This window comes from Leptosomus discolor, chromosome Z (assembly GCF_034619465.1).
Source record: "Leptosomus discolor isolate bLepDis1 chromosome Z, bLepDis1.hap2, whole genome shotgun sequence".
Classification (NCBI taxonomy): Eukaryota; Metazoa; Chordata; class Aves; order Leptosomiformes; family Leptosomidae; genus Leptosomus; species Leptosomus discolor.
In genome coordinates this window covers 68,644,293-68,788,471 of record NC_141419.1, presented here as the reverse complement: position 1 = coordinate 68,788,471, position 144,179 = coordinate 68,644,293, and the positions used below count along the sequence as shown (strand labels likewise).

The window sequence follows — 144,179 nt, the reverse complement described above, 5'->3', positions numbered from 1 at the left end:
ATGGCTATGCAGAGACCTGCCTAAACACTTGGTTAATATTAAAGAGACAACCTTCCTTCTTAGTAATACAGCTGAGAGAGAATGAGTTTCTCTTTGCCTTCTCCCTAAACTCTTATACTGCAGTAAAAAGCTGTGTGACAGTGTACTGTAGTTTTGATGCAGTACAGTCCGCCACATAAATGTAAGTGGGGCAGGGAGGACCCACAAGACATACTATGATTCAAAACCTTTGGAGATATTCAAGGAGCAGGTCAGCAGTGATCAAGGTTGCCATCCATCATTTTCTCTTAGCTGTGGACTTCAACCTTCCATCTCTCAGACGATGTAACTTTGACTTGTCTTATGTGCTTTACAATAGTGATTAAGTTGCATATTCCATGACCCAGGCCATGAGTCTATATTAAACCCATCACACTTAATTAGTTAATTATTACCTCACCCATCAAAAGAGGAAGGAGATGCACAGTGGAATGAAGTTAACTGGTGCTCATTTGGCAATAGTTACAATTTTGCATCTCTAAACCTTCAACTAAGATGATGATGAATGCAGGAAAGTGGTTCATGAATATTCCATATTTTACAGCTTCAAAAAATACTTACAGGGTAATACTGCTTCTAGTATAGAAATAACCATTACCAAAATGTATGAACAATTTCCGAGCCTCCAGTGTCAACATGCCATAGGAAAGCAATGCTGAGAGCAAATACAAGTATGGCTTACATGAGGAAAGTTTCATTCTCATTTCATTTGCTTTATTAGAAATAACAGAAGATCTAAGCAAATAGATTTTAAAGAGTGAAACAGATCACAATTACACAGTTTCTGTTCTTTGTTAAGCTGAATACGTTTTCATTACTACACTCAGATGACAAGCAGCTTTGATTTTCCCCTGATAAGCAAATGGCCGTCTCTTGGAAAGAACACATACTGAGAGTTGAATAGCTTATGTGCATATCTTATCTACTTTGAATTGATTCAGTGTGGTTTCTTCAAAGCAGATTTAAAGCTGAGAAAATGTTAAGGTGACCTAGTTGTACAAGCCAGAAGTAATTAATTTTGATCAGCAAAGTAAGAGATGTTAAATGAAATACTTTGAGCCTCTTCAGTATATTTTGAAAAAGTGAACTGAGTCACTCTGATAGAAAGAGAGTATTTTCAGCACTGTTGAAACAGAGTTGATGATTGAACATCTCTGTGTTTTGAACGTGGGTGGAGCTATCCTTGATCTGTATTTAACTTTAATGCATTAAGATGATCTTTCATTCATACACATCAGCAAAAAGAATGTAGCTGTCAATCAGAAATCCCCAGCAGAACAGAGAAAGCTGATCAAAACCAGACTTCTTTCCCTTAAAACTAAGCAAGAAACAAGTGCAAGTTGCTCAAAATGGCTCTGAAAGGATGAGGCATACAACAAAAATCAAAATTTTGTTCCAAATAAACAGCACTTTATGCCATGTGAACTTTAAATTATATTAAGCAGTGACTTAATACAAATAAAATGATCTGTGGAGTGTTATGTAAACATCCTACTACAATTAGCCATCATAATTTTCCATTGTAAATGTTCAGAAAATTTCACATTGTAAATGTTCACAAAATCCATTCTTACTACACTGGCTGGAGGCCAGATACCAAAAGTTATACAAATGCATTCAAGACAAGGAAATCCTAAACTATTACTTCTCAGCAGTGCCCACTCCCACCAAACTTGATGGCAAGATGACTTTGGCTCCATAGCAATGAGGCCATACACGTAATATTCACTAGCAACCTTCATTTTCCTTAGAAAAGTATGCTTCCTACATCTTTCCTAGCAGTAGCACAGGGTTAGCACATCAGGGCAGTTTGGACTTTGCAAACTTTCTACAACCTGAATTTTTGTTTCAGGCATGAGAAAACACTAGATATTGATTTGGGAAAAAAAAAAAAAAAAAAAAAAAAAAAAAGAACCTGTTCTTTCCAGACTGTTTTTTTCACATATCCGCCACCCCTTCAGTTTTGTTAAACTGCTTTTTTTGTCAAAGATATTTTACACTCTTGCCTATCGTTCATTTTGCCTGAGCAGACACAGTTCTCTGTGTCCTATGGTCCTTTGACCAGCCTGCTTCTTCAAGGATGTCCAGGCTCTACCAGCTCTGCAGTTTGGACCATATTTAAGTCCAGGAAATAACTTGCTGTGGCATTGATGGATTTGAAATAGACTTAAGCAGCACATACTTGCCCGTCACTGACAACCTCTCCTTAGCGTTGGCAACCACTGCTGCCAATTCCTTCCCAAATTATTTGTTACCTTGTAATTCCCTCTGCTTTTCTATGTCTGCTGCCGAGATAATGCTGCTTCGTTTCCAGTCTTCCCTCTCTTGCACTTCTCTCCTTAAGCCTGTCCCAGTGTTGCTGCCTTTCTATTTCCCACACCACTGAATACCTTCTTTAATTTCTTCACTGGCTTTTTTTTCCCCCCTCTTTTCTATATGTTTGAAGCATCCTCTCCACCTGCACAGTTCTCTGTCTCTTCACGTCCTATTTCCCTTCATGGTTAGTAGAATGTTTTATCTGTTACAAAGCACCACAAACACTCAAGCTGCCATATAAATTACACAACATGCCAATGAAAATAAAGAAAAGAAAATACTGCAGCCCGAATACTCGCAGCTCAGCTGCCAAAGCTGTCCTTGTTCTTTTAGAGCTGACTCCCATTTATACCCATTTGATTGACCTGCTGGCACTGTCAAAATGGTGCAATGTAGTTTAGACATAAATCTGAGTCAGGCTGTAATTCTGTAGTGCAATGCTCTCTCTGAACAGAATCCTATTCAATGGACTAGGGGGCATTTGGGATCAGCAAAAGGGTTATCCACAGAAACACTGGTGCTGCATCAGGCCCTCAGTGTTGCAGCTGCAGTTGCAGAGACAGGAGGGCTGTGTTTGGGCAGAGCCAGAAGCTGTTCCCCTGCATGCTCTCATAAACTCTCCCTCTTGTCTTGGTGATGGCAAAATTATGTTTCAGCCTCCATATAGCAGCATATGGCAGTAACAAGCAGTAGCTCCTCAGACACATGGTTCTTTTCATTTTATAACTTCCAGCTCACTACCGTAGATAATCATCCCTCCCTGCCTTCCCAACTCAACTCTTAACATTTCCTCAGACAAAAGCACTCATGCCTTTGTCCTCCCTGTGTCCACCAGCAGCACCTTCCCACACTGTAGCAACACAACACACTTGTGTAGGGTAAAACACTTCAACGGATAGAGCTAGTAATGCTTAAAATATGACCAACAGAACCCAAATTAAACAGCATTTATAGTCTCTTTGAAATGTATCAAAAAAACTCTCAAAAGGACACACGGCCTAAAAAAAGAATAGTATAAATTTTAGCTATGGAAAAATAGTACGCTCTACTCCTTTTTCAATGCTGTTGAAAATCATCCCAGCTTAACAACTCATCTCACAGGGTATAGCTAGTGGGAAGAAATCTTGACATGGGAGTGCTTCTGAGGCTGGCTTTGTAAGCTTCAGAAAAGGATTAGACATTTGAATAGAAAATATGGGTCTCCACAGCCGAGATATCTAATGCCCTAGATCTAACAGTCCCAGAGAGTCCAGGAATGCAAGCTTTCTCTGAGCCTTGCATTTGGCATGCCCTTCCTGATTTGACTTGCAATGCCATGCCTTAACCTTTCCTAATTTAAGTTCCTCTTCCAGATCTGTTTTCTTTCTATGCAGCTGCTTATTATTTACCTGACTCTCAGGCTCATTTACTTGGTTCCACAATAAAACAAACCCACCGTATCCTAAAGTGTGTGTTTCATCACAGCACAAAGGAAGAATCACCATGGTTTTACCATAAGGTGCAAAATTTTTATTTTACAAGCACCACTTTGCCTTTTTTTCACTTTTTTTTTTTTTTTTTCATTTTCTGCTGCCCACAACTATCTTGTTACTCCTTTCAATGGCCATTCAGAGCATGCAGATTTACAGGTTATACATCACGTATTTTTATCTCTTGAGAGACATCTACAAAGCTCTTGTGTCTCCATGATTACTAATAACTAAAGGTCAAACAGCCCATCTTCCTGCAAATGAATCTCTTTCATACCTACCATGGACTTGTCCATTTCAGAACACATTGTGAATCCTGAAAATAATCAGAAAACAATGTCACCAGAATAAAGGTTTTTACCTCATGTTTACCTCATGAACCTATCTGTTGGTGCAGTAAAACTTGCTGTCAGATTTTACTATAATTTAACCCTGCATTTTACTCTCTTATTCACACCAGTATTTCTAGATCCCTAAAAAAACTATGCTGAATAATTCCTATGGCAACTGTATACTCTGGGTTACATCCCAGATCAGCCATTCTTGTGAAGCTGTAACTACTGAAATTCAGCTTGCAGAAGTTACATCTTCTCTAGGGCAGATACTGCCCTTGCAGCTCTACCAGGACTCTCTGGATGTGGGCTATTGCTTGAACTCTCAGCTGCTAGTTATCAGCTGAAGCAGTCAGCATAAGCACTTCTTTCCTGTTTCAGTCCAAAGTCAAAGAGATAAGCTTACCTACATCAGGGAGGCGGTGTGAATTAACCTGACTGCCTTACCCCAAAATGGGTGAGGCTTGCTCACGAGATCAGCTATAGAGACTAGGCAGTATATGAAGATGGTCTCTCCCGTTCTGCTCTATGCCTCTTAGCTGCCACATCTTAGCTTGAGTCTCTGTGTGATTTGCATAGACCCCATCTGCCGTCTAGACAGCACCCAGGAACTCACAGTTGCCCAGAAGGGTGGTCTCTCTCCTAGCCCTTGGCTCCAAGAAAGCCTCATCAATTGGAAGGAGTGAGTGTCAGAGGAGCATCAAAGCCATGCCTGGCTGATGAGTTAGAAATCCAGGTTGGATGCAAGCTGTGCTTAACTAACAAGGTGAATAAACTTGATAGAGAATATTGTCGCCTATTCACACTGAGCTCTTTATAATCTTTCCTTGTAAAAACTCCGCAAAATGTGACTTTACCAGAACACCCATGGAAGTGCCTAATTCCATTATTCATCAAACAGCAAGCTAAGATTTCCAGAGGGTTCATGGTTGCTTCTCAGTAGCAGACTAGGAACATTTCAGTGTTCAGAATAAATAGCAGCTCAACATTAAGTTATGTGCCAACATAGCAGTACTTTGGAAGTGCCACCATTTTTATCCATATTTCAGTCAAGGGAGACACCGGTACCTAGGAGCCTGTCTACATTGCACAGTGGAACACAGTGCAGAAATTTTCAAGCTAACATAAAACATCATAACCACAAAGAGAGAGCTGCACAGTCACTTCACCATGTTAGGCCAAGCACAGAAAATACACCTGTGTTCAGGACTGCCTTTGGTAACTGAACTGGTATCTTTTCTCAGCATTGAACTGCTTGCACAGCTTCCACTGCACTTGGTAGACATGCCCCAAACATATCTTGTAGTAACTGCTGGTAAATGTAGATGTTCTAGTGAAGAGTGATGTGCCCCCTGCATTCAAAACAATACTCCTGTAGCAGGTGCTTCATCACAAATGACACCAAATTCCATGAGACTGTCTATCTGCTGTAGCAGCCACCCACTGTCACAACCCTGTCCCCCATGATGCCACTAGCACTCCCCCGGTAGCACCATGCTTTGGCTTAAAGCTATTCCTGCTGGGTGACAAAACTTCCATGCACTCCAATGGACTCTGAGTTAGATTTGTGTTGCGCACACAAGCTCCAGATTCCCACCTGCACTGCTGAAATGGAGGGCTCCGCTGCAGTCAGAAGCAGGACATTTACTGATCTTACCAAGGTTTGCTCACCTTGTGTTCATGTGGAGCCTGAGAAAGTCAAATCACATAGTTATTTAAGAGCTATGCTGTCTTCCAAAGAGGTTAGTTATCCGTCTGAATTCTCCTAGGTTCAGCTGGATCCTGGAAGCTACTCTATACTCCATTGCAGCCAGCATTACTAAATTCATCTTAGTATTCGCTCTAGTAGGAATGTAGCAAGTTACATGGTGATAATGTTGGCCATCTATACATGAACAATGCAGGGATTTTAGTTGCAATCACCACATCTTAACTTCCTGAGCTAAGACATTCCATACAAAGTATTAAAAAACCCACAAGATGGTTAATTCCATGGTTTTTATAGAGACTTTGATTTTCACTAAGGTTCAGCCCTCACAGAGCAAGTAATTTAGGAAGGATAAACCTCTGAATCTGCTTCTGTGCTTGAGGAAGTGTAGGGACCGCTCCATCAGTCTGTTGCTACAGGACACTTAGCAGGACTACAGCTCCACTGGTGTTCAGGTAGAACAGCCTGTGTTCATCAGGTGTTAAGGAAAGGATTGTTTCTCTTTCTTTTCAAGGAAAAATCCTTGCCTGATTCCTCATGAGTAAGTACTATCTGTCCTTTCCCCCACCCTAATGCCACAGCTCCGTGCTGTGTCAAATAGAGCAGTGCTCAGTTGCCTCTTCGCAGCAAGAACATCAATATCATTAAAAGGTCTGCAATGGCCTTTTAAGCTCAACACCAGACTGACAAACTATACCCTGGATTAAAAACACAAACAGACTTCACCATATGTCAATAGGTGGAAGATTCTACTGTTTCCAGACCCTCCTCACAATGGAGAGTAATTATTATGATTACATGGCAGAGGTACAGCAGCACAGAGAGGCACTACATCCGTGAGTCATTCACAGCAGTAGAGTTAGCAGAGGCATAGCCTGGATAACGGGATTAGCAAGGCAAGGCAGGTACCTGCCTTGGGAGTTCACATACATGTGTGTGCTCATTAGGTGTCAAAATAGATAATTAAGGATTACATTGTATTAAGAAGATCAAGTAGGACTTAGGGCACATTCATGTCAGCTGCATCAGTAAATTGATCACAGCACTTACAAAGTACTTTCCTCTCCCCTCCCTCCCCACATTTTCTCTATTGTTCAGTCAACTGAAAAGCCTCAATGCCAAAAATAGAAGGTTAGGCAAAAGCATTTATCTCAGTGCATTTCTAAATTTCATAGAAGTATTCAAGACTATTGCAGTGTATTAATACAGAAACACATAAGACAGTGCAATGCATTTCCTAAAAGCTGGCATAACAAAACTTCCCTTCCTTCCCTTCTTCTTTCCTGGAACGTTTTTTTTCTACTAATAATTGTATGCCCACATGGGGAGAGAATCAATGTGACTGAGGGGTTGGGTATCCCTCATGGCAACTACAGACTGGAATCACTAACCATGCAAAGTAAATTCCTGAGAGAGGGACAGGAATATGCATCAGAGCGCTTACTTTTTTGATACGTACACCAAATGGTATCTATGACAGGGCACACAAAAATCTTTGTTCTCTGTTTCATTTTTGCTGTTCTTTGAGTATGTCTGTGCATTGCACAGTGTGTTGGAGCTGAATAACAGTTCCCCTCAGGTTTTTCTCCAGTTGTTTCATAAAAGTCTCCTTTATGTAAACTACACACGTCATCTTTGTTATATTCTGCTCTTGGAATTAGGAGCAGGGTCATAAAACCAAGTCTGTCTGTATAAGGACATTAACATCACACCACAAAATAACTGCTGCATTATGGCCAAACCAAGTATTTTTAAATAGTTTACACCTCCCTAATTTCAGTGTATTTTCTATTTGTTACATATCCTACTACTGTGTTCAGCTATAATTCGGGAGTTGTGTGATGGAAGCAGCAAGGGTCAAAGACACTGCCTGTGTGGAGAAAGAACAGGGAGTTTGAATAAAACCAAATTAGATCAGCATCCAGTAACGCTCTGCAGCGAATCTCAGGGCACGAATCTTTGTGCTTTCTCCTACCAGTTTTAAAAATGCATGATCATGTTATTTGGTACATAGAGTGTGTGTTCTCAGCTATATACCCATAAAGCTTTCACATCACCCTATCATTTCTTCTGCTCTGTCTTCGACTGAGAAATGTGCAGTGTCAGTATCAGTTGGGAGTGTATGGCTGTTGGTGCCTCTAGCATAAAGCAATCTTGTTTAACTTTCCATGCTCATCAGGAGCTGATCTAGACTCACATAACTTCTCTGACATGAAAAAATCCAGCAATTCTGATTCTAATCAGAAACATAACAAGGAAACAGGAGGTGAGCAAATGTAGCCTCTCAAGAGTCTACAGGGATATACAAGAAAGTTGCTTCTCTTCTGTGGACCATCTTATGCCTGATATGATGTAATCCACAGAATGGAATCTGTGAGATAAATTCAGTGTTTCATTTACACAGATAAAAGTTGGGAATGACTCCACTGGGAAATGTAGTTACAGCATTGTAATCTAGAGAAGAACTACATTCTGGGCCTCCGCACTGACCTGTATCCCCAGTGGGAGAAACTGCTGGCCCGAACCATTGTGTCAAAACCGAGCTCAAACCTGCCTGGCGGCAGGGAGGGTTTTGCTGTCTGCTCGCAGCAGAGGCTTCATGCTGGCAGCCTGAAGCAGGAGGAGGCACCCCCCACATCGCACTGCACCGCAGCCCCATCACGATGGCCTCATGCGGCTGCAGCAGCTAGGGGATGGAGGGAGAGATGGAGGGAGAGAGGGAGGGAGGGCCTTTGCACACAGCCTTTTTAAAATGTCACTGAGTAGGTTTCAACTGAAGTGTACAAAAATAATCCAATTCCACTCCTACTCTGAGAGGATAGCATATATTGTTCTTTCTCTTCATCTGTTTCCCCTGAAAGCTTTCTGCACCCAATTGCATTAATGAACGCTGAACTGATGATGACGCAGATCAGATCAATATGGATGTATGCAGAATTAGGTCATTCTTATGGAGATCAGGCCCGGCCGCTCCAAGAGCATTCTGCCAGATGAGAGGCAGTGAGCCGAGCCCTCGTCCCTTGCGTTTGCTTTTCTTATACAATGTGCATGAGGGTGAAATCTGGAATGCCAGCAGTGCATTTCGCAGAGACAGAAACTTCCTCTGAATGTAAGCTTAAAATACAAGTACCTTGTATGCTAAAGTACCAACACTTGGCCCCTGTCTGCAGTTGCTGAGGCCTCTAACAGCTAGGCAGGAGCTGCTCTTTACAATCAAGGAAGACGGACAATTTGGGAAGAGGAGACAAAGGTCTTTCATATACTCTGTGTGGGGAAGTAACAAGTCTTCAAGAGTGGGAGAAGAACAAGAGTGAAGCTGAAGGCACACTGTTACATCCTATCTTCTGCCCTCAGTGAGGTCGCCAGGACAAATTGGAAAATGCAAGGGAGACCCAGAGCGTCAACTATTGAAGAAAGAGATATTCTAGACAGAGTCATCTTAGGGCAGAGCCATCAGGAGCAGGAAGAGGTTGAAGAGCAGGTCTGAGGAGAACCTTGTTGCTTCATGGTATTTCTATGCTGGCATCTCAACCTCCCAGAGAGCAGTCCAAGTTTTTATATTAAAGGCTACAAGCTTTATTTCTGAGCAAGCTGGAAAAGGCATGTTCCTGGACTTTACCTCAAAGAGTTCCGCTGAAAACTCCAGGAAGATATCTTGCTCTAGGGGTATGATATACTTCATAAATAATAAAAAAGATAGAAAGTCTGAAACCGTTACCTAGAAACACTGCAAGGATTTTATGGCACGCAAAGCTACTGTCGGTACAGCCACCTCCTCATACCTTACTGTAGCAGTACTCAGAAGAAGCAGATAGCTTCTTGGAGCACTACAGGCCCCCACAAGCTAAGAGACCTTAGGGGACACTGGCAGTAATGCATCCCTGTTTCCCTGACCACAGTCCCACCGTAAAGTGCACGGACAGTGAATGAAGGGCATGCTGGTGTTTGGGAGCTCCACCTTGTCTAACCTCTCAGCAGTGCAGACCAAATGGGAAGTCGATACTGACTACACAAGCTACCAGGAGGTCATCACCAATTCAGGCCCTGAACTATAATTTTACAAAAATAAGCAATGGAAAGCCTTGGTTACTCTGATGAAATGTTAATTATGATTTCAGTTCCCATATGGTCTACTATTTAAATGAACCCAGACGGAGTTTTCCTGATGCGATGAATGAGAATACAGACTGCATACTGGTGTATGATGGGTAGATGCTCCCAGCAGAGGCATGCGTGCCGGCTGTCAAGACAAAAACCAAAATATTCCTGCCTGTCTGGAGTGAGAAATACAGCCTATGCAGTATTAAGTGGCCACTACAAGACTGAAATTTGGTTCTAAAAAAGCTTGTGCTAAGGAAGAATGAGGGGGCTGGGATTTTTCATTTTAAAATAGATCTTCTCCCCATTTGTAGGTTGATCTCATTTTGCAGCAGCTATATTCTGCACCAACATGTGGCAGACCAAAGATTAAGTCTCAAATTCCCAGACACTGGGTTAGAAGAGGCCAAGAATGTCACAGAAATTACAAGCTTGGTGTCAGGAGATGGGGATTTGGTTGCCATACTTTTCAGCACCTCTTGTTACTCAAACCTCCCAAGAACCTTGACATTCATAACAGAAGTGGCTAATTCCCATTTCTCTCTTCCCTAGCAATCAGCTCTCAGTGGGAAGCTTAGCTAAAAAGAGCCATGTAGCTTTTTCAAATGGCTGTGGCTTACATCCTCGCATGGGTAATACTAATGCCATCCTTTGCTTTTTATGACGTGGTCAGGACTTCATCAAAGTGCACACACTTGGAAGCAGGAAAATACAAAAATAAATACTATAGTTATCAGCCAGAGTTCAAATATGTGCCAAGTAGTCATTCAACTGCTTTATGAAATGAACGCTTTGTTTTAAAATTGCTTGAGGCATATGTGTCTGAACTCCTTTTGACTGCAGAGAAAATGATCATGTGCATTTTCAAGGCCAAAATCTCGCCTGAAGTTAGCAGATACAAACTAGGTGCATAAAAATATAAAAAAGATCAAATGGATACAGCTACGCTACAGTGCGAAGGACATTTCTAGGACACCCTGCAGCCCACATACCCTCCCCAGACATTCGATCAGAATCACAGCCTACTGTATGGGCATAGGCTGCTATCAAAGTTGTGGCTCTGCTGGTGCCTGAGTTCACTGAGCAGCTTACTACATTGCAACTACTTTTTTACGTGCTTACACAAAGCTCCTGTTGCTTGCAAGATATCAAAGTATACAGGAGACACATGGAGATCATGTTCTTCTGGATGTTCTTGGGAGCACTCCATAATGGCAGAGAAGGCATAGGTCTCCAGGATTGTTTGAGGCTTTTTTAAGGTATCATTAAAACACAGGTCTGTTTCTCAGTATCAGTCTTGCTCTTTAATCCACATATATCATCCTTAGCTCAAAAATTCTAAACTTAAACTTTTTTGCTGTTCATATGGAGGCAGGAAACTCCAGACTCACCCGTTTTTATCTGCCAGTGCCCCAGAATGGAATGTTATCTTGGTTCAGTTCGGGGGTTTCTGATTATGTGCTTCATGCTCAGAAATGAAGGGCTGAGATATGCACTGGCTAAGAGCCTACTTCAAACCACTTCAGCAAAAAACCCACTCCAGTTCTGGAAATGGAATGTACGATAGTTTTCAAATATGTTTTTCCTGGATTGACATACTCTAGAGTGTATGGAGAACCAAAAGCCAGCTTCAGATCTCACAGGATATGGCAGAGGAATGAGCCCAGAGCACCTCAGTCTTTGCCAAGTTTTCATACCTTTTCCTTTTACAATCCAAATGCAACAGTAGAAAATAACATTTAATTTCACTCACATCTCTGAATGGGAATTTCCATTTTTTCAAAAGAAATACTCATCTATACCCCAATAAGTGATCAGCAGTGCGTTGGAAAGCCAAAATTTTAGAAGTTGCAGCAATCTCCACCCACCTTTCAGACAAGTAAATTTTTCCCAGATCATGAAACAAATTGAATACTGACACAACAGCCTTTTCTACTGATACTCACTGGTCCTCTCTCCCAGCTGCAACAGCTACTCCAGCCCACACCATTTATCCTGTTCTTCAGATATCACCTCTATGTTGGTTTCCAGCAAGGCTGTGTGTATTGCAGCTATTTCAGGCTACTGTCAGCATCAGACTTGCAGAGTCTATCTTATCATCATCATAGAATCATGGAATGGTTTGGGCTGGAAGACCTTAAAGATCATCTAGTTCCAACCCCTCTGCCATGGGCAGGGACACCTTCCCCTTGACCAGGACACTCAAAGCCCCATCCAGCCTGACCTTGAACACTTCCAGATATGAAGCATCCACAACCTCTCTGGGCAACCTGTTCCAGTGTCTCACCACCCTCACAGTAAAGAATTTCTTCCTCTTATCTAATCTAAATATACCCTCTTTCAGTTTGAAAGCATTACCCCTCATCCTATCACTACACTTCCTGACAAAGAGTCCCTCCCCACCTTTCCTGTAGGCCCCTCTGAACTACTGGAAGGTCTCTAGAAGGTCTCCCTGGAGTCTTCTCTTCTCCAGGCTGAACAACCCCAGCTCTCTCATCCTGTCCTCACAGGGGAGGTGCTCCAGCCCTCTGATCATCTTCATGACCTCCTCTGGACTCACTCCAACAGGTACATGTCCTTCTTATGCTGGGGGCCCCAGAGCTGGACACAGCACTCCAGGTGGGGTCTCAGCAGAGCTCAGTAGAGGGGGAGAATCACTTCCCTCAACCTGCTGGCTGTATTTCCTGCAGCCCAGGATGCAATTGGCACCACTTTGGATGCTCTGGTGTTTACTGAATGCTACAGAAAGCAGAAATGCAGTAAAGGAGTTCTGATGTCTCCCTGTAATAAGTCACAGTATGACAATGGCTAGATTTGAACCTCCTTTCCAGAGTAGGGTTGCCAGTAAAAGTTAAAATTCCTAGCTGCTCAAGTTACTACCTTAAGGACTAGTCTAAAGACCAGTGAAGGTAATGGGAAACTCTTTGATATTAGCACTTCTTCAAATTAAGGAACCACTTTCTGTAACTACCAGGTAGTTTGTCACTGTTTTCATGTTGCCTATGCACTGTTTGCCATAAAAATGACCAGTATATCGCAGCACCTCTCCACTGTAGGTTTATATTTCATTTGTGAATCATCTGTGAACAAATTAAATCTCCCCAAATTCATTCTCTTTTTAGCATTCTTCTTTGTTTTCATAGCCATTGTGTTAGCCTATAGATATTTGTTTTTTGTACCTTCATGTGATAGTTGCCATTAAAATATCAGGCTGCTTTGTTTCAACAGTATTCCTCTACAAATTTGGCTGCAAGAACATTAATGGAAAGTGGATGGAAAAGAGGTATAAAGTAAGCTGAAGAACACACTAACAACAGAAAAGATTAACTATGAATATGTTTTTTGTTGTATTTACTGAACTTTGTCGGTACTGAAATGTGTATTTGATCCAAACTGCCATCTAACTTACTCAGGGAATACGGTACTCTTTTATTTTTTTAATGAGTCACTAATATAAAGAATGAGTTGTGAATATCAAGGAAATATAAAAATGACAATGCATTTATTTTGTATCATGTGTGATTTCCTGTTCTAACATTTACCTTTTCCCACCCCAAGATCATAATTGACTTTTGAGCATACGGAGAAGAAAATGTGTCAGAAGTATTCCAGAGTGTACCAAAAGAATGGGGAAAAAAAATTATACAGTCCTGTGTGGTTTAATAAGGTTGACATGAACATGAATATCTACTCGCTTAATAGGTTTTACTAAAAGCTGAGCATCATAGTTCCTTTCGTCTCCTGTGCTGACTTGCCCTTTTGCATAGTTTTACTGAAGTTGCACTACGTTTTGTATTTCAGCACATTCCCACTGCATATTAAAAAAGTGGAGATGTGCCATATGAAGACATCTGATACAAAGCTAGTTCTAAGCAAAACTTTTTTTGGCCAAAATATTTTTCCTCAAAAATAGTGATTCAGTTATGTCCATTTTTTGTAAGCTGCTTAAGGGAAACAAAAAAAAAAGGCTTCAAACTGGAAAAATGTCAGCATTTTAGTTTTGAACTACTTTGCTTTTTAGTTTAAAGAATTCAGAAATCAACTTCAGTTTTATGAAAGAATGAAAAAGGAAATAAGTAACCCCTCCCAAAACTTGTTCTCAATTGAAAATAATTACTTTTCTTACTTTTCATTTGGCTGAACACTTCATTCCAGGTTGATGCAAAATAAATTCTTGTAGATCTCCCAGTGAGCCCCCCAAATCAATTATCTGCCCATCTCTGGATACAGAAGTCTAGTTAGGAGCGTTTCTTTGGCAAAAAAAACAGCGGTAATTTTTGTTTCAGCATCAAAATCCTAAGTTATTTTCAGACAGAAAAATGGTATGCTTTCAAGTGACTATTCTTCCAAACGCTCTGTTCATGCTTATCATGCACCAGTAGTTTTGCTTTCACATTGAAAATGTACAAAAATAGAACTCATGGGCATGAAACTGTACAAGAGTGATGCTAACACAAGGCCAAAAAGGAGTATCTGCCTTTGAATCTACAGCAATGCAAATATGAAGGCCTTGGTGGCTTAAAGGGAATGCCAGACTCTTCCACTTCTATTTTACTGTTTTGAATCCTGGATCCAGGTCCTCATGACATAAAGGGTGAATGGAAGAATTTGGCAAATAAAATTTATTGGGATTATCATAATAATATAAGTTGAAATAAAAGTGACACACAATTAGGCGCCTGGGGCAAGATATGTACTAACATCTCTGTACATAAAATCCTTGTTCTCCTGTCAGATGGTAGCAGGAGATATGAGTGCTCTCCTCCTCTGAAAATCAGGACAAATCCTTGCACAATTATAGCAGCATACCATGGGCCTATGCAAAACCCTTTCATTTTTTCGAGGGCAGCACAGGGAGTTCATGAACAGCAGAGGAGGAAATACCACCTATCTACAGCAGCCACAAAGTCAGCATTTGTGAGAGGAAAGTCACTTTGTGAGAGGTGAGAAATCGTGACCATTTTGAGAGGTGAGAAGGGTCTGGACAACTTCCAAAGTCACCTTTTCGTGAAAGGGTATTGTCAACAATGCTTTGAGCATTACTCACTTTGTGGCAGCACAGACATGAATCTATTACTCTTCGCCTAGCTGGAGAAGATGGCAATGCCTGCTGAGATATTAGGGGTGGAAGAAAAGAGAGAAGTTCGGATGGAGGTTCTGCTGTTCAGTGCAAATGGTGGCAAAAATCCAGTCCTGCTGAGTTCAAACCCAAATTGTTTTCCCATCTCAATTATTTTCCCATTTCTCCAAGGTTTACGTCTCTAGCGAATAAAAAAACATAACACCAAACAATATTTTTACAGTTTTTGCTTCATAATTCCATATCTTTGATGTGCATGAAATAAAATGAAGAGGATACCGAGTCATACATGATGCACAAATAACCTGAGAGTGAAGTGTCGGGTGCCATTTGAATGGCTTCCTGTGTGCTCTCCATTATGGGCAAAGTTCACAGCTATATAAAAGATCTCTGTGCCAGAAAAGTACCAGCATAATGGAAGTAATTCAAAGACAGGCACAGGTAATTATTAGAGATTATGTGAGAACACCTGGATGCAGACACGTCGGACAAATGACAGCTAAGTGCCTCGGTAGAATGTAGGCCAGAGCAGCCCATACTTCACAATGGGAAAGGGTGAAGCATGTGCTGGCCCCAGCCAGCTCAGATCTGCCGTCAGGTGAGTTGCGTCTGTGAGCTCGGAGCTCTCCCTGCTCTTGCACCATGTAAACAGTATGATTACCAGCAGTTTCTGCACATGGTGACCAGGGAAAGGATCCCTACCCTTTCAGCCCTCACACACAGACTTAAGTAGATGAGTAAGTGTCCAACGTGAACCCTCATGTACCAGCTACAGAGACCCTACACAGCACTATATAATTAGGATCCTTTTTCTGTTAAAGGACTTTTAGTAACTGAACGATGATTCTTCTTTCCCTCTCCTCGTACCTTTTTTGTTTGCTTTCCTTTTCGTGAATTAACGCTAGCTTTATTGCCTTGGGTGAGTTTTTCAAAGCAATCACAGTTGGCCTAATCCTATTGCTGTTGAAGCCACCGGGAGTTTTGCCAATGCTTTTAATGAGAACAGAGTTAGGCCAGTGCTGTCAGCTTTGAAGCCCCCGCTTTGTGTGTACTCATGTGAAGGTGGGGAACAGGGTGCAGATAAAATGAGAACCAGTATAAGCCTGGATCCAGCAAAGGAAAATAATGCAAACAAAACCTTTCTTGTGGTTCAAAGGAATCTCTTCAGCCATTTCTTGCACCTTTCCCAAAAATCATCAAACTGATTTTGTAATCAGCACCCAGTCTGTGGGGGTGTTCCACTCTGTAGGGCTCTGTTGGTTTAATGGTGACTTAATTTACCTTTTGAGGCTAGCTGCTTTTCACTTAGGAAAAGTGGACAGAATTCACCCTTCTTCACGCGCTGCAACAATGAACGCGCTGCTAGTAATCCACATTTAGTCAGGGATTCTAAAACCAGAAGGGACCATCACACCTTCAGCAAAATAACAGTTTGTAGAGTTACAGTCAATAATGTCAATATTCACCCACAACTTCCAGTAATAAAATACAGAATATTTAAGCGTGTGTGTTTCCCCTGCTATAAATAGGGAAATACACACATAATTTACCTGGGTTGGGTGTGCCACAAAGAGTGAAAGCATTACTCTGACTGAAACGGGAAAATGATTGTGAAAGATAAACTAAAACAAAATAGGGATATTTTTTGTTGCTGTTTCCTAATTACAGTAATATTTTTTGTTGCCCTTATATATAAAAACTGTATTGATTTTGTTTGGCATTACCTATTAAGATTGCTAGACTGGACAATGATTATACACATCAACACAAAATGCTTTGCTTTCATAAGTTCAATTTCTTCATCTGGATCCAAAAGTAATACTAAGAACAGCATTTCTCCAGAATAGATTACTGCATTGCCTTGATTTAGGCATTGCCAAGAAAGATGATAAACAGGCTTCAACTTGCTTGAAATATTCTTGTCAGTGTTGGCATTTCATGTGAGAAAGCGATGACAGTTTTTACAGATGCTAGTATTTTTCATAAGCTATCAAAGGCAGTTGATTATAAGATATTATTGGTTTAAAAGCCCTCAAGCCCTAGAGAATCTTTGCTAAAAAAAATAGCAGAAAAAGTACACTGCTGGAATAAGAAACCTCTGAATTCGAATCCTGGTCTTACGGTTAGCTGCTCTGTGGCCTTCTCAGTTTGGCCAAGTCTCATGATAGCTCAGTTAGTTAACTTCCTAAAGCCTTTGCTGCTGGAGTCAAGTGATTGCATGAGAAATACAGCTTTTAGGTCAACAAAATAAAAAACTGTGGCCTTCATGGCAGTGGAGGCTGTCTTCAAGACAAATTCTCAAGGCAAACCCGCAAGGCTCAACATTGCACAAGCAGTTAAAAACGGCTTTTTTTTTTTTTTTTTCAAATCCCAGTAAGGGCGTGGAGTAGGACTGGAGGAGTATCATTTTCACATATTTAGGCAAATCAAAGTTCATGCTCAGTTTCTCATAATTATAGACAAGTACTCATGTTGTAGAACTATTAAACAGAAGTAAACAACCTCTACCTTAGAAAATCCTTCAGGACAAAGTATTAGGGCATAACAACATAAGTATCATTATGATGGGTTTGCATGTTCTGCTCCTATATTCTTAGCCAAAGAAGTTGGGTGCAATGGTTCTGGTGGATATTGGGCTCTGTGGACCTTCACCTGACTCAGCTGATATGTCTGTGCAACTAAACACAAGAGGCCCAGGGAACAACGTCGAGGTTTCTTGAAGGAGGTCCTGGGACTGTGTGAAGTAATGTGAAGAATGTGCTACGCCAGAGTGGATTTTTATAGACTGAAATTTAAGGTAATGGCTGCATGCCCTGTGCTGTAGGAAGGAGGTACGAAAGGAAATTAGGGGATGGAAAGGTTGACAGGATTCCTTCACAGGACTGTGTACTGTGGAGGGAATGAACTCTGGTGCAACACCTACGTTGCCATGTGCGGGGCATGGTCTCTGAAGATACCTGCCCCTAGAACCAAGAGTAGCTTCATCTTGTACAAGGCCAGTCAGAGCAGCTCAGATAGAGCAAAGGCAAGAGTTAGTAACCAATCTGTCTCAGCAATCCAACACTTTTGCTAACTTCCTGGACGCTGTTCATTTAGCTGTGTAAAAGTAGCTAATGTGGCTATTCTTACAAGTTTTGGGAAGAACATTTAATTAATAATTACATTGTGCTCTAGGACTGTACAGAAGTACTTAGTGTTATGCAAAATTGGGGGGGGAAATGGTTTCTAAATGGTTCTTAGAATTACTCTTACAACGTTGGATTGTTTTACTGTCAAGATCACTCTTGGCTCTGACTTGCAGGTATGTTCTCTAGCATCATTCAAGAGCCTGGAAGGGTGTCTCTTTGGAATGTGTTTCCTAGTCTATTTTAAACCATGTTTTCACTTCTACTTTAAATGTAATATTTGGTTGTGTTTCTTTAAAGAGTTTTTATGTACTCCTACTGTAAGGGCTTTGAATGTGCCTCTAAAAACCACTAAACAACAAATTTGTTGTTGCCATTGCTGCTTGATCTTTCTGGGAGGCCAGTCCCACACAAACCTCCTTCTCTTTCCAGAATACTGCGTATTGTAAATACAACAACTTTCAGTTTAGTCAGAGGAGAAAAATGCAGTAGCTTTCTCTTCTTTCAGATCGTGAATTAATTTTTTGTTTTGTGAATACCAGCTTCAGTAGCTGCAGAGACATTTACATTAACCAAAAGACCTCAGATATAAGAAAAAGCATGAGTGATGTGGTGAGATGCCATTTCAAGTTTGCTATTCTGGGACTGAACAGAGCATTATATTTAGATGCGTTCCCAGATTTTTACTCCTTTTTACAGTTTTAGAGCTCTTCCTGTGCTGTAATCATAGGTATTTAATTAAGAAATTAGATAAAAAGGTTATTCTCATCATATAGCAGTAAGGTGTATGCTTTCTGTCAGAGACAGTGAACTCTGACAATTCACACCATGATTGCTTTAGCCCTATTTGTGTGACTGAAAGGAAACTAAGTAAAAGGCGAATTAATAGAAGAGGAAAGAACAATATTATTCGTGTTATATCTACTTCAAATCTAGATAGAAAATTATCCTTCCATTCCATAAGAGTTTTTGTGATTTTACACCTTTTTTCCCACGTGTCATTGGTTGAGGCTGGGACAGCCACTAACGAATGACAGACGTTCCCTATTAGTCCCTCTCTCCTCCCAGAAGGGGAAAGGAGAAAGAACAAGTGAGAGAGACTTATGGTTTGGAAAATAAAACAGCTTTAATGAAAAAATAATAAAAGAAAAGATAGTAATAAAAATAAGCAAATAATGACATATATATAAATAAATACAAAATCAATACCAAACCTGACCGCCCCTGATGACAATACCTCACCACTGATGCTGCAGGGCTGGCACTGGGGAAGTCCCAGGTTGGACTCGCAGCAGACAGGAACTGGATACAGGAGCTGGATTCAGGCACTGGATTCAGGAATGTATGGATTGGGATAGAAGACAGAAGTTCTCCTCTGCTGGCCATGGAAGAAGAGGGCTTAACCCTTGTGACCCCTCAGCTTTATACTGAACATGACATGTATGGGATGGAACACTCTGTTGGTCAGGTTTGGGACACCTGTCTGGTTCGCTTCTCCCTGCAGACTTTTTATGTACTTGTGACCCTTTTCACTTATGGCACCCCAACACAGAGTACAAGATTTAGCAGTGACCTTGGTGCTGTAGGAGCAAGTATAAGCAACAGCCTTTCTGTACACCATTCCTTGGCAGTAACTATAAGCATAAAGCACTGTCACTGCTAGAAGCAGCCACTGTCTGGAATAACTTGCTGTTGATTGCAGAAAGTTCAGTCACTCAGAACAGACTTAGCTGAAAAGTAAAATCACTGAACAGAATTAGCGCTGTGTTAGCTCAAAATAGCACAGCATGCTGAACTTGGAGGAAGAATTGAAGGGTCAGAAAATACCATAAATTGATACACTGGAGAAAAATAATTTGGACCAGATGAACTGTATCCTTTTATTTAGGCATAACAGAAATCTTTCATCTTGATTGTGGCCTTTGTAGTGTGATTATTTATTATTACAAGCTAGTTTAATGTTTTAAGGAAAAATGTAAAATTAAGGGGTAAATTGTAACTTGTACATTTGTAATGTTTGAGAATGGTGATAATAACTTCCAATAAATTTGGAAATTCAGGATAGTTTTTAATTCAGAAGATGTTGAAATAGTTCCCTTCTCCCTTGCAGCTTCATTTTGACTAGCTGACATGAAGAATGTTAAGAAGTTTTCAACCAGCTCTATGAATATATTCTTCCTGTCCTCTTCTCTGCCATTTACCACCTCTGGTCATTTTGGCTACAGAAAACACCATTATTTTTAAAATTTTTCTAAGCCTTACAGCTGCGCTGCTCCTTTATAGAATCACAGAATGTTAGGGATTGGAAGGGACCTCAAAAGATCATCTAGTCCAACCCCCCCGCCAGAGCAGGACCACCTAGAATAGTTCACAGAGGAACGTGTCCAGGCGAGTTTTGAATGTCTCCAGAGAAAGAGAGCCCACAACCTCTCTGGGCAGCCTGTTTCAGTGCTCTGTCACCCTCACAGTGAAAAAGTTTTTCCTTATGTTACTGTGGAACCTCCTATGCTCCAGCTTGCACCCGTTGCCCCTTGTCCTGTCTTTGGACATCACCGAGAAGAGCCCAGCTCCATCCTCCTGACACTTGCCCTTTACTCATTTATAGACATTAATGAGGTCACGCCTCAGTCTCCTCTTCTCCAGGCTAAAGACACCCAGCTCCCTCAGCCTTTCATCAGAAGGGAGATGTTCCAGCCCCTTAGTCATCTTTGTGGCTCTGTGCTGGACTCTTTCAAGCAGTTCCCTGCCCTTCCTGAACTGAGGGGCCCAGAACTGGACACACTATTCCAGATGAGGTCTCACCGGGGCAGAGTACAGGGGGAGGAGAACCTCTCTCGACCTACTGACCACACCCCTTCTAATACACCCCAGGCCGCTGGCCTTCTTGGCCACGAGGGCACCTTGCTGGCTCATGGCCATCCTGCTGCCCACCAGGACCCCCAGGTCCCTTTCCCCTACGCTACTCTTAACAGCTCAGTCCCCAACCTGTGCTGGTACATGGGGTTGTTCTTTCCCAGAGGCAAGACTCTACACTTGCCCTTGTTGTACTTCATTGAATTTCCCCCTGCCCAGCTCTCCAGCCTGTCCAGGTCCCCCTGAATGACAGCACAGCCTTCTGGCATGTCAGCCACTCCTCCCAGTTTTGTGGCATCAGCAAACTTGCTGACAGTGCACTCTGTTCCCTCGTCCAGATCATGGATGAATATATTGAATAGTACTGGTCCCGGTAGTAACTCCTGAGGGACTCCACTAGATACAGGCCTCCAGCTAGACTCTGTCCCACTGACCACAACTCTCTGAATTCTTTCCTTCAACAAATTCACAATCCACCTCACTACCCAATCATCCAGACACTTCCTCAGTTTAGCTGCGAGCATGCTGTGGGAGACAGTGACAAATGCTTTACTGAAATCAAGATAAACTACATCCACTGCACTACCATCATCTATCCACCTGGTTATGTCTTCATAAAAGGCTATCAGGTTAGTCAAACGTGACTTCCCCTTGGTAAGGCCATGTTGACTGCTCCTAGCAACTCTCTTATCCTTGATATGCCTAGAGACAGCACCGAGGACAAGTTGTTCCATCACCTTTCTAGGGATGGAGGTGAGGCTGACAGGTCTGTAGTTACTCAGGTCCTCCTTCTTCTTGCCCTTTATGAATACTGGAGTGACATTTGCTTTACTCCAGTCCTCAGGCACCTCTCCTGTTCCCCACGACTTACCAAAGATGATGGAGAGTGGTCTAGCAATGACTTCCACCAACTCCCTCAGCACCTGCGGGTGCATCCCACCAGGGCCCATGGATTTATGTATGTCCAGCTTGCTTAATTGATCCCTAATCCAGTCCTCATCAACCCAGGCAAACTCCTCCTTTATCCTGACTTCTTCTGGGGCCTCAGGGGTCTGGGACTCCTGAGGACAGTCTCCAGCAGTATAGACAGAGGCAAAGAAGGCATCAAGTAACTCCGCCTTCTTTGTGTCCTCTGTCACCAGGGCACCCGCCTCGTTCAACAGTGGGCCTACATTGCCTCTAACGTTTTGTCTGCAGTGTATCTGAAGAAGCCCTTTCTGTTGTCCTTGACCTCCCTTGCAAGGCTTAACTCCAAGGAGGCCTTAGCTTTCTTAGTTGCCTCCCTACATCCTCTGACAACAGTCTTATATTTCTCCCATGTGTCCATCCCCTCCTTCCAAGATCTATACACTCTCTTCCTCCACTTGAGTTTGCCCATCAGTTCCCTGTTTAACCATGTGGGTCTCCTGGCTCCCTTTCTTGATTTCCTACCCACTGGAATGCTCCAATCTTGAGCTTGGGCATTGCTCTGCCTGCCCTGCTGCTGCACCTGCAACACTTCCTGACAGCCAGGGAGAGGAAACATTGGCATGCATCTGGGAGCCAGATGGGGACAACATGGTAACAAGTCCAGCAGGTGAACACAAGGAATGGTGCAAGGATAGAGCCACAGGGAACATCCCTGTTTCATTGTTGCTTATTTTGACACTGCATCCAAGCTACAGATAGGGAAATGGAAAACCCAGGAGGAGGCTAAAGTGGGATTGGAGATGGGGTGGGAAGTAGTCTGGGACAGCGAACAAAAATACAGAAAATTGGATCAGAGGTTTGAAACAGTTTGCAGAAGACAGCTAAGAATTAATCCAAATCTGGTAACAGAAAAGGGCAGGCAATTCCAATTGTATCTCATCTGTCAGCCTAATTTTAAGGCACATTTCTGCTCAGCTAAGTGTTGCTGTCTGTCCTAATGTAGATTTAAAAGCTAACAAAGTTTTAGCATGAAAGATAGATAATAGAGCTATTGCTGCTGTTATTTCAGGTTTTTTTAGCTCCAACTCAACTAGACAACTAGACATGTTTTCAATTTATTAAGATTATCTGTACAAGCCAGAAAGGGCCGCAGACCTCAGACCAGAACTGCCCCATGAGTAACGCTAGCAAAAATATCTTGCTTTTACACCGAAACAAAAGCTGGAGTTCTGATGAGGACAGAAGAAGGTCTGTTTGGATTCTGTGCTTGGGGAGGCAGTGGGTACCTGGCTGGGACAGAGGGAGGGAGGAAGGAAGGGAGGGAGGGAGGGGAGGGAAGGAGGAGGCAAAGACAACTACAGAGTTATGTAGTTTGCGTAATGTGTTATTGCTTTAGGCTGTACATTAGGGTGTCTTGATGTCCTTCCATTCTTCAGTCAGGTGGAGAACTATGTTATGAATTACACTGTTGTCAGGAAAGGTCCCAACACAAAACATTTACTAGAAATACAGATTGGACACATTTCATAGACAAGATTTTAAAAGAATCTTCTTCCAGCACATCCAGTCAGATTCTGAAGAACTGGGCTTCTGCTGACAGGATGGGGTACCATGCCCACCACCCAGCATGTGCCTGGGGACTGATGCTGCGGGGGAGTTAGACGGCCTCGCCATGGAGCTTCCGTGGGACCAGAAATTTCAGGGCCTAGAGTCTCTGACTCAGAGCCAACATTTAGAAATCCAGGGCTTCTAGTGTCAGCAGCTGTAGGGCAGCTCAAATGTTTGGACTGCACAAATGTACAGCACTTCTAAAGTCTGGGTTGGATCCATCCTGTACACTACCTCGTTTATTACTGTTGGAAGAGTTCTTAGTCTTTCAGGTTAAAATAAACTAAAATGGGTTTTAAAACAAGAAAGGAAAAAGAGTCAGATCATCTGAACTAAAACACACTTTTCACAGCCCCAGAAATGGCCTTTAGTGATAACACTTTCATTATTACTCCCTCTTGAATGAGGGACAGTCTTCCTCTATGTAGGAAAGTCTCTATGCATATTGCCTTTCTTTCACTCTTTTTTTTTTTGGGGATAGATTTCTAAACCCATTAGTTCTGTCAGCTCCTGTGCTTCTGATTTTAGTTATTTTCTGAAGGCTGAGTATTGAATATCTTATTATCACTGATCACCATAAGATAAAGATTTTGGTGTCTTCCACATGTTTTAGCTTAGAGTCAGAATGAAGCAGAAAAGGTTTTACTGGGAAGCAGAATGAAGATCTTGCAGAGAAAATCAAATAGAGGTGTAAATCAGTACCTCTCAGTACAGTCAGGCAATGTGTAAGTATGGTTGCTAACAAACCCCCAAAGGAAACAGGTTTCCTTTCTCACAAGAAAATGCTTTACCCCAATCAGGGCAAAGAATGAAATATTGGGGGGGGGGGGGGGGGGGGGGGGGAAGAATTGGAAGTTTCAGAGTGAAAAGAAATTCCAAACCAGACTGTGAAATTTTTTGTTTGATAAAATGAAATTCCTCACAAGAAACATATTTCACTGAAAAAAATATCTGAATCAGCTTCCCTACTTGGTCTTCCTAGCAGGAAATGCTGGATTTGACCTCCTAAGTCCTGAAGCCCAGACGTTCATTACTGCATACACTGTTGGGATGACCAGTTTAAGGATTGCGTAGGTCATTTGCTCCACTGTTCTGGTTGAAATGACTTCTTAATTTAACAGCTATGACCCATGGCTACACTTGTGGTTCTGCCAATGAAATCTGCTGTTATATATAACTCTTCTTCCTTTCTGCTTTAGAAAACAACTGTATTCCTTCAGAGTTTCTGTTTTATGATGTAAAGCAAACTATGCTCTTCTAGTGTCTTGAGAACTCCTCTAATCTCCTCTCTCCCCTCCATATGAGGAGAGGCTGAGAGAGCAGGGCTTGTTCAGCCTGGAAAAGAGAAGGCTCGGGGGAGACCTTACAGCGGCCTTCCATTACCTGAAGGGGGCCTACAGGAAGGCTGGGGAGGGACTTTTTACAAGGGCCTGCAGTGATATGATGAGGGGTAACGGTTGGAAGCTGCGAGGGGGCAGGTTTAGACTAGATACAAGGAAGAAGTTCTTCACCCTGAGGGTGGTGAGACACTGTAACAGGTTGCCTAAGGAAGCTGTTGAAGCTGCATCCCTGGTAGTGTTCAAGTCCAGGTAGGATGGAGCCTTGAGCAACCTGGTCTAGTGGGAGATGTCCCTGCCACGGCAGGGAAGTTGGAACTAGATGATCTTTGAGGTCCCTTCCAATCCAGATGGTTCTACGATTCATGATATTTCCCTCATCATAATCTGAACTAATCTTTCTCAAATACAACAGCCAAGTTTGAGTTTAAGTGTATAAAAGAGGCTTCATGCATTCTTGGTACTCTGACTGTTAACAGTACTCCATTTCTGTTGGAAGTACTTCTCCTAATACACACTAGTATCATGTTTGCTTTTCTTTCTGACTGCATCACATTGACAGCTTATAGCTTTTCTTTACTCAGCTTCATACTAGGATCTTACTCCTCACAAGTCATTTCCAACTGATCTTTTTGCTAGGAGTCACTACAGGGTCAAATTCTTCATAATCCAAGTACAAAGACTTTCCATTGGGGAAAAAAATGATTTTTCTCCAAAAAATATGGAGTAGTTCCATTGCAGTGTTCGTGATAGCATGAGGTGCTAAAAAGTTTTAGCTTGGACTGATTTACAGTGCTCTGAAAAGTACTCCGTGGCTTTGCCATGCACAGAAAATGCTGAACAGTTGTGCCAATGAAAAGTCTATTGCATAGCACATCATTGGTATTACTGATTGCGTATCATTCATTTGGATCTTTTTACATCTGAGTCAGCACCAAAAATATGAAGGATATTCTGAAAAACATCCAATTTAAACTAACAATGAATTTACAGAATTTCAAAAGACTCTTTTAAAATTTAGCTCACTAAATGTGAAAAAAAGTAAATCCACAAACCCATTTTTTGCTCTTACCATTGATCCTTCATCCTATCTTATTCTTTCTGGCGATCGACAGAACACTTGCTAACAACTTCATAGAAATGCCTTGGGTTTAAGTTTTGCAAATTTTTAACTGTAATGCAGAGAAAATGTGGTATATTACTTCTTCCACATCAAAGAACAACCTCTACAATTGTCTTTTTCATACCGTAGCACTGAGAAGTCACTTTGCCAAAGGAGAACGACTGCAATGTTTCTCTAGTTTTCAGAACTGCGCATAGTGAAACAATCTTACTTTAAACTACAAATCTCATGTCAAGGAAAATGGCAGTACCTGACATCATGCATGGAAGAACACTGCAAACAGATGTCTTTTGTAAACAGAAATTAAAATGTGTGTATTGGAACTTTTTGCATTTGTCTTGGAAATGAAAATTGCTCTTATTTTAAATATGTCTGATATCTTCTGTTGCAGGTGTATGTATCCCTATATATTTGCTTACCAAAATCCATCTCCACTTAGCAGTTTCTGTCTCTCCATCAAATATAAAACAAAGACAATGAAACTTAAGCAGTAAAATGCTCTAGAAACATGCTTATGTGCAAGTTACATGGGCATCTAAATCTTACTTTGGGTGACATTTTTTCACTGATAAAGCTAGAGAGTTGGATTGTCTTTTGAATTTCTTGCCTTGGAATAGTGCAGTGTGTTTGCCAGCCTCAAGTGTTCAAAAAAGGAGAAAGGAAAAAAAAAAAGAAGAAAAATATCCAGTTCACAAAAAGCTGAAGACGTTGGTTTAAAACCAATGAGATTTTAAATAAAAATACATGATGGGGCCTGTTTATTTACCTAAAGATGTTTCAACCTCCAGTGTTCCTTTTTCGTGTTTTGCTCAATAGGCCAGTTTGTGAGGTGTTATTTACTTAGGTATGTATTTTTTTCAGTGAAAGATGAGAAAGATGCTCCTTAAGAGAGATGTTAAACTGTGAGAACTGTCAAAATGGTGTGAAATTATCATTGACTTGAGAATATTTTATCCAATTTTGAGGGACTTCTGTCATTTAGGGTAGATTTTTGAAACTCTAGCAGCAACTGTCTCTGAAACTTGTGGTGCCAGAATTAGAAAGACATGTACACAAATATACCCACAAAGTAGCACACTGACATTGCTGTGGAATGCAAGGCTACTAGAAATGATGCACTTAGTGGCTCAATATGATGCTGGGCTTTTTCTATTAATAACAGTATGGTTATAGTGCATATGGACAATTGACTTGGCCTTAAAACAGATGACCTCAGCTACTGACACAGAAGAATTAGTTATGGAGATTAGAAAGCACGCCCTTTAAGAACGCAGAGTCTCTGAAACAAGGAGAGTAGTCCAACATAATCCAAAGTTACGACTCTCAGTAGCAGAAAAGCTAATCAACAATACTGTTACAACAGCAGCAAACAAATGCAAAAGAAAAATATTGGTGTTTGGCTGTTTCTGGACAGCCAGGTAGCAGTTTCTCCAGAATGCCTTGTGCTATTTGTGGAGGGCAATGAGTCTGCCAGTTTTGCCTCAAGTTGCAGGTCTCTTCACATCTCAACATACTTTTGTCACATGGAGATGGAACCTAAATGGTGGGTCATAGGCTTCCAAGAGACTCACATGCACCAGGAAAAATCCTGGGAATCTGCAGGAAATTATTCTTGGTGGTGGAAGCTGCCAGAAAGTGCTTTTGCTACCCCTGACTGTCACAGTATGGAGCGTGAGCCATGTTAGTCCACTGAATTTAAACAGCTATTTGAAGTACTAATTTGGCGAACGAAGCCTTAAATTCTTTATAACCTTGCTATACAAGAAGTTCCTCCCAATTCTTAGCTTAGTTGAATTTGTGTTGATTTATGACTGCTCATCTGACAGCTTTGTTTAGTTTCACCCTCCGCCCCTCCCTCTTATTGTAATTTGACAAAAATTTTGAAACGGAACACAATTCTAAACCAAAACTCATTTTCATTTCACTTCGTTCTGACAACAGAGGATCTTTTGGCCAACTTGTGAATCAGAAGATTTTTTAAAAAAACGGCTCTATCAATTTTGGTTTGAATGAATGGGTATTTTGACATATGGAATTGGGAATTTCCCAACTAGTTACTTCAGTGAGAGTTGCATTTTTATATCTAAAGCCACTGAACTGCAGTGTTAGTGTAAATGTAGGGAAACTGTAGTAAGTGACCAATTATAACCAACTCTGACTAATCAGTAGTGGAGGGATTCTAGAACCAGACCCCTTGTAACACAAGACTGACCACTATTATATTGGCCAGTGAAACCATAAAATGCATGCAAATCTCTGAGCATGCTTTATCAATAAAAAGTCATAAAGAGGGAGTCATATTTTAGCTGTTATCTGCTACAGCAGCATGGTTTCATAATTCCAAGAAGTATTTCAAGTGATTCACAGAAACACCAAGAAATGAGAACAATTCCTGAATAATTGTCACTAATTCTGGAAATGCTAGGCAAACTACATTCACCTAGACCTACTCTACTGTGTAAAAAAGGACTATCTTACATATAAAACTTAATATTTTGGCAAGAACTACTTAGTACCAGCACAGTTAGCCTGCTTAGAGACAAGCTCCTGCATAGACAGTCCAGGATATTCAGATTATACTGGGTACTGGCACTTTGCCAATACAATAATTATGTGAGTTGCAACACAACCACACATATATTTTATGTGTTGTACACAGCCAATTGGACAGGTAGGTGTATTAGTCTCACATGCAAAATACCTAAAAATAAAGATTCACTGCCTGTGTTTCTCTGAATCCTGCCTGAGGGACAGAACAAGGAGTGGCGCACAGGCAAGCCTTTTTCAGGCCTCACTCTCAAGCTTATTGACGCTAATCAAGGAAGGGCACCAAGGAGATAGATGATGAAAGCTGTTCCCAGGCTTTTTCAAGCTGATTTGGTTCAGAAACCACTTCAAACAATGTGGTCAGGTATACACCTCTTGGTTTTACAGCTGTGGAGCTGCATCTGTGAGGAATCTCTCTGCTCCTCACCTTCTCCAAACACTCTCTCCTGGGCTGGCTGGTGCACGCTGGAACCTGGCTGTATGGCTTTTCACAAGTGAATCTTTTACATAGAAGACAAAATTATCCTTTTTTTTTTTTTTTTTTTTTAATAGGTGCCATCTTGAGAATATTCTAACCAGTATTACATACAGCATTGAAAAAACGGAGACAGCCTGTCAGATCAAATCATCTAAAATTTCTAGCACGAGTCTTTTAAAAGGGAATCCCCATCCATTACAGCTAATGGATGGGAACCACAATCTTTCGATAGCTCAGTGGGCTATATCTGGTTCTACTCCATAAACTTCCAGTTGTCTGCAGACTTCTCCTTATTCACATTTATCTTCCACATTCAGAACAAAAAGATAAGTATGAATCTGAGTATGCTAGCCTTTGGGACATGAAATACAGTCTAAATCACCTGCTTCAGTTTCACTCTGTCTGCAGGGTCTGTGTTGTGCACACTTTTTGGATTTTCATAGTCTCTGAAAGACCTGGAGGCTTGAGGGTTGCTACTATTTCAAATTCAGCTGGAGACTGATATAGCTCTGCAGTTAAATGCTAAGCATTTTTGTCAGTCTATGGGGAGGGTGGGTCTGAGAATATTGACAGAGATGAGAAAGGACAAACTGAGATTCATTTATAGACTTCTATTTTAATGAAAGGCCATAAGGATTCTATATTTCATCTTGTTTACATTAGTTCATTTCTAGGACATAGAGAGTAAAACATTAAGGCCTAAGAGCATGGGATCACACTCTACCTTCAGCTGCTGACAGTTTTGCCTGAGCAAGAACAGCATGGCATGGTGTGCAGTAACAACAAATACTTCTGTGAGAGCTGGTCAGATTTCTGCATACATAGACATTAACAGAATTATACATGTTTAACTGCCGCTTTGCTGCGTCGTAATAGCTGACACCACTCAGCCCTTCCCTGCTTCTTTTTGGAAATTTCCCTCGAGTGCACAGTGTCTAATGCAATGGCCAAATACGGCTTAACTGTGTCTAACTCTGGTGTGAGTTGGTGACAGTAATATTCAGGATATAAATATCCTAATCCTGGCTTAACCTTGCCAGACTGCATGAAAAATATGCAGAGGACCAAATATGTGCTTGGAGGACTATAACTTATAGCTGCCACAGTTGACAGGCATTTCTGTTCTGAAGGCCACTAAGGATTCACACACACATAGGTAATGTACCGCCCCCTGAAATCTTGCTGGCAAGGACTTATTCAATTCTAGGACCACTGATCTTTCTCAGGACAGTTGCACATCTGTCTTCTTTTTCCACCAGTACTTGTCTTTTTTATTGCATAGTACTTAAAAGTTCAGTATTGCTAGTCCTTTAAAATTCACCTATGATTTGTAGCAGAACAGAGGAGCTTTGTACAGATTAATGACTTGAAAACTGCTAAGCAATCTCATTAATAACTATCTGGAATGTAACCCTGATATCATTGGTTGATTCCAGAAGAAAAGAGAAATTATACCTTGCTTCTTAGTTAGGAAGCTAGATAGAACTACTAGGAAATTACTTGACTCCATAACTATCTACAATTTCATCTGAGAAGAAATATCAGAAGTACCCAGATATCTACGAGGGAGCCTAAAGTGTCAGAACAGGATTTAGAAAATGGATCATTTCTTTTACATTACCCATTTTAGGGCCACTAATAACTAACTCACTCTCACTACATTTGCAGCTAACAAACTGTAGCAAGGAAGAATATTCTGCAAACGCTGGAGAGCAGGAATTGTTTTAGCCCTAGGAAATCAGCAGCTGAGATGCACTGCATGAATACGTCCAACATATGCAAACCAAACATTACAAATCAGAGTAAATATAAATGCTGCTTAAGCAATGCCACACAGAGAGACTCTTCACAAGTACTTCTCTAATTCTGTAAACCCCTCAAGGACTTGCACAAAGAAACACACACTGAATGATTAATAGGGAAAACTCATCTGTCAATGCATTTATTTGCAAACATCATGCTTCTCTCTGTCTTACAAATCTACACATTCCTTCATCCAACTAATATCATTATAAGGTTGCATGGTATTGACCAAGGTTAAATAGCACTCATTTTATTCCAATCTATAAACTGAAGCCAATCAAGATGCCTCGATATCACTACTCTAAATTCTCAATAGGACTGAATAATAGAGAAGAGGTAAATCAAAGCTAACGACTTCAGCTCCAGCCAGTCTGTCTCCACTCAAAGCATCCACTCATCTGGGAAGCACATCAAAATTTATAGTGTAGACGTTTACTGTGAAAGGCTTTAACACTATGAGGAATCCTATACTCGTGCCTTGAAAGCCAGTAATATGACACAGCGCCTATATTTGCACTGTCCTACAGGAGTGCTCAGTGGCTGACTCCAACAGCAAACAAAAAGCATTTATTAGCCTATGAATCTTATTTCATCTGTGTATACTAACATTTGGTTTGTTTTCCTTGAAGCTGAAAACAAGAAAATGTTAGAAATGGTAGCAGCCTCAGCCTTTTTCTTCTACTTCCAACCGAGAGTTCAGAACTACAGAATATGACACAATTCTCCATCAAAACACTGAGCAACACAGCCTGTGTTTCCAGCATCGCAGCTAATCTACACAGAACCTAAAAATTCTTGCACAGGGAATACAGACCAAATCTATTTCCTGAGATAGTGAAACTAATGTTTTTTTCAGGGTCGTGGAAAGAACCAAGATTGCAAACATTTATCTTGCTGGCAACTTCATGCCTTAATTCTTGATATTACCAGTGATGATATGAAAGAGATGAGCATCTGAATTACCCTCTTACTGTGAAATTATAAGAATCTTGTTTTGACAAACTCTCACAGCCTTTAAGAAAGACCCTCAAGTGATCAGAGATAGCAGAAGTATATCCTTGCTTTCTCTTTGGACCATAAGTTTAATTTCATTGCATATTCCTCGTGAGAAATATACATGGCTAAAGCAATGTATAGGATATATATGTTCCACTGCGTTTCCCTTTATGTTTGGACAAGTAGAAATCAGGTGAGTTAGTCCCATACTGTTTTTCCAGACTGGGGTCCCCTCAGATATAGAAGGTAATTGCACAGCTGTTGCAGTGAGTGCCCTTTACAACATCTGTATTGCTTACAACGTTTGACAAAGCCTGAATGTTAGTAAAAGAGATTACTCCTGCCCTCATGAATGTAACAAAGCACTGTTTGGCAAACAGGAAGGACATGAAATAGGCTTACCACGAAAGGCTCTTGATTTCATTGTTGACCTACGATCTCTTTTTACCTTGAAAAAGAAGGATTTCTATAATCTATGACCTTCAGACTGTCCTTCTAACATTCTTTACAGACAGAGAGGATGAAAAGCCATCACAGCTGTGATTTACATTTTGTACAGCAGTGAAATGCATTGCCGCTTGCAGAACATCAATTGCTTAAGATTGCAACCCAGAAGCAAAGACGGATCTTTGCTGTCACTCTCTTATACCACCAAATAATAATTGTATCAGACATGTCAAGTCAGAAGTCCAACCTACTGGAGGGATACTCAAATGATAGTGATAGGAACTTTCCCAGTTCCTCAGCAGATATACAAATGGAAAACACCCTTGTCTTAATGCAGCAGGAAGCCTCATGTGTTTGTTCACGAGTAATCAGCTCACAGCGTGTTATGATATGGATTGTATGACTTCACCACAGAGAACTACGACAAAGGTTTCTGCTATCCTAGCCAAAATAGGATAATGTGACTAATTATATGACATATTTAGGGGAGGGGCTTCCAGCTGTAATTATGTTTACTTAGCATTCCACTTGCTTTGTTTCTTTATTTAGAGGTTCAGTATTTAGATCTGTGAAACTCTTCTGTGCTTTGCCCTTGCCTTTTGCTCTCTAGGTTTGCTCAAGCGAAGGTTAAGGAAAAGAGGTTGTGCTTAGAACTTAATAGTATGTAAAAAATATACTAGCTGGTAATGAATAGAAAGTTTAAGTTTGATAAACCATGATAGCATCCTTCCAAAAGCAACATCTTTTCCTGGCCTACATTTACGCTGAATAACTCACCTTTTCCCCATTCTGATGTCTTTGTCTTTTCTTGTGTTTGCTAATTGTTTGCCAATGGCAACACATTCACTTTTCAGGAAGATAGTTTTTAATCTGACATGACTAATGCATATTAAGGAAAAAGCAAAGTGAAAGTGGAAACAAAAAACTATCAGGCAAGCTATGTGAAGTCAAGCATGACCTGTATGGCTAACCCTGACAAGTTTATCCTCTGGTAGAACTCCACTTCGTTGGTAAAGCAAGCAAGTAGGAGGGAATGTTGGCCATTCTGTTATAAAACTGCTGGAGCTTGATGAAAGTAAAAATTTCCTTTCCATTAGGTATTAAAAAAATGGAAGAGAAAGGTATTCCACATTGTTCTAAAATGTCTTCAGAAATTCCAAAGCTTCTTTGGAAAGGAAAAATTCCCACTACATTTAATTTCAAAATCACAACAAGCATTTCATTGCAGATATCCTCAGATGAGGAGAGGTGCCATGCTGGACCTTGTTCTCACCAACAATGAGGGGCTGGTGGAGAATGTGAAGCTCAAGGGCAGCCTTTACTGCAGTGACTGTGAGATGGTATTCAAGATCCTTGGGGCAGTGAGGAGAGTGCACAGCAAGCTCACTGCCCTGGACTTCAAAAGAGCAGACTTTGGCCTTTTCAGGGAACTGCTTGGCATAATACCGTGGGAGACAGCCTTGGAGGGAAGAGGAGCCCAAGAAAGCTGGTCAATATTCAAGGATCACCTCCTCCAAGCTCAGCAGCGATGCATCCCAATGAAGAGGAAGTCAGGCAAAAATTCCAGGAAGCCTGCATGGATGAACAAGGAGCTCCTGTAGGCTTCCTTCCTTCTTGTAGGAAGCCTACAGATGGTGGAAGAAAGGGCAGGTAGCCTGAGAGGAATACAGAGAAATTCTGAGCAGCCAGGGATCAGGTTAGGAAAAACAGGGCCCTGATAGATTAAAGTTGGCCAGGGACATCAAGGGTAACAAGAAAAGCTTCTGTAGGTATGTCAGCAAAAAAAGGATGCCTAGGGAAAATGTGGGCGCACTCTGGAAGGAAATGGGAGACCTGGCTACCCAAGATACGCAGAAGGCCGAGGTACTCAATGACTTTTTTGCCTCTACCTTCACCGGCAAGTGCTCCAGCCACACCACCCAAGTCGAAGAGGGCAAAGGCAGGGGCTGGCAGAATGAAGAACAACACTCAAAGAGTCACGGTCAACAGCTCAATGTCCAAGTGGAGACCAGTGATGAGCGGCGCTCCTCAAGGGTTGGCATTGGGACTGGTGCTGTTTAACATCTTTGTGGGCAACATGGACAGTGGGATTGAGTGCACCCTCAGCAAGTTTGCCAATGACACCAAGGTGTGTGCTGTGGTTGACACATTGGAGGGAAGGGAGACTGCCCAGAGGGATCCTGACAGGCTGGAGAGGTGGGTCTGTGCAAACCTCATGAAGTTCAAGAAGGCCAAGTGCGAGGTCCTGCACCTGGATTGGGGCAATCCCAAGCACAGATAAAGGCTGGGCGATGAATGGATTGAGAGCAGCCCTGGGGAGAGGGACTTGGGGGTGCTGGTAGATGAAAAACTGAATATGAGCCAGCCAAATGCATCCTGGGCTGCATCAAAAGAAGTGTGGCCAGCAGGTCAAGGGAGGCGATTCTCCCCCTCTGCTCTGCTGAAACCCCACCTAGAGTACTTTGTCCAGCTCTGGTGTCCCCAGCATAAGATAGACATGGACCTGCTTGAGCAAGTCCGGAGGGGGGCCACGAAGATGATCAGGGAGCTGGAGCACCTCCCCTGTGAGGACAGCATGAGAGAGTTGGGGTTGTTCAGCCTGGAGAAGAGAAGGCTCTGGGGAGACCTTCTAGCGGCCTTCCAGTACTTAAAGGGGGCCTACAGGAAAGGTGGGGAGGGACTCTTTATCAGGGAGTGTGGTGACAAGATGAGGGATAATGCTTTCAAACTGAATGAGGGGAGATTTAGATCAGATATGAGGAAGAAATTCTTTGCTGTGAGGGTGATGAGACACTGGAACAGGTTGCCCAGAGAAGCTGTGGATGCTTCACATCTGGAAGTGTTCAAGGTCAGGCTGGATGGGGCTTTGAGTGTCCTGATCAAGGGGAAGGTGTCCCTGCCCACGGCAGGGGGGTTGGAACTAGATGGTCTTTAAGGTCCCTTCAACCCAAACCATTCTATTCTATTAAAATCAAACTTCTACCAACAACAGAAGCAACCACATGTGCTCCTTAGCTGCACTTAGTAAATCTGAAAATCCCTGGTTGGCTGATCTCTAGGTCAGCACACAGGATGGCAGCTTCCAAGGGTGTCAGCCTACTAAAACTTAGGTCATGAACCTGAGACTGCATTATAGGTGTGTGGCCAAGCACACATCTGAGCAAACTGGCAAATTCTGACAGAAATCTGTCTGGCAGGAACCTTCTGCAGCTCTGCATGTAGGAAGTGTACCCAGTCTGTCCCCAGATTCCCAGATCAGTATTTTCCTATGAGCTGACTTCATGGTATTTATTTGACAATAATAGAAATGAATAGAAAAAGAAGATCACATTGGAAATTTCTGAGCAGTTCTAGTAACATTGGTTACATAAAATCAGGCATTATTCTAATTTCTTCCTATCTCAGATTCCCTTGATTTTCTTTTGGGTGTATTCACTGTCATTGTATACAACCTTTTAGATTCTGCTGCCTCTCACATCCCTTAGATCACAACCCCCGTTGAGCCTGACTTCCAAGCCAGGTCCTTCATAGTGCATCCATTTGCTTGTCTTTACCAACCAATGCTCTTTCCCTTGTTAATCTTTCAAACTAATTCTGCTGCTTCTCGAAAGTGCTAATCTCCCTTCCTGTTGCGAAGTTTTTGATATTCTTTAGGAAAGGAACATTCACCACACAGTAGTATGTTAGAGCAGCTAGTTTTATGTACATCTTGTTCAAGCAACGCTAAAAGATATGCAGAGATATCTAATTAGGAAGACACAGCTCTCAGCTGACTTGTGCACTGTGCTAGGTAGGACAATGCTCTGATCTGACTAGCATTACTGAAAGGCTGAGGTCCCCTTGAAGTCCTGATAAACTATTTCTTGTTATCAGCAGGTCGTCAGTGACTGACGATGGTGTGTGCTGTCTCTCCACATTAATGCAGCTTTTCTAGTAATCCTCACCTTTATATCAGCAATCTCACCACATTTGAGTCAAATTTCCCGATGCACCTCATACTGAATACACGTGAAACATCAAACACAGGTTGCTGTCAGATAAACAGTTTTTCATGTGATGCATATTTTAAGCTGAAAATTTTACCTCATTCTTGGTGACACTCTTTCCTACTCTGAAATATATTTAAGGCTAGATGTGCACACCTCCTATCATTTGTCATGGATGACCTCTAAGAGCCAGAAAGATTTGCTCAAACATACACTTTCTCAGAGGACAGACAGCATACACCACTTGTGTTTTCTGAAAATAGTAACAGGAGGTATTTTCAAGACTATGTGTTGTTCTAGAGACTGTGCTTTCACTCAAGAAATGTGTCAGCCTTCACTCTCTGTGAAGGAAGCTGGCTGGTCATATGCATACATAACACGTATACACCAGAGCTCAAACACCTGCAACTCAGATTCTTAAGGTTTTTGGATAATCCCTTAATGAATCTGATTCCATAGGGTAAAGCTGAGCTACATTTAGTCCAACTTCCATATGCTGTCTGACAATACTACTTCAAGAGAAACTCTTCTCACATGTCTTAGATCAACATTTGAGAAGCAGCTCCACAGGAATCCATAAGATCAGAAGAATAATTTGGTGTCACCTTGAGAGCTGTCCAGCACAAAGGATGACCAAAATAGATACAGCTCTTTTCCAGCATATTATGGTCACCATATGTGATATAGGAAGTATAATATTCCACCACAACGTCTAGAGCAGCACAAGCAGGAACCTTTCCCAACAATATATTATTACAACTCATTAACTAATTTGTCAGCTGTGTTTGCAACCCTTTCATGTTCTCACAGCATGAATAACCAAACTCTTGTCTTTAAGAGAACGGATACTAATTAAAAGTGAATTTATAGTTAATTTGCTGAAACTATTTGCTGTTGGTTCTAGTTTTAATTCCATCATCTAACAACAGGATTTAAAATATGGCATAGGGTTAATGAGTTAATTACATGTGGCAAGGTCTATTGACAGGGCATGACCAGGGTGGAAGCCCTTAGGGCTGCAGGCTGGAGAGGCAAAGGTCAGTTGGCAAAGGTCATGGTCACCTGCAGCTCATTAGCCTCCTAGGAAGCAGCCTGCAGCAGTAGAAAAGGAGAGAAAGGGGAAGGCAGCTCCTAGTGAAATTTAAAGGGTAGGGGTTTATCTTACATTGTAATGAAGAGTTTCTACAGCTTTTTTTGTTTCATACTGCTACTAGATGTAAAATATGTTTAAACCAGCATTCTTATCTTGCTGCGCCTTTGTAAGAACTCAGTGGCAAAGAACACAGAGAACTGTTTATCCATACGGACAGGAAAATATATGGAATGTTACAGGTTTTTTTGGATCATTACTCTGCAATGTTACTCCTTCCAAATCAGATGGAAGAGAACACAAAGATATTTATAGTTATGATTAAACAGATAGGGGAGGTAGCATATAGCAGTCATATCTTCAGAACTAGTTCATTACAGAGGAGATTATATGGCTCTCCAAAGAAGCAGACTTTATTTTCCCCAAAGATCGAAGGTGCTAGTGGACTGTAACTACATTTGGCATTTAGGCTGAGTTCTGGGGGTGATTTCTTGAAAGGAGAATGGATGAAGACATTTCCTAAGAAGAGCAGATGAAGGAACCTGCATTATTCCTGAGCCATAGGTGAGGCAAACAAAGATCAGGGATTGTAACTCCCTGAAAGAATTTGATTAATTAGCAGCAACTTGCTTTTAGCTAGTGTGTAACACAGGTCTGTAGCAAGTAACATCATGCTATCATTGCAAGCAGAAGCCTGTTAAAGTCCTTAGCATAATGGTTGTACTACATCCAGCATCTCAGCAGCCTGCTTCAGTTAGCTTCGTACCCAGCTGAAGGAAAGGCATGTCATGCTTGTCATTCAACCACATCGTGCTACCAAGTAAATTACAAGGGAACACTTACTTTGATAAATGCCAGAGGCTGGCATCTACCAGGAGCATACCATAACTCCTGCCTGAGGTGTATTGTAAAAACTGGAAAAGGGAAGGTAAGGAAAGGACTTGTCCCCATCAAAGTCTGTGTCTTGCCTTGACATGGGATTAAAACAGTGCTGAGAGGCATCAACTGGAAATTGTTCCCAACTGTGTCGGTATAGGTGCAGTTGTAGAAAACATCTGCAACTCTTACTGTGAAATGTATTATAATATCGTGACTATAATTTTATTGCAGTTCTGCTGGAATAATTACAGCAGAACTAATATGCAACCTCCTTATGAAAGAAAAAACACCTTACATATACAGCCTGCACCCACCGCCACAAATTCGGGTACTTCTCACTCACCCTCTTTGGAACTTAGGCTGTTTTTCGGGCTTTAAATTTACTGTTGCTAAACAAAGACTTCAGCAAAAGCTTCAATGGCCACCTTGAGTCCTCAGCAAGTGCTTCTGCAGACACATGAAATAAGATCAGAGTCTATCTACACAGCAAGCTGGGGGATGTAGACGGAAGATGAAAAGTAAGAATGAAAAGGTTTTACATCTTTCTAAGAGACTAGAAAAGACTGTCAATGGCCTGAGGCCCTGTTACCAGTCTTCAGCCTTTGGCAGAGACAATATAGGTGTATGTCTGCATACTGTGATCCTGGACAGAAGGGTAGTACAGAAAGACTTGTACAATTTATATGAAACCAAAAATGAAAGACAAATTTTACGCATGTGAGAAAACCTGATCTCTGTGTCTGACTTCAAAGATATCAAGGGCTTCTTATTTAAAGATCAGATTGTTTGGGGAACTAATTGCTCCCCTCACAGGACAGACTGAGAGGAATATATTCAATCCTACAGCAAGTTTTGAAGGAACACGGACAGCCAACAAAAAGGATCCAGGAATAACTGGAACAAGAGCAAATGCAAGCAGGTGAAGAAGGATGATAAAGAGGGCAGATGGATGGCCCAGGAAGCAGCAGGAAATGCAGAAAGCAGGATGGAGCTTTAGGTGAGGATTCACAGTGTTTGGGGGAAAAAATCACCTTGCCCTGTGGCAGAGCTACCAAAGGAGGAATAAAGCAACAGCATCTGCAGGGTCTGTCAGCCATTAACTGCCATATTTGTGATTATAATACCTGATCAACAACCCATTTGATTGCAGCTGGATTAAGAAACCAGCTGCCGTTGCTGACAGCTGAGATAAGCAGCAGTATTTGCGTGGAGACATCTGGCTGAGTACTGGTGAGGTGTGTTCTGAGGCCAGTGGGCAACTGCTGGCTCTTGATAGGAAACCCGCAAAATGAGAAGTGTTGCTGCTCAGATATCATCATAGCTGGCACACAGGGAGTTCCTTTGTGTGCTGAGCAGCAGTGCAGTGTGAACCATGATCACAGCAGAACATCAAAACATCTCAGGCAGGAGGGTATTGCTTTAGGCTCTGTGCAGCATGCTGTCAAATAGCAAACTGAAGTTTAGGAGGGATGATTAAATCCAGAAATGCATTAGGTTTGGGCACACCTGAGCCTAGTTCCAGCTAGAGTTCCAGCTCTCTGTAGAGGTTTTCATCCTACATGTACAAGTACCTGATGAAGGAACTTAGTGTAATTCATACATTTCATGGAGTCTGATTCTTAGGTTTGTAAGTCCCGTCACAAGTTGTCTGACTAACCACATGACATGTGATTAGCATTATCAGCTCAATAGCTGTTATGAAAATTCCAGGTGAAGTAAGGTGCTGAACTAAACAAGTCACTCACCTGGGCATGGAGAACAGTTGCTAGTTCAGGACAAAAGCACTGACTGTGCAATATCAAATGGTTTTTACAGGGCTTTCCAAGTACTGCTGGGTACATTGCCAGCCTAGAAAGCCTTACCCCATAGCAGGCTTCTGCTCAGCTACACAGAAATGTCACTTGGGTCGCTGAAGTAACTGACAGCCGTACTAGGCTAGCATTCATTCACATACAGGATGACAAGAGGTAATGACGCGCACTCTGACAGCGTTTACCACAAGTACCTGCTGATGGTAGAGAAACAGCAATATACCTTTCCCCATAATTTTTAAATCAGGGAACTGGGGGGGGGGGGGGGGGGGGGGGGGGGGCGGGAGGCGGGGGGGCAGGGGGGCAGGGAGAAGGAGAAGGGAGTAGGAAAGTGTAGTTTATGATTTAGTTGAAAGTTCACAATTAGGGCACAGTTTTTACTTCCTGAATTGTGTACTGAGTTGGGTGCTGGAATCAACATTATGCAATATAGAATAGATTGGAGAACTCCAGTCATTCTTCAAATCAAGGAACTTTATTGTACTTGCAATTAACTGCTGGCACAATCCCTCCATTTTGACAGCTAAGTCCCTTACTGTGGACTGCATACAAGGAAAGCATTAGAAAAAATATGAGTCTTCTTGCATTAACAGGAGATGACTGAGGGAGAGGAAAATTTTTAGGAATTTTAATAATTTATATTTGACATGAAGTGAGGAAGAACACTTAGTATTCCATCCATTTCTGCCTGAACAATTCTCACATTGTCATCCTGGTCCTTGGTAAAATAAATGCTAAGCATTTCTAATGGCCAATAAACTTCATTGCACTGTTTAGAGAATTTTCAAAATCCAGTTTTTACTTATATCAAGAAGTGATGTTGTGTTTCTTTCCCAGAAAAAAATCCCAATAGTTTTCATCAAAAGAACAACCCAAACCCTGCTTAACTACTGTTACTACAAAGAAAACAAAGCTAAGGAATGTATGTTGCTGATTAATTGTATTAATAAGTCATCATGAAATTATAGTGCTATGACTGGCCGATGTGATGCATCATGCATGCTGCTTCTGCAATTCTGCATTAAGAACTACATGGAGCAGACAAAGAATGGTGAGAAGCTGACAGTACTGGGTTACTAAATGTTTATTAACGTCTTCAACAGAAATAAAAATGAATGAAATATTTGGAAGTAAGACTAGAAAGAGCTGTGTTGGCTTAGAAGTATGATAAGCAAATCGTATTTTGTTGCTGGCCTTATTTTATAATTGAAGATCAATTTAAAATGCCATAGCATGAAAAATAAAGCATTTGAAAGTTTCAAATATACTTTCTATTAGCTAGCTCTCAAAAGCCTGTAGAAAGGCTAATATCTGCACTGGGTAAAGGTGGTGTTTAAAAGAAAACTAGCTAAGGACCTTATACTTGGACCTTAAAGGTATTTTGATGCTTAACTTGCATTGCCTCTGTCCAGGGACAAAAAAATTTGATGTGGATTTGCCCTGTGTCAACAAAGTAATTTGTAAATCATGCTGCTAGCTGGATTCAATTATCTCCATGCAACTTACACAGGGTGTCTCTTTTTATTTCGGTCAGGGAAAATAAGATGTGCAAACACTTAAGTCAGTTGTACTAAGGACGGAAGCCTAAAGAACCTACTTGCTGTAGGCTTTGTGCCTTAGTTACATATGTGGAGTTTGCTGCAAATCCTAGTTTAGATGACTTAGACCCAGAGCTGTAAGTACTTCACACTGATAGAGGTGATGGGAATTTATGTCAATATCTGCAAACCAGGAATTCTATCAAAATGTATAGCCAGATTCATCCACTTATGTAGGTCCTGTAGATTCAGTCCCCAAGTTGTTGTTCATGGTGACTGAATTTGATGTAGCTGTTCTTTAATCATCTATGGACAGGCAGGAAAAGCAAGCTAATTTTGGACATTACCTCAGAACTGACTAAGCAAGTGCTCAAGCCATTCATTGTTACTCATTCAGTTGGGAAAGTTAAATACGATACAAAATGGGCTAGATGGTGTCTAGTTGTACTCTCTGCAACAGCAATGGGATACTTGCCAAAGACTTCAGTGGGTGGGGACTGGACCCTGAATGTCCATTTTCCAGCACCAATTTCTGCAATTGCATTTATGAGCTCTACCTACAAATGAACAAGTCAGGTTCTCATTGACAACTCTTTTTTCCAAATAATGGAGATTATATACTTTCTATCCACTATTCTGATCAATTTGCAAAGGGAAGATAAATGTCATGCCTTGCAGACAATGGGATTCTTGACTTTACAAACAGGGTTTCAGGCACTGGATGCATCCAGAACTACAAAGAGACATTCATTTTAGAACAGCTTAATCATTCTGGAAGCAATGGCTTCTGATAGCTGATGCTACACAGGGCAACTACACTGCTACAAAAATCATTGCAGTTGGGAGGCCAGTGCTTGCTATTGTTCAGGGAACTTCTTGGCTTCTGCGTCAATTTGCTATTGCGTTAGTGATATCAGTAATAGTTCAGTAATGGAAGACCTTTTAAAAGCCTTGACAGGTTTACTTTCAAACGTTACTCCAGCTAAGGTGGAAATCAATTTATAAAACAATGTGAAAGAAGTTCTGCTTTTGGAGCTTGCTATTCACTGATGCAAACATTTCCAGGTAGTCTGATCCAGAAAAAAGGAGTCACATTAAACGGGAAGCCACATTTGTGCCTTCTGGCTTTTAGGGCACATAAGACAAAAATTATTACAAGTACAGTGGCTACTAGAGAAGATATAAGACTTCCTCACTGATTTATGTTCTGTCAAAACATGCCAATTTAATGAAAGCAAAATACTTCATTTGGAGTTCATTGTGTTTCTGCAATTTTCTACTGTAACAACTGGATTTTGTATTAATCATCCTACTTTCTGTTTAGGAAAAAAAAAACAACAAATTATAATGAAGCATTGTGATAACACTGAAATTAACACATTGGTAAAAGCAACCCTTTGGGGTTTAAGAATGCACTCCACAAGAAATTTGACGTGTTTTGTCTTATCTCATTCTACATTCTGATCCCCACCCCTCTTGATGAGCTGTGCTTCTGGCCTCTGGCCATCATATGTTTATTGGGGATGTTTCCAAACTCAATTAGAGAGTCAGCATGTAAGAAGCCATCTTCTACTTGGTTGGTTAGTACATCTTGTCTTGTCACATGTGACTTTAGTAGATAAAACTCCATTAACTTACAGTTGCCCTGTTGGAGAAAGGAACAGGCAATAGCCCACTTTGCCTTGAAATTCTAATTCTATATTCATTTTATTTTTTAGTGCCAGTAAAGCACAGACATTTTCCAAAAAACCCTTTTTAAATAGCGGCAGCCTTTTTTTATGAGTAGTATTTATAGCATCTATCTAAACCTACCGAAGCCTCATTCTTCCACCTGACAAGCTCGATGGTTTCACACATTCTACATGTCCTGAAAGCTGAACATATTTTGTAGCAGCCTTCTGCTACAGTCTGAAAATGGAAATTCCTGGTGATGGGATCAAAGCCAGAGGAAAAAATCTAAACAGAGAAGTGTCTACTTAAGAAACAGTAGCAAGTCTGAGGTAGAAACACGGTCAGCAGTAGATTCAGCTGTACAGTGCCCTGCAGCAGGAGCTGAGTTTCTGTGTCCTTATATTACTACTGAAATGTAAGGAAGGTTCTATGTTCTTTGAAGGTGCAATAAAGTGTGTTGAACAATTCAAATTAGAGCAAACATTAGCTTCTAATAAAAATCCACCCCTCTGTGCACAAAGCCTGAGTGAACATGTTCCTGTACACCCTGAAACCTGCCTGGCATGCAACCTACATGCCGGGGCACGTGTACAGCCCACCGCCCTCCCAGATCCAGAGGTTTCATTCTGCCTTACCTCTACACTGCAACATGATCACAAAGACCTGATACAGTAGAATCTATAAACATGTTCAGAAAAGCAAACCAAATTGAGTAGACTGGTCATTTGACATTCCTGACCTAAAACAGTTGACTTACTTAAATGAAAACAAACAGACAAAATATACCCCCAAACCAAACAAAAAACCCAGCCTTGGCACAAATTTGGGACAAAGAAGTTGTCTTCTATCAGAAAAAGAAAGGTTTTCTCTTTGTCCAACCTAGAGTGCATTAAAAAAATCTGCTTATCACTTGGTGATTCTAATATCTGCAGTTTGACCTCTTTTTTTTCCATTTCCAAAGCCATAAGCTGGCTTGCAAGGCTGAAGCAGTAGGACAGCAATTAGCAAATGAGGAATATAGCAGTTCCTAAATGACAGTTCCTGTTCCATTGTCAGAAGATCTGCATAGATTTAAGTAAAGACGCTTGACTGGGATTGGATACATGAATGTCTTTCAGTTCTCTTTTACTAAAATACTTTTAAAACTGGACAAATGGCAGTGAAAGTAATATATGACTTTTCCCACCAAAACGCTTATAAAACCCTTTGGGAAAAGTTTAAGTCTGCTGTAGGAATTTTCTCACCTACATGGCTCCAGGAATATCTGCCAATGGGATTCCGAATGCTGTTTGCCAAAATGCACAACAATGCATGCTGTGAACAGAGAAAGTTTCACATTAGTGGCTTATTCATGTATTCTAGTGGGTGGATCAACTGTTTAAAGAAGTCAAAAAGAGATGGTAAGGGATATATATCTGCATGCCTACAGTTAGTGTCCGCAAATACCCTTCTAAGTTTTTCAGATGAGAGTATTTTAATTTATTTATAAACCTCACATACTCTGGAATTTTATTAGTCTGCATTCCACTCCCAGGAACAAGTTCCAAAGAGCTCCAGGAGTATAGAAAAACACAAAGGAGACTGCTGTTTTGGGACTGACTATGGAGGCTATAAAGTCATGCCACTGAATGAAGGGTGATATCCTCTGAAAGAGGAAATAGTGTCAAGTACAGGAGACAGCTGTTTGCTTTGCAATTAGAGGTATAATGCAGGAAAATGTATCTGAAAAAAGGTGAAGGCCTATGCAATCGTTAAAACTAGGGTCTGAATATGAGAGATACAAGTCACGGAAGTCAGGTACTAAAAATGAATGCTAAAAATTTAGGAAATGGCATTTGCAGTCACTCTTAGTATGGAGCAATACTGATCCCAGTAAGAAACTAATCATTCTAGCTGTTCACTCTCTCACGCTGAAATCCACTTAATAATCCAAGGATAAAACATGATGTTTTTCTTGCACCTTCAAGACATACTGGAAATAGGAAAAAAAAAAAGAATTACCTATAGTCTCTCCTCTTCCATATTTCCATGCCTGAGTTTCTGAGCCAACTGTAAAATTTCCATACCTGCATTTACTTCTCAGTATTCAGTCCAAGGAGTAGAAAGGTAGGATTCCTTACCGAACAAAGAAAAAATAACTGCTGCTCATTTTGCCTAGCTTGAACTTTCAGGCTACAGCATTATCTTCTTTTTCATATTTGAAGAGCTGTGACAAGGATGTTGTAACTGCTGTTTGAAAGAACACTCTATAGACCCATACCTACCTTTCTTCAGGAGCTGTCACATTTATCTCAAAATGTCATTCTTCCATACCTAACTGCAAATATTTCATTCTGAAACTGTCCTGAAGCCATTAATAGCCACCTGTGAGTCAAAGAACTTGAATTCAAGAAATATGTATGGTAATTATTGATCTAGGATACTTGCCATTTCAAGAGCTGTCTATAAGAAACCTGGCACTCAGCAGGTTATGGAAAGGCTATGGAACCAGCCACATTGAAATGCCACTGACACTTCAGTGTTCCTATAGCCACCATGTTGAGAAACAGCACTGGAAACAGGAGTAGCCTTTGCTCTCTAAGAGCATGTCTGCCCGCAGAATGCTGCCTGCTTTGTGTCTACCACATGTATTAAGCATCCAGTAAATTTGGCAGGATTTATGATAACTCATTTTGGCATTTGGCAACTTCAAGATGAATTCATGATAGTTTGTTGTCGCTTCCGAATAGCTGTCAGTTCTTGGATACAGTTCCAACTTTCATAGATATTTTGCAAGAGGATGCCTATATTCCATAAGCAAAAGGTAGACTAAACAAACTGGAAAGAGTCTCTTCTTACCTTCGAAATTATATGCTTAGCATGGAATTCAAATCTGCTGCACAGTTCTACGTTATAGTATGAATTGGTCTTGACTTTACCTAGCTGCAAATATGTCAATATCAATTCATCAATCACCTACCACTGGCAAGGGAATGCAAAAGAGATCTGAAATAGGACTTGCACCAGAGAAAGAAGAAACATTATCTCCACATAAAGGAAGGAATTTGTTGGCAATAGAGAGATCCAAGCAGAGACAGGGACCATTTTCCTTCCAACTGCACTTTACTTTCTGACTAGTGAATTTCTGAATGAAAATTAGACAGGACTTTAATTTTAATTAATTATAATTCTGCTTTTCCATCATTCAAAGAAAACTGCATGATGACTGCGAGGTTGCCTGCAACAATACAATCAATGAAAATGAGATAAGAAAGGGATCTCAAGAGATCATCTAGTCCAATACTTTGCTTTGAAGCAGGAAAAACATGCTTCCATTGTTCATGTCATATGCTTGTTTTCCATGTTCAGTAAAAAGCATGGTGGGAGAAGACTTTAGGGAGAATGGCAGAAAGAAATGCTCTTCCCAGATGCTAAGAACTGAATTACAGGATGCACCCCACTAAAAATTCCACTTTTTGGAGATGACTATAACGAAACATGAAGCTCATGTCTTAACACTAATTGTCCTGCAGTACTTCTTTGGTCCATTTCTTTCCCAATCCAAATTATTAATTGCTAAAGATGAGGCCAAATTTCTCCACTTCTTCGCACTTTTCTGAGTAAAGATTATGTGATATTCATCATGCAGATGGCTACAGAAATTGAAAGACAGAAAAAACAGGTCTTGAAGATCTAAGTTCAAAGGGGAAGAAGAAAGTCTCAAGGCCCTTTTTTTCTAAATCTGTTTATGAAGAGAAGGACAGGAAGGAAATGTTCATTTTATTAATTTCATCCCTTTCATTCAGAAGACAAACAGCTGTGTTAGATATTGCTACATCCAGCTTGATAGCAGCATGCTTTGTTGGTTGGTGTCTTACCACTTCTAGAAAAACTTTACTCACTGTCCACTATTTCAGGTCTTCTAGTCCTTCTCCCTAGGCTCAGAAGAAGTAGCTTTCCTTCAGTGTCTTCCACACCCTACATTGTTTAAGCCCTACAATTTCATCAGTACAAAACCCCCAAAAATTATGCACCAAGCCTTCTGAAACTTGTCTCTCTGGTATGGTCTTTTTTAAGTTAGCCATGCACACGCAAATATCTAAACCAGTAAAAACAATTGCGTTGCCTTTAATCAGAAAGCTAATACTCATCTGAGTTGTGCTCCCACAGAATCTAAACAAAAGTTGCACTCAATTCTTCTTCCTCGTGGGTGACTGTATATGTTCTTAATTGTTTATATATCTGAAGCCCAACAAACATGTTTATGGCCCACTAGCCAAAATGCAGTACTATAAGAGTCGGATTGCTCAACTCTTACTTTAAGATTTACTTCTAACCAGAAAACAAAGTGTGTCGTGGTAAGTCCCCACTTGTCATATGACTGGACTGACAGAGAACTTGCTAAGCTGTCTGGGTTTTGGAAATGCAATACTTTCCATGAACTCTGTTTCACCTGTCTTAACATTATTGGTGTCAAATAGCCAGCAAATGAACTAATAAGGTACAACTAACCAAGTACCTTAAAAAAATACCAAGAATACTGAAGCGAGGCTAACAATAAATATCTATAAAAACTAAAAATTTTATGTTCTGCCTCCCTTTTCTCATCAAAATCAGAAAGAAGGCATGGAAAGAGTTGTGTTCAGACAGAAAAAAAGTTTGCAACATTTTCCATTTAAATATAAATACTAAGTAAAATCAGTCAGGCAAAAGGTTATGCATTTCAAGTGATACTATTTGAAGAACTGCTGCTACTCCCAGTAAGTAAGAGTGAAACCTCACTAGTTCTCTGCTACTCAGTGAAGCAGTGACAAAACTTTCAACATGATAACTGATGCATGTCCAGCTAACACATTTGTAGCTGCGTATCTATATATAACAGCCTATTAGCAGTTTAACACTATTCCAAATTACTACGAGTGTCAGCAAAGTTGTTTATTTTCAGTCTACGACTGAATAACTGGTATAGAAGTCAATGGAACCAGTTTAGACTTGCTGACAGCCTGGCCCAAAATTTCTTAGTCTTAGCTATTCTGGTAAGAAATCTATTCTCACCAATAAGTAGACTGAAAAATCCCCCCTTATACCACACAGTGACTGTATTTTATCAGAAATATAAATAAGATAACTTCCTAGCCAAAGATGCATCATTAATGACATAAGGACAGATTAAACACAAGGATATCACAAAATGTTTTTAAATAATCCACCCTCCTAATATGGACCCAGCATATTTTCTTCCTGTCAATTTTTGTGCAGAGGTAAGTGGGTAATTATGGACAACCCATGCCAGTATAAATTTAAAAACCTGTCTTAATTTCTGCAATGCAAAGCCTCACCAAAGGGTACCAGATCTTTGGAACACAGGGTAATAAGAGTATACCAAGAGAATAAAAAAATTCTCTTCACAAAAATGCGTAGGAGTAACTGTTTATCTCAGCAGCTCTACGTTGCTGGGAGTAGACAAACCCAGAGACCACCTTTTTAAAGGGATTTGTAGCTTGTCTTTATTTGAAGAAATGTAATTCACACCTTATCTGTCCATCTGTAGGATAATGCCCAAAGCTGATCTGTGCTTGATGTGCAAATGCTAGGTCTATCATTTGCATGCACAAGTGATATGCAGGGACCCATTTGCACTTACATATGTAGAAGATGACATTTGAAAAACTGGCTCCCAGAATCATTCCTTATGTGAATGTTATGCAGCCATCTGTACAAAAGTAGCAACCAAATACTTTGCCATCAGCAGAGTGCTAGCCTTTCAGATATGACTGCTTAAGAGGTTTTTTTTGTCCAAACTTCTTTTCAATAGAAAACTTTTTTTTCAACTAATACAATTTTTCAACATAATGTTAAATATGCTGTTGGTTTTCAGCTGAATCCTTCCTTTTCTGACCATTTCCAAATTTGATTGATCCAATAGATGCTAAATATGTTTGTGCCCTGGGACTTCAGCTTTCTCTGTGGTAGTAGGATCAGGAATTCTCATGACACATCCTAGCAGCTCAGCGAGAGAAGTGTGATCTCTTGAGAGTCTGTAGCTTATGAAAAGAAGCATTACCTCAGCTAACACCACAGCATTTTGGGGGGAAAAAACCCCAAGGTTCTTCTTCATACCCCACTTCCAAAAGCATTTAAAAAATCCAACATGGAAAGAATTTTTTCTCCAGCCCATTCCAGTGAATCTGAAAATTCAAACGTGCCACATAATGGTGCATCATTCTTCCAGGTGGGAATTGTTCCAGGACAAAGGTCTATTTCTGAGAAAATTTTTGTGACAAATTGTCACAAAAGATCAAGGTGAAGTCAGCTGCTCAAACCAGGTACAAACTGGTCAGCACGCTGTTTTCAATGCAGTATGTTGGCACTTAATCAATGGAGTTGATGGACAAAGTAAGCAATGAGAGAGCCATGAAGGGCAGGACATCGGACGATGAGAACCACATATAGAATCCATGAGTCATGCACTATGCAAAATGCTCAGTATGCTAAATCTACCAGGGGCTACACAGTTGAGACTCCGCAGCATGCCCAGTTACAGATATTAAATACTGCATGTTAGATTACATCTGACTCAAATCACCTAATGTCCTGGTTTGGGCTAAATCAGAACTAATTCTGGTTTAGTGCTTTAACTTTTCAGTTAAGTCTCCTCTAACTAACGGCACTGTCTGAAACAGCAGCCTGTTTTTCCAGACAGTGACTGCTCCCAGCAGTGATAAGGCCTGATGTTTACAGTCCGTACCAAGGAATCGTGTGCAGAGAGGCCCTTGCTTGTACTTGTTCTTGTAGGTCACTGCTAAATCTTGTGCTCCGTGTTGGGGTGCCGGGAGTGAAAAGGGTTGCACCTGCAGGGAGGAGCGAACTGGACAGGTGACCCAAACCTGACCTACAGAGTGTTCCATCCCATATACGTCATATTCAGTATAAAGCTGAGAGATCACGAGGGTCTCACTCTCTTCCTCTCTTCTTTGATGGCCGACATGTGAGCAGGACTCTGTCTGTTCTTCTGTCGTCGATCTCTATCCGTGCATCCCTGAATCCAGTGCCTGAGTCCAGCTCCTGCATCCCGTCCCTGTCTGCTGCCGAGTCCAGCCTGGGACTGCCCCAGTGCCAGCCCTGCAGTGTGGTGGTGACGTATCGTCATCAGGGTGGGGGGAGTTGGGTTCGGTATTGGTTTTGTATATATTTGTACATATTGTATCTATTTCATTATTTCCTTATTCTTATTATTATCTTTTCTTTTAGAGTTATTGTTTCATTAAAGCTGTTTTAGTTTTATTTTCCAAACTGTAAAGTCTCTCTCTCTCTTGTTCTCTTTCCTTTTCCCTTTTGGGAGGGGAGAGGGGTTAGTAGAGAGCGTCTGTCATTCGTTAGTGGCCGGCCCAGCCTCAAACCGTGACACCTAAACACAGGTGATGGCCAATGGGAAAATCCATCAAAGAGCCATGAAAACAAGAGTGTGGCAATTTTCCAAAATCTGCTGAAACAGCATACATGCCAGGACAGGTGTTCTCTGCTTCCCTACACTGTGCCAGAGAAGTTAATTAAAAAAGTGGAAGAGTGACTTCTATTTGTCATATTAATCTGTGTAAATATTCATTCCATGTTATCCTTCCTCGGTATTTTATATGAGACCAAGATCATGTGTGCACACGTATACACAGATCAGAGACATGGATGGGATTTTTTTCAGTAAAGCATAATCAGTTTTATATTCTTTCAATCTTTTGCTGGGAAAAAAAGCGCCTTTTACGCTTTATCTCTGTATTTGGGACAAATTTTTCCCTCAGTCACATAAATACTGCTATCTGTTGAACAACAGAGAAATTTATCCATGAATCAGAAAAAACCCACCCTACTCTTCCTAAGGAAATGTTTCTGCAAGCCAACACCTTTTAGAAACAAATATTGCATTACACTTTTACTTGTAAAACCCCTCTGAAGAGCCAAGGTGCCCAACAATGTCTGTGCTCCCTTTAGAAGGAGATATTTAAAATTTGCCACTTTTTCTCCGCTCTTTCCTTCACATCTTGACGTATTCTTTACAAAAACACTGATAGACTAGATGATCTCCAGCGGTCCCTTCCAACCCCTATCATTCTGCAAATCTAGGAACAGAGCAATCTTATTCTGCTTTGGTAATGCTTTATTCTCCCATCCTACTTTCATAGCATTTTATACACACTTTCTGATACAGTGAATTATTGCATAGGATGCAAGACAACAACAAATCAGGACCTAGAAGCCAGTGGACTTGGGATTTTTTTTAATATGTTTGAAAAATGCATTTAGGTGCCCAGCCCTCAACTAGCAGCTGAAACCAGTCAGCAGTGCTTTGTTTTTGCTACCAGAAACCTTTCTAAGTCAGGTGTTAGTGTAAAAGGATATCATGTAGGCTGACAGCTTTTACAAAGTGTATGTTTAAAATCATTCCCTCTTCTCCAGGCTGACATCCATTTCCATAGAAACAGAGGTGGAAATGGACTGCTAGCATCCATGAGTCAATTTAAGCCATCACTGGAAAAAAAAGCTTCAATTAGTGAAAATGGGAGTTTTAAAATGACCCTTAAAAAAAATCATTTAATGTATTTTTCTGCACTTACCAGGCTGGGTATCTGTGAAACACAGCACAAAGGCACTCAGAGCCAAGAGGGAAGCAGAGGAGGAGGATGAGAACTCCAGATCACATGCAACAGCTGGAAATAAAAAGCAAAACAAAAGGCAGATGAAACTTTGGGGTTCTAAAACCCCAAAATTAAAATGCTAATTTAAAATGGCATAGATTTGTTTTTTAAACAGTGCCTTTTTAGGATCTTTGTCTGAAAACCAAATTCTCAAGTCCCTTTTACAACTGCAACTATACTTGAGGAATTCACTTTCCTTGGAAAAGTGCAATTATGGCAGAGAAGCAGCTATCTAGGTCATGGAGATATTTAGTTACTAATCATATATACTGTGATATGTTGTTTTACCAGTGCAGTCTACCCCCAAAGACATGAAAGAAGGAATTCCAATGTATCTTTCGCTATGTAATTGCAGAATGCTGAGCTGTAAGAATGCTAAACTTGAGGTCTCTTGAGATTATGGTTCAACAGCATGGTACAGATACTGAACCTCACGCTTCTTTTATTGTGGTGAAGCTCCATCGCTATTAATGACATTAGTCCTGCTTTCTAAGCATGAGAAGCTTCCTTTGTGGGAAATCAGGGCAATCAAAACCAGTTTTGCAGTGGCTGCTTTCAAGCCTAAGTGTGCATGTGTTGTGCTCTATTTGCACATTACATCAATCACAATATTCAATTGCCATTTTTGCTCTCTTCTCTTTGTATGCAGTTAAAAGTTTACATGTTCTTTCTGGAGTTTGTACCCACTGCACAAGGCTTTAAAAGCATCAACTAGGAGTCTGTGCTGCAATATCATACTTTTACTTGAAAACAGAGCAGCAACATTTCTGCATAGTGGTTTGGATGCCTAAGGTTCAGTAGCTTCTCCTCTCTTTGGATGAGTTTCTCTCCCCTCGCAGATGGTTAAAGGATGAAAATTACATGCTTAGTTGTTTGCCTTTTTTTTTTTTTTCAGGAATTCTGCCTGATTGCTACAGTGCATTGATATAAAGGTCAAATTCCACCAGCTTCTGCCAGAGAATTCTCTGAATTTTGTTCTTTTTTCCAGGCAACACAATGAAGCAGTATACTTGCCTTAAAAATGTTTCAACTTTTGGAGGATTTGTTAATTTCTTTTCTTGCAAAAGAAGTGTTACCTTCGTGAAGTATTTGTTGGGTTTTGTATTTAGCTCCATTATTTCAGCATTTAGTCTTCAGCATTGGGTTGAGTCCTTTTTTTCTGTCTCCAAAGCTCTCAGAAGCAAAAAAGAACATCATGTTCCTGAGGACTGCCCAGGACACATGCTTCACAGCTGTGCCAAATTTGCAGCTGACCAATTGGCCTACATTGCAAGAAGACTCATTTTCAAAATTTACAATCGTTTTTTTAATGTGTGCCAGACAGGCCGATTCACTGTGAGACTTCTTTGATTTTATTGATCTTTAGACCCTCATCCAGTTCCCAGTGAAGTCAACGGGTGTCTTTCCAGTCCTGATAGTAGGACTTGATGAATCTCTAAGTGGGCAGAACTGTTTCCTGTCACCTATTTTGCCCACTAAGACATTCAAAAGATCACCGACCCCCATTCTGTAATTTCATATAATGGCATTTATCCTGGAATTTAAAGGAACTGCATGGTCTTTAAAGGTAGTTACCAGTTAAAGGTGGCAACTGACTTAAACTAAAAAATTCCCCAACATTAAGCCTTTCATGGAAATGGTAATACTAGTGGCATTATTTTGTTTGATTTGTTCCAGAAATAATGTGTGCCTTTTAGAGTCCTAAGTCCTGCTTGCTGAACATGGTAGCTTGTCTGGGTGAAGGAAGTGCACAAACAAGCATTAGGCATCTAATCTAAAATACTATGATGTGACTTACTTCACTAGCAGAATTTTTAAAACAGTGGAAGGAAGCATAATTCAACCATAAAATGTTTTTATTAGTGTCTAATGTCTGAAACTATTTCAGACTGAACATTTCAGTTTACAGTGTATACAAACAGACTTCCGAAAATCAGCATTTGCAAAGATGAAATCATAAGCTGGAAGACTCCAAACCCAGATGACATTGCAGTCTGTAGCCAACAACAGCATCCACTCTGCAGTGTAAAACTAACAGGGCAGCAGCAAGGTTCATATACTTACTTATATGTGTATGTTAGTATACAAGCACAAAAAGCTTGTATACTGCAAATGCTTTGATGCAATTTTTCTGGTGCATGCAAAAAGAGAGAAAAAAAAAACAAACAAGAAAACTGCACAGTTTAAGGCTTTTTGCTCCAATCACTCACAAAACTATTGGGGGAAAATTAAAGAAAATGAAGCTGAATAATTCCTTTCCCCAGTTTCTAGGTAAATTCTTTTCAGCAACTTGAAGCAGCACAATGTCAGTATGGTACATGTAGGGAGGAATGAAGGAGGCAAGACAGCCTATTTGCTGAAAGAAGTAGACTTTCGGTACCCTACTTTTCTCTCCCTGTCTTAGTCTCATCCTCCAACTCTGGAGTCATTATAAGGAAGCACACAGAAGAGACAGAAATTAAAAACATAAATTGTTATAAGAAAATAAAAGAATATTTGTCCCATAGAAAAGCTGGTGCACACCACTTCTCCTATACTTCTGGTGAAAGCACCTAATAATTCCAAAACAGTTGAAGTTGTCACTGTCACGACCTTCTGATATCTGAATTCAGCATTTCTTAGGACCCTAGATTCCTCAAATTAGTAGATCTTCATGCATGTTATTTAGCACCGGACTGTTCACTCCAGAAAGTTACTGGAGTAAGACTCCTGAAAACAAAAAGAGAGAAAAAAGTTTTTGTTAGTGATGTCTACAGGAATATGAAATGCTACACCAAATAGAAAACTGGGAGAACCACTTCAAATGCTATTGCTCAAGCACTTGAGAGTAAGCCATATGGAACAATTTTGGGATGAAGAGCATGAACTAGAAGTATAATGGGTCCTTTCCATCCCCACTTTCACCACATTCTAAGAAAATTGAAAGTGCATTGTTAAAAAAACTGGTTAAAGGTACAGAATGTTTCTCTACATTTCTGTTAAGAGAAGGGAAATGCTATGAAATCACTTGGTCTCTTCTCCCAATTAACAAGCGATAGGACAAGTGGAAACGGCTTCAAGTTGCACCAGGGGAGATTTAGATTGGAACTTATGAAAAATTTCCTCACTGAGTGTGTTATCAAGCATTGGAACAGGCTGCCCAGGGAAGTGGTTGAGTCACCAGCCCCTGAGGTATTTAAAAGATGTGTAGCTGTGGCACTTAAGAGACATGGTTTAGTGGTGGACTTGGCAGTGTTAGGTTAACAGTTGGATTGGATGATCTTAAAGGTCTTTTCCAACCTAAACTATTCTATGATTCTAAAACCAAGCAATTATAGAAAAAGAAATGTTAGACTGCAAAAGAAAGGAAGAACAGACTTTCCTCCAAAAAACAAGCAAGGAAAGGATAAAAATCTATGTCACCGCAAACATAACATTTGGTAGTTTTAATTCTAAAATGGTTTTAATTTCCAGTCATATTGTTTCCCAAATAAAAACCAAAGAAGTCAGTCACAGAAAGCTGACAAGGTCATGCTACCTCAAATAAATGAGAAGACCAAACTAGGAAAAGCAATAGCCCAAGACCCCTGGACAACTTTCTTCCAAGGCAGCTTACAGTCACACAAGATTGTTAAATCTATTTTCCCTTTCCTTTCCCTTGCCTTTGCTTTCCTCACTCCCAACATACTCATCTCCATTCCTGCCCTTGCCCCACCTGGACAAAAGACAATGACTCTAAGAAGGACGAAGTAATGACTTTTCATGAACCATTACATCTGGGGATCTGCAAAGTCTGGATTTTGTCACTATATCAGGAATGCAAAATATGAAAAGAATGGAAATCTGCCTCAGCGACTGGAGTTAGTCTATTGGCTAGCTAAGGTAGCAGTCATTGTTTATTTATACTAGAATATCATTCAGAAGGTTTCTGTGGACCGAAGTTTTGTAATCTTAGGTGCTATGTAAGCACAAAGAAAGATATCCTCTCCTTGGGACACAAATTGTAAGGTAAAATGAGTGTCTTGAGAGCTGGTAACCAGTGAGGTGAAAGGGAAGAACACGGAAGCAGCAGCTAAAGCACATGCCAAAGAAAAGGGATGAGAAACAAGTCTGAGGTCACTATGTCTGCCTAAGACAATAACGACAACTTCACTTAGAGAGCTGATACTGTCCATGGGCTTAGCAGCACATTTAATCATTTCATCTCCTTGTCTGGACAAAAGAGTAGCTCATACAGGGGGAGAATCTGATTATGAAAACTGCAGAGTGTGAAAGTGACGCAGCTAATGTGAGGGTGTGTGCATGTGTGTGAGGTGAAGGTCATGTCACCTTTCATGGGTTTTGCTAGGAGGATTTCTTTGCTGTTCCCTGCATTTCTTTGCTGACCACTATTTCATCAACAGTAATACCAAGAGTCTACAAGGGGCAGTGCTTCAGATTAGTTAGCCTCTTTATGCTGTGTTTCACTGGGTGAGTTAGGCAACAAATCCAGCATCAACAGGCTTTACTTATTTCTTGGGAATACACATGCAGGAGAGTGGTCCTGGGCTGCACACCTGGCAAACAGAGAGCTGAGACTGCTGGACCTGACCAGGGCTTCGTTCTTTTCTGCCTACCAACTACACCCATGAAAAGGGAGGCTGCACAAAAATGTCCTTAGGGCATTGCAGCAGGGAGTGCTACTGATGAGGACAAAGCACTGATGTGCCCCTACAGTCACCAGGTCTGCATTTACAGTCACACCACTGATCATTAAATGGAAGCATGAACCTAACTGCAAGACAAAGAGAAATAGCCCCAGAACACAAGAAGACAACCAGCTCCTCCGAAATCCTAAGTGAAGTAGCAGTGATGCTTATATTGATCATAAAATCCCCTTTTTAGGAATTTAGCCAATTTCTCTCTTAGCTTATTTGTAACAATGGACTTTTGAATCCCATAACAGAAGTGGATAAATGCTCAATTAATAAATGAATGGTTATGGTTCTGAAATAATACTCAGTTCCATATGAGCTAACAATTTGCTTGTAAAGCTCTGATAAAAATCTTAGACACAGAAGAGGAAATTGTCACTAGTTCCTTGCTCAATTATTTTTACTTTCAACTCTGCCTCAGATAATATTCATACATTGCCCACTGAAGAATTCCAGCTCTCTTTCTCAGAGATAAGCATACCCACAGCTGAGATGTTCTCATAAAAGATTAAAATTCCTTCCCATATCAACAACAAATTAGTCATTCATTTTCACACTGTCACACTCTGGAATCAGAAAAATATAAATTATTAACTACTCTTATACTCCATTTACAAAAGCAACTATTTTAGTTAATTGCTAATTTGAGCATGGCTTAAAAACAAATGAGAAAATGTACTGTAAATGTTAGCACTCAAGTGTATAAAGTGGATTCTACCAGGAACAATATTAGCACTTAGCAGGGAGATTTGGGGTATAATTCTTCATAGGGATAACTCTTATTACAAAAAAGATTTGTTGAAGACTTCATTTTCCTACATGGTAGTATAAAAATGGACCAAGGTATTTAGGATACTATTTCTGTGTTATATATCCCTTATAATTAGGATCTGATAGTTATAAAACAAGTATTTTGCTCCTTGCTATAGTGGAGAATACTTTTATTGGTAGATACAAGAATATGGTTACATGTACATGTATTTAAGAAATCTGTGTGGTAACCTAATGATAAAATCCAATGAACTCTTATCTATTGACAAGATGAATAATTATGATAAGAATATTTAAATTCATAGCATTCCAGAAAGGTAATCTTTTAAACAGATCTGTCTGCATTATACCTTTTTACTAGCAATGAACCCAGATACATGAATAACCTGGTGGCATAAATAAATACATGCTGGTTCACGTCAGGTGAGGATTGACAAGCAGGCTTTAACAGGGGTCAACACAAGGACATAGCACTATGTAGTTTGGTTCCTTTGTGGGACTACATATGACAATGGTTTCCTAAGGAGTAAAATATCTTTTCACACAGGGAGGGTAGGTCCTGAAATTATAAGGAATGTTCAGTGGAATGTATTCCACTCAGAGTTAGCATGCAAGGTAGTGGACATACGTAAAAACATCAGTCAGAAATCTTCTGGCACGACAGAGGGCTGTATTTGCCTCTTAAAGCTTCAGTTCTATGAATTATAAATTACATTTAAACATTAAAGCCACCCCAAAGAATGCTCTTTTTTCTTTCTTATTTATGAATAAAGCTCTTATTGGACTGAGTTGGTGACCCATCACAGGGCCCCATCAGGATCTCGTCCAGCTCTTCTGCAGATGAGAAGGCTCCAGCACGCAGGCTGAGTCCAGGTGAGTTGGACAGAACAGACTGCAAGCACAGAACTTTATACTTTCTGCTCAGACTAGAGTATAAACAAAGGCTGGTGAGAAGCCAGGACTGTTGAATTGGCAAAGATGTAGACCTATCAACCCAGGCCTATGTTCCATGTGCACATATGGGAAGAAGGAAGTTGCACGCTTATCCTGCTGCTATAGGCCAGGTGCAGGATAAAGTTAATATGCAAAGCGTGAGCTCACCCACCACAGACCAGGCTATGCAGACTCCTAGCAGGGCTCTCAGGTTTGCACTGCTCTCCTCAACTGGATCTGTGTCTTGCTTGATGCATTATAGAACAGAAGTTTCTGCCACTAGCTGGTGTCTAACTGCAGGGAAAGCACTGAGTCTCAGGCTCTTCATTCAGGAAGTCCTCATCTTGATCCTAAGCGTGACTGTCCACTACTAGAAACAACCCTGAGGGCTACCACATGTCCCTGTTCTACCACACTGCACCACTGAATCAAGGTCACATGTGCAAGTCAATCCCAACAGTTGTTTTCAGGGAGAATGCAGCCTGCAACAGAAACAGCACTGCAATAGTACTGAGCACAGAGGGAGGCAGTGGTTGACCTAAGCCCTTTACCTACCTCTCACCACACAGCTCTCCAAATGTGCCTCTCTTTGCAATGCCTGTTCCAAAGATAAGCACAGTTGGGACTTGGATCCCACTGATACATCTATCCACAGGGTATAAGCCAACAAAAATTGAGAGCTATGGATCATATCTGTTGCTGTGAAGACACCCCTGCAGCAAAACTACTGAAGAGATCTGTCTTTTTACTTGGAAATGGTAACAGAAAAGAAGTTTTCTCCTTTTTCTATAACCACATAGGCCTCACCCAGCATAAGCTATCTAGCAGACGTCTCCTTTGACTGAGACAGCCAGGGCAACACAATGAATATCCTGTTGTCTTCATGGAAGGAGGATGGACTCTTTAAGAAATACTAAGGCTTAACACTGGCAGGGGAAGCAAAATCTACTTCAGAGTAGCTCCAAAAATTGTCTCCCTTCAGCTTTTTCTTGTCAAGGCTCACCAAGATTCCATGCAGTGCTGATATGATATAAAATACAGCACTGTGCAGGAAACAAGCTCACCAGGCTTACTGGAATTACTTAATTCCTGTCTTAGCTGTTACGTTATTGCATGGGACCCAGATACATAGACCAGGCATCCATCCAGCCTGTCCCTGTTCCCACCACAAGTGGTAGAAGAAAATCAGGCTTGTATTATATGATTACAGTCCTTACAGAGAATTATAATGCTTTATTAAAAATCCAGAATACATGATACTCTCCAACTTGAAACAAGGTAGGACTCCCAGCCCACAATGAACAATATCTGTAGACTATAAACTCCTGGACTTTTCTTTTGAATAAGGCTTTGTTTCAGTTCACTACTCCATCGCTGAAATGCTATTCTAAGCATTCTCTGCCTTATTTTGTAGACCATTAGCAACCAAAAAAAAATTTTAAAAAAAGACATAGGGGAAACTTTCAGTGATTTCAAACTGAGATACTGGGCTATGAATTCAACAGACCCTGTGTTCCCCCAGCTCTCCTGACTGTAGCACCACGGAGCAGCATGTACAACACAACACACACCACTCACCCAGACCTCCCTCTGCCTCTCTCTACTTAAAGCAGAAACGCTCTCCAAGGATGACTGTTTACAACTTTTTTCACAGGTGAAACTACCACACATGGCCCTATAACTCAATTTCCATGTGGCTTATATGAGTCACATTTTTGCTCCCTAGCTTCTTCCATTTTGCTGTTACTACAAGCAACTGAGAGACAGTTGTGGCTAGACTAAGGCACATAACTCGGGCAAGGCACATCATAGGCTCACTCGACTTGGAGTTTCTCTGGGTGACACTTTATTAGCGAATACGTAAATTACATTTATCATCTAAATATCTAAAGGCCTCTGTGCTGAGCGCTGTACAAGCACTGAGAGAAATCAGCTTTGCAGGGATACTGACCCTCCCTGGAGCACTATTTTCTGGTTCCTGGCCTTCGAGAAGAAATGCATCATAGTCCTCAGGTGCTGTGGGGCAATCAGACACACGATTTGCTTCCCACAGTCCAGCTCCTTGGCAGTTTTGAATTCAGTCACATACAAGAACAGCCACAGTTTCAGAACATATCACACTGCTTTAATAGCACTTCCTCTCATCAACTTCCAAGAAAATATTTTGCTGTAGCAGCAGTTCTTCTGTCCTGCATTTAACCATGAAGTTTCTCACAGTGCACCTCACCATATCACTCTGTTCCCACAGTCTATACATTTTGTGGTTTTTTTCCCTATATTCAAGCCATCAGCATCTTCTGCTTCTTTTAAGACTTTCTCTCTGGAAGGACTCACAAAAGCCAAACAATTTTTTTCTGTGTCACATTGAAGACTTTTTATGTTGGCTACTGTCTCAATCCATTTCTTTACTGAGTTCAGCTACTTCTTACATCTTCAAGGCTGTCACAAGATCCTTCTGAGATCTGACTTATGATATGACACAGCTGATGAACTACAAGTTCCCCAAATTCCTTTACTTTAAAAAGTGATGCTTTAGGAAACAGGCCAAAAGGTAGTCCTGACTCTTAAGAAGCTGGTGACCCTATCATAAGCTACAGGTACATCACATCAAGGGATTTCTTTTCAGCAGCAAGTTGCATGAATAAATTGCACTTCATAACATAGTTTCTGTTTCAGGCAGCTGGCACACTCAAACAAGGACAGTGATAGACCAAACCCTGCTCCAGACAACATAGCTCACTTTCATCACGGTCTGAGTGGGATTATGGTAGCTTTGCACCAGCCACTGATTTTTGTTTGCCATCCAAACCTATGCCTATCCAAAAAAACCCCACAACAACCTCCTACTTCAGTAACAAATACTGCCAGAGACTATGTGGCTTCGTTCCATTTCCCTCTTCTGTAAAGGTTATTGGGAGGCACTCCTTTCCCAAAATGCGTTTTGTTTCCAAAGTCATAAAGAAGTGAAATATTTCTCATATGAAACATGCAACAACAATGTACAAATTAGTGGGTAACGGGCAGACACCATCCTTATCTCTGAATTTCCACTCTTTTCCTTAGACCCCAAAACCTTACTTTAAACCTGCGGTTTTCTGCCCCCTCCCCGCTGCCTTTTCTTTGTGGTTTAACAGATAAAGTCAGAATGGGAGGAGGTTTCACCACTTTTGCTGCATGTAAAAACATTAAATTATTCTGTTATTCTGAGGCTCACTGATAGTACAAAGATGACAACTGAACACCAAGGATAGCATTTTCTCGTTCTGCAAGTAACAGAGGGCTTCTTTGGTTCCTTTTTTCAGTTTAGCAAATTCCTGATGCAATTGTCTTGATATGAGCTCTTCAAGCTTTTACCTCCATTTTTTCCCCAAAATAACATTCTCCTTTTCCCTATTTTTCATTTTTGCAAAGAAAGTAATTTCTGAGCAACCACTCAATTTATACTGAAATGTACTAACTCACGTGCATTTGTCAAATCCTATTTTTCATTTTATTAAAATGGTGTCCTAGTACCACAGCCCAAATAAATATTCTTCTAGAAATGTCTCATATATTGACTCTACTACATTCCAAATGAAAATTAAAGCAATTCAAACTTCACAGAATCACAGACTCGCAGAATAATTTAGGTTGGAAAGGACCACTGAGGGCCACTTAGTCCAGCCTTTCCAATCTGCTCCAAGCAGGGCTATCTTCAAAGTTAGATCATGTAAACGAAAAAGCATTCCAAACACTGGTTTTACACTGACATTAATTTAATAGTTTTGTAACATTTTTACCATAAGACATCTCCTCTTGTAGCACAGCAACTACGTTGTAGCCGTAACAACACAAACACCCTACTCAGAGGACAGGCACACTTAATGATCAATTACACATGCATATATGTTGGTATACACGTGCACTGAGGAGACCCATGATCAATCATCCTGTCCTATAGCTGCAAGGTGGAACAGCACTGTTAGTTCCCGTGGCTGTTCCTACCAAAGAAGAGGAGTAGGTAGGAATAATAAGAGCAATTTGCTGCTATGCATTTCCCCTTGAAAAAGTGAGAGGCAAATGTTTTCAGCCTTCTCAGCTAAATGAGATTTAAGGAAGCCTGACTTACTAAGGTGCAGCTCACAGCACTTGCATTATCATTTTGAGCTTGCTAGAATGACAGTTGTCATGTCATACGATAACACTTGCAACAAACAGGTGGAAGCCTTGTTGCTGCACTATTAGCAACAGAATACCATGATACAGCTAACGGTTGCAAATTTATATCAACGTTTAAAAAAAAAAAATGATAGGTCTGGCCCATCAGATTAAAGAGCAAGGATTCATTCATTTACTGCTGCAATAAAAAGGAACAACTTTACTAGCCCAGGCAGCAAAAGGAAACTGATACACTTTTCTTCTGGCCCTGAACTCCTACTAGCTTCACAGGATGAGCCCTAATTTTGTATTTGCTTCCCAGTACTGTAATTGCTAGAGATGTCACTCAAGATGTACTTTATGTAGGAGCAACAGCACATGTTCCTGCCTGGCAGAATTTGGATTATTCATGCCCATATTGCAGTGAATTTCGCAGGCTCTACAGAAACACATCTAAATTGGCACGCTTTTCAAGGCTTGGTCTTGCATCTCATGCACTTTGCAAAAGAAGAGAAGGTGCCATCTATCAAATACCCATATTGAGACTTACTGTGACGACTGACTCATATGAATAATCAATTCAAGGGTCCAGGATATCTCAGACAATTGGTAATAAGATGTGACCTCTTCCACCTCGATGGTATTGGAAGAAAACAGACAACTCTTACTCTATGCAAACCGCTATTCAATGACTAAATGGTTCTCACCTAATTAAACTCCATCTACTTCTCAGATGGAGCTCACTACTGCAGGATGCAAATTTCCCTATGATCAGATGTCAATACCAAAACCTACAAATGGCATCTTTAGGAAAAAACTCAGTAGAACACACATCTACAGATGGCCCTGGAAATTTAGATACATTATTGCTCATTGAAGTCTTATTATGCCTGGTGGTCTTATCCAGACAGTGCTGATACACAACGGTGCACAAATGATAAAGGCACATGAAAACTTCCAAGGTTTCTGTTCACGCCACACCACTTGTCTACACAGAAGACAGGAGTCTTGCACGGCTGTCAAACCTAGGCTTTTCTATCACTTAGTGTACAAGCACTGAAAGAGCAGAGGAGGAATTACTCATAGATTTCATAAAAAGCAGAATCTATGTTTATGCAATTTTATATATTTGAAAGATAAACACAGATGTTGCATTTGCAGATATGATATTTATAAAACTATTTTATCAATTATGCTGTGCTTCAGACATGGTAAAACATTGCCTATTTATCTCAAATGCCCATAGATTTAAAAAAAATTCTTAGAGATTTTAAAAGGTTTCTTGACAAAATGTGAATTTTCATACATGTAGTTAGTGAAAATTAAGATATTAGAAAAAAAATTACATAAAAAAATCAACTTTTGGATGACTAAAAAGTAGTTTGAGTTTTTTAAGCACAATATTTTGAAGGCTTTTAATGAACACAAAGTATTTTCTGGCTGCGATTTGTGCACAGAAATCTTGTTTTCCACTAGTTTTGCGTTTTAGTTTGCTACAAAGCAAACTGGAGAAACTCCTTGCTAACAGATCATATTGCAGAGGTAAGGCCCTCTGCTTTTACAACTACAGCCATCTGTGTTTCAGATATCAGGTGGGCCACTTTGCTTCTGGTGGGAAAATTCAATTAAGAGAAAGCGTGATTCCCCAGGATTGGTGTCATCTTCTGATAATTCATATATATGTGCACTTACAGAATCATAAAAGGCCTCCAGTGGTCATCTATTCCTTCTCTCTGGCCGACACAGGACAACCAGTATCTCTGCCAGACAGCTGTTTTGACTAGCCTTCCTAAAAACCTCCAGCGATAGAGATTCCACCACCTCCTCAATCGCCCTGTATCTTGAAAAGAGCCTTAGATGTCCACCATAGCATGAAATGAATCATACATTGGAAATGTCTATAAAGGCAGATTTGTCTGATTAGCTGAGATACCAACATTTATTGCTGATGTCAGGTTTTTGGCCAGACAGAAGCCATTCTATCCTTCCCACAGAACTGAAATAAATTCAAATTAAATGACAATGTGATGCCCAGCATGACTGGCTTGCCGTTAATCAGCTTCCTTCCAATTTTAACATGAAAGTTGTCAGGCTTACTTCTCTAATTCTTAATATGATCGCAAGCTTTGCTTCTTTCTTTCCTGGATTACTCGATCTTATTTTTAGCTCATTCTTTTCCTTTATATGCTAAAATGCTTTTAAGCAGTGAAAGAACTTGCTTTTCATGCTACTTTTTTGTCTTCTGAAACACACTTAAAACCACATTTTTGATCAGCAGTATTTTCTTTGTCCTAGCTATGACAGGAAAACATCACCATTCAGTGTCTTTGATGTTTGTTCTTCTTGTGAGCCATTTTATTTATTTTGTATTTAATTCATGTCTACAATAACTATGGACAGTTTTTCCTGTTGTTTTCCTGACACCCCACGACGGTCACTCCTTTGGGAATTTTATATGAGTCATTTAGCAATGTATGCTAGTAGAACAGCATAGTTACACTGTATGATTTTATTTTCATCTTTGGAAGTAAGAAAGAATGTAAGCCTTGATTCTCTTTCAACCTCATCCACCAAATCAGCTGGCTGAAAACCCCATTGCTGCAGGATGGTATGATACTATGTCACAAATCACAGGACTCTGATCTGAACTTAGTAAATGACATATGCCATTAGCATCCATCACACCTAAGGTATATTCCAATAGAACTTCCCTGTACAGCCACCTCAACCTTTGTCCACACTATCGCAGGAGATTGGATTCAGCACAGATAAGATGCACTAATCCAAGTATTTTACTTTACAAGTGGATTTGCCTTGATATCTTAGAGGAAACAGAAGGAAATCTCCCTGCCTAAAATGTGCCAGCAAAAAAAGAAAAACAGAGTTTGCCAGTTGTAGTGGAAGAGATCTGATGCTCTGTGAACTCCGCTTTCCTCACAGATCCTCTGATGCATTTTTTCCTCTCCGTTTCCATACTTTAAAATCTCCTTTCTAAGATCAAGCTGAAATTTTTTTGCCGCAAAGGAAAGAGAACTTCCAGGGTAGATTCTTTCCAGCGCCGCATGACCTTTACCACAGAAAGCTTACCCAGAGGCAAGATGTAAAGGCTCAAATCACCTGACTGCTACTAGTACTGCTCACTGTTTCATTGCATTCCCCTAAGCAGCCTCTGGCAGAAATGCTCAAGAGATCTCCTGACAGATGGAGACTACAGTTGTCTTCCTTAGCAAGAGCAAGTGTGTATGGCTTGTACCTTGACAATCCTTCCCTCTACCCATATTTCACCCATCTTTTCTTTCCACTGACTGTTGCCTTGACAATCTCTCCTGTACACACATTTCCTCAATGACTTAACATTTCAATTGGTCAAGAATATCCTTCTCATCAAATCTAGACCTAATCGAACACATCTACGTATATTACACCCACTGTAAGCTTTATATGCAAAAGCTTTGTGCAGTCCTTGAGACCTCCTGAAACGTAGCTGATTGAAGAAGGAACCCAGGTTTTGCACTTGTGCATCCTCCTCTTTATCAAGCTTTACGCTACAGTACTGCTTCATAAAGTTCCTAGAGCAAATCTTACTGCACAGCCTTCACCTACCAAGACTAGACATAGGAAATTATTCCTGGAGACACTGCAATAATGCTGGGGTCTGCAGGGAAAGGGATGTGAGGGAGCTGAAGTGACCTTGAGACAGAAGACACAACAGGCATGACAGTAAGGCCAGCAAGGAGTGCAACAAAGCAACCTGTTGCTATTGCCTACTTTCCCTCTTTTGGGTCCCTTTCTCTCTCGATCTTCCCTACTACAGAGGGAAGGCAGGAAGGAGGTCCTGGACCCTGCCCTGGAGACTTTCCCCTCCAGTGAGCGACACCATGCCAGCAGGGAGGTAGCATAGCCATCAACTCTAGCCCTGCATTTCACCTGCGGGACAAGTCTAGTCTCACCAGCTGGGAACCATTACTCGAGAGGTTTTTAGTTCCCTTAAATACCCATTGTCAGGCCAGTGCCCAGGACTGGCATTTCAACCAGCCAGTCTGCCTAATCCGCTTCAAAATCCGTGCTGGTTTTGCCCTCAGCAACAGCAAATGCCAGAGACAGCAGTCTGGACAGAAGAAATGGAACATTCTTTCTTAACTCTGCTTCTGCCTGCGTTTTCAATCCCACAAAAAACATATGAGATGAGAGCTGCCACTTCCCTCAACAATTTTACTATTTAGTATTTAAATTACAGCAATGCTTTTGCTTACATACAAACACCAATCTCTGTTACAAAAGTAGCGTTTAGTTTAAAAGTCATTCTGTGCATTTAGATTGCCAGATAGGCTAATGCAGGCATTTTTACCATTTTCCAGGGACTGGATCCTGCAACTCTAGGCTGCAGCCTCGCAGTGTTCTGTCACGTCCTTGTGGGGTCAGATCCATGCTGTCACCCCAGAGGCTTTAGGAGCTGTCATCTTCTCTCATCTGCAGTCCTGAAGTGAACTGAGTCCTAATGAATCAATGCAGAAATGATTAATGAGTGTCAGGAAACATGCTTCTAGCATCTCTTGGAAGCTTGCAAAGTTAAGAAATCAATGGGGAATAAAGCAAAATCCTCTCCAAAGCATAAAGGGCCATGGAAGAGCATCTTTTAAAGAAATTATAGCTCATAAGAGATTTATATTTTTCCCCCATACTTGGTACAACCAAACTTCTTGTTTTAGAACATTTTTCAGGAGAAATACTTCCAAAAGTCCAAGGATTCCAAAACCATGCTCACTGATCTATTGCACTTGGCAAAAACTAATTACACCTTGTTGTAGTAAACTGTCCCACTTTTTCTCTCTGTTGCCCATGATCAGTCCATAAACTAATTCGCTGTTTCAGAATGCCCAACTGACAAATGAAAACAAGGTGGACTCTTCCCTCCACCCCAACCAGCATATATTCTTCTTTCAACCGTAAGACTTCAGGTTGTCTTACTTTGTCAGTCCTACAGTTTCTGACAGGGTATTCCATGGCCTGACCCTTGAATTCTGTCCGTGACAAACGCTTTTGATGTTCTACATAACTCTCGTTTGGCTGCTTTTCATCAGGTCAGCCCCTGGTACTTGTATTCACAGCACGAGTCTCGATGAACCTTTAGCTTGCTTCTTGCACAGCTGGGCTTGCATCCATTCCCTGACAGCCTGCATGGGTTCTATCTTTGCCTAAACCACTTTCTCCTCTTTCACAGGGACACCTACAATGACTGAGTCATGGTAACATATGTATGCATATTCAGTATCTAAAGATAAATAGATGCCTGTTCAAACACAACACATACCTCAGCAGCACGACTCTCTTGCTGCAACCTCATGGTGTTGTGTCACACCCTCGTGTTGTCAGATCCACTGGAGATTGTGCACTCCTTGGGGCAGGGAATATGTCATTTTATACTGCACTGCATGGAGCCTAGAAAACTTGGCCATAGTGCGACGGCAATTAATGGTATCAACTGACGATCTCTGCTGCTGCAGACAACTACCACTACTGCTGCTGCAAGGCAACCCCGCCTAGGCCGGGCTGAGAGCCCTGCAGCCCGGCGTGGCGCTCCCCGTGGCGTTGGGCTGGGCAGGGCCCAAGGAAGCACGGTGGCCCAGTGTGCGTGGCCGCGGGCAGGCCGGCGGCAGCCTGCCCCTGCGGGAGCGGAGCCGGAGCTGGTGGTGTCCCACGCAGCGCGGTGAGGCACGGCCGGCTGCCATCGCCTCGCACAACCCCGCGCCGGACCCCGCCGGACGCCCACGGCACAGGTACCGAGGAGCAGAGACGGCTGGCTTTTTCGGGGCACACTCCACCAACGTACATATGACGTCAGTTTGGTGGGGAAGGAAGGAAAAAAGGGCAGAAAAATCCCCAAAGAGGAACTAGGCAGAAGCACATGTTCCTCCCACTGCTGCTCCCCGGCCTAGCCTGGCCTTCCGCCGCCGAGGGGGCGCCCGGGCCTCTCTAGTACTGCCGAGCGCCGCGCCTGGGGGCGGCGACCCCGGACCCCCTTCGCCGCGGGCGGGGGTTGCCCGCGACCCCACGCCTCCGCCGGCTGCCAGCCGCGCAGGCCGGCCTGCTGCGAGCCCGCCGCCGGGGCGGAGGGCTGGGGGCGGGCGGCGGGGGGCACCGCCCTTCGGCCGCCGTCAGTCAGCGAGCGGGGCGGAGCACGGGCGGCGGCGGCGCGGGTTGGCGGACGCGCCGGGGGGCGGGGCGGAGGCAGCGCCGGCGGCGGGCACGGCGCCGCCGAGGCACTGGGGCGGTGAGCGCGGCCGGGACAAGAGGGGCCTGGGCGCTCGGCGGGACGGACGCTCGGCGGAGAGCGGGGCGACGCGGCGGCGGCTGCCTGGCGGCGGGAGGGAGACGGCGGCGGTGCCACCGCCGTTGCTGAGGTAAAGCGAGTGCCGCCGCGACCGCCTCACCTGGTGCTGCCCAGCAAGCGGCCGCCGGGGCAGAGGAGCAGGGCAGGGCAGTGCGGGGCCGTGCGGCCGCCCGGGACCCGGACACCGGCCGCCGCTGCGGGGTGGCAGGCCAAGCGGGAGCGCCGCCGCCGCCCCGTGCAACTTTTTCCTGCGTCCGAGGCCGGCTGTGGCGCCGCCGGGGTCTCCGGCGCGACAGGCCCGGGCGGGCGGGCCGCCCGCTGCGGGCGGCGCCGAGCCCCGGGGGCGACGGAGCTTCTCCCCCCCGCGGCCGGGGGCGGCCCGGCACGGCGCTTCCTGGTCGGGCAGGGCGGGCGGCGCGTCGTGCCGGGAGCGAGGCCCGGAGACCGCGGGGCTGCCCGGGCGCCCCGGCCGCGCCGTCCGGCGTGGGGAGCCAAGCTGGTGCCCCCGCCCGGCTGGCGTCCCCGGAGCGGCGGAAGGGGTGTCCGTAGGCAGCGCTGAGGTGGCCATCGCCGAGGGAAGCGGGCGGCGCGGCGTCGAGCCTCCCTGTCCCCGGGTGTTCGCCCAGGGCGGTCCCGGCGGCTCCGCGACCGGGCCCGGGCCGGGAAGCGCCGTCTCGGCGCAGCGCTGCCCCGGCGGTGGAGGGGCTGCGCCCACCCGGGCAGGGCCGGTCGGCGGGAACCGAGCTGCGGCCCCTGGTGAGCGGCTGCACCACCGCCGCCTGGGTGGGTGTCGGTGCAGGACTCCTGGAGGGGTTAACCTGATGGCCTCTTAACAGGATGGAAGCTCGGTTTGTACCGCGTTCCTAGGCATTTTTTTTTTTTTTTCCGAAGTGGTCTTGGTGATCCCCTGCCTTCTTCCATAGCTATGCATCCCGTATAAAGTCTATGAGACATTGTAGAATGGAACGTGCTTTACAGTGTCCACAGTGAAGTTCATGTACTTCTTCCATGTGCACATATTTGAACTTGTTTGGCAGTAGGATTTCCACAGGCTCAAAATCACTCTTTCAAAAGACTGGGAGTGGTATACAGGTATTAGAAGTATGCATCTCCTTCTTCACAATATATCATGGACCTCACTTTCTTGCAGAAAATAGTATTCCGATGTGATACTTACTTTGGTCATCTCCATTCGGAGAGCGGTAGCATCGTACTTCAGAGGTAACTGCAGTTTGAGTTACAGGTGTGTAGACACCTAGTGGGGAGAAGAGACAGTCTCCAAGCAAATTCCACACACTTCAGTTCTCATTATTTCAGTGCCTCCCTAAGTACCTTAGTCTGCTGTTCTATTGACGAAGCTCGTAATTGCAGTGAAAGGGAAGTTTGTGTTGGGCAGTGTTTCCCAAAGGTTTTTCAATAAAAATGCAAAAGATGGCAGTATGAGGAGATATGGTTATTAAATGTGTTAATGTAAATGTGAACAAAATCTTGCCTGTCTTGTATAGGGGTGCCGAATCAGTAACACAACGCGCCCCTCTGGTTGGACTGGTAGTAACACAGATTCATGGAGCAGAAGTTTTTATTCTCAGTCACCAAAGGAATGCTAGCTACTGTAGAAGGAAATACTTGGGTACCAGTGAAGTGGGAGCCAGACATCATTTTTAATAGGGGAAGAAGGGGAGAGTGGAGGGGAAGCTTCCATGTCCCTTCCTTTTCCATTTGAATTTACAAGAATCTCTTGCATCTTTCTGTTGAATTTTAAATGTTACAAATGCCCAACATAAACCATTCTGCTAAGAGACCAGAATTCTGCCTGAACTTCCCAGGAATCTTTCATTGGGATCAAGCTCTTAGACAGTAAGTAAAAACACAAATAAGTGTTTGATTCTCTCACAGTATTTCTTCCTCATTTTCCATTTCACTGGCCAAATGGAAATCCAGTGATACATCATCTTAAATATAACAATGTTCCTTGCCTAAAGTGTTCAGTTTGGTTTTTTTCTCTCTACTTAAAATGGTCTCTGAGCTATTTATTTTAAGACTAATCAGCTTAAGTGAGTTTGAGTCAATATGTATGAGTGTGGAGACTATGTACCTTCACTTGGAGTAATGGGAATTTTTTTATATGGGTTCTTAACGGAGCAGTAAGTAAAGAAACGTCAGAGAGGACTCTTTGGAGATGCTGCAGTGTTACTGGGCTGGTGTGAGAACCGGTGTCTGTTGCTACATTAGGGCTGTCTGCAAGGTTCTTGGTGTCCAAGTATTCCTTCATCCTCAAGCCTGACAGATAGTGAGAGTAGAAAGGGGCATAAATTGAAGACATTCAGCATGGCTCACCCATGGGAGTGTCTCTAGGTACATGAACTGTGGATCAGTCAGGAGATAGGATGCTGGGGGCCCTGTACCGAGGGCAATGCTGAGGAGTGAATATGAACCGGTACTGCAGCTCTGAGCCCCAGGGAAACTGGATTTAGAGAAACTTTGCTGCCATAACTGCATTGAGTTGTTCTAACATGCAAGTAAATGGGACCTTTTGTCCTATCAGTTTCAAGTTTTGAGTTTTTAAAATATGCTTAAAAAAACTGTCATAAGCAGTCTTTGTGTTATTACGATGTTTCCAGTTCTGTATTGTCAGACCAAGCGTAAGAGACATAAGTACTCATTTTAAATATCTGGCCATAAAGTTGCTATAATACATTTGATACTAAAAGATCACAGGAGTAGGTCAAGTCAGTTTAGAAGACTTTGTTGACTGGCAAAATGCCTGTGGGTAGTAGGAGTGAAATGAGCAGTTGTAGCAGAACACTTATTGAACCTTTCTTAAAAAGAAAATAAATATTTTTTTAATATTTAATGTAGTTGAAGTAATTTTCTAGCAGGCTTTGCTGTGCATGGTTGCGTTTCATTGGAAACGTTTAGATTAGCTCTAACACTTAGATCTAAGGGTTCTTCCCTTGCTACATGAAATGGGAGGAAACCATGCTTTTGAAAAGGGTTCTGTACAATTTAGTTGGTCCTTGTGCTTTAGATTTTTGTTTCCTTTTTTTTTTCCTTACTCTAGTTCTTTTCTGTACGCTGTCCTCTGGTAGAAGAGGCAAAATGAGATATCAGTGAAACTCTGTTCACATTAATTGCAAAGTCTGTGATGTTTGTTAGTGTGAGCTAAGCAGCATAGTTCGGTTTTTCAAGTGGCTGCAGAAATTGCTCATTAAAATGATAGTGGGAGCTGGATGCCTAATCCACGTGAATAGATTTGGAAGCTATTAAAACAAATACTTGTGTGTAGGCTTTTTGAAATGAGGAGTCTAATTTGGGGTCAGATAATTCTTTTCTACAGTAAAAACTGTTTGCAAGGGATGATAAGGAGGTTCTTTGAGAACTTAGAAGACTTTCTTCTGTGTTCTGTTACAAGAGATGTTGCACAATAAGCTGCAGGGAATTATATTTAGACTTGATGGACTGAAGAAGAGCCGCATACAAATTAGGGATCAGGGTCATGCACATTCTTATAAACACCTTTTAGCTTATCAGTTAGTCACGTTCCAGGGACCTGACTGAGACATTAGAGAAAATAGTGTGGAACAGAGCTGTCAGAGGTTCCCTGTTCCAGCTCTGTCTAATGGTGCCTCCACAATGTGAAAGGGAGTGTTTCTCAAAAAATGGCTTTCTGTACACTAAGTAAGTGGTACACAGTCTATATTTTACCAAGTGGCATTACATAGTCCCTCAGGGTCTTTTATTCAGCTGCAGTTTAAGAGTTTCAATGCAACTTTGAGTAGTTAGCACTTTCTGGTTCCCAGCGTAGCATTTCAAATTATGATTGGGCTTGTCTTTTTAAGTAGACGAAAATGAGTAACAGTTGAAATAATGTTTAGAAAACTTGCACTGTTCTGTATGTCTTTAAGCCACTGTTTTCTAAATTTTTTTTTTTAATCATGTTTTTCCTTTTTACTTTATGGTCGGGCAATCTTGAGTCAAATGTTCAGACTTGTGTTCTCTTGCCTTTAGTGTAATTTAAGCATACACCCTGATACTTTTGTCCTCCTAGTGCAGCTTAGGTGGTCCAGGTGTGCCTATATCAGTTGTTAATTTTTTTTTCTAGTATTATACTATAAACACTAAAAAACGTCTGGAAGATGGGGAAGTGGGGAAGCCCCTCTTTATAAGAAAAAAAAAAAATGGTACTCGCCAAGTAAAAGCATTCTGGACTTTCTGATTCTCCCACAGATTATGAAAAGACTCCTCCCTCTGATAGGTTTTTGGAATATAGGCTTTGGACTGGGGATTGTCGCCCATCCTCAACCTCTGCATAAACAGCAGGAGATTGAATAGCCCAGTGGTGAGCATCAGTGCTAATTACAGTGAGGTCCTCCTGTGGGGAAGGGTTGTGACTGTGTGTCTTCAGGGAGATAACATGTAAAATCTTGCTGCCAGGTTAGATATTGCACTACAGGGATAGCTCCAGGGCTTAGCCCTCTCACTCTGAGACTTCAGTAGCCATAAGCCACAGAGAAGGAAGCATGCCTTGTACTGCAGGGGTGCAAATTTGGTTCAAGTAGTTGGACGTACATCCTTTATAAAAAAGCAAGCGTTAGCTGGCAGGTTTTTTTTATGAGGTTGCTTTATTTATTGTTATTTAGGGCTCTGCCAGCATTACAGAAAACTTAAGTCATAAGTGGAATCCCAAGTTCACAACTATCAAGAGAATTTGAAACGATTTCACCAGTTCTCTCTTCTCTTTCCAGGAAGAGCATGTGTGCGGAGTTCGGTGGCAGAATATTTAAGGTATGTGGGCAGTCTGTGGCAAGTACATCTGAAGAAGGTGTGACCAGCTAAAAGAATCAGCTGAACTTGAGTATGGACACCCAGAAGTGCCAGCAAGCCCAGAAAAGGAACTAATTGGAAGCATATTGCTAGACACAGAAGAAGTGGAACACGTACTTCTGCAACAATCATTGACTCAGAACAAGTACATCAGTAAAAACATCAGCAGTGAAATGACAGATCCTAGTGGTTTTTGATTCTCTGGTGGATTTTATTACTTAGACATTGCTATTGTCATTTTTATTATCCCATTTAATACATCTTGAATCTCGCTGTACATAAAAATATAACGGGACAATTGCATTTTGATAGTGTTTAATAACACTTTTGAATGTTAAATCTTTTGCCAAGATGAGTGCTGAAGGATATCAATACAGAGCTTTGTATGACTACAAAAAAGAGCGAGAAGAAGACATTGACTTGCACTTAGGAGATATATTAACTGTGAATAAAGGTACCTTACTAGCACTTGGATTCAGTGAAGGGGAAGAAGCAAAGCCTGAGGAAATTGGTTGGTTAAATGGCTTTAATGAAACCACAGGGGAGAGGGGGGATTTCCCAGGAACTTATGTAGAGTACATTGGAAGAAAAAAAATATCTCCCCCAACTCCGAAGCCTCGTCCTCCTCGACCCCTTCCTGTAGCACCAAGTCCTGCAAAGGTTGAAGCAGAGAGTGAGCAACAAGGTCAGTACTGTTCTCAGAAGGTGTGTGTGTCCCATGTTTTTCAAATATTTGTTTCATATACTTGTCTGACTGTACATTTATGTGTCACACCTGTTGGTCAGCTTTGTTAGTGCATGGCTCATTTCAGTCTGTTAAGAATTGTTTCTACTTCATAACATTTAGCTCACAAACTTTCTAATTTCATGTGCTTTGTCTCAGGCACCATAGAGACCAGTAACTTATGGTAAGGTGCATCTCACAGGTTAGAAAGTATGCTTATAATTCACAACTGTAAAGACTTAAACGGAGAATGAGCAGGATAGCATTTATTTTAGGTTTCTAAGAAGCTGGTGGAAGTGTTTCCCTCTGTGGTTCATCAAACTCACTATTGAGAAACTTGTTGGTGAATCTGACAGTACAAATTCAAAATAAACAGTATGTTCCTATTATAAATCTCTTGCTAACAGCAAAAAGCATGTGCTTTGTCATGGAGGTTAATCTGTGGCATTAAAGTTTAAAGCAGATATTTAAAAATCAACAATGAAATTATGATAAAGAGAAATTAAGATTTAACATTTTTTTGGGGTAGGATATGCACTAGGAAAAGTAGCACTTATATGAACAAAGGAAGAAACTGCTTTCCAACCTAGATTTGCAACAGTACGTTGGGCAGAACTCAGACCTTGGTCAGGACCCTTTTATTAATAGAAGAAAGCCTTCTCTCTTTTCAACTGGAAAAACTTTGGGGTAAAAAAAAAAAACCCGCCCTCCTCCAAGTGGCTTGTCTTCTTTACCTACTCACATTGAGATATTTGGGCTTTACATATCAACAAGCCAAGTGCATCTTAGGATAGGTTTTACATTGGTCTTTCACTTGTCAAAAGCCTAGAATGGCTTATGCTGCTTCAACATGTAATATTTCTTAAATTCTTGGTGTTTCTAGCTGTAGGAAATACAAGTTGTAGCATGTGATTCCGATTCTCACAGCGACACCGTAGTCCTGAATAGTATCATCACCCTCTGCCTCCATAGAAATGTTTGCATCATCACTTGCAAAGTTGTGGTATCAGTTTGTCAGCTTACATCCCGCTGTCCCTATTATAAGTTTATATTCAGCTGTGCTGATAATCAGCAAAGTTAAGAACGGAAATATAGAAAATCCTAAGTGGCAATCAAGGGGAAACCTGGCAGAAGCATTTATAGGTTGGTGGGGGCTTACTAAAGAGTAAAATTGAAACGTTTTGTATAGCGATGCCCTTAAGCATTCAAAAATTGCTTGCAATTATATAATGCCTAGGTGTGCTTCATTGTTAGACTGAAGGTGGAGCAGTTGGAGGTGTAGTAGCATTTTGGGTTATACTGGTCCTCGAACTCTTAGCCTCTAGTCATTAGTGTCTCATGGTTTCTCACTAGATTAATTCCGAAAATAGGGTATTCGCTTTTGAAAGAGAACAAACACTATTACTTCTTTGATCATTCCTTGAATTGGATTTTAATATGTGCTGATCAGGTAACATTGACTTTTTTCTTAATCCACTTGCCTAGATGGTTGTCTCCATCATATATAATTGCAGAATAAATACGGCTCTTAGAATAGACACCTCAGTGCTGACAAGTCGTTTTGAGAGGCAAAGAGGTGGAAAGAAAATCTCATTCTTTACATGTGCATGCTGTGGTGAAGTAACCAGCATCCCAGGGTTTGAAATATTTATTGCTTTAAACTTTTAGTGCTTTGTAACTTGCTTGGTCTCTGTACTCATGCTTACTTGATGCTCCTGTTCACAGCCCCATGCTGGAGCTGGCCCCAGCACTATGCTGGGAAGTCCTGGTGTTAATCTTAGAGTTTCCAAGCCTGCTCCAGTGTGTTTGTAACAGACGTTTATGGGAGTTTTGGCTGCTGGGAGTTGCTCTGGGAAATTCTACCGTAGATTTGGGGGGGGGTTCTGCTTAAATATAGACTTTTCTGCTTCCTTGGGATAAGACAGTGCCCCAAGCCTTAGTGACTAAACGTCTCCTAAACTGAAGTTTATTGCCTCTAGACAGTAATAGTTACATACAATGTGTTTATTTTTAATAGTTTGGGACTGCGGGGATTTAAAACCAGAAGATGTGCTAATATAGCTGGGAATCTTAATCTCAGAGTCTGCATACATGATCCTACCATGGTCCAAAATATTTAAGAATCAGTTTGCAATCCAGCCTTGTATTTTTCTGATTAAAAAAAAAAAAATAAGCTAAGTTCCCATAACTCCTTTTGAATTAAAGATTTTAAGCTTCATGTAAAAGGCTCGGCACTTTCAGTAATGCCCTAGGATCAGGGATTAGACACACCCACGCTCCCCCCAACAGAATTAGGGGAAACACTGAAATTGGAACTCCAAATAGCTCAAGGGTTAGGTTTAGTTACTCTTAAAATAATGTATGTTTGCTTAAAAGAAATTGGGAAATGCAATAATAAGTGATCTGTCTACAGGTCTTTTCCCTGTAAAGAACTAGGGCAGAGAGCATTTTAAGTTGTAGAAAGAAATTTGAGAAATATTGCACTGAAAGAGTATTATAAAAAACAAAATAAATGTGAATTTTTTTTAAGTGAGCAGGATGATACTAAAATGGTACCTGTGGTGAAACCAGAAGTGCAGGCAGAAATACAGTTCAGGTAAAGAATAATGTAGCAATGTATGTTTGACTTTCAGGTGGCTACTTTTCTATTTAAGATTTAAGATTTGGTGCAGGGAATAATAGCACAGTTAATATTGTCCAGCAGCCAATGTAATGGGCAGTGTGCCAGAAGATTCTGCCCAGCATGATACTACTTCTACACCCCTAGAGTGTATTGCAAATAAATTAGTGTGTACTGTGAAACTTGCTTGACCAAATACAGTCAAGTTTACATTTTCAATACTTGGTGACTTGAAACTGCTGTGGATCAAAATGACAAGTTAATTGGGAACTAGAAGCAGACTTCTTAAATACATCTCAGTTATTTGTAAGCAGTATACTTCATTCATTCTGTGAAGAGTCAATTCTATATGTACCCCTGTTGTGTATATGTTGAATAAGAATATCAAAAACTTAATTGCGGATTTTAACGTATATATAAAATTGTATGAGTTACTTTAATTTGCCACATACATAGATTTATATTTTTTTAAGAAAATAGTTTGTAGTCATTTCAATACTTTTTAGTAGTTATTAATTATTCTGAATGCTGTTTTTGTTTCCACTGGCCTTGTTAACCTTGATCACTTGCTTGTCCGTGTACAGACTGTTTTGTATTAGATCAAATTTGCAGTATTTAGGCACAATGCTGCCAGTATTGACAACGCTGTGGTACTCATACACAAGTAATCATAGACATCTGAACAGGCTTTGCAGTCGATGAGGCTAGTAACATGGACAGAGTTGCTCATCAGGCTGGTGTCTTATGCAATCACTGTCTTACTTATAAAAAGGGAGCTCTTTAAATATTAAAAGCCAGCCTGAAAACAAATGAAACTGCTGGTGTTCTCAAATTCTATTAAAACATTAATTTATTTATTAAAATTCTTAGGTCAAATCTTTCCCCAGGCTTTTATTTTATCTGTGACCCATTTAAATTTCTAGAACTATTGGTCAAGACCACAACTGTGGCTCCCTGACTGAAATTTTAGGACTGTTGCATTTTGCCTGACTTCCCCTTACCTTTGTCAATAGAGAAGTAGATTTAGTCTGGTTTGCAGGGCTCTTTTTTTTTAATTACATCTGAAAAGATTTGAAAATAAAGGGGATTTAAAAGCCCCAGGAAGTCTCTAGCACCTTTCAGTTTCAGGCCTGGTGCAGGTCAGAGCTGTGGCAAGGCAGTTTTAATTCCTATTGCTGGTGTGAGGCTATGACTGGCCCAACCTGCCTTTTCCCCAGGTTTCTCCTCCCACCAGGCAAGGGTGACTGTCTGCTACTGGAGTCATCAAGGCACCTGCAACAGCGGAGGCTCAGCACAGGGTCATCTTCATGCCCTCCACTAGACATCTGAAGTTTATGTGAAGCAGTAAAGATTTGATAGGATTTTTTTTTTAGTGCTTTCTTTTTTTAAATTGGAGCTACACAGGGCTGGTTCCTCTCACTTACCTGTCTTGCCCAGCTCTTTGAAAATGAAAAGTGCATGAGCTGTACTGAGTCCAGATGAGTTTTGTGAAGTTTCATTCAGCATAGTTGATACAGCTGCATGCATTTAGAGTTGGTTCATACACTATTGTTTCTCTACCTGGTTTGTGAAGGCTGATCTTAAGCAGACTTTGGAACATAAAGCTTTGCTTGATCAACAGAAATACTTTTAGATTTGACTTGGAATGCTAAATTCCCACTTCGAAATGAAGGTCAGATTGCAGAAGGGCAAACCAGAACTTTATCTGTTTTGATGTTCTGGACTTTCCTGCAACTTCCTGTGTGACTTAAAAGGGGTTTATATGTTGGTACTTCATGCCATTTAAGCTGCTTTAGAGCCTAAAAATAATGCAAAGCTCTTCCTTCTTGTGATGAAACTATAACATACATTTCTTTTTTAAAAAAAGAAACAAACTTTCTTTATGCTTTTCTCCTGGAACAGATACAGATCAGCAAATTAGACAAAGATAATGGCATGGAACATTTGGATACTCTTTCCTTTCAGAGACTAGTTTTTGCAATGTCTGACAGATCCAAACTGACAGAGAGTGTAAAACTGTTTATGCATGCCTGAACTGAATATGCTGTAGATTTTGTTTCTTTAATTTTGCTATAAAGCCAGTGGAGCGATTGTGTTTCTGAAAATTATTTACATTTGTACATTAGTAGACATAAGAGTGAGTGGAATGCAGCAAGCCTCGAGCCTCTGTTGGGAAGAAAACAATCATCATCTCTCCTGATGTAAGGAAATTGAAAAAGGAAATTATGGGGTGAAGTGATGAGTCACTATCTCATTTAGTAAATGTATTTGCTGTTCAAGCCGGAGTCCTTGGAATGATTCTAAAAAGCCCAGTTTGACGGTAAGCCTTTGTCCTGCTGCAGTCGTCAGAACTGCCCTGCAGCCATGAACTTCACGTTGGCTGCTTTTGACTTCCACTGAGAAGTGGGACGGGTTCCTGCCAGAGAGCCTTGCCAGCTGCTTGTGGATGTGTTTCTTGGTGTACAAGGCAAATTTCTAGCTGCCAGATGAGTGCATGCGTCCAGAAACAAACTTCTGGCCACTTGCTTTATTGCTAATGAAAACAAAGATTTTTCAAGGTGCATTAAAGTGAGGCAGATCATTTTTTTTCACAGTGATAAAATCAGGTTGATAGTAACTAAAAAGCTTTTGTAGGCACCACAGGGAGCACAGGTATGCTTGCAAGTACTACTCCAAATTGCACATCAACAGTGGACCTGGGTGCGTTCACGGTTGATGTGTGGCCCCACCTGCTGGTAGAGGAGGAAGGAAGCAAGAGAGAGGAAGGAGCTTTAACACCAGCATCTTCCATGTTGTGTTTTAATCGTCACAGGATACAAATAAAAGTGAGAGAGCTTTTAAAAAGAATATTTTAATTAACCAATTGATACTTCTGGGAAAAATATGTTACTTGGAGCACACAGAACCCCCTTTTGATCCTGAAAGATAACCTCAGACCTGAAAAGGCTTTTGTGGCTAAAATGCATCTTTTTTTCCCCAGCTGTATCAATTAGTCTAAAAAAATACTGCCTTTTGTTGCACATTTTGCTTTAAGAAAAGGAAAGAATAAGATACTCCTGTTTTGATGCTATGAGAAATACTTTTCTGTTTTATATCACAAATTTTAATATGTCTTCCTGTAGTTACAACAGTGGCATTATGTTGAGTGACTTTACTTACCTTTCTCTAGCCTTATGTAATACTGATTCAGTCTGTTAATACCTCCTGCTGGTATTGAGGAATGCACCTGGGGCAGATTTAAAACAAGGCAAAGGTGAAGTAGCCTGCTCCTCTCCCTTGGAATCATCTTGATCAGTTCCTGTAGCTGTGATCCAGGAACATCTGAAAAAAACACTGGTTAGCAAATAGTTCTTACTTAGGCTTGCATATGATAACATCAGTCTGTGAGTTTCAGCAACACATGGTGCTAAGTATTTGCCAAGAATGGATCATTCTGCACCCTGAGCAAATAACCGTGCCCACTTAAACACTGTGATGCCATATACACATCCAGACTTTCTTGTGTGAAAGAACACAGGTGTTGTAACTGCAGCTGGCTGTGTACTCTTTCACATCTGTGTCTTGCTCCAAAGCTGCTTTCCATGATGAACATCCGTGAAATCAATCTGAAGGCTAGAATACAAAGAACTGCTTTATTTTCATAGCTAGGAATGACAAGGGGAATTACAGGACTTTTAAAAAATATTTATTTTCACTGGAAAAGGATTTTAAGTCCTGAGAATACTTCAGCAAGAATCTAGGTACTTAGAAGAATTTAAGAGAATTTTTAGCTTTTTTTTAAAAAAAAAAAGTAATAACTGTGGTTAATACTTACTAACTTCCATTCATGCTTTCAGCAAATATATGTCTAAAATATAATCCTATTTTGTGGTTTTATTAATAGAAGAGAATTTTTTTTGCTTTTCTGTTATGTATTACATTTTTGCACCTTGTTATAGAAATGCCTGCATCCTTGGACATAGCTTGAAGTCTTCTGGCAAAAAGTTAGCAGGTGTAACTTTGTACTAACTTGACTGCTTTTGGTCAGTCTTATGAATGCTGTATGCAGCAGTCCACAAGACTAGCACCAAAACACTGTTCTTTATTTTCACATATTGCTCCACTTTATAAAACAGTTTGCATGTAAGACAGTATTTAAAAATAGTGTTCAAGATGACAGCTTTTCAGGTAATAATGATCTGTAATCACAGTCCTCAGGACAGAGTTTGGAAAGCACACTGCTGGCCTGAGCTGGGGAAAGATGTGATTGTATATGGTTTGTGCACTTTAAAAATATCTTTTAAGACTATCCTGTACTTCAAAACTACTATGTAAACTATGGCATGAATTACGAAAAAGGTCTTTAACAGTTCAGTTACTGTCAGACAATTTGCTTGTATAATCCACTGGATCTGTTTGTATATGCTTGGCATCACTTTCTGTGTTAGAGCATTTCCCAGAGGTTAATGTCTGAGATAGTTTCTTCACTAGAGATTGTGGATGTCAAGGGCAAGAAGTGGTATCTACCCTTGGCAGGTCTGAACATGCCAGTTTCCATCCATGCTGGCAGATCACTTGATGGTGTCTAGGATGGGAAGATGCTCCTGCAGAAGGCAGACCTGCCACAGGAAGAGCAGTTACTTCTGGTCCATTCAGCTTCCAGAAGCTGTTCAACAGCTGTTGTATTTTTCAGTAAACAGACAAAGCATAGATGAGGCTGATGTTTCTTTGCCTTTTTTTTTTTTAAAAAATTGAGTTTCTGTATGTTGGAAAACCAGACAAAGTTAACTGTGCTTTGCTTTAAAGTTTTGATGCTTCCTTCTAAAAAACATGCACACATAAAAATATAAAGATACTGGCCAAAAGCCAAACTATTCCACTTAAACACATCAGATGGGTGTAATTCAAAGGGTCTCTTCCTTGCCCGTTCTCCATGTAGGGTTGGATTTGTTGGATACGGTATGTCTGAGCAGTCCTGTGCTGTAGCCTCCTGGGAAGGAAGGGAGAGTAGCACTGTAGTCTGTAGATCTGTAGTCTGAGCAGGGAATACACCTCCAAGGAGGCATGGCTGCACCAGTTTTGTATGTCTTGTTTACAGATAGAACAATGCAATATATTTGTTGGGGTTAGGAGAGAAAACTTTAGTGCTATCACCAGTTTCTTCCTAGATCTCCTCATCCCACTTGAACAAGATTGATAGGTAGCAGATAAGCACAGAGGATTATTCTCGGCTAAGAAACTTTTAAATGGTACCTCTCAAAGCATGTTATGGCTTCTCCAGCAGTCTGTTTAGAAGGGAAGGCTTTTAGTTTGTGAGGTTACCTTTTTAATTTTCAAGCCCTCTTCCTAAGCTGTTTTTGGCTGGAAGTAAACCAAAGCACTTAAATTAGAGAATTAATGAAAGAAACCACTAATTATGTGCAGTGGTAGATAAGGCTGCACAGCAGTGTCTGGTTTCATTATCTTTCTATCCAGGAACATTCCAGAAATAAGCAGTTAAGGGCAAAGATTTGCAATCCTTTCCCTACTTGCACATGGTGTTCAACCCTGTGACCACACATTCCAGTCCTCTATTGCCAATTTGCGATTTTTCATATGCTGTGCTTGGATGGAGATGTGAAAATGTCTGTTGTGTTCATGAACTTAGCTTTGAATTGTCTTCTCGCCAAGACACAGCTGCTTGGCACAGGTGAGGAGAAACAGAGGTCATGGCAAAGCTTTCCACCATTTCCCACTTTCCTCCTAGTTGACTGGTGCATGCTTGAGGGGCATGTGCCCTACCATGGTCTGCAAAGGGCTGTGAGGCTCTAGGGCACCATGGGGTGCAGTAAGGTGTGACCTGTGCCCATGATCTTCCTATCTCCACTGATGCATGAGTCGTCTGTGAGGGGTCAATGCCTCTTGAGAGCTCCTCTGAAACAGGGCTCTTGACTGACCAAGCTTTGTCCTCGTGCTGTAATACGGTCTTTCATTCTTAATACGATATTTACTGCACTGTTTGCAGTATAGCCGTTCCCTTGAGAGAAATGTCAGAAAATGTCATCCCTTGACATTTTGAAGCAAGTTATTTTGGGTACTTTGGAGTAGAATCTGTACAGATGTTTGAGTGTAATTTAGAATATGTTCTTGCCAGCCCAAATCTACTCCATTGTTCTGGATCCAAAATAGCATAGCTACTCGTTAGCCTACATAAGCAATTTTCTTATGGAAAGAAGTATTTAGGGAGGCCTTTTGTTCCAGCGCAAGCCAGTTCTGAGAATAAAGGAGAGTTTTTTTAGTGATCCTCACAGTCTGGCCTGTTCAATAGAGAAAGTGTTAAGGATGCATATTCAAAACAGCAAGAAGCAAAAACTTGATCTCAAATATCTGGAAATAAAGGACCTCTGTTCACTCAGGGAGAGGTCCTCAAGGGCACAGAGGGATGAATGTTTGAATACTTTGGTTGAAAGATTAGCATGCATTCCCAACTGCTTTCATGTTTTTCTAACTTCCTCTTGGGTCAAACTTAGTGCTGACAACTCCAAAACCCTTCTGGTAGTCTGTGTAAGCTACAGCCCCCTATCTGAAATGAGAGATTTTTGGGGTGTTATATTAAATCACTGGTTTAACTGAGTTCACTATGGAGTGACTAGGGTGAAGTCTTGCTTCTTTTGAGCTGTCTTCTGGCCTTGGGGAGAATTCTGACTGTCTGCTAGAGGAGCATTTGGTGCTCATCTGTTGTATGTGATACTGATAGTAGCTTTGGACTACTCTCTTAGTGATAGTTAAAAGTCTGATATCTTCAATACTAAAGCTTGCACTGAAAAGCATAGTGGGCTGTGGGTGCCTTCCTCAGTGATTTAAGATGCAGGACTTTGAGTTGCATGTGCAGTTCAGCAAAAAAGGGGAAGACAGTTACCAACTGTTACTCTTTTTCTCCAGATGTTTCCTCTACACAAATATCTAGGGGTATATTATGACACAGTAAGAACACACCAAAGATGAGAATGGTTGGGTTTTTTTTTTTTGCTTTACATTCTCTGTTTGATCTAAATAGCCAGTCAGTCAAATACTGTGGTACATTGGTAGTTTAGCTGGAACATGCCCATGCTTGTTAATGTGAGCTGCTATCTTCTAAACAGGGTATTAAAATGCTTTATTAAAAATCCCTTTGGATGCAAACTAGAAATAAGATTATTTTAAAGTACTGATGTTCTTGAAAACATTATACATGTTTGGGTTTTTTTTGTTCACTTAAAAGACTTGTTCATACAAGAAGCATCAGGCTTCTATTCTACTTTCTACATTTATGATAAATACAGAGTTTTATTACCTTGATGCATATATACAGTGAATTACATGTTCTAGTAGGAGAGCATTGTTAAGATTGCAGAACTATGCGTCTAAAACTTGTGTTTGTACGTGTAATTACACCTTCTTGTAGCGTAAGCCATCTGATAGTTTTTAATTACATCGTCATCTAATCCCTTTTCCTGCTTGTCCTTGCTTTGTCCATTGTCGAGGTCTTCACTGAATGAGAATTACTTTTGTAATTTGTGGTCTTAAGCCACCTTTCCTTCACAGCCTTCAGGCTCCACTCTGGAAACAGGTTTCCTCATTACATCTTCTGCTCTTTCCAGTGATGTGACTGATAACAGCTTTATAGAGGTTCATGTTCACCAATATTAAGTCATCTTCAGGACACTGTTGTGAGCAAAGGTACTATCATGATTCCTGTGAGGAACACGGTAGACCAAAAAGACAATTAAAAATACTGTTTTAAGATAGTTTAAGGTTAATCTCTTTATAGTAGGGAGGTCATTTGGATAAGCACTTCAAAAAAGTTGAATCTGGGATGGAACTCTTAAAAGAACTCAACTCCGACACTTAAATATTCATTGAGATAACTAAAACCAGGAACCAGAACTGCATTAGTATTGACAGTGTAAGGCTTTATTTGTCACAAGGAGCGAGTACCATCTGCTCACTCCACATCTGACTTCAGTTACTGAGTACTGGGTGTCCAAGATGATTCCTTGCAGAACAAATCTTCCTGGTGTACCTCTCCCTGCATCATCCAGTTTCACCATCTGGAATCCAAATATAAGCATCAAAAGCAAAAGAATTACTAGAATGTGAGTGCACAGATTCAACAGATGTGGTGACATACTTTAGTGTTGTCTCACTTGTTTCCTGATTCTGAGAATTCAGTTTCAAGTTCTCAATACTTTGTTGTACATGTGAAGTATGTCTTGCAACAGAAATATGTATTTCAGGGACATGCATGTCTTAAATATCTTTCGCTTTAGGTTTTCATGGTGCATCTTTAGTAGTTTTGCTTTTTTTTGCTGTATCACAGTTGCGATTCACAATGCAGGAATTTTTGCAAATTATTACATTATATAGTAAATTACGGTCCTTGAAACTTGATTTTCATTTTCTAATACCAATCAGTAACTTGCTTACTTGAAAGATGCTTCTGCTACCATCTTTATTCTGCTGTGCTATAAACTGCAACCTTATTTAATTGAGGTGTGGCAGTGCAACTTCATTCTAGGGTGACAAAGTTTTTTCCTGGATTACTGTGTTGCTGGCATCACATGTAAGATTTCTCTTTTGGGAAATACTAGTTTAGAAAGTGGAAATCAAGGCAGCTTCAGTATGGATGATACATGAGTAATGGGGGAGGTATGAAAAATACTCTTGACACCTGGAATGGTTATTCATTAACATTCCAGACACACTAGAAACATGAGAAGAGTGTACTGCTGAGGAGGAATCTGTACTGTCTTGCACCAGACCTCTATGCCAAGTTGGAGAAATTGAAGGATAAGTTTACTCTATATGAAGTTGTCTGCACAACTTTTGTATTTTTAGGTTTTTCATATTGCGTGTCTTCTAGATACTGATGGGGAAATTGCAGGATCATTGGGTTTGTATGTACAAACAAGATACAGGACTGTGAAGAACCATGGCATTTGATCTCTGAAAACCAAGAGTGTATGAATGTATGCTCCTATGGAAACCTCGAATTGAAAAAATCATTTGTAGTGGGCTGGAGAGGCATTTGACAGATTACGTGCAAGTACATACATGTGTATTTCATTATTTGGTTGCCTTAGGAGATTGGTGTTTAAGTTGGAAGATCTACTTATGAAAAGCAAAGCTCTTTAGCTGGCAGGATTACAGAATGCCTGAAGGAGAAGGAGACCGAATGCTGAGAGAGAAAGAGAATGGGTAATGTGCAGAAAGCATGGGGAAGCTATAAAGCCAGCAGGAAAAAGTAGACTTAAATGTGGTTCCAATTTCTTCTACTGGGCTCAAGTTGATAGCTATGCAGCAGTAAAAGCGTGAAGTTCCCTTATTTCAATATGAATTTAATGTTCTGGAAAATACAGTTTTCTGTTATGTTAAGTATGATTTGGTCACCTGTTTGCAGTCTGTCAGAAATCTTTAATCCATGCTTATTTTCCTGACTCAAATTAAATAAAAAAAAAATTTAAAAAATAGCATCTTGCTTTGAAGTTTGCAAAGCACTGTCGTGGCATAAGTGGACACTCTAATAGGCTTTGAAACTTTGTTCTTAGTTTCATAGAATCATAGAGTAGTTTGAGTTGGAAGGGACCTCAAAGATCATCTAATTCCAACCTCAAAGATCATCTAGTTCTAGTCTCTGTTAGCTTAATGCAAGACTATAGTATTGACTCCCAGTGTATCTTAAATTTCTGCATGTAATTTGGTGATATGTAATTTGTAGCTGGTTGGGGGGGGGGGAAATCCCCAAACAATAAAATCAACCCAGTCTTTATACATGCTAGTTTAGAACTAAACTATACTGCCAGGTTTTGGAAGCAGCAGCCAAGTAAGTTGAGTATGTGTGTCTAGAGAAGTCTACACCTGTGGCCTCGTACTGTCTCGCTCAAGTTGGGTCCCTTTGCAACCCCAGGTAGCACAGATTAGAATATTCACTTGGTCTTTTGCATTATTTATTCCTTGCTTTATTCCATTAGAATAACTGGCTGCCTCGCTCTGTCTCGTAAGACTTCTCATTTTGAGAGCAGGATTGAAATGTGGGAAGCCGACTGGTGGAATGCTGACTGATGTAGTAAAACACAAGAAAGAGAGAAGTAGAAGGGCTGGCTCCCCTGAGAGATCAAGATGTACGCTATTTTAAAACAAACAAACAAAAAGCATTTGCCTTAAAACAAGACCTAGATTTAGATGGCTGCTCATACTGATCTCTCTAGAAGAGGCTATTAGTGGCACATTTACTATGAAATATTAGAACCCTTTGGGAGGTGGCAGGTTCCTGTTTAGCAGTTCTGAGTCCAGCAAAAATTATGTACCTGGTGGTACCATAGCAGAGCTTAGGTGAGTTACACCAGCTGTTTGCTGCATCTACCATTTCTGAGAATCTTAGTCTTGTAAAAGCCTCAGTAAAGTTCTCTGAAGATGCCACAGCTGAGCTAATTAAGATAGAAGTTTTACCAGCTTCATGCACAAGTTTGGAAGGGTAAAATTAGAAGGAGAGATAGATAGATGCTTATTCTGATCTAGCAGGCAATTCATGTGAACTACACTGACAAACAGGGAGTCATAAACCTGTTAGAAAAATCAGATTAGTTTAAAATCAAAGCATTCCTCTTCCTTCTGTTCTTGACAGGGAACTGTTTCAGTGTTGGTTTTTTTTTTTTTTTTTGAAGGATTCTCCATCTGGGAGTCAAGTGAGATATCCTTTCCCTTCTTGGCATGGCCCACATTTAAGTCAATAAATAAATAAATTCCTTTAGAAAGGTAAAATGAAACAAGAAAGAGATGTTCCCTTCTGGTTGGGTCAAGTAACAGTAACTCTGGTTCTTTCTTTTGTCAAGATGACCAAGGGATTCCTCTGGAGCACAATAATAAAAACAGACATGTAAGACTTCCTTTTTTTTTTTTTTTAATTTTCTCTGGGTTTTGTTTTGTTTTCACCAGTAGGATAGTAGGAGAACAACCAGGATATACCTGGCCTTTTGACAGAATAGCAGCCAGTTCCCAGTCCTTGCTGGCCGGTGTGGAAGAAAGCTTACTCCTTCCAGCCAGCAGCCTTTCAGCTGCACAAACCTCTACCTGTTTCTTGGTGAGTCACAATTGGAAGACCTTTTGACATGTTTGATCACATCTTATGCAAATCGGGAGTTATCTTTACTACTTTATTGCATCCTATAATCAACATTCTGAAACAACTGAGTGACAGTAGCTTTAAGCTCTGTTTGTACATACCTAGAAATAGATATAGAATTATAGATAGATAGATTGTATTTTCAGATATTCGTGGATTGGTTAGAATACTAGCTAAATTTCTTGGCAGGAGCAGGATGGTGGAAAAACTGTTTTGGTTTTTTTGTGTGTGTGACCTGTAGAAGCTCTGTACACTTGCAACACTTAAATATTCATCAGATTAGTATTTCTGGGCATGATCATTTATACACTCAGTACTTTCCTAAGTTCAGAGGCATTCGACTTAAGCATGGATCCTGCTCCCTATAAATCTTCTACAAGGAAGTTGAAGAACATCAACAGCATGTTCCCCTATGCTGAAGTAGGCCAGTGCAGGGCAGTTGCCTGGTGGCAGAGGCAAGGAAGGGAAGCAGCAGGTCAGAGTGTTTCAGGCTCGCTTCCTGAGTCTTTGTGGAGGACATAAAAAGAGCTTCTGCCTCCCTGGCTTCTTCCATGGAAGAGCAGCTTTCATTTGATCCACCTGAATTAAAAATCACAGGGAACATGTTGTCAGTTCTTAACCACATGTGTTTGGTTTTTTTAGTTTGCCAGCCCTTCTGCAGTTTAGGCTTTCCAAGACCACTTACAAAATATTTTTTGCAGTTATTTCACTCTCGTCTGCTCAGTCTCACTCCTTCACAACACACTGCTTGTTTTCAAGAGGGCCACATTTTTCTCTGTTTTATACCCCAACAAACTTTAACACTGTAGGGTTGCATGGAGATTGCAAAAGGATTTCTTGAAGTTGAGTGCTTAGAATTATGCTCGGGTTTTCTTAAAGAGAGGCTTTGCCTCTTGCTTTTAGTCTCTTTGCAAATGAGACTGAAATCCTGTTCTATGCCTCCTTACCCCGACTTCAGTTGATCATTGGCTTGAAGATGGTGATATAAAAACACTCAGTTTTTCTTGCTAGCTTTTCATTAGCACCAGCTTTGTTGTTATTTTCAATTCTTTTTTTACACTTCCTATAAACAGATTTTGCACTATATGAATTTCTGCAATGCAATGTGCTAGATAGTACACAAACGAAGGTCTTTGTCCAGTTGCAGTTAGCCAGCCAGTTGAGACCCTGGCTGTTTTGTAAAGGTCCATAAAATTTATTCACCATTTTAACTTCTAAGGTCTAAATTAAAGTTACTTCAGCAGTGGAGTGTGAACAGTGGTTTATGGGAGAGAGGTCTTTAAGTTCATGCATTAAGTACATGTACTTCATATTCCATGGTGTCTTTTTTCTATAGCATCTTGATAGTGTAAAATATATTGGAATGAGAAATTAGTGCTGACGTTGCTATGCAGAGAAATCGCAACACATGTATGATACAGCTCAAAAAATCTTATTGCATACAGACTTAAGAGTTTCCTTCTTTATCTGAAATTAAAGGTGATGGTGGGATTAACTCTCTAAGTCCAGTTCAGGAATTTCATAATAGTGTTGTCAGATCATTCCATGGTTTAATGACTAAGTATTCATCCAGTTTTACTTTCTTAGAAGATTGCCTTTCAGCACTGCTGTATTTCTGTTGCTACAGCTAGAAGCCTAAGCTATTTCCTTATTTCCTCCTTTTTTTTTTTTTTTTTTAAGAGGAGGAAGAAGGCTTGATTTGAAATACAGTAGTTTCCAGAATAAAAAAGTCCTTCTGATGCTGGATTGCTGTTACCATTGTTTGCTTTTTTTTTTCTGGGTGACTGTTTTGCACTCATTATTTTCAACTTTCTGTGTACTTACAAAATTTTCCCATAATTCCTAAAAGATGAAGGAGCTGTTTTGGCTTTTATCTGTCAGCAGCTTCTGCCAGTGCTTTTATGTAAATCTTCCAGATCTAAACTACTTGACTTCTCAAGCACAGTAATACACATTATCTTTTTCCTGCAGTAGTGAAGAGCTTACTCTTTTCCTCTAGATTGCTTGCCTGTGGATATTTTGAGGGGGATTTGTTGGCATTTCCCCCCCTCAGTTCCTCCACAGCAAAAAGGTAGCAAAACAAAGTAGTCTTCCAGAGCAAAGCAACATACTGTCCTGAATTTTTATGTATTATGATTATTGAAGAAAAATAGAATGTTTTAAAATATGCTTCTCAAGCAGTCATTATCACAAATCAGTGATGGCCTTGCATAAGAAACAACTTTGTGGTATCAAATAAAAGGAAACAGCAGTAAGGAACATAGATCCTTTACAGTTAGGACAGATCATTCTGGAGAGAGCTTCAGCATCCCCAGTATCTCACAATGAACATCCATCCAGCAGTCCTATCTCCGTTACAAAGAGCAGATGCTGCTGGAGCACCATATGGTTATGTGGAAAGGGAATTGAGGTTAGTAATCTTGGTGGGTTAGTGCCATACTATTCAGAAGAAAATACATGTCGGTGCTTTTTAGGTGAAAATGGTTCCAGCACAGGAACTTGCTTTATCTGTGAAGTTTTACCTGATGGAGGTCTGTGAAAGCATCTCACTGTGGCTCTCCACTGGCGGGCCAGAACCAAAATTTTCAAGTGCCTCTTGAGATGGGCCTCAGCATTCCTTCCCTTAAAAGACAGGCAGCTGTCTCTCTTTTGTGTGACAAAGGTTTCTAGGAACAACTGAGTACACATTTCCTTCCCCACTTTGCTAAGAAGAGCAAAGTACTCTTGCATGGGAAGCCAAGTTGAGATGAGAGGATATGAAAATTCAGAGAGAAAATTCAGAGAAAAGTAGTCAGGAGAATATGAGCCTACTGAATGACCATGTGTCCTAGTACAATCTGGATAATGCTCCAGGTGGTAAATATCTCAGCTCTTCAGCTAGGTTTTGTCCCTCAAGAGCACTAGGGTTTGTGTGCTGAAATGGACAGGGTAATTTAATTGGAAAAATGCGATGTTATGTGGAAAGAGAGGAAAGCAAGAACTGAAATTGCACATGCCGCCTTAGTTCTTTATGTCTTCTTAAGTTTTGAGTGCCTGACCTTCTGGTCTTGATGCTGTTTTAATGTAGTTTTGTTCATGTGCCTGTAGTGTAGCAGGCATCAGGAGCTTTGCTGCTGATTCCTTGTAGAGTGACTATAGTAAAATACTGTGTAGATGTATTAACTTGTGTATAGTCTCTTTAAAATAAATTATGCTTTTACCGGAGATTCACGGTTCCATTAAAAAAAAATCTAGAGTGCAGAAGTTAGTAGAATATCATGGCTTTAATATCCTTGGGAAAGATGAAGTAGAGTTTGTGGGAATGCAGCTGGCATCAGTTCTAAGAGATCGCTTACTTAATCATAAGACCAATAAGGGAGGCTTTGTTTGTAGAGAACTATCACAAGATTGTTCCAATTCTGATAAGGGCTTCTAGGTACTACTACTGCAATCTGGATGTTTAGTACAGCAATAACCCTAAATGATGCACTGGGAACCTGATAAGTAGGTCACAAGATGCAACTGCCAGTGGAACATGCTGTTTGTCCTCACACCTGTGCTATCCACACTACACTTGAATATTCAGCGTCACGTATTTTCTGTCTTGCTATCATGTATGGTTGCATGTCAGACCACTGCCAGAAGCTGGAATGGTAAGTTTTTCATTGCCAGTTAGTATCTCTGGGGAGAATTGGGCAGAATTACTCAAATTCTTGCAGAGCTCAGCTCTTTTCCAACTCTGGAGCAACAATCCTGAAGGAGAGGGAGGAGGGAATATAACAACCCTCACTTGACACAAAAGGCAGTGTTTTGCACTTCACTGGGTCCGGCTTCTTGGTTGATCCTGTCCTGTCACTCCCTTACTGTCATCTCTGTCATCATCTCCTTACTTGTGGGGATGCAGTAACTTGGTACCCACATCACATTTTACCTCTCATCTGCTAATAATCTCTCTGACTGAAAACTGTTGGCAAGAAGCCTTCAGACATCAACAAGACTCGAAAAATAGGTGTTGGCTTATTAAAATATTTTCTTTCTCTGTCCTCAGAATCATGCTTGGGTGACCATGCTAGCTCGTTCTGTTTAGAGACAGTAACCTGCTCTTCTGTTTAAAGTGATGCTCTTAGGGACTGCGAGAACACTGCTAACTGCTGTGCTCCTTCACGTCACACAGGGCTTGGGGTGATCCTTGAGAATGAGGGGTAAACAGGAATTACCTAGCAGTCTTCCACCCCTGAGAAAAGCATGGGAAGCCTTTAGCCATGCCCCATGCTCCAAACTACGGGAAGGAGGTGAGACATACCTCTCCCAGAGACTGGCAGTATCACAGCCCTGGTGCCAGGCCTTTGGGTTCAGCTCCAGCAGTGTCTGTCCTGGGCCCCTTCTGTGCTCCTCAGCTTATTGAATGCCCTCTTCTACTAAGAAGCAAAAAAAGCGTCTTTTACTACATTCTTGTTTATTTCTTATTTTACTGTTTCTGCTTATCTCACAGCTCTTTGAAAGAACAGTTGAATAAGCAGGTGGTTTTCCCATCTCTTCCTTGGGTTTGGGGGGGGGGGGTTCTTTTGCAAAACACTTTGTGTTATGTATGGCATTGTAATGCAGTGTACTGCGTGCCAGAATATTGCACTTAGTTAATATTTTTTTCATAAGCTTTGAAATTTTTCCTCAGAACAGGGCTGCTCATTTCTCTGATGATGTTAATACTAACTGTAAATAGTTGCAGTCACTTCAAATCCTAAAGTCAGTTCTGGTTTGAAAAAGAGTATTGCAAAATCTCACCCATAGAGGGAAGCTGAATACTGTCTTTACAACAGTCTTAACTGCAGGGTGCTTTTTAAAAATTATCTGTGCTTCAGTTGAAGCCAACAAAGAACATCTGTTGTCTTATTTATAGCTCCTATTTCTAAGAAGTATATTCTGCAGCAGATGAGAAAAGTGCCTGACAGCTCATAATTCATAAAGTTACTGAAGTTTAATCTGATAGAATATTATGTACAGAATTCCTTCCCGGTACAGACAGTATCACTTCCCTTTCAACAGATGATAGAAATAGGGCTTTATGAAACATTAAATTAATAAGTGTGAAACGTGATTAGCAGCCACTATTAGAAGTATTAAACTATTGTAAAGGAATGTAGTACTCTACACTGTGTTGCTTCGTGGTTTTACTTTTCAGCTTATTTGTGGAGCTAAACTTCCCTCAAGCCAGACACCATCGTCTTTTTTTTTTTTTCTCTCCACATTTTCATTTTGTCTTGTCTTAAAGGAACTCTTTGTTGATTGTCACAGCAACTCTGTGACAAGCATCCATTTTTACGTCAGAGAAGGGTTAAGAGGCCCCAGGTTTCTTTTGGGAGAATTGGTACATTATAAAGTATGACTTTCTATATCAAATCAAAGCTTTATTCTGTCTAGTTCTGCCATCTGTTGTTTTTTAGATTATTTTCTTGCACTAATCTTTATTTGCCTGGTCTTGTTACCCTTCTTTTCACATAGTTGCCCCTTATTAGCTCTGTGAGTGCAGCTGGGGATGAAGGGAGGAATTAGTTCTCCCAGCCCCTTAAACTTCCTGCATAATCACCATGTACATGATGTTTTCTCAATCAGATCATTGCTTACATGTATGTGCTGATAACCCTGGAAAGTATCTAGGCAAAGTATTTGACTTGTCTCAGTTACAGCATTGTTTTATACAGGTGATAATGTCTTTTTTGACATACTATGTATAGCCAGGATAAAATGAAGTAACATTCAGTTTTTATTCTAACCCTTCTAGATTCAGTGGGTTGCACTATAAATGTCCTAATCATAATATACATATATTTTTCTTCCTGGAAAAATGACTGCCTGGCCTTACTCTGTTAAGTGCCACATATATTATAACAAGTTGTGTACATTTTTCTACAAAAGTCAGTTTGAAATGCCCTTTTTCAAGCTTATAGGGATGTTGTCAGTACCTGCCTCATGCAGAGGATTCTGGAGATGCTAGCTTTGCATTTTTGGCAGTACACTGGGACTGACTGGAGTTCAGAAGGTCACACTGGTGAGAACTCCTACAGTTGTCACTCTTTGAAATAAGCCCCTTGGAAAAATTCTTGTCGCTCTGTGTTCCTGATGTAGGATCAGAAATATGGTTGCTTTAAAAAGCTATTTGAATTCCGTAAGCATATTAACAGAGTACTGTTTATCCCTGAGGGTTAAATGTTATCATTGAGATGCCTTAGGAAGGGTGTTCTGCTTTATTCAGGTGTTTCTTCATTAAAGACAAAGGAAAAAGAGGAGTGACTTTTTCAGTATAGATCTGTATTTCCCTCTGTGGCTAAAATCTTCAGTGTACCATTAACACAGAACATCTGAATGAAGTTGTTACTTTGTCCTCTAGTTCATACCCAACAGCTACTGATCGATGGAAGAAGTAGACTGTGCTGGCGACATAGGATTGAAGGATTTTAGAACTGGCATTTCCATCTGGCTCCCTGGTTGTACTCCAGTCACGTAAGGTCACCAGCAAGCATCATTTCCGTATTCCTTTTCGTAGCTCTGAGATAATACGTATCACAATAAATCTTGACTCACAGACGTTCTTCTGCCTCCATAAAAATGGGTTTCTTGTAAGCCCAAAGCCTGATAGTGTTGGTGGGCCAGACCATTCCTTTTTCTAGTGCTGGGACAGTCTTCACCTCTCTTAATTTCTCCTGGATCTAGTCTCCTTTGGTTGCCAAGGCTTCTGTGGTATTCTGAGTCCACAGTCTGCCTGACTGACGACATCTGATAAAAATAAAAGACAAGTAATAGTAGACAGACTTATTAAGCCACTTGTAACGATGTGTCAAATTCATTGAAGCTTAAATCTCTTTCATATTTTTCCATGGATAGTGTTGTCTTTAAAAATCTTTCTAATGAAACCAATACTGGAGAAGGTGGTAGAGTCCTGAATAGCTCTTCCTCCTGCCATTTTCAGTGATGCTTTCAGCCTCTAGGAGGATTTAACTATAGCTGAACTAAATCATGTCAGGTCAGTGGGGTCTAAGGAGAGGTATTTTTCTCTTCCAACAGTTGCAGCTGAATTTACTATCTATTGCAGTCCTTGATTTATCTGATGCACACAGTGACATCAACTTGTCTTCACTCTCACCTCCTTGTCTTTCATCCTTGCCCAGGGAAAACGTTTTGCTAATAACAGTTGAGCAGTTCTGAACACTATTTGCCTGTTCTTTTGGTAAATGCCGTTAGGGTCTCTGAAATTACAAATGCCAAGAAAAGGTAACAATCCTCAAATCTCAGAGTGAATTTCTGTCTGTTATTTATTTGTAATACCAGACTCATCTTTTTCTGTCTTGGTCTGGCATTGAATGCAAAGCACAGATCTCTATGGAAACTTTCTCCATAGGGTTTGGGGTTTTTTAATCTTTCATACTGTTCTACTGAAAGTTTCTGGAGGAATTACTGTTTCTTAAGACGACAAAGAAACGTGTAATGGACCATGAAATGCCCTCTCACTAAAAGTTAGGAGTTTTGTGTCAGCAAGAGTGATTTCCCTCTCTGATGGGTTGTGAGGCTCGTGTGGTCTTTCTTCCCTGGCTGATGAAGGCAGGTGCTGAGGGGCCTGCGATGGCTGAGGCTCTGCATCTGGACCAGCTGCCACTGCAGGGCTGTGAGAAGCCTTGAGCCATGCCGTCACACGTGCAGAGGCATCTTCTGGTGCTTTGCAGTATTACAGGATCTGAACTCATGTTTTTGCAGGCATGGCTTTTGGTGTGTTCTCTGAAGCACTCCTCTCTCTGGTCTGGGGGTCACTAGCAGTCAGAACACAGGAGTACATGGGACCACCTCAATTTATACCATTGCCTTAATGGCTGTGGAGGAATGCAGACTGCCATCGTTTTCCATGTGTCTTCACTTGAGTTTGACATATACTGACAAGCGATGAAATTCAGCCATTATGGGTCCTTATTGGAATTCAGATTCTGTTTCAAGGAAGGTGGCTTGAAATAGTGGAACTTTTTTGAATTCCATTTCCCATACCAAGTAGAGTATGTAACTGCTAAAATAGCAGCATTTTGGTTATTTTATCAAGATCTATGAGGAAAGCAAGCTCCCACATTTCCCAGAATTTTCAATAGCAAGCATGAGTGTTGAACTTTGTGGAAAACCCTCCACTTTCCACAACTTGTCATGCATTGTGCTACTGGTGGTGCCACTGGCAAAAGTTTTACATGCTCTATCAGCCATTGTTTCTTTAGTTGGCTGGCCAGTCTTGTTGGAGGCATTATCACAACTTGCCTGACAATGACCCTTACCTTTGCATTTCTCTTTCTGCATTAATTAATATGCTTATGTTTATTATAGTTAATTTCAGTGCTGGTCAAACCATTCACATTTGGACATACTCTATGACTTTCAAACAAGGATATGTGTAAATCTATGAATGCATAACTCACTGTGTTAGTGGATACAGTTGCATGCATAAAGAGTATACCTGCATGCACATAAGCCAATTATGATCATCTTAAGACCTTGGCTCTCAAACATGAGGCCTTCATGTAGAGATGTGTTGTCATTGAATGCAATATGTATGCACAATCTTAAATGCCATTTCTGAAGAAAGAACGTGCATGGAGTAATCTTGACTCAAAGCTAAATCAAGTAATGTTAGTGTATAGTTCCTGTAAAATATTTAGAAATTAAACTACTTTCCATGGTGTGTATTGTTACATTTTAAGTTATATTATTCTTTTTTATGTTCATTTTCATTCTTTTCCTAGCAGTAATGATTTGGCTCAGAAGTGTCTGAAGCCAAATTCCATCTTTAAATTTCCACTTGTCATTGCCAGGTACTAACTCTAAAGTATCTCTTTTACTGAGAACCCTTCCAAAAGGTGCAGCTGCCTGCTGGTTTCATCTTGCACTTTGTAGCTGCGTTGGCAACCCTTGAACATAAGGTATGCTCTCATCTCCCATATGTTGCCATTGCCTTAGAGCTGTTCAGGCCTGTCTGTATCAGAGAGAGGGAAGAGTTCGCAGATTGGAGCGAACCCTGGGTTGTGGTTCATCTCATTGGTTCTACTGTGGCAAGGTAAAAATAGAGCTAGTGGAAAATCCAGCTTTTATCATGTGTCATCAGAAGCTTCTTTACTATCTGGAGACCCACTAGCAGACTTGTGACTAGAAAGAAGACGTGAAAACTGTATGACAACTTTTCAGAACCTTAATAATTTGGAGACTCTGGAGTTTAAAAAAAATAAAAACCAGGAATTCGGGGAAAAAAATGATTGCTTTAAGTGAAAAACTGGTACTGGACTGTTGCAAAGGGATCTGCAAAGTTGCTCAGATTCTTAAGAGTGGACTTCGTTCACCAAACCTTTGTGCTGTGCTTCAGCGTGCTTCAAAGCCAAAGATATTTTCAAAATCAGGTACTAAGTGCAGGTTGCATGTGAGCTTTTATTCACTTCTCTTTTACTAGAACTGACCTATCTAAAGTTTTTCTTCTCCTCTGTAGATCTTAATATGCATGCTGAGTTTTCTTCTGGAACACTTAATCTAGAATCAGGACTTCTTTAAGGATAACTCTGGGAGTCAAATTGTTTTTTTCCAAAATTAGGTGTAGTTTTCTTCAGTTTAATCTCTGCGGTTTCCTCTTACAATTTTGAAATCGAAGGGCACTGTTCCCAAATTGGGCTGTCTTTGGTGTAAATGTTATAACATGGCTTCAGTTCCTCAAATGGTCTGTGTTTCAGCATGCCTCAGTGGAGGCTGCTTGGAGTGCAGCATGTTCAATTTGAGCCCAACTTGTGTTTGATAAAGCAGATAAAGCTAAAATGGATGGAATCTGATGGAACCTGAAAGAGGTTTGAAGATCTAGAGAGAAGAAAGGTCCATTGCTTCCCTGTGTAGCCTGTTCTGCACTAATAACTATACTTTGAGATCTCCTTGTCAGCTACACCTATATAATATGTGCTTTCTTTGAATTTAACTTATATTCGCAGTATTCTACTAAGTCAGCTATCTGAGAAAACTTAGTGTTTATTATGTCTGCTGATTTGCATTTTTCAGTTAACTAAGGTGCCACCAAGGAAGGGAAGTAGTGTGGTTTTATCAGAACTTACCCTCTAAAAATTATGCAGACAATCCTTAGTTACAGTGCTGTCTTTTGTTGCTTTATCATGTAAGTCTAGTGTCAAGTTTTCTTTTATTTTGCCTGGGACTGATAATGTAAGTCACATGTAGTCATCTTACTTGTCCTTTCAGAGTGCAGGTCAGGCATTAGAACTCTTCATCCCCAGGAATTGCTCTGATTTTCCACAAGTCATTAAAAAGTAACATCAGCAGGCCAGAGATCTGGTTAGGCAACCCTTTTGGGACTCCAGAATGCTCATTTTCTGGGCCTCCTAAGTTAAACTGTTATGACTAACAGATGTTTTCCTAATGTCCTTCTCAGTTATGAATGGACTGGGAAGTATTCCATCATTATTGTACCACCATTCTGCTTCTTTTTGCAAGGGACATGTCTCAGTGTCCCAGTATGCTCCACTTCCATTACTAGCTCGTAAATAATTATTATTTATTGTCTTTCATGTCTCAGTTTTCTGCAGTTCCAGATTTCTTCTGTACCTTCCTTGCTGTCTTACCTCTTTAAAATTGTTTGCATTTTTAGAAAGTTGCATAATTGTTTCTTTCAAAATAGGGCAAATTCCCAGGGAAAATTTTCTGCTTTCTCTTTCTCAGTTGTGGTATATTTAATTTTGGGGCTGTCTCAAAGTTTTTAATTAAAAACTCTGTTAATATTTTGCTGTTTTGTTTTGTTTTTTTCTTTTTCTCCTTTTACTTAGTTATCCTCGTAATTTTGTTAAGTTTCAGTCTTCTAGAAATACGGTGAGTGCATGTACATACACATGCAGTCATATATGTACATGTGTGTTTAACAATTGCTCTCTGTTTGTCTGTGGTGAGTTTAATTGGGCAGAGATCACCATTGCTTAGGCAGCTAGCAACTTTTACTTCAGTGATTAAGCTTTGTTTATCAGTCATAATCCATCAAACTATGCCAGATGTTTCTGGCAGTAGTTTAATAATATCTTTGTGTAAAAGTTCTAGCTTTCCAAGAGTTAAACAGGACTGCTCTAAAACTTTTGAATTACTATTTTGGCAAAAGTAGTGCGTTTAGAGATCGATCATCCTCACATCACAGAGCCAGAACATTCCTTTATACAGTATGTTCTCACCGTGAAGGAACTGGATTGTGTGAAAACTGACTTTGTATAAAATCTGTCTGCAGGTTTGTTTGAATCTGCGAAATGTCCCTCTCTGATTATACTGCTATTTATTCTTAACCAGTTGTTGTAGAAAAGAAAATTCTTGCTTCAAGAAAACTATACTGTTGGTGGTATTACGCTTGAAAATGAAAGCAAGCAGAAGTTACTGAACTTCGCATGAGTGTGAAATACTTGTTTCTACTGCTATTTCAGGCCTTTGAAAGTCCGTTTTACCCAGGGCGTCAGCAGCTCCCAGATGGGGATGTGTTTAGCTCCCTCATCTGGTGCATATTTGATGTAAATGTTTCAGATCAAAAATTTTTTCTTTCCTTCCTTACATTTTATTTCTGCCCTTCCACAGACTGCAGACTTTTATCGTATTTTCTTTTCCTAGGAAATATGGAGAGTGATTGTAGAACTGACTGAGATCCTTAAAAGGAAATGCTATAAAAATGCAATTTTTATTCAGCTTTCTGATCATTTGTGTTCTCGTTTAGGCCTGACAAGTGAGATGTTTGTTCTGTTCTTAAATATTAACTGGTTGCATTATGTGTCATAAACAGAAATTGCATTCGCCTGTAGCTTGGCTTGTTTTTCTTCATTTTCTTTTACAGCTTTTTCACTTCCAGATCTTACGGAGCAGTTTGCACCTCCTGATGTTGCTCCACCGATTCTTATCAAGATAGTGGAGACAATTGAAAAGAAAGGTAGGTTGAAGAATGAGCTACCAAGGTTTTTTGTTACTTATGTGAGACAAGACTGCAGAATCCAATCCAGAGCTGGCATCTCTCCTTTCTAGAGATGCTAATTCATCACATTACTTAACAGATATGAAATAATCTTATTTAAGGTTTCTGGCATTCATTTCTGCTCAGTAGAGGCTATGTAGACTGTAGGAACAAAACCAAAGTTTACCTCAAATGACATTTAATAAGAAGTATTATTGAAAGGTAAGGGAGAAGGATTTGGATTGCTTTGTTTTTTGGTAACTAATAAGCACCTTAAGTTGGTTATGGAAACCTCATCACAACATTGAATTGGATACACAGCCAAACAAGTAACGTTTTGCCCCAAAGCACGGGAAAAAAAAAAAAAAAAAAAAAAAAAGAAAAAAAGAAAAATTTACAAGAACTGGTTTTATGCTTCAGGAGCCAATTCTTTATTGCTGGTGTATGCTGAGCTAGCCAGTCTGATTTTTATGGTTTTTTGCTCTTCTGCTTTCCTGTGTTGATGCCTCTCCATTCTGTTAAGGCTTTCCCTTTCTTCTACTATGTTTTGCCTCTTTTACCCTGTACCTCTCCTCCTGGCTCCTCCTCTGATGTCACCTTTATAGTCCTGGTGAGATAAGGAGCAGCTCAGTGGGTCCTGTTCGTTGAGTGGCCTTACAGCCAGGGAACAAGAGGAAAAGTGATATTCTGATCATATTCAGACTGCTGTCCTTGGGGACATAGGTTCTCACATAGCGCTCTGACACTTAAGAGAGCATAAGCCTTTCCTGAATGAGTAGGAGCTTGCTAATATCAATGAGAAGGGCCAGTATTTAGCAATAGTTTGCAGAAGCAACTAGTGCGTCTAGGAAATGCCACTGATGCTATTAAATTGTCAGTGCTCTGCATCCCTGGGTATGGTCTCTTTCCTTGTGTGTTCTCTATTTTCACTGAAGTAGGTAGGTTGTAAACAATATCTTTCACGTGAAAACACTTTATTGGTGTCTTTTATTCACGAGGTTTATCAGACATATTGTGTGATATATACAGACATTTCCTGTCACACCAGCGATGTGACAGTCGCCCTACATACCCCAAAGTCAAAGGTGACCTAAGGGTTACCTGGCTTATAGAAGTGGCTGTCTATTGTCTGAATAGAGTGCCAAAGGTTAGGCACGCTTGTAACTTAGAAATCTCAGTTAAATCTTTAAAGCTAATTAGGATGTCTCAGAACTTTTGTCATGTCTCTGTCGCATTCCTGTGGGGGGTGGTCTGACTCAGGTTGCTCAATTCTTATCCACCTGCAAGATGTGGTGGTTCCAGCTGGTATGTAGAGTGTAAAGGAAGATCTGTTTCCAATGTTACTCCTGCAAGCTGTTTTCTTTCCTGGTGTATGTGAATTGGTTCCTAGTCCTGGCCTTCTACAGTCAGCCCATGTAGAGTTGTACAGAATACCTGGGACTGCTGGCATCTCTGATCTTCCTTGGCCAGCTCTTTCTGCAGACACAGCAGTTTGCCTGTGCAAACAGGTGTCTTACAGCCTTAAAAAGCAATCACACTCTACAGTGTGGTGGGTGGATGGTGGTGGGAAAATTTTGCTAATTTATCCTGTAAGTACTTATTTGAAGAAAACAGAAGCATGTGTGTCATGCCAACAGTCACTGGAATACTAATTTATCACATTGATTTTGTTTTGAAGGTCTGGAGTGCTCAACTTTGTATGGAACACAAGGCTCAAGCAGCTCAGCAGAATTAAGACAAATTCTTGAATGTGGTAGGTAAAATTCTCTCCCTTAAAGCACTAGGCAGAATTTGTGATCAGACTGCTCCTCTTTTCTTTGCTCGCCTCCTCAACTTGTATATTAAAAAGACAAAGTAAAAAAGGTTTCTAACTTTTACGCTTAATATGACTTTTACAGGTTGTCTTTTATTCATGGCTCCACTGTGTGGTTTTTTCCAAGAATAATTATTTTAATTGTTTCTTGATCACTTGCTTGTTGAAGGACTGACAATCTAGCTCTACAGAGAAAAACAAAGTGTTTTGTTCAGAAGCAAGATAAAGATACACTATTCCTGTAAGAGTGCAGGTTATTATTTTGTAAACAAATGGCTATTTGTTTACATACAGTTCTCTGTGTGCCTTTTTTTTGGTCTAGTAGTTGGGGAGGCAATAGCTGCACATTTCCTGCTTGCTACAGAGGTGAAACTGGAAGGGAGAGAATTGAATTAATGTTGCTGCAGTAGACGGGGTTCTCAGGTTTCAGATGGTAAAATGCAGCTACACCACTAATACCACATACCTGTTCAAGTTTCCTGAAATATATTTCCTTCTCTTTTTGGTACTCTTTATTTCTCTTCAGGCCAGAATATACAGTTGCAGTATGAGAGATCAGAAGCTATTGTAGGAGTGTGTGACCACGCCTTTGCAAGCTGGTGTGCAGTGTGGGTGTGAGCTTCCACTTGCATAAAAGAGCACAAAAATACAAGGGCTAGAAAATGAAACCAGTTACATGTCATGTTGCCAAACGAACAAAGGAAGCAAATTCAAGCTGTGAATTAGCTTTCTTCATTTGTAGTAATTAACAAAACGAACAAGAGATGGTACTATGTGTTGTCTGTTCCTTCGAATCAAAAGAGCATCCTGTCCTTTGCTGATTGTGATGTGAGTGAAGAAGTATATGAGTGTAAGCGAGGAGAGGAGATATGCATGTGGTGCTAACAGCCTAAGCCATATTTTTAATACTGTAATTCTATTTTTCAGTCCGCATAAATACAGATTTTATATGGCACCAAAGAGAATGTATCTCTTAATTTATCTGAATGCCTTCTTAAATTTCTAAACTGAGGTGTACTTTTATGAAAGGTTTATCTGTCTCCTGAACATGTGGTTTACATGTCGTCTTGCTTAAAATGTAATTAGTTTTGAGAAAAGCAAACAGGACTTTAGTAACAGTGCATCTTTCTGAGTTCTTTTTAAGACAGGATCAGAATCTTCCAGGACTGAGCCAGTGCAGTGAGTGACCAGATATGTGGATACAGACATATCACATGTCCTCTACCTACTCACTTTGAATTAGCAGAGTGCTAATTCAGAAGGCAAAGTTGGCTTTGGTCTCAAAGTTGTGAACTACATTAGTGTGCTGTTCTGCTTATAGTTAAACTGCTCTCCATATTAACTGGGTAACTGTTAGCTTCAACACAGTGCTATCTAGCTCCAAAATTGAAGCTGACTTACATCTGGACTGGCCAGCAGGTGGAAGAGTTCAGGTCTGTTTATGACATTACACCCAAAGAGTTGCAGAGTACCACAAGTTTATTCTTACTCACTTATTCATTATAATAATTCAGGATATACTTCAGAGAATTGTTCAACGCTGAAAGAACCAGGATTTAACCTGACCTCTGAAATAAAAAACATCCCGTGAGCAACAAAACTAGTGAAAACTATTTCTTCTGAACTTGTGGTTGGATTCTCTGACACATAATCACTCTTGTAGAATTCATATCCACACTGCAAGCTTTTTATCATTTTTTTCCTCATGCAAATTCTTTGATGTCTGATAAGAATTGAGCTCATACTGTAGGCTGTTCTTTGGGTAAAACAGGTGGTGGAGGAGCACTAAGTTTCTCAGTACCCCCTTGTGGCTGCCTTTTTTCACAGTACGTGTAGACACACCGCATACCTGATTCCTCTGCCTCCCTGTTGAATTTGGTTTAAACTGGCCAAATAGGTTCAGCAGTTACTTTACAGGGGACTTGGCTAGCCTAGAAAGTTGCTCAGCATTAATACCTCCAAGTCCTTGTACCAAATGTGGATCTTTCTGTGAATATTTAGGACTTTACTGCACCAGAGTTTCATGTTTTAAGATTAAACCTACTCCTGCTTACACTAAGTAAGCATTTCTGTATTTTCCTATTTTTATTTTTGCTGCTGATATTCCTTGCTCCAACACTAACAAGTAGTCCTTTATGTGACACTCTCAAACCTTAGCCCGAGTCGTAACTATCCTGGAAGGATATCAGGTTTTACAAGATAAATCCTAACAGCTGCATAAATCATAGAATCATAGAATCATTAAGGTTGGGAAAAAAAGGTCTTAAGATCATCAAGTCCAACCATCAACCCAACACCCTCATGCCCACTAAACCATGTCCCAAAGTGCCACATCTACCCTTTTCTTGAACATCTCTGGGGATGGTGACTCTACTGTCTCCCTGGGCAGCCTGTTCTAATGTTTGACCGCTCTTTCAGTAATTTTTCCTTATGTGTCCAATCTAAACCTCCCCTGGCACAACTTGAGGCCATTTCCTCTAGTCCTATCACTTGTTACTTGGGACAAGAGACCAAACCCCACTTGGCTACAACCTCCTTTCAGGTAGTTGTAGAGAGCGATAAGGTCTCCCCTCAGCCTCCTCTTCTCCAAGCTAAACAGCCCCAGTTCCCTCAGCCGCTCCTCATCAGACCTGTTCTCCAGACCCTTCACCAGCTTCATTGCCCTTCTCTGGACACACTCCAGCACCTCCATGTCCTTCTTGTAGTGAGGGGCCCAAAAGCGCACACAGCATTCAAGGTGCGGCCTCACCAGTGCCCAGTACAGGGGCAAGATCACCTCCCTGCTCCTGCTGGCCACACTATTGCTGATACAGGCCAGGATGCTGTTGGCCGCCTTGGCCGCCTGGGCACACTGACGGCTCATCTTCAGCCGGCTCATCTTCAGCCAGCTCATGTCGACCAGCACCCCCAGGTCCTTTTCCGCCAGGCAGCTTTCCAGCCACTCATCCCCATGCCTGTAGTGTTGCAAAAAAACCCCACCAAACACCCAGTTCTGCACGTGTATATTTGTTTCAACTTAACCACATAAGTATTTACAGACTTGGACCCTGAAGTTGTTAATCAAACTTCCAGACATAATAGAAATAGCTACCAGTAGAGAAGCTGCATTTGCCCAAACCCTTGATTAACACTTACTTCATACACAAAGTATTTACAGGTAAAACAGCTGTTAAAAATATTCTGATGTTCCATAATATTGCCAACATGCAGCAAGTCACTACCATTATTCTCAGTTCAGCCCTGCACTGTATATGACAGAGAGCCCTATGGAGCTGTGCAACCCATTTGGTTCATCGGTTGCCAAAGGCCTGGGCATGGTGTTGAGCACTGTATGTTCTTCATCTCAAAGATGTTTCTTGGTGTCTTACACTCTTTCTTACGAGTTGTTCCCCATAAAGCAGATATAAGTTAGCAGTTTTGGCTTGGTATAAAGCCCTAATACGAGCCTGTATATTTTTTCCGGTTTTTAATGTCTGAAAAGTATTTTGTTTTTTCACTTTAGATGCTTCTTCATTGGATTTAGAGATATTCGATGTGCACACTTTATCAGATGCTCTCAAGAGGTATCTCCTGGACCTGCCAAATCCCATCATTCCAGCAGCTGTTTACAGTGACATGATTTCTGTATCTCAAGGTATGATTGTGACACTATTTCTCAAATGTCAGACTAAAAAGATTTTATTAGGGTTCCGCCGGTCCAGCTGTCATCCACAGAACAGGGAAGATTCTTCACAACCCGGCAGCATCTCAGAAAGCATTTACCTTCACCACTTTTTAGGAAAGCTGTTTCAATTCAGATCTAGATGTGCATTATTTGAGTAAACATAATGAAAAATGTAAGGGATAACACAGTTATCTTCATTTTAGTAAGTAGAATGACTATAGAAAAATGAGGGGGAAAAATCAAGGACTTATCTGTATGCAGAAAGCTAATTTTTAACTTTTTATCACTGCTGACAAAGTAAATTTATCAGAGGTCATGGTGTTCTGCAGTACATTGGGAGTTGCAGATTATGAAGTAGGAAATAGATGCATGTGAGATTCATCATTTACAGTGGTCATTTCAAACAAGTACAGCTTATAGACTTTCACCATGTGGGCCAAGTATTCTGTTACACATCTCAGGACAGGATATTGTTACTGGTAACCTTCAAAGTCAGAACAGCACCTGTGAAACTTATCTGGTGCATCTCAGAATTACCCAATCATGTGTGACGCTAAACACAAGACAGACTTCTACCAGTACACTCTGAACACATTGTGGTTTTTACCAAAATGCATATCTGTTTCCATTTGACTTTTAGATACTTGTTCTTTACTCTTCCCTGAGCATTTCACTTTTTTCAAAAGAAGAAAGAAGTCTTAACAGCACAGAACGACAGAATTATCTTTTTTTTTTCTGTAAAATAGATGCTTCCAAAGGAGTCATATATAGTTTCATTTTACTTGTTGAATTTTCCTGTGCTAATATCAAGAGCCTTTTATCTGTTTGCTTGCAGAAGTGCAGAGCTCAGAGGAATATGCTCAGTTGCTGAAGAAACTCATCAGATCTCCAAATATACCTCCCCAGTACTGGCTCACACTCCAGTATTTGCTCAAACATTTCCTCAGAGTTTGTCAAGCCTCCAGCAAAAATCTCTTGAATGCAAGGTCTCTGGCTGAAATTTTCAGCCCTCTGCTTTTCAAATTCCAGATAGCAAGGTAGGCGGGTCATCTTTATTATATTCTGTACTGTAAATATGGGTTAGTTATATAAAAAAGTAAGTTTAATTAATTAATTTTTTTACTTCTAATGTGGAAGGCATTGTTGTAAATTTTTCCAATGGTTATTGAGTAATTCTAAGGTAAACTTGCGTTTTTCCTAGTTCTTACTGCCTAATCCATCTCTTGCAGCTCTGATAATACTGAACACCACATAAAAATCCTAGAGGTTTTAATCGCAAGTGAATTGAATGAGAGACAGCCTGTACCAGGTAAAAACTATTTTTAATTTAAGAAGTTATACCGTTGTTTTCTTAAATGTTAAAATTCAAGTTAAGGACAGTAAATGCTCGTTCTTTTTCAGTCCAACTTAATGCAAAAGTACATAACGACAAAACAAAGAAGTTGTTCATACATTCTATGGTGGTGTACATTTTTTAATACGAAATTCTCTTTTTCAGTAAAATACCCATAGTTTGTACAGCCTTAGGACTTTCATTTTGTGTTCAGTAAACAGTGAATAGGAATTTGTAAGTTTTTAAGACCTGTAAACCAATAGAATGCATGTCATACAGCGTGGGGGTGTGTCTGTGTAAATTCTGGAGGTTTTATTTAACTTTCACTATACTCCCAGGCAAATTTTCTTAGAAGGATAATACCCCATAGAGATCATTGGAAGAAAGTAGGATTTCCCCCTTTATTTATATATGTATTTTTTAGTCCAGAGACTCAAAATATTTATTTATCAATATCAATAAACAATGCAGAAAATAATAAAACCCCATTCAGGAAAGTTAGACTTGCATTAATTCTGTGAGTTAGCATCTAATTTAGTCAACAAACAGTAAAACACACCTCTAATTTATGCAAAAATCCTGTTTTAAATCAAATATTTGGTAGGGGCAAGGCAGCATTGCTAACCATGTGCAAAGGAAATTATTAACGCAGGGGGACTTTAGATGTTGGCTTAAAGTAATTCCTTTTACAGCTTATTAACAGAGAATATCCGAACAAAGGATAAGGTGAACAGAACATTGGGCAGGCTGTAGCTTTCCCTCCTCTCTATTCAAAGTACAAGGTAAAGTTCATGCAAGTAGGATTTATAGGGCTGCTTAAGATTTGAAGAGCTAGAACACAGCAGCAGAAAAATGCCTTGTTTCTCATATTTCAGGTAGGCATGTTGTATAATCCCCTTTGTCAACTAATGAAGATGAATTTAAACTGGCTGATTTTTGTTCCTACTGCTCAGATTGGAAGGCTTTTCCAACCTTGCCAGCAATATTAATTAGGAACCTTTCCCTAACATTTAGTGTGCATCTATTTTCAGCAGGTTTATACCAACTTGGTTTTGTTCATTTTGTCAAAATAGGTAAGCAGGCATTTCCAGAACCACTGTGTATTTTTCTTCTAATGCTTCATAACAACTAGGAGAGTCCAAACTTTTTATGACTATTTGTTCTGTTTTACCAAGAATCAGCAAATAACTGATAATTGTTAAAGAATTATTTTCTTTCCCACCTGTTATAAGCCTTAAAAAGCAAAATACATTACTGAATCCTATAATATTCTCAAGAGTTTGCTAACAGCATTTTTTAAATGATAGGTTTGCAAATACTTTAGAGTATATAAATTTATATGGTTAGAGGCACTGATTGAGAGATCAAGGTAGGGTCAACGGTACGAGTTTCTTAAGTTGCACTTAAGAGATCATTTGGTTGCGTATTGTCCTGAGTTGCTTCATGTGAGGGAAGTATAGAAATGAAAGGCGTTGATGTTAGAACTACTAATGAGGACAAGGTGTCTAGTCATCTTGAGAGTATCATTAGAGCGCTTCAAGAAATGTGGCTGTACCCGTCAGATTTGTAGGGTTTGACACTATGTTAGTAATTATAATTTAATATCTGCTTGTTTTTAATATAGCGTCTGCATTAGTTAGTATTTTGTGTTGCAGTAGTTCATTTTGAGGGTCCTCCTGGGGTTTTTCATATGATCTGTTACAAAACCAGAACTCCTTCCCTATGCATTTCAAAGTCTATCCTGGGCAGTGGAATGGTTTTTTTTTTTAGTAAAACATTTGCACATCTATTAATACGCTGAAAAAAACCTCAGGTACAAATTTTCAATCTTTGTTGTCTATGGTTATCTAACCTCCGCTCTTAGGCCTGTAAAGCACTTGAATCACTTTCAAAAGTTGAGTCATAATAGAATGTTATGTAAGTTGACAAGATTAGGACACGAGTCTGTTTTCCACACCAAAATCATTCAGAGACCTGATCATCTTAAGTGCTCTGTGTTTACAGATCTCATAGAAGACTATAAGATGTATTTTTTGGAATTACCATCTTCAAGATTATTGCTTGTAGTGGCTTGAGTTTCCATAAAATTTGTTTAGAGACATTGTAATAATAAGAAGATTCCTGGAAAATATAACTTAATTTGTCATATAAGTGTTCTGAAAATGACAATCTATAATAGGCTTTTAAAAGTGTAGAAGTTAAGAGGTTTTAAGCAGAAAGAATCTTACTTGTTGAAAACAATGTAATGACAACTAAGTGATAACAGGGAAGCCAATGGTGCCAGGTTTCTTCTCTTTTTCACAGGCTGGAGTGATAGCTTCCTCCTTTGTTTTTTCTTTCTATTATTCTCAAGCCTGGATCAAAACAAGCTGTGCAAGGAGTTTCAGTGGTATCTTACGCAGTATGTAGATACATTAAATGTAGTGTTGGAGATAACTGATCTCAATAGGGAGGAGATCTTTGCACAACTGTGGGGTTTTTTCTTATCGCATCACCCACTAATTATCCTTCTTACCTCAAAGCAATAGAAAGTATGCAATCGGACCTTCTATCTTAATGTATCTTTAAATTAGTATCTTAAATTTGGCATCTTTAATTGGACATCTTACAGCTAGAGTGATGCTTTGCACAAAACACAAAAACAGGAGTGACTCCTAGGCCATCACTTTATTTTTTTGTCACAGAACAACTCTGGACTGTTTTTTTTTTTCTCGGACTGATTTTTTTTTCTCTGTCACAGTGTTCAACAACAAATTATACATTTTAGTTTGTGAATTAGAATAGTGCCTAGTCCTCCACAGAAGTTAAAATACGCAAGTTAAAATACTTGTGCCTATGTGTGTAGCAGGTGAAGGCAAAGTAATGTTGCAGAAGTAAGATTGGAGAAATGGTTGGTGTTTTGAATAATTAGTAACCAGATCCATTTTCTGATTCCTGTCTTGTTCTTCGAGTTTATCAGTAGGAGGGACAAAAGATGGCACTAGTGGGCAAGCTAGGTGATTTAGCATCCTGTTTTAATACCCCAACTTGATGAACAGCCACACAGGCTTTAATTTAAAGAGTAATGCTGATTTTACGGAAACAAAGTGCATGTCTCTATGCTACTCAAATCAGTAGTCTTAGCAGAAAATACCTTAATTGCAACAGATTATAGCAAACAGTGCTGCTTATGTGTCATGGAATCACACACATCATAGAGGTGCGAAGGTGTGTGTGCTTTTAGGGGTAAATACTGAAAAACAGGCTGTATTTGTAGGTATAGAAGACTGGATGGGGGGGGGGGGGGGTGTTCAGATAATTTTCAAGTATTGTAAAGGCTCCTGGCTTTCCTGTCTGGAGGAGGCCTGCCTTGGATACAGGTCACAGAGCTGTCCATGGGGCTGGGCGGTTGCTTGGGGCAGTGCGGTTGTTTTGGAGCTGGTAGCTGGGAAGACAGGTTGTACAGAGGAAGGTGGGGTGATGGAAGAGTTGGGACGTGATTTTCAGGGGTACTCAGGGAGATGGGAGTCCTCTCATGGTTGCGAGTGTTAGAGACCATGGAGCAGCTTTGGGTGTGTGAGATTAAGGTGTGTCTTTTCACAGGAAGGTAAAGAGGAAGGGGGACATGGTGGGAGAGTGAGAGGACATGGAGAGCTGGTGGCATTGCAGGCAGACGGGCTGTTGAGGAGCAAAAGAGCTGCTGCAGTGGCACAATGGAGCTGCCATCCCACAGAGAATTGAAGCCTCTAACGGCCTATGCACTAATTCAAGCTGAGCTGCTTCATCTAGACTGTCTATCCCAGTTTATTCCTCTTTCCCAAGTGTCTAAATAACATAGTAAAAAATGGCTCAAGCTATGAAATACTGAGGTTTTAAGCATGAAGAGGTAGGTTTTACCAGTCATAGGGTCATAGCTAAGAATGAGTGAGGTAGTGAGACTGCCTTACATGTAACTGTTCACTTGCTGGGGAATCGGGTGAGAGTCCTGGCAGTATCGCCAAGATAAAGACACTTTGCTTTTAGCTACACAAAAAATGAGCAAGCATAGTAGCATAACAGCCAGAGCAGGGGGCCATAAAGGCTGATCCTGTTCCTCTTGAAATTGGACACGAAGCTGCCCTGGACTGCTGCGGAGGTCAGGCTCAGCCCACCGTCTTGTCGGTAGTGTCTTGGAGTTACAAATATCTAGGAAAGCTGTCCGTCGTCAGGACTTTTCCGCATCGTGTCATGGGCTTGGCTGGACTGTCAGCAGCATCGAGCATGGTCTGGAGCATGCAGAAGGCAGTCTGTCCCGGGCAGCGCTGATGCCGCGCGGGAGGGACATTGTACGTGTCACCCAGCAGAGGGCTCCCCTTCTAAGCTAATAAAAATCAGGCTTTATCCCTGATTTAAGAGAGAGCAAAACACTTTGTTAATCACCATACTTAGGAACGCTGTATTCTTGGTTTAGGTTATGACAGTAGTCTATGCTTTATGTTTCTCAATACCTAATTGGAAGTATTTGGTAAGACTGAAACAACATGTAGGACATTATTAGAATTTTTTACAGATTTATATATGTATATGTGTGTGTGTGTTTGTGTGTAAGTATGTGAAATACACACATGCAAGCCTGTCAATCCTGATCAATTCTCTTCCCTCTTCATACATCATTTTTTAGGAAAAAAAATACTTCATAGTTAGAAGAACACTGTGAGTATGACTGCAAAAAACTGTACACTGCTGACTTTCTGCAAATACAAATCTGTAGATTCAATGAGCACCACTCAAGGTTTTGAAATTAAACAGAAGTTAAAATAGGGCAATGGTGTGAAAATGCAGGTGTGTGCATGCCAGTATCTTTCTTTTTTTTTGGCAAGATGCTTGACTTGGTTCCCTTCCGCGGGATGATTAGGAACTCATATTTGCACAAGGCAGTGGAATTAAAAAAAAAAAAAATTGGACTTGGGAACAAAGCCTTCTCTTTTATCTCTGTGTGGGTACCTGTGCTTTTTAAAATGATGAACAATTCAGTGAACCAGGTTTCAGTTGTCTTTTCTCCTTTGAGAATATGCTTCTGTATTGCGGCCTTGTAAACGAAGAACTGTTATCAACCTGTTCTGCAATTTTAACAGTAAAAGGAGACATACTAGTTACTGTCAGAAGATGGATTAGTTCAGAAACATACGTTATCTCCATTTGAAGTAGGCTGTACTTTTATGACTGTGCTGTTTTAAATTATATATAGGACTGACAATTGTTCAAGTACGCAAAAGCTAAAACTAGAAAAGCCAGGGTTTGTTACAGGTGAAGCTAATCAATCAGCTGTATAACATCAAAAATGTACTGCAGATATTTGGGATTTTGTTATTAAGTACAAGTGGTATTTTGTGGCATCGGAGAGCTTTGGTAGGTGGAATATTCAGTAGGTGAAAACTTTTCAGTGCCGTTTGACTGCCGTAAGGAGCACAAGCAGATCTCAAGGAACACAGCTACTAGCTCTCACTTTCCAGCAAATGGGAGGAAAAATATTAATCACCTTCTCTTCTTTCTCTCAGTTGAATTTTGTGGTCTACTTCTCCTTTCACTTTTAATTTTTTTCCTTGTAAAAGTATAGCTGGCAAAGAAGTTAACCTCTGTAGGCAAAGGGGAGCAGGCTGTTCAGTTGCTGCTCTGTTCCTTTAGTGAGTCTGATCTCCCCCAGTCACTAAGGCAGCGAAAATATATGTGACCTAAACTGCTCCCTCTCTGTACAGTCCCTTTTCCTGCCTGCCTGCCCAAGAAGTGAACAGTCCTGACATACTGGAAAACCCCGTGGATACAGACAGGTGTTTCTTCTACTATTTTCAGTTTATAGGAAATAGATAAAATACCTCACAGCATCACGCTAAGGGTCTTCAAGCAGCACTTGTATTTGTGATCCAGCATGAGTGTGTAGGAGGTGATGCTGTGCTTGAGAGCAGGCTATTTTGTTTGCAGAGGGCTGCACTGAGAGATGCAGCTCTTTTCAAGGAAGATTTTGATTCTGTTTTTTTTCTGCAGTAAGCTAGTTAGCCACTTCCTGTATTTGGCTGTTCGTGGTGCTTTTCTCGACTTTAAAACTGCACTCAGCAGCCAGTGACAGAGACTATTTTAAGGCCTCTCACAATGGTCTTCTCATTTACTTAGCTAAAATGAGAAAGTTAGCCCTGCATTGGCCACTTGTTAGCTGATGACAACTTTTACTTTGAATCTGTCTCCCCCTCCCCCACCTGAAATCCCCGGCTCAGCAAATATTTGAACCTGCCCAAGTTAATCATGAAACTGAGATCTTTATCTGAGAGAGACGTGCAAGCTACCAAGGGTGGTGGTTTCTTTTTTTTTTTTTTTTCCACAGTACTAAAGACAGGTTCACTTTTTAATGATGAACTAGAGTAAGTGGATACCTTCTGCACAGCACAGAGCTTTAAGCAGTTAAGAAGAGAGAGGCGGCTTGGATTTTCTCACTGCGTGTTACAGCTCTTTTAGGGATTTTTATGGAACATTGGTTGGAAAACAGAGCAATTTCTTTTTCAGATTTTTTCTTTTTTTCATTGCTTCCAAAAAGCTTCCTTGTAAAAGGAGGTTTTGGGGTTTTTTTTAATCAAGATTTTTATGAGAGGAAACCAGTTAATTTTTTCAGGTTATTGGATTGTATTTTCAGGCTGTATCACAAGGGTGAGCATTTGCGATGCATAATTTACAAAGTAAGTGATTTTGAATTTCTGTGTGTGTTTTCTTCATCACCTTGTGGAAGTGTTGTACTATAACTGTTACCAGGTAGAGCTTTCCTGGTCTTAAGATACATGAATGAAAGTCAAGTACCTCAGTACATCTCTAGGTTATATAGGGAATGAGGATTCAGCTATCCACCTCCTATCTTTTCTTGCCTGCAAGCTAGGCAAGTCTGAACTGAGCACTAACCTGATTATACAAGTGTGGTCAGTCCAAAATTTAGCCACCAGTGAAACCCTGGAGAAGTACTTTTTCCTGAAACCCTTTATTCAACGGAATAAAAAGTCTTACTGATCTTACATGAGACCTGAATGCAGCAATGTAGTATTTGTAGGAAATCTTTGTAACTTAATTTAATTACCTTGGCAACTCAACTGTTTGGGTAGCAGGTGGGCTAAACCTCCAAGTTCAGTGTTTGGACTTGTGTCTAGGATGATTTTAAGTATCCTATTTCATTTTGGAAATGGAAGGAATCTTTGGAGTATGTCTACCTAAACAGGGAAGGGAGAGAGTCTACTTCAGAATGAATTTAAGCTTGTTAACATATAGAGCAAACTAGCATGCATTTTTTTGTAGTTGTTGGTACTCCAGACATGTTCTTGTATGCTAATGCTTGTCTAAAAGGGGTAAGCTGCTGAGGGGCACAGGGAGGGGGGTAGGTATGTGTGAAATATTTGGGAAGGATATAAATTGTGTTAATTTTTTTCAGTGAGTATTTGTGAGATAGAGCACATTTCAGCCACACCAGGATTTCATATGATGTAGGCATAGATAGTTGCTACAGCTACTCTTTGTTGTGGTTATTTTTGGTATCTGGTTTTCTGCCCCCATAGATTATAGCAAGTATAAAGCATTCATTTTGCTTTACATAGCATTCAGCTCTGGAATTAATAGTTTTTTCTGTGCATGTTTCTTCCAAGAGGTCTGAGAGTTACAGTCAGTGATTGGGGGGCAGTTAAGAAGGAATATTTCTAAATGGTAGGAGGGTACTGATGACATAAAGTGAGGAAGGAGATACTGACAAGGGACTTTTGCTTTTAAAAACAATTAACCTGATAAATATCTTAATGAGAACAGGGTAGAGAAACAGTGTGAAAAGACAGACTCAATCTTGTTGTATCCTGACAGACTGGCTTTTTATATTCAGCTAAATCACTTTTCAAGATCTTGCTCAGTTTTCACTTTCTTCCATGGTTTAGGCAAGTCTGCTAAATGTAAGATTACATTATTTGGTTTTTAGATTTCAAAATGAGTTAATCTAGATCAATTAGAATACTATTTTAATACAAAATGGTAAGGGGGGGAAGACATCTCTGCAGTAAGCACATTTTATATAATAAAATCAAGTATATCAGACCTGTGTGTCCATTAAAAGAGCAGAAATCTACACAGTTTAAAAACATAATCCATATTTCATTATATGGAGATATGTGTGTCTGTGTATGTATGTATGTGAAAATGAGTGTGTAATGGACACACACACACACAAATGGATACACATGCTGTTTTCCCTTCTGCATATTTAATATGTACAGTAGGTCCAGAAGCCTTGTAAAGCTTTTTGAATGGTAAACTTCAGGCATCCAAGCAGGAAAATGCAATTGAGATGTGACCGACCTACTTCTAAAGGGAGCTGCCCTGTGTGTGAGTGCATGTGTGTTGTGTGCGCGCGTGTGTAAGAGCTACGTGCTGCAGCGTGTCAGCCTTTTGTCATCCTGCCAGGATTGGACTGTACCATGCTGCAAAGCCAGGAAAACGAGCTGGGAATGCGGGCAAGGAGAGCCCACTAGCTCCTTTTTTTTTGTAATACAAGGTTTATATTGCAGTCCTGCTAAGTGTAGATTCTTTCTGAAACTGAAATTGCTTTAAGATTAATGTAGAACAAAATGATGAAACAGGAGTGGTCTGGTGACATTATTTTGACATGATTGGCTGAGGATTATGATGTAATAGGTTACAGTGCAGCCCCTTATAGGTTTTAAAATGAATTCCAAGACACCATTACAAAGAGAGCCTGACTCTTTTCTTGTATCTGAGCTTACTCAGTGAAACTCATATAAATGTACAATACTATTTGGAATATGGAAGAACTGGATATAGAATATCCTAAGACAGATATAAATTGTGGCACAGACTTGATGTTTTACATAGAAATGGATCCACCAGGTAAAACTGCAGTCTTATTATGGAAGACTTAATTCGTTCTGATCTTTACAATAGCTGCTGAAAAATTCGTAGTGGATATGATATCTTTACTTTGTCATTGATACAAATAGTTTTTCTTTTTCTTTTTTTTCATAAATTAGAATTAAATTGTGGTTTAGTGCATGGTTGTTGTAATCGGAATCTTAACCTGTAGAAATACCTGTCTGCTTACTTAATTGCATTTTTGCTGGATTGACCTGTTTCTGTTTTGATTTTATTCTGTCGAATGTGGTTCTAGTTCTGCTATTGCATAATAAAAATTTTGTATTTCTTTTATCATTATTTTTTATATTTGTGTTCTACACTGTGACTAAAAGGAGATGCTATAGTAACACTTTGATTTCCTGAAACAGTGATTGCAAATCATTGTTTTGGATTGTCTTGTGAAACACTGATTTTAAAATCTAGCAATATTAATTGAATACCTGATATTGCATCATTTTTTCATAATGCATAAAAATACTATGCTATCCTGATATTCATTGCAACTTTAAAAACATTGTCTTTTGTAGATAATCGTAATATACAGGGCAGGGACATCTGTAAGTAGTGATGTACTAAAATGAGAACTAAAAGAGATGAGTTGATTTTTAATCCTGATTCCAATGTAGTCCCCCTTGCTACTAAGTCAGGAGTGCTGCAGTATCTTCTCTGGCACCCACTGGTATACGTGTGCAGCTTTGACATTGAGAAAAGAGGGATGTGGGTTTTAATCAGTCCTGGCATTTGGAACATAATTTATTCTGTAGAATACTAAGATTAACACAGGGATATTTGGGTCACAGATGGGTTACTTAAAGTGTTTTTTTGGCAAATCATCATACAGAATGCTGAGGATCACAAAAACCCAATTCTTCCTCTTAAAAGGTACAGTGTTGCTGTGGGTTTGCATCTTTTATTAATCAGCTTCTAGGTGAGGAAGCAGCAACATTCCACTAAGATCATTACATAAGAGGGGGAAAAAAGAAATTGTACATGTTTTATTATTTATATTCACCTGAAGATAGTGGAAGAAGGTAAAAGCAAACTTCGGAGTTTTTTCTCAAATGCTTTCTTCACAAGGGGAGGAGATGAGTATGGTGTTATATTTTGCCTGAAACACGTTATTGCAAGAGTAACATACTTTTTGGAAACAGAACATCTTTCTTGTTGAATTACATTGTTTTGAGTAAAATATCCTGATTCCTCTACTGTGTTTTAAAGACTGTTAGTGATGGAAAACTATTTTGTAACTTTTTTTTTTCCTCATTCATGTAATAATGTTTAATTTCAAGGAATATAGTCAGGTTTTCAAAGAGTTATAGTCAACTTTTTTTTCCCCCTTTCATCTGCAGCACTGCCTCCTAAGCCACCGAAACCTAATACTGTAACTAACAACGGCATGAATAACAACATGTCATTACAAGATGCTGAATGGTACTGGGGAGATATCTCAAGGTAGATCAGCTCAAGACATCTATTTCTTATGTTTGGCTTTATGTTCTTGCTGTGCTATTCTGTGTATATGTATTATGCTTAAGTATAGAAAAACTACAGTTCTAAGAGCTAATTTTAGGATATTTTCCAACACAAACATGTTACAGTTGGTTTTATTCCAAGCATGACTAAAAAGTTACTGGCAATCAGTTAGAATGTACTATGTGAAATTAGTGTTCTGTTACTTTAAGACAGCTATATGAAATGCTAGCATGAAAGGAAAACACCAAGAAATAAGTATTTTCCTTTTGTCTTTCACCCAGAACCTTAACTGTAGGCACAACAGTTAACAAGCTAGACTAACAAGTGCCATATATTAGCAACATTTTTAACTGTGCTATATATAGGTACGTTAGACCAGCAGTGGCTGCTCCAATTGTGCAGGCTTGTATGAACAAGCAGAAAGACCTTTGCATGAGTATAATTTTGTCCAGCAGTGAGAGGACAAAGAATATACCATTTTTATATGCCAGTTGTTCTCCAGCAATGTTAAGTAAGCTATTAAATAAATGTATTTATTAGAGATCAAGAAGGCTTCTGAAACCCAATTATTTTAAAACAGAAGAATTTAGAGCGCAGTGAGAGGATAAACGAGTGAGAAGTAGCTGAAATGATTGCTTACTTTTGCTTTCATTTTAGAGAAGAAGTAAATGAGAAGCTTCGAGACACTGCTGATGGTACCTTTTTGGTACGAGATGCTTCAACCAAAATGCATGGGGACTACACACTTACTCTAAGGTAGGATTAGTTACACTAGGTCTGTAATACTTGACAGTAAAATGCAATACTGCATTTAAAATGCAGTGTTGTTTAGGAAATAGTACTTGAAGTATGCCTAACTTTTCAACAAACTTTATTTGCAGGAAAGGAGGAAATAACAAATTAATCAAAATATTTCATCGAGATGGAAAATACGGCTTTTCTGACCCATTAACTTTCAACTCTGTGGTTGAGCTAATAAACCACTACCGGAATGAATCTCTAGCCCAGTATAATCCTAAACTGGATGTAAAATTACTGTATCCAGTATCTAAGTACCAGCAGGTAATCTGGTCTGTTTTCTCTGTGCTTCACTTAAATAGAGGGAAATTACTGTAGATTGAGGAGTCATTTATCAAGAAGAACTTCTGGTCTGTTAATATTTGAAAAAATAAATTGTGTATTAAAATTATATTTTTGTTTGAAATCAATTCTACAGTTTGCGTATAAATAATTAAAACTTCAGATGCTGATGATATATTGTTAAGAAATACTTATGTTAATAAATATCCCACTCATTAATGGTTAAATGTATCATTTTCAGGAGAAAGCTGAAAACTTGCAATGCAAAATTGCTTTTTGTCGTTAATTTCTCATTTGCGTATAATGCATATAGTATATTACATCTCTGTATTGGTGACAGAGGAGTCACATTTACCATGTAACTATTTAGGCTTTTTTAAGCAATTTTATCCTGAAAGTCTGTGCAATATAATGGTTTCTTTATGGAATATCTTTCCTTCTGCTCATCATTCAAGGATCAAGTTGTAAAAGAGGATAGCATTGAAGCAGTGGGAAAGAAATTACATGAATATAATACCCAGTTCCAAGAAAAAAGCCGAGAGTATGACAGACTCTATGAAGACTACACAAGAACATCTCAGGTGAGCTAGATATAAACCAGAGGGAGAGTGGAAGACTTCTATAGATTTCGAAGAGTATTATTGTAAATTCATACTGCCATCTTCATCTTCCTCCTCCTCCCTTCCTCCACCACTACCATTGCCCAAAAGAGGAAACATATTTGATGTGCTTGCTTAGTATAGTAGAATCGCTTACTCATGTTTGAACAGTCACCACCTGTAACCTAACCCACACTGTGCCCAAGTCTGAGACCTACATCCAAAGCAAGGACAGAACTATCTTCGTTTACCAACACTTTGGCATATAGACCTCGTCAAGCTGAGTTACCATTTTCAAGGCACGTTTATAGGGAAGCATTGTATTTTATTACTAGTTTTTGAAGGATCTGGTTTCATATATGCAGAGTAGAGAGATGACGTGTATAGATACAATGCATGGATTAAAAGCTGCCTCTGTCCTTCAGCTTACTAATTGTTAGCCAAGTCTTGAAGTGCCAGTGAATTAGTGTGGTTTTAGAGACCCAGAATCAAGACTGCTTCCTAAAATGTGCAGGAAGTACGCCTAAAAATAATTGAAGAAAGGAGAAGTGCAGGCAACTTAACTAAAGACTTAAAAGACTTGGCTTTAGACTAGCTATGTAGGGTCAGGAGGATGGACTAGATGACCTCTTGAGACCTATCCAGGCCAACATCTTACCCTTCTATTTCAGAAAGCCAGATGTGCCTCTAAGGACACTAGTTGGTACAAAGGGCAACCTGCATTGCTATAAGGCTCTAATTATCACAAATAAAACTCATTTATACAAAACGAAGATTGTAGCTAGCTCTTTGTCCAGCAGTTTTTATTTCTTGGAAAAATCTCATCATGGAAAGCCATGTCATGGTAGCCTTTTGCACAGGCCTGTTCTCTCTGTGTTATAACACTCTGCAGATGGTGCATTCTGATAAAGGAGTACTGAAGTCTTCTTTTCCAGTACACTGAAGTGTTCCTGTGATACAATCCAATAAATCACACCCTCTGTCTGATAATAACTGTGATAACAATTATGTTATTTTCAGGAAATCCAAATGAAAAGAACAGCTATTGAAGCATTTAATGAAACAATAAAAATATTTGAAGAGCAGTGCCAGACTCAAGAAAGATACAGTAAGGAATACATTGAAAAATTTAAACGGGAAGGAAATGAAAAAGAAATACAAAGGTCAGTATTTGCATTTCAAATAGTATGATTTTGAAGAAAGAAACAATGCCAAGTACAGATCTGCCTAAAACTAAAGCAAGATGGCAAGATGCCCAAAACTAAAGCAAGATTGTTCAGCTGTAAGCAAAGAAGCCCCAAATGGGATAAATGTGAACTTGCAAAATGTATAGCTACATTTAGAGAAATAACCAATTCTTAATTGTCTACACCACTAAATAGCAGATTATAAAGTTATGAATAAGGTGTCATCAAAGTGTAACCTACCACATTATTCCATTCAGAATTATGCACAACTATGAAAAACTGAAGTCTCGAATAAGTGAAATTGTGGACAGCAGGCGTAGATTAGAAGAGGATTTAAAGAAGCAAGCAGCTGAATATAGAGAGATAGACAAGCGGATGAACAGCATTAAGCCAGACCTCATACAGCTGAGGAAGACGAGAGATCAGTACTTGATGTGAGTATCATTAACAATTGACATTGGTTGGGGTTTTTTTAATTGGTAAACAACTTCTGAGACTAAAAATTAATTTTATTTGCAATTATTGTCCAGGTGGCTGACTCAAAAAGGTGTTCGGCAAAAGAAGCTGAATGAATGGCTTGGAAATGAAAATACAGAAGAGTAAGTATTAAAAGATTTGAATATTTCTGGTGTTTTAAATCATCTTACGCAAAAGTGAGGTAAAGGATATTTAATTCCTGGACCCCACATAGGAAATCTCAAGCCTAGGTCTCCAGTAACAATGCACACTGTTAACAGATGGCAGCCTACATAATGCAAGTATTGGAAAGGACTCTGTCTCACCCCTACTCTCCACTATTCAGGGAAGTGCATAATCAAGTTACTGTAGTGAAGCACTGTGTCTTTATTCTTACCAGCAAAATGAGGATCATAAGGTGTTACTGTCTTACAGAGGTGCCATGTGGATGGATAAATTGTTCAGAAGGTCCCTTAGGCATGGGCAGGCTTTTTCCAAATTTCAAGCTTTGATACCATGGTGGTATCTAGTATAGTGGTACCCACAGCAGCTTATCCCATTGCTATTGGAGATGATAAAATTGTATATGCTGAAGAGTGGTCCTTTTCGAGTTTTGTGGTCTATTTAATTTTTTCTGGGAAATGGCAGGAGAGTATTCTGTCATTTCAAGCAATTCAGTTTACTATAGGTTCTGACAGGAGCTTGGCTAATGAATACATTTCACTTCATTCCTGGGAAAAAAGCAAAAAGCACATTGGTGGTATGAACGTAAACAAAACTTAAACAAAAGCAAGCCACAGAATAATACTGGAAGTGTAGTAATAGCGAAGAATGGACAAATAGAAAAACAAAGTTGTCCGAGTAGTATTTGTACCAACATTTTCTGTCTGTGTAGTTTTTTGTGTATGCCTTTTACACCACCTGGCTGAACATACAGCAAAAGCAGCACACTGATAATAACTGTGTAGTGGATTTACATTCTAGCTTTGTCCGCATCTATTTTAATTTGGCTTAGTTTATTGAGTCTTCTACTGTTACCCTGGAAATTGTGCATCTCTGCTGTGACTGACTGCACTGTATCTGTAGAAGCAGGGGATAAAAATGGCATACACGTTTTAAAGCCATGTTGTTTACTCAGTCTTAGCACAGCTCAAAGATAATATGATGGAGAATATGTAGGCACCTGTTTCCAGTTGTACACTCATCCCTTATACAGTAGACAAAGAACAATGCCAGGCCATGGTTCTAGTGTTAACATCAAAATAGTAAGTGAAACTGTTTAAAGAAGATCTTCCTTTTCTCTCACTCTGTGACTCTCCTTGCCAGTGAGTCTGTTAAGTTCTCAGGTTTCTGCTGAAAAATTAAACTTTTGGAATATGACTTTCTAAAGTTGTAATGCAGAAAAAAATCAATATAATGAGCAGCAAGGAAAACAGGAATTGCCTTCTCTAGGTGCTGGTTGAAAATAGAGCAGCTGCTGAATGCATTTGAGTATCATGCAGGACAAAGGAGTGTGATGGGATAAGGGACCTAGAGAGAATGTCATCTGAAACAAAAGAGCTCTTCTTTCTGAAAAATTGAATTCTGTGTGAGATTGCTGATTTCTGTAGACTACTTTGAGAATCTTCAGAAAGAGGGACCTGTGGATGAATGAGAGGTTGTGTTTTCTTAGACCTAAGCAAATGGATTAAAAATGTATTACAGTCGGAGTAAACACATTAGCCAAACACAGACTGATTGCAAACTGAGGAGGAGAGGCAAGGCCCACCAGTGCAGGCTGCTGGAGTAGAGGGGAGCTCTGGAACTGGAGAATATCAAAGCTGTGTCCACACATCTGAACCAGAGACATGTTCTTTTACGGTGGGCTTTAGCTCAGGGGGTTCTGTGTAACTCTGAATCAGCTTTATTGTTGGTGGCTGTTTTGTAGAGAATGCCCTGTATTAAATGCTTTTCTCATAATCTGGTTATAAGGAGAGAGCACTGTACTATTCCACCCTTTCCACAAAGCCATCTACCCTTATAAATAATTAATCTGTCTACCTGTATAACTGATTGTAGCTTTCCCAAGCAGCAGCTGTAGTTGATACATTGCATGATTTTTCACTGCTGACCAAGTGTTCTGATCTTTGGAAATGAAGCTGACTCAGAGGGCATTGATTTCATTGGGCTTGCTATTTACCCAAACAGTGAGAAACGGTAGAAGTACCGAACTGCTTGCAGCAGATTCTGAAAGATAACTCAGCATCCTTTTATATCCTTCTTCAGATTTACATGAGCGTTTTTAAAAGAAACAAGAACCAGAACTTATTTTATTTTTATTTAGTGGTTTGAATTGTGCAGTATTACATAGTTTACATACCTGGTTTTACCAGGGAAGCATCCTACTAACCACTGACTTTATTTTTTTAAGTAATATGAAATGGGGACTGCTTAATTTATGGATTTTGCTCTGCTATGAGTTTCAAAACCACATTTTGTCATATTTCAACAGCCAGTACTCTATGGTAGAAGATGATGAGGACTTGCCTCATCATGACGAGAGAACGTGGAATGTGGGAAATATCAATAGAAGCCAAGCTGAGAATCTGCTGCGGGGAAAGCGAGATGGAACATTCCTTGTTCGAGAGAGCAGCAAACAAGGCTGCTATGCCTGCTCTGTTGTGTATGTACCCTAATTTGTGAATGATGTAACCAACATTTGAGGCACCTGCCTTGAGCCAGGGGCACACAGACACTTGCATATGCATGGATCCCATTGGACCTTTGGGCTTAGAAGCAGACCAACAAGTCCTGAGGCCATCCTTATTGCCGCTCCATTTCCTACACAGCTTACATATGTGTCCCTCCGACAGATGAGCCTCATGCAGAAGAAGGGAAACCAAAGCATAGATGCACTCCTTTCTGTGCAGCTGCTAAGTCCCACCTATCTCCTGCCTCCCTGAGCTAACACAACATCTGGGAATTTGGGTTAAACCTAAGCTTTTACCATTATCACACCACAGAAGACAGGAATTCTATCTAGTGACTAGCATCTTAAGATTTACTGCAAATACCTCATTTTCTAGCTTAACTTTGCGGTACTGATGTAAACTAAAAACTGGTTGTTTTTTTCCTCTTTAGGGTGGATGGAGAAGTAAAGCACTGTGTGATAAATAAAACACCTACTGGGTATGGATTTGCAGAGCCATATAACTTGTACAACTCACTCAAAGAACTGGTGCTACATTATCAACACACATCACTTGTGCAGCACAATGACTCTCTCAATGTCACACTAGCCTACCCAGTATATGCACAGCAGAGGCGATGAAGATCCTAATACTCTGGGTTGTTTGGTTTTTTTCTAAAGAAAAGATTTGACAACATTGAGGCCTCTGGAGAGAAAAGGCTTCTTTCAGCCTTCCTCAAGAATTTGAGCTGCAGTATCAAAGCTATCTGTCTTCAGATGGGACTAGAGCTTTCCTTCACAGCTGCAGTGGGAGAGATCACAGTATTAAGCTGTGAACGTATGTTTCTAATCTGAAGTGCTTTTTTTTTGTATTAAGAGAAGAAAAACACAAGAGAGAGAAATCTGAACCTGATCTCCCTGCAGGGACATAGAGGCCTTTAACCATGGTGCTTGTTTACGACCACTTCTAAAGCTTTACCAGCTAGAACATTGGATTCTCCAGACACAAGGTATAAGAGATCTTTGTCATTCGGTTATTGGAATTTCGTGGTCACGACCTGGCTTGGATTTGGTGTTGCTGCACTCAGTGGATCCAGACACACAGCATTGTGGATTTTTTGGTTTCTGGTGAATGATATGTAGCAGAATGGCACTTTCATTTCTAAGGGACACTTTAAGAGGACTTTAGTTACAGTATGTTGTTCAGAGTAAGTGTAATAGCAAAGTGCCAGAAGTGTTTTGTTTAGACATTTACAAATCCTGTTTTAAGAATATATTTAAGACTGAATAAAACAGGACTTTCAATGGCATACAGTATATAATAATGTACATAGTATTGGGTGACTAACTATCATTGATGGAAACTATCAATACCAAACTGCTTCTCTTTCCTTTTCTGTTTGCTGAAAGCTGAATTCTTAGACCATGCTATGCAATACTGAATTTTCTTTAGGCTGTAGTCTTCTCTCAAGCATATCTACAGGTTAAGCTTGTTTTTCTTTCTTATTTCCTTGTCTTCTGTTTTCTTTATTTCTTTTGCCTGAGAATATTTTTCCTGATGATTACTTTTTGTTATTCGTTTTGTTGGTTTTTTGTTTGTTTGTTTTTTTAAAAAAATGTACAGGAAGCCGGCAAGAGTTGGCTTCAGAATTAAAACTATGAAATATTTTACAATTTTCTTTGTATGGGATATTAAGCTACTAGCTCAAAGTTTTAAAACTTCGAAAGTTTTTTTTTTTTTGACTAAATATTTTGTTGGGCAGTGCCTGATAAGCTTCAAAGCTGCTTTATTCAATAAAAATTATATGAACATTACAAAGAATCACTGAGTCCAACAATACTGTTTCAGAGATATCTTTAAAATACGGTACCACGCTGTGTTTGCTTCTTGAAGCATTTTGAACTTCTATCATGATTGTCTTTATATTTGAAGACGAAAAATTATGTACCCTTCTCTGATAAGTGGTTGCAGAAAAAACCAGGAAATTTGGCTACTGGGGTAGATAGTTTGGATCTCAGAATGAATCCAGTCTTCATAGTAAATAAATGATTTCTTGACCTACTGTGGTAGAAATTTTGTCAGCATGTAAAGGTATTTTCATTTCATATGAAGGAATTTTCTCTAACTGGTTGCCTAGATTTGTTTTTTGTATTAGTATTGTGAAAAGCTCCTACCTTTACTGAGAACATTTGAATACAACATAGAGCTAATGAAGACTGAGCAACATCTGTTTCGAAAGTGATTAGCCTATCATACTTAACATTTTGGATTTATTTTTTTGTAAGTTTGTAGGCTGAGGCAAAGTGAACATTTCTATAATTTCAGGCACCAGAGACTTACAGATTATAGTTTAGTTAAAGGAGACAAATACATGAATCCCACTAAAGCAAACTTATTAGGAATTCTGGGACAATTTTCTGTGGATGTTTTGCAATGGTTATTTATTGTCCTTGACCACTGAGAAAATTCACACATTGCAAATTGATAAAGTAATGAAGTTCAGAGAAATCTTGGAAAAGTTTTGACTAAATGAACATACGTATTTATTCTTCCCCCAAGATGCAAAGGCAAGACCCATTAGTATTAAAGAGAGTTGCACACAATCAAAACAATAAGACCCATGCAGTTATCTCATAATAACTCTGTTTTAGAGATACATGTGTTTTAATTCAAAGTGTGCAGTGCTTATTAAGCTGTTGGAAATAATAAGAAATTTACAGTCTCCAGTAGTTTTTATGTTATCTTTTAATTTTTACTTTATTCCTTCATTTCTGAGGCTGTAAGGCTTTTGATTATATTTTGATGTTGTGCTCTTTTTTTTTTTTTTGGTGGGTTGTCTTTGCTTTCCTATAGATGTATTTTCTTACTAGAATTTATATCAGGAAACAAGATTAAACCAACATTAATGTTTCAGGATAATCACCACTTACAAAAATTATTCTGAATATTTTTTCTCAGAAGAAGTTTAGTCTTCATCCTTTCCCTTTCTCATTCCACACTCTTTTCAGGCCTGTAGGACCCTGTAAATTTGGTTTACTAATAACTGGTTTTTACTATGAAAAGCATCAACAATTACTCTAGCATGCCAGTTATACTACTGGGCTTGAAGTTACAAATTAGTTCAGTATACAACAATTTAACACTTGTAGCAATCCAAGATATTCTTTGGACATATATTAATTTTTGAATGTTAAATATTTTAAGAGTAAAATTGTATTTTTTTCTCTATAAGCAAAATATATGTAATCTGAATTGATGTTTCACGTAGCATTTGTCAAGAAATTTTATCATAGTTAAGGCGTTTGGATCTAATTTTCTTCATATTAAGAAAACCTCTTCTCTGTCTGGGCCTTATGCTTAGCATGCCCAGCCCAGGATGGGATATCATTTGTTCCTGTCATGCTGTACAACTTTTCTTCATCTGTGGTTGTAGCAGAGGAAAAAAAAAATAGTGTGTGTACAAATTTCGCACTTGCTTTTCTTGCACAAGCAACAATGAGGAATAAGCACTATGCTGTGAGGATGAGTGCTTAGGACTTCTTAAGGGGATATTATGCCTACACAGCATCTCTGCAGTTTGCAAGGATCACTTATGCCCTTAAATTGGCATGAGTGAGTTTTCTTTGGTACTTACATATTGTGTGGCTTCTGCATTTCCTGCCCTCCTTAATGCACAGAGCTAAGTCCTGCTAAAGGCCCTATTTGCAGAATTGTTTGCCCTTAATGTACCATATTGTTCACTCCAGTTTTGATCTGATCTCAAACAGACTAATATGTACAGAAAAAAAAACACGTGGATGTAACTGAAGAAACACGGTGCTTTTCTGTATTTCTATGGACATGTAGTTTTTCCATTTAATATAATTCAAGGGTGGGATCTTTGTTACTTTTTTATTTGGGGAATTTTATGTTTTATTTTAAATCCCTGAGTTATGCTGCACTGCAGCAACACTTTCATAAGGCCTTTGAAAGATATGAGACATAACATAGAGAATCAAAACTCACAAGCAAAATTAGGAGTTTCTGATTTCCTTAAGTTGAAATTTAAATTTGCAGGTTTGGGGATGTGTATCTGTGCATATGCGTGCACACTTGCTATGTTTGTCTATGAGTAGACCCCAGTATAGGTGCATTTTCACTAAACATGGTAATTTTGCCGAATTCAGTAAATGATATCATTAACTTTGTTTAAAGACACATACACATGCACACTAGGCCTTTGTGGGTGCAGCATGTTTCCAAATACAGTTAGAAAACTGAGTTTCTGTGTTGTTGGGTATTTTCTAAAAAAAAAAAAAAAGCTTGTCTGTATGGTTCAGTTATCTAAGAAATCTTGTCAAGCGATCTGTAAAACCAAATCTTCAAATTTTCTATTTGGTGTCAACTGTTCTGTAGTGAAGAAATGGCTTTGTCTTGTAATTGGCAATGAAATAAATAATGCTTGGGAAAATATTCAGATGCTTCTAATGGGGAAAACTTCTGCCGATTTTCACACAGTGCTTTTGCTATGCATGGTATTAAGTTGGGGAAGTGGATCCTGATATTATTTTTTTTCAGGGTCACTTTAGAAATGGGCAGCTCAAAGCACAATGCCTCCCATAGGACAAGGTTCCAAAATGCAGCATTTTGTGTAGAATTGTGTTGTATTTACTGCAGTTGAAGACTGAACTGGACTGTGGGAGTTGGTAATGTTACATTGCACTTGTCCTAGTGAGATAGCATTAGCTGCCCAAGATGCTGCTATTTTTTTTTATTCTTGTTTTTAAAAATAAAGCTCTGTTCTGTTAAATGTCTTTAAAACATTAAGATTACTTTGTTTTAAAATGGTCTTTGAGGAGGTGGAGGCTAAAGTGGGTTGTAAATTGCCTTTGCAAGGCAACAGTGAAAACATGCCTCCTTGAAATTTTTTTCAAGCTAGAGTTGATGGAGCTGTGTCTTGTTTTTAAGTTGCTTTAAAAATTGTAATAAGTCTTCAAGCAGAATAAAGGTTGTTTTGAAACTGCATTTCAGTTGTTGAGGCTTTACTAATGAAGATATCTGTTTACCAGCATCCTTTGCCAACTCTTCCTGTCTATATGTGGCCTACTTTGAAAATGAGACCGAAATGCTGATATTATTAGAGGGAACTAGGGAGCAAATAGTTTAAGCTGACTCACAGCCATCCTGTGTATTGCAGTGAAAGGAATAGTTGAGTAGCTCCAAAATAGTCTTGTGTCAGAGTGCCAAAATGACAGTTCTGCTCATCTCATACTCTTGCAAAAGCAGGACGTTATTCATGGTCTGTGATCTGCCTTTTACACTGCAGATGAAGTTCTGGTTGTTCTGAAATCGGTATTAATTTTGTCAGTGATTTCCATGAAGCCAGCATGTCAGCCTTTGTAGCTGGAAGTCATTTACCAGCTTCATGGCTGCATCTAATTGTGAAAACCAAGGTGAGAATGAATAAGAGGGAGAAAGTGAGGGGGGATTGTTTTCTTCCCCTAATCATTGGTATGTCGTGTCTGACTTCTTTGAGCCCGTCCATCTCTTGCCCCAGGAAAGGTCCTCTGGGGCAGTCAGCTGGCCACTCTGGAAGCAGAAAGAGATTCCTATTCCCATTCTGTCCAAGATTTCCATTCCAAAAGCTGGTCACATTTTGCTTGCAGTAGTCACATAATATCCCCTGACTGAGGTACTCAGGTAGCACAGGCTTGAAATAATTTTTAATAATCACAACATTGTCACTAGTCCTTAAAGGGTCTTACAAGAAACTTAGATTTAAGGCTGTTACCATATTTTTAGCCCGCTTAATAGAAAGTGGGGCTAGCTCTCCAGTAGATGTATCTGTTGCAGTTTTTTCTCAGTTAGTAAGCTTATTCTTTTAAACAGACACGGAGTTTATCTTGTTCCTGATCCCTGAACTGATGTTGAGCAGCACAGATGCTTCTAAAGCCACAGAGCTCAACGTCTAAAAATAAGGTTAGCTAGGTCACGAATCGCACATTTTCCGTCATCAGCTATGGAGAGAAATTAAGATGGGATGATCATAATCTGCAAAAATCTATGGACTGGCAGATTTCTTGCCTGCCTCACTTGTTGTATAGAAATCACTCTTAACAGACTGTAAAAGTAGTTTGCAAAAATGTCATTCTATTTTTGCTATCTGCAGACAAACACCCTCACTTTTCCTCTCTGTGTTCTTGCTAAGGCTTGATGGTCATTTCTCATAGGGAATATGAAAAACTGTTTAAATCTATCTTTGTGCAGCTACAAGTGGGTGTGATATTTTTAAAGGCTTGGGAATGCTTGTTGTGGGGTTTCTTTTCTCCCCAAGCCACTTGAACTCATGCAAAATCATGTGCAATTAACTTCACACAAATCCCTTTGAGCTGTGAAGCCAAAAAGGGAAGGAGACATTTTAAAACTTCTCAGTGTTGCCTTCTCTGGGCTTCACTGAAGGGACAGGTGGCGCCTCATCCCCTCAGCCTCCATCATCTCACTCCACCCCACGCCCAGCACCCAGCCTTCCCTACTGCCCAGGGGGAGCTACCTTAAGCCAACTGACCAGGCCCACTGTAAATCCTACATCAGCGCTGGTCAGCTGGCCAGTGAGCAAGGGTGGCTTTGGCAGGCAGAAGTCCGGGTGAAAGCAAACAGGCCCAGCAGCGGGGCAGGCAGAGCATGAGTGGGTGCCTATGGACAAACAGGTATCAGTTGATCAACCACTATTCAAACTTTGGATAATCTTTGCAAGGACCAGCACTTTGACCTCTGATTGGATAACCAGAAACATCCTGACAATTCTTTGAAAGAGTAGGTTTTCATCCACAGCTGTGCCAGGCCATGTTTCCTGCCAGAGCAGCATTGCAAGGCTGCCTCTTGTCACACTGTTCTTTCGTCTATGAAGAAATTACCTTTCCATACTAAAAAAGGAGGAGTTAAGGCCACTGACTTAAACATGTGCAAATATTGACAGGAGAAAGATTTAACAGGTGGCACACAAAAGGGTCTAAAACTTGCCATGCTCAGGTCTTTGAACAAACAATATTGACAAAACCAGACATGAATATAGTCAATTCAGATTATGATTTCACTGTTGTCTGTCTGGTAGGCCTAACTTGTTAGAAGACTGTAGCCTGAGAAGAAAGATAATGAATTCATACCTGAGAGCATTTCTTCCTCTATAAATTTTTATTTCCTACATGGTTTACTTTATTTTTCCACAAATCTTGTGCTTGGTAAAAAACAAACATTCTGTGAAGGTTGCTGGATTAATCCTTTTCTTTTTTTTTTTTGTATGTTGCAACTACCCAAAGTACTTCAGCAGAGTAGTCCATGGTGAAACAGACACACCAAGAGTCAACATTTAGTGACCTTCCTGCAGGGCAGCACATGGCTGTTTTGCATGACAGAGTGGTCCATCACACCTGCTCCTCCAGTAACCACAGCAGTGTTTCATACTGATGCTGGTTTTCGTGTGCCCTTGGGCCTGTCGCTGCACTCAGGGGAATGAAGTGTAAGCTTTGCCTATCTAAAAGGTGGATATAGCAACTTTTAGCAGCATGTGTGTTGTGAGGCTAAATGGGAGTAGAGACCTGAAAGAACATGAAGTGGAAATATGAAAGGAATGCAAATCCAGCAGCTGTCAGAGCTGGAGCCAGCCATGCCATACCAGGGGGCAAAGGCAAAGGGAATAGCCTTGCAAATCTAACCACAAGGACACAGACTGCACCGTGCTGGCACTCAAGGCACCTTCCATGTTCCCTGTGGAATCCATTATTAATCTGTTGGGTAAAGGCTGCCACTGGAAAAAAAAAAAAAAAAGGCTGTTTGCATGCTTATGCAATTTGTAGCTCTTCCCTGTTTCAGGAAGACACTGAGATTGAACATTTTGAGGTGGGCTTCATCTCAACTAATCTTAAGCACCTAAAAGAAAGGCTTGTCATCAAAGCCATCTGGCAAAGCTCTCCTCACAGGGAGCCAGGCAATTCCCCAGGGTGATTCACTCCACCTACCTCAGGCAATACTCAGGATGCAATGAGTCATGCTCTGGAGTCACTCCATTGACTGGAGACAGAGCCCAGGCAAATGGCTTATGCTAGACATGCAACTTCAAGGTGGCTAAGGTTCAATGAACTAAGTCTCCTCCCTGCTGATTAGGCAGTTCAGTTTTAATCTTTCCAGTACCAGCTGTGATATCTTCTGCTCTTAGGCATAATGATAGGGGACGATTAATTTGGAGCTGGAAGTTCATTTGGGTTTTTAGAAATTGGGTCTGAAGGCAGTAGACAGGTTCAAAAAGATGCTGGGCCATATCCTCCTTGGAGTCGTGATGCTGGACTCCACGCAGAGGAATATGCTGTATGCGAGGATACTGCTGGCTTCTTTGCCTGCTCCAGGGCAAAACCTGGCACTGCCTCAGGCCTGGCTTATCGGTGCCTTCCAACAGCCTGTCTGTGTGAATGCCATAAACGTGTCTTCTGGGGAATAATTTGTTCTCTTGCCAGCCATGTGGTCAGCTGAAAAGATATGGATGAAGAAGATGCTGCTGTTTTTTCCAAGTGAGATCAGTTTGTTTGTCACTGCATCTGTATTTCCTTTCTTACCCGGGAGAAACTTGGGGAACTTGCCTTTCTTTCCTTCTAGTTGATCCATAACCAAGAACACAGGGTGGGATATTCTGACCATAAAACTAAGATAGGAATGACTTCAGTCAAATTACCTCCCAGTTACACTGAGCTCTAGCTACCTCAGGGCAGAAGAGTCGTGTGAAGTTTCCCGTGCATCTACTACATGGAAAGTTCAAGAAGGTGGCAGGCCCTATGATATTTTTTGGGTACAGCATACCTACTGCAGTTTAACCAAACCTTTCAGTGGAGAATACTCTGCCAAGAAGGGTGTGTAGACTGCATGGGAAGTTCCCCTGCCCAGTGAAATAGGACATCTGGCCTTAGTGGCTAGAAGAGATGCAGTGACAAGTCTAAGGTAGGAACAACATTTTGAGGAGAAGCTTCAGGAGACTTGGGATGAAAGAGGAGAAGCTGTTATGCAAACAGCTGTTGCTCAACTGATAACAGGCAATGTAAACAAGAAAGCCATGGACTGTCAAACAACTCATGAGCACCAGGAGCGCTCAGAATATGTGTATAAGATCCTCAGAATGGGTTCGTGGCATTGCACCTCTTTATGGTAGATACTGTAGGTTTTGAGACAAAAGAACAAAGCTCCTAGGTGAAGACAGACTGACCTAGCAGGTGAATAAATGTGCATAACCACGCTCCTACAGGGCTGGAGTATTTCAGAGGGGACAAGAGGACAAACTGATTTTTTTTTAAAAAGGCCAACTGGCGTACAAATACACACACTTAAACGATGTTGATATTTCAAAATGGGTTGATCTTTGTTACCAAAAACAGTGTTACTAAAACTGCAATCTTGTTATGGTCTGTCCGTTTCTCACTGTAATCTTGGCAGGCACAGATGAGCAAGGTCTCATCCACAGCACTCCAGTGGAGAAAACGCCTCTTATCTGACTGGGCCAGATTGGCTTCCAGCAGGGTGCGGCCAGAGGTTGGACCCAAGTTGACTTCCACAGCGCAAGTCACTTGGGTGCATGTGCACCCTTCTGGCCAGCTGTGTGTGGCAGCTCCTGGGTAATGCTGGCTCAAAACAGCTGTTGTCACAGGGCAGGAAGGGAGGAGAAGGGATTGCTTTTCAAGTCTGGGTAAGAATTTTTTTCACAGGAGTCTTCCTTTTGGTGACACATATGGAAGAGCACATCCTCTATTAAGATCATTCAAGAAAGTTCCTTTTACTGGGGAAGGTGGTTAGCTGTGGCAAACAAATTAACAGGTTTTCCTCTCTTATTTTCAGAACACTTGTAGCAATATGAATGCACACGCTCCCTCAGCATGTCTATGCTGCAGACACTGTGATTACAATACCTGTGGGCACACCTGGGCTCACCTGATATTTTTTAACTGAATACAATCAGTAACGTGGCCTCAGGTCTGAAGACAAGCTGACTAATTGGGAAGATACTCACCTTCTTAGCCAGGCTGTACCAATGAATAGTCTTCATTTCAATATGCCACACTGCCCCTATTTTTAAAATTCATTTATCCCTTGAAAATGGTATAGAATTGATGAAAAGTATCTTAAGAAGACTGAGAAATCCATGTAAATGCTTCAGTAAAGAAGTAACCACGCTGCACAAGTGAAACAGACTGCTGTAGGACTTTTCCAGAAAAGACACTGTGGAGCTTGGAAAGTGAGTCTACCACAGCTCCACCGCTGCATACCATCCTCAATGTACATATCTGTGATTCCTAGATCAGATTTGCTGGATTCACCTCCAGTCAAAAACCAGACTGGAGTTTTTTTGACTGCCCTCAAATCTTAATATTCCAGCCAGTGACAGGGGAAACAGCTGAAGCAGTGCAAAACTGCTCCCACCCAGGCTTCTGGGTTGTTTTCTATGACAGTGGGGCTGCAAGGGAAGGTGGTGGCTACTTTATGCCCTGATACAAAATCAGGATGCACCTGAGGAACAAGCCTGATTTCAGGAACTCAAAGAAAGTACTCCTGTATCTCCTAATACATATGTAGGCCTTGACTGATGTGTGTCCATGCACAATTCAACATGTATGTTTTCTTCCTTGAGCCGTCACCTTCAAAGATATTTGGCTCACAACAGGCATCGGCACAAGTTAGGCAGCTTGTTTCTTCTGATAATTTTTTTTTTTAATGTCAGCTCTACTCTGTACAGTCCTGAAGCTGAAATAGCTGACGGTAGGCTCCCCACGAGAAAAATAATGGGTACCTGTGAGTATCAGTCCCAGCAGATACTTCACATCCAAAGTCTCTCTACACTTTCAACTCTGGAGCTTCTGAAGCAAACCTGGCTCTGGAGCTTTGAGAAATGACTTACACTGAGAGAAAGGGGCGATGAGACCTGGAAAACAATTCTTCTTCCAATATTTTCCTGAGATACCCTTTTTCAGTGGATCAATTTCCTGGGAGATCTGCTTAAATGGGGAGGGAAGGGTCAAGCCAGAGAAATATGACAAGATTGTTAATGACTAGCTTTCCTATTCACATAGTCTTCTAAAACCTTAGATTTGCTTATCTTTTCAATTTTGCTCTGCAGATCATTAAGGGCAAAATCTTCCAGCTCAAGATCTTTACCCGTTTCAATTTGTTGATATATTTATTTGTTCCGATGCATTTGATAATCCAAGGCTACATTCCTATGTCAGATAAATGGCCCACTCAGCAATAAGATGTAGTCATTTTCCATTGTTTCCTAGAAATTAATCTATGAGTGGACCTTGAAAGAGACTAGGAAGGTAAATCTTGGCATGCACATAGTAGAATTGATCAAGAATAGCTCTGCAAGGACAATTCTCATTACAAAAACTTCACTTGTTTGATATGAAACCCTCACAAGGGTTATGGATTCAGCAGAAATTTTTCAATGCTCAAAATTAAAAGCAGGACTCCATTTTCCATCTAATATAGCCTGTTAGCCAACAGTGACCATGCTAGTAGTCACTTAGCATACGCAAGGTCTAGGAGAGTCTCTGGTGAGCAGCAGCTGAAGTCAGAGATAAGGCATGCTAGGTGAACGCTTTTCTCACCAGACTAAAGAGTGAGCTTCAATCTGCTGGCGGTTTTTCTCCATATAAATAAAAATATTCATTGGGATAAAGAAAACTGATTATAGTGCCCAGTCATTATGGCACTCACCAGAGACAAGGGAAGACTGAATTCATGTCCCTGCTTCAATGTTTGCTCCATGTGTACAGCATGAAGCCTCAAGCTTCTTGAAACCTACGGAGGCTTAAGCTGAGACAGGTAATCATATAGCTATAAAGATGGTGGTATTTTTCTCTAAGCAGTGTAATTCCTTGGTTCTTTACTGAGTATTACTGCTCAAGAAGTGCCATCTAGATCAGAACTACTTTTAGACCAATATTCGCATTTCAAGGCCTAATTTACCTGCAATGTCAGTCTGGCTTTTGATTCTAAAGGATCAAAGTGGGGGAGGTTTTTCCTCCATAAGAAGCCGTCTCATGCAATTGTAGAAATCACCAGCCTTCTGCTTTGAACAGATAAGACTTAAAAACACAACAGGAAACCAAACCCAGCCAGATCCAAGTATGACACAGAAAGCAGACTGGACTGATGTTTCCATAACTGTACTTTATCCACTCTGAAATCAAAGGTACTTTAGGTGCTCAATTTTGGTTTGGCTCATTTTTACTGAAAAGCTCAATATTGCCTAGTCTTTTGGATCAGAAACATGAACATTTGAACACAGCAGTAACAAAAAGGACAATGAATGTGTAGGAGCTTTTATGGCTCTGAAAAGTACCACAGAGTAACTAGCTGTTAAGTGGTTGGAAGCTCCAAGTCAGAAAAGACCTTTGGGTCTTTGTTTCAAACCCCTTCCCTCCAGACTGCTCCAACCCCAACAGAAATTCCTGTGAACTAGAAATGGACAAGTATACTTGATGGGGCTGTGGGTGCCAAAATCTCTCTAGGTTCGCTTACTTCATCTAATCCCAGCGCAACAATCTCCCCAGAATTATCTTCATTCCCTATAGGTAGATTTGGCTGCCATTCAGGTTACTATTTTTACTGTTAAATTAAAGTGATTACTTGCTAAGCTAAAATATTTTAGAATGGTTTCTTCTTTTTTTACCAACATTTAAAAATGTGACTGAGGAGAAGTCACTGGCCAGGCCTCATAGCCTTGCAGACATGCATGGTCTGCTAAAGAAGAAAGTTTTCTCCTATAATTTGCATGGGAGTGGTGTCAAAGTGCAAGAATCCTGAGTGAGTGATAGAATTACACCAAGGGTAATCATTAAAGAAAGTTCAGTAGAAGAAGAGTCACATTAAAACATCACTCAAATAATCCCTTTTGGAGGGTATTGGAGGAAGACCTGTCCGAATGCTGTTCAACCAGCAAAATCGTGATCATAACCACTAAGCAATTTATTTGACTTTTGCAATAATTTATCTACCATTGACTGTAGAGCATTTCTAAGTGAGAACTGTAAATTATCTGTAAATTATCAGTCTCATTTAATTTTGCTGCCGCAAGTTCCTGTGGAGTGCTTTTGTACTAGTGTCATCAAAACCTGTTCCTCTTGTGTGCCTGACTGCATGCACCTGGTGTACCTGAATGATATATGGAAAATAGAACTTGTGCTTCCTGATTAAAGAGCCTGAATATTCTTACAGATGCCTGAGTATCTTGAGCTCTTTGTCCATTGAATCTGCACTATAAACTTTGTTTAAATATTGTTCCCACAGGGCAGATTTCTTTTTTTGATGTTCTTCTGCATGTTCACCTCCCTGCCTAAAAAAATAAACTAGGGAGAGAAGGCAAGTTGGCAGTCTGATCAGATGCTTGGCTTGCTGGTCATCAGTAGTCGCTTTCAGAATGGGACAAACAATTGATACGAGAACAAATTCACAGGGACTGGTGAAAAGATATTCTTGTGGTGGTCACCTGAATCAGGAAGGTTAAACTTCTGTGCCTCTTTTGTTGTGGAGATAGCTGGGAGGTGCAGGGTGGTGGTGGTGGAGGAGGAGGAAGTGGGTTTTTCATTAATGATAAGGGCAAAGGGAGGTGTACATTTCCTCTTCTAAAAGTGCAATGTATAAAGCTGCTTGGGGGGGGGGGGGGGGGGGATGTAACCAGGCATATAGGACAAGTCAGTAGATAACTGTCACTGTTTCAGCACCAGCTTGCACCACAAGCACAATCAGTCAGAAGTCCCATAACTACATTTAACCTCTCAGGTTGGCAGAGGAAATTCACACCTCAGTCTGTTGCCTTATCAGACCTGAATCTGTGAGAAAGCTTTTATACCGTACCTAACCCAAAGAAGATCAGTTCATAAATTGCTAAGCAACTCAGCTGTTTCAAAGATAGTGGAAATCTTAGACCGCATATGGTTGTGGTCTCCTTCATCTAGAAAAGCAGATGAAAAAACTACCAAAAAGTACCAGGTAGAATGACAAAGATGGTTGAAGGTGTGGAGTAGCTTCACTGAGAAGGGAAACAAGCTAGGCTAGGGTGCTTTAGTTTGGAAAAGAGGCTGATGAGGAGGTGTGATAGGTACAACTTCTACTGAAAGACGAAGAAAAGGCAAACAGAGAAAATTTAGTTACTGCTTCTCAGAACACAAGGTCCAAGGGCATAAGACGAACTTAACAGGTGGTTGATTTAAAACACATGAATACAATTAGTACATAAGTGAACTGTGAAATTCTTTGACCTGGGAAACTGTGAATACCAAAGAGTGATTAAACAAAATCATGGCAGTCAAATCCATCAGGACTACTGAACAAAAAACTGCTGCTATAACTGCCAGGCAGTAAAATCCTTAGAATTCAAGTATAACTGAAGCAATCATAAACCAAAGAAGCTATTATAGGGGGACTAATCAAGTATCCAGAGAAAAAGTTATTTAGATAATTCAGACCTGGATTCCAATTTTGTTAAGGATTTGAGGGTTAGGCTCAATATAACTTCAGCTGCAATGTTCAGGTCTGCATAGTTATTTAAGCTTCTGTATTCAGAAACGTAGGGTGTTGTTCTGCTTTGGGTTTTTTCAGTATTTTGATTCAAACTTGTGTCTCATGAACATTGCTTTTTCTTTTCTTTTTTTAAGTTTCCAGGCGCTCATGACTGATCTATTAAAAGTTTTGGCAAAATCTTTCAGAATTCCATCTCCACAAGAGGACGTGAAACTCAATTTCAAACTCTGCAGTGTACAGTACCATAGCCACATATACTAAAATTACATCTAGTATTTGACAACATAAACAAATAGGGAGATATTCTTATTGGCTTCTTATGACCTTTTGCTTCAAAGGTAAATGCAAGCTTAATTTCTAGTATTTCTCAGCTTTTGCAGAAGCATTCTAAGAGGCTCAGTTTTAAACAAGATTAAACATGTTCACAGCTGAAATCTAAATGGGTTCTGCATCCCTGTTGAAATGTTCTGTTTAAATATTTGATCCTTAAGACAGTCTACACTCTGCCCACAGCAAATGTTCCTCCCAGCTGCTGTTCTTCCCATTAACAGAAAGGGGAAGAAGAATTAAAGTACTGCTCTATCCAAACATGTTGAAGCCAAGAGTTCAGTAGCTGCCGTCCAATATGCAGTGGCCTATAATAGACTGGGTAATTGCCTGCCCATATATTCAGGACTCACATTGCAAGAAAATAGCATTCAGTTTGTTAGAAACATTTTCCTGATCATTTAGTCCTTTTAATTTCCAGTCATGCAAATAGGGTTTCCTCCTCCTTTTCATTCTGCAAAACTCCCCCCAAAAAGGATACAAAATGAGGATTATTTTCATTGTTACCCAGCGTTTAGTCATAAGGGGAAGTTTTGTCTTGGAGTGGAAGGAGGGAAAACAAAAGCCCTAGGATCATACCAGATTCAGCCCATTCATCCCCGAATTATAATAAGTCAGTCATTGCATTTCCATCTGATGCATTTCTAAATTTGTATTCCCTCCTGCCATTTGTATATTTTGTCATTCTCCATTACTTGAACAAGTACTAGCAAAATGGAATCTCTTTCTATTTCCAAACACTGCAAATAAAAAAAAATACAAAGCAAAACAAAGAACCTCTTTCAGGTGAAGACAGTGACAAACCTGTTTTTCCCTCCAGCTTTTTAGATAAAAGTCATGCCGGTACCAAACTACATAATTCTGAATAATTTTCAAGGCAAGTATCCCAGTTCCTGCTATTCAGTGGTACATGGAGAAACATCTGGATTTCGTCTGAGGCACTAGGTGAAGCTCTGTCATAGGAGAGACTATATAAGAGGGTCTGATAAACTTTGTCCTATTCTTTGACTCCTCAGTTTCACTCAGTAGCCTCTACAGCCCTTTTACTTCATTTTTTTGCCTTGTATGAGAATAGGAGTTAATTGGCAGGAGGTTATGCAAAGGCTTTTTGTCTGTCAGACCAGGCTGTTCATGGGAACCCCGCTGATGACTCTCTTCAATCTAGATGGCTCTGGGGAGAAGTGAACACAATTCACCTAAAATATTCGTGTACCAAAAATTTATTCATGCCTCCCTGGGAATATGAGTGGGTTCTTCCTTCGTCGGATTCTTTTTCCTTTTGTTCTGTCTTTCCTTGTGGTCATCTGACTACTACACTGACTAATACAGTGTACTAGGCAAGCAGGAATTCATCTGAGTGTGAATTAGATTACCCAGTGCAAGCTTGCCGTTGCAATTCGTCACATTTCTTCTTTTTCTATATTTCAGCAAAGCCTTAATGCTTAGCTGTCTGCCACAAGATTCTTTGAGGTGTGGAGGAAAAGCATAAAGGAACACTGAATTCATACAAAATGAAAAGTGAAAAATTAGACACACACAAAAAAGAGAAAATACTTCTGAAAGTTAGCAGAAGCAATTTCCACAGGTTCTATAGTCAACAAGCTTCCACATTTAGTGTCTGGAAGAAATGTCCAAGGACACTGCACTTCTGCAAGAGTATTGCTATTATAACCACACACTAAGTTCAGCAAACCGGTGTCACTACTAGACTCCATCAATACGAATCTGTTTTGTGGGAGTTATTCCTCTCTGTAGAAATAATTAAATATTCACAGGCTCTGAGCAAGCATATGCAACTAGGAGGGATATGATGGTCCAGTGGCTAGATCTCTCACCAGAGGATATAAGAGAGTAAGGTTCAAGATCCTACTCTGGTATCCATTTAATTATTTATATGCCCTGTAGACACTATTTATCTACTTTAATAGCACTAACAAGAGATCCCACTTTAAAAGTCTTGTTCCCAGTACCTATTAGCATCATGGTGAGAGTACTCCACTACATTGTGAAAAAGGTGCTTTTTTGTTCTTAAACTGACTCAAAGACAGAAGCTCATTAGCCAGCCATTCTAGTGAGCAGAAGACGAGTCTCCCTTCCCCTTGGGTTTTCTCCCACAAAACAACAGTAATATTATTTATATTTCGTTTACTTTCGTGAAAGAAGCAAACTGTTGCCTGCTACTGGTGTGGCAAAAAACCTGCATCACAGCTGGCAGGTTGCCTCAGCTCAGTTGATACCTTTCCAGTGATTTCTGGAGTATAGAAGGAAGCCAAGGACTGTTGCAAATGGACCTTGAAGTCACCTGAAACAGGCTTTGCTTGTAGAGCTGTTCAGCAGTATGGCATCACCTTGTCTCATCTACATCCAGGCAAAACAATCCTAAGAGGAAACGTTCAAAACTTTAAAAGCTGAGAATCAGGGTGGAGGGACCAAGAGCTCTGGCCTCAGAATTGAGCTTCTGGAGGAGACTTTGTTACAAATCAGCTTAGCTGAGAAACAATTTTTTGAGGATTACTGAAAGAATAGCTAACAGCAGGATAATTTGATTAGAGACATGGAATTAGATGAAGGAGTGGCTTAAAATAAACTGCTTAGATATTTTAAAGCTATGAGTAATAGGAAAGACTGAGAGAGTGCTCTGGATATTTTTTTGTTACGTTTTCAAAGAAAGCATTCAAGAAGATTTGCTAGTGGTGGAGGCTGCGTAGAGGAGTAAGTCATGCGAGTATGAGCATAAGGAGCAGGGCAGAGGCAACAGACCCCAAAGGGCTGGTACAGAAGAATCTCATGGGAGAGGGTGCTTGGCAGGGTATGGTTTAGGAACTGCCCTGTACATATGGGATGTTATTCCAGTGTGGACTAAGAAACCTTTTTCTTAGTTTTAATAAAGTATTATTGTTACTGTTTACCTCAAGCAGAAACTGAACCACCACAACAGCAAACATTATCATCTGCCAGAAGGCTTTGGGAGGCAGTAAATCTGTATCGTGCTGTATGCTTGGGATGGACTTGCAGCAGTAAAAATACACCAATTCACCTGTGTGTTTAGGTACCCTGGGTCTGAATTGGTAAGGATCCACGATGCCCTCATCTCTTTCTTGACCTGAATCTAAATCCTTGGAAAAGCTGAGGCTTGATTCTCAATATGGGTTTGAAATCAGCATCCAGGAAGCAAACCCCTGCATGAATTTACCCTTATCAATCTGCCATGTGCATTAGGAACAATGGGAGAATGTATTTCCTGTACAAACTTCTTTGAGTAAAACTATCGTGCTGATTTAGCTTGACTATTCAGTCAGATGAGTCTCATTCACTACCAGTCAAGGTTTACAGAAAAGATAGCTTTGATGATGTGTCTTTGATCCTTCTTTAGGAGTAGAAAAGATGCAACTAGGTTAACTTACGATGATTGAAAAACCCAGTACAGTACCTAGCTGCAACTTGAAAAAATTTCAGTCTCTCTCTAATATCCAGAGATATTAGCTTTTGTTAATATCCGTATTAGCAAAACTATCCAAATTAATATAATTTAATTATTAAATAAATATTAAATATGATATTAATTATCCAAAATAATATATTTTTGCTAATATTTCTCTAATATCCAGAGATAGTAGCTTTTGCATGGACTTTCATTTCGCTACTGTGAATGCCACTGGAAACCTGCTAGAGAATTTAGATAGTGAAGCTATATGTATATCTAGCTGCATACATATCAGTGATGGACGTGTCTCTTTGGAATCCAATTATACTCATATGGTTTTCTGGTTTTATTTATATTATGTTAAGAGCAAAGCAGAGTTTGAAGGTGTATTACTCAACGCATTGTAGCCTAGACTCCCCCCCTGGGCCAAATATGGGCAGCTAACAAGTTTTTGAACATATTAGCCTGCAGTGGAACATAGTTTTTGAGCTGCGTAAGTTGCATTGCTTGAGCTAACATGACTGAAAAATAATGCATTTTAGCCTACTGAGACAGGATCTCTGAGGCAGCAGGAACAGAACTTAAAATGAAAGGATAATCTTATGCTGTGGATTTTTTTTTTTCTGCCCAGCAAAACAATCAGGCAAAATCCTGAATGGTCGTGAATGTTGTCATAGCTGTGGTATAGGTGTGGTGCAAAAGCTACTTGGTCTTTGCTTTCCCAGTGGGATTTTTAATCCTGAATTTAACCATATCTTTACACAGCCAGTGAAGCACAACATACTTTGTAGTGCTGCAGTGCAGGAAAGCACGGAAAACAGCTGTTTTGTAGCTGACATGCATAGTACCACCACGGATGGATGTGACTTCAATTGAGAACTCCTTCTCCAGCCAAATCCAGCTCTCTGTTACACAGAGCGAAACTGCTGCATTATCCCAGGACTGCATCTGAGCCTGTCTGGGCTGATGTTGATCAGGGGATTATAGACCTTTCAACCTCTGCCCACCATCACATGTGCACTTCCCTACCTGCACTGCTCGGGGACCTGATTTGCAATGAGCCTGTTAGCTCAGTCTTCACAGAAGAGAGGTTCTGAGCACCTACTGATACTTTTGGCTTCTTGGAATGCAAAGACATTCATCACCACTGGGAACTACACAAATTGGCAAGCCCTGAAAGAGGAAACACTCAGTCAGATATATTTCTCTGTTATTTCTTTGCTAATACCTGCACATAATGACAGGCCAAGCACAGGTTTGCTGTACAATTAGTGACTCAAAGCCATAGCTAGCTTTCAGAAACCCTCCGCTATCTAGTTGTCAGCTCTCTGCTCCCTCAATGCACTCAGAATTCATCATCCACAACACAGACAACGCTTCCACTTGACATTTCATCTTGAAGAAGGAAAATCTTCACATTTCAAATTACATGACTAAGAAATTTTATTGGACACTTCAGAACTGCAGCTCCTTGAGGTTACGTCCCATTATAGCTAGAATAATATGGATAAAAAGAGAGGTGATGGAAGCTGCAAAAAAAGAGATGATGGAAGTTATTTCTCTATGATGGCAAATCTGTTCAGTAGGCCTCATTAGACCTTGGGTATACTTATCCTCATCACAACGTTAAGTCTAAATGGTTAAAATATTTTCCGTCTATGGACTGTCACTCTACGACTGCACAGACAGCACAGTTCTGTACTATCAGCTTTCTCTTCTCCCATCCAGACTCCACCTCTACCCCATGCGAGTGACAGCACATGTCTACATGAAAGACTGAGAAATACTTTTAACAATTTTTAATGCAAGATGTGATTTTTTTTTTTTTCTGGAAAAGAACTGTAGTCTTACTGTTCATTACTGTACTTAAGTTCCCCCACTCTTGTATCTATAGAGCACCAGACACCAGATAGCCTGCCTAATCTGAAAATCCAGGGAGAACCAACACTTCCTCCACTGTTTGGAGATTTTTAAATGCCCCTCTCAGATGTTCAGCAGAATGATAATTAAAATAATAATCCTACCCTACATCTTTAGAAATAGCCTCATAAAGAATAGGCAGTAACCATTCATTTTTAAATTATCCATTCAATAAAACCAATAGTGTAAGTACTGCTCTCTCCTAAGTCACCAGCCTGCCTTCACCTACTGCTTTTTCTCTCTTGTCCTCATCCAGTGAAGAAATATTCAGAAGGATTGAGCCAGGTATTGGGAGAACCAGCTGACTGAGGAAGAGATTTAATTTTTCAGAGTAGGAGAAGAAAAGCCTTCAGAAGTTTTGAAGAATTTTGCTATGTACGTTTTCGTATGACTAGGCTTATCTTTTTTGCCCACTTTCCAATTTTTCCCTTCAACACACCCTACCAATTTGTGGGTTGGATTGCTTTATCTTGCAGATGTAGGAGATCTGAACGGCCTAGTTCCTGTAGGCAGGAATAATGGTTGGGTACCCCAATGCCATTTCTGAACTGTACTCTTTATTTCAAGTCACTCAAGACCTCACGTCTCTAACAACTCCTACAGGGGGTACTTGATGTTCCTGAGGAGCTTCTTAACCTTCACTAGACGTAGGGCTGTGCTGTGCACTTGGAGGGAAGGGGTACCTTACAGCATAGCTTCTCAATGGCGCTGGAACCAGCAGAACTAGGACCCCCCTGAGCTGCTTGGACCAGCAGAATGATTTTGAATTTTCTGGAGTGTGGAACTTGGAAA

At 40.3% G+C, this 144,179-nt stretch overlaps 1 protein-coding gene across 3 annotated transcripts; it reads left to right on the top strand.

Annotated features, from left to right (window-relative positions):
• Window positions 1-73,912: 73,912 nt before the first annotated feature.
• Window positions 73,913-128,185, top strand: PIK3R1 (phosphoinositide-3-kinase regulatory subunit 1). 3 transcript variants are annotated; one of them, XM_009955757.2, is made up of 15 exons: window positions 73,913-74,266; window positions 99,893-99,985; window positions 101,685-101,759; window positions 105,322-105,453; window positions 106,319-106,520; window positions 106,713-106,792; window positions 117,067-117,169; window positions 117,848-117,946; window positions 118,072-118,252; window positions 118,726-118,851; window positions 119,890-120,032; window positions 120,314-120,490; window positions 120,587-120,655; window positions 123,004-123,174; window positions 123,633-128,185. In XM_009955757.2, exons 1-15 carry the CDS (start codon window positions 73,933-73,935, stop codon window positions 123,820-123,822), a joined length of 2,175 nt encoding a protein of 724 aa, XP_009954059.1. In that variant the 5' UTR covers window positions 73,913-73,932; the 3' UTR covers window positions 123,823-128,185. The 3 variants fall into 3 exon arrangements, with proteins under 3 accessions (XP_009954059.1, XP_009954063.1, XP_009954062.1); XM_009955761.2 differs by lacking the exons at window positions 73,913-74,266; window positions 99,893-99,985; window positions 101,685-101,759; ... (1 more) ...; window positions 106,319-106,520; window positions 106,713-106,792 and adding an exon at window positions 113,476-113,499; XM_009955760.2 differs by lacking the exons at window positions 73,913-74,266; window positions 99,893-99,985; window positions 101,685-101,759; ... (1 more) ...; window positions 106,319-106,520; window positions 106,713-106,792 and adding an exon at window positions 115,588-115,693.
• The last annotated feature ends 15,994 nt before the right edge of the window (window positions 128,186-144,179 follow it).

Bases quoted from the DNA above. Each gene is read 5' to 3' on its own strand.
- PIK3R1 (XM_009955757.2), top strand. From the start codon at position 73,933: ATGAGTGCTGAAGGATATCAATACAGAGCTTTGTATGACTACAAAAAA. The intron at 105,454-106,318 runs GTATGATTGTGA...GTTTGCTTGCAG, and splicing joins CATGATTTCTGTATCTCAAG to AAGTGCAGAGCTCAGAGGAA. The intron at 106,793-117,066 runs GTAAAAACTATT...TTTCATCTGCAG, and splicing joins TGAGAGACAGCCTGTACCAG to CACTGCCTCCTAAGCCACCG.